General features: G+C 38.5%; 4 protein-coding genes across 4 annotated transcripts in view; all 4 read right to left on the bottom strand.

The window, feature by feature from the left end:
• Nucleotides 1-8,440: 8,440 nt before the first annotated feature.
• pigg (phosphatidylinositol glycan anchor biosynthesis class G (EMM blood group)) lies at nucleotides 8,441-71,989 on the bottom strand. The gene is made up of 13 exons (XM_062425699.1): nucleotides 71,560-71,989; nucleotides 71,246-71,451; nucleotides 63,888-64,097; nucleotides 62,950-63,138; nucleotides 57,874-58,012; nucleotides 53,213-53,425; nucleotides 46,589-46,806; nucleotides 46,007-46,291; nucleotides 35,592-35,992; nucleotides 32,813-33,004; nucleotides 21,331-21,640; nucleotides 15,318-15,481; nucleotides 8,441-9,371 (listed from the first exon to the last, which is right to left on the bottom strand). The coding sequence occupies exons 1-13, from the start codon at nucleotides 71,711-71,713 to the stop codon at nucleotides 9,155-9,157; spliced, it is 2,898 nt and encodes a 965-aa protein (XP_062281683.1). The 5' UTR covers nucleotides 71,714-71,989; the 3' UTR covers nucleotides 8,441-9,154.
• A 2,274-nt stretch (nucleotides 71,990-74,263) lies between these two features.
• guf1 (GTP binding elongation factor GUF1) lies at nucleotides 74,264-84,547 on the bottom strand. The gene is made up of 17 exons (XM_062425702.1): nucleotides 84,215-84,547; nucleotides 83,803-83,914; nucleotides 83,105-83,253; nucleotides 81,548-81,628; nucleotides 81,372-81,449; nucleotides 81,190-81,273; nucleotides 81,035-81,099; nucleotides 80,737-80,940; nucleotides 79,340-79,479; nucleotides 78,914-79,037; nucleotides 78,220-78,352; nucleotides 77,676-77,819; nucleotides 76,921-77,054; nucleotides 76,497-76,598; nucleotides 74,796-74,915; nucleotides 74,602-74,638; nucleotides 74,264-74,493 (listed from the first exon to the last, which is right to left on the bottom strand). Exons 1-17 carry the CDS (start codon nucleotides 84,398-84,400, stop codon nucleotides 74,359-74,361), a joined length of 2,028 nt encoding a protein of 675 aa, XP_062281686.1. The 5' UTR covers nucleotides 84,401-84,547; the 3' UTR covers nucleotides 74,264-74,358.
• Nucleotides 84,548-91,299: 6,752 nt separating this feature from the next.
• LOC133985449 (gamma-aminobutyric acid receptor subunit alpha-2) lies at nucleotides 91,300-115,362 on the bottom strand. Its single transcript, XM_062425063.1, has 9 exons — nucleotides 115,295-115,362; nucleotides 112,731-112,846; nucleotides 105,851-105,918; nucleotides 103,395-103,615; nucleotides 102,418-102,500; nucleotides 101,409-101,552; nucleotides 93,397-93,549; nucleotides 92,467-92,669; nucleotides 91,300-91,608 (listed from the first exon to the last, which is right to left on the bottom strand). Exons 1-9 carry the CDS (start codon nucleotides 115,360-115,362, stop codon nucleotides 91,300-91,302), a joined length of 1,365 nt encoding a protein of 454 aa, XP_062281047.1.
• A 15,847-nt stretch (nucleotides 115,363-131,209) lies between these two features.
• Nucleotides 131,210-144,179, bottom strand: part of gabra4 (gamma-aminobutyric acid type A receptor subunit alpha4) — a 16,937-nt gene continuing 3,967 nt past the window's right edge. The window contains exons 6-9 of the mRNA XM_062425114.1: nucleotides 142,230-142,373; nucleotides 141,559-141,711; nucleotides 135,106-135,362; nucleotides 131,210-131,737 (exon numbers count right to left, since the gene is read on the bottom strand). Coding sequence (XP_062281098.1) covers nucleotides 131,210-131,737; nucleotides 135,106-135,362; nucleotides 141,559-141,711; nucleotides 142,230-142,373 — 1,082 coding nt within the window. The remainder of the gene's footprint in view (nucleotides 131,738-135,105; nucleotides 135,363-141,558; nucleotides 141,712-142,229; nucleotides 142,374-144,179) is intronic.

The following is a 144,179-nucleotide window of genomic DNA, read 5'->3' on the forward strand; positions in this document are numbered from 1 at the left end:
TCTCTGTGGGTTTGTCACTATGAGCAACACCTCTCATATACACAGTTATTTTGATGTATTGTTCATGTTAACATATTGATTATAACAGCTTACTTGTAGATATTGTAATATTAAGAAAGTTGTTTTAACACAGGGATCTTGAAACTTTAAGGTGGAGTCAGCAGTGGAGATTTGACCACAAATCACTGTTCAGGGGGAAAGATTGGATATTGGATTTGATGGATAACACTGTGAGAGCTCTGTTGTGAAACCAACCAAAACATCTGCAAGCCTGTGTTTGTCTCACATCAGCTATTCCCAATGTAGCAGAGTGTTAAGAAAAGACAGGATCTAAGAAGCAGTTTTATAACAAAAGGGGGAAAAAGGATTATTTACCATTAACGAACAGCCAAAAACACACAGCACCAAACCGGAGAGGGACCAGACACGTTCCTGTCTAGAGTTGCCTGGAGTAGTCAGATGTGGCGGTACTCATGAGCTTGTGTGTTGGAGTTTATCCCAGAAAACAAGAGTGTAACCTCGATATATCTGAAGGACTCAGAGGGGAGGGATCTGAATGCTGTTAGCAGATCAGAGTATCGAGCATTCTTGGGGTCGTGGAGGGGGAACTGTGTGAGGACTCCATATTCTACTGGGGGGGTTCAAAAGTCACTGTGACTATTGGACCTCTGTGGCAGCCATGCCATGGGCTGTGCATAACAAAGAGTTTGTGTCAGTAGCAAGTGATTCATTTCGATACCTGGGCCAATGAATCACCTAAGGCCAAAAAGAATGAGAGTGGGCAATGATTAAAGCCTCCATTGCTGAGGCAGCTGCTAAGAGATGTGGCCAAAAGGTCATCTGTGCCAATTGTATAGAAACCCAAAACCCCCCTGGTGGAGGAGGCTGTCAAGCTGAAGGAATAGGTCTTTTGGACATAGTTAGCCTATTAAATTCCCTTATCTGCTGACAGGTATTGGCAGGCCAAAAGGACTGCAGCCTTTGTGGTCACACAGGAATAAACTCTAGTTTGAGAAAAGTTTGGTGACGCGGACCTATCCAGTCGCCTCTCTGTTAGCTCTGCTTAATTTATGCTCTTTACATTTATTTTTATAATATTAGCTGTACTTTTTGTACAAGCTGACTCTGCTACCTGGCTGGAAGAGGTTTTCAGATGAAACGGTGGAGGGAAAAACACCAGCTACAATCCCAACCACAGACAACCAAGATAATCTGCATCCATGTCAATGTTGGAGGAAACACTGTGGTAAATATGGACGTTATAAACTTCGCCTGCCCAGAATCCTGCTTTGCCAATGTACAGGCGTTGGATCATAAACTGGGAGGCCACATCAGTTTCAAGCAGAATATCAGGAACTGAACTAAGTGGGTGGGATGTCATGATTGACAGCTGTGACAGCCACTCTCAAACCTGTGTCAAACAACAGGACAGCTGGGGAGGCATTTCCTGAGGGTTGTTATCCTGTTGCCTGACTCCACTGAGCAGACTCCGGCTCCAAATGACATCACACAAGCAAGATGGCGGCTCCCAGAAAGGAAACATTTTTGCTTAATTTTTGTATAGCCGCTAGAAGTTGAAAAGCGTTGTCCGTATTTATATACAGTCCATAATTACAATACATTCCTCCACTGATGCAAGAGGAAATGGTCAGGCCAATCAGAATGTGTCTGGATCTGGATCTAATTTGTGAAACAACAGAAGCGACTGTATCCAAAACTACAGTTAAATCATTCCACAACCAGAAACCATGGATTACCAGAACAGGATGCCATAAACACACACACTGCAGCCTACAAGTCAGGGCTGCAGTCTGGAAACATGGATGATTATAAAAGAGCAGTCTACAATGTAAGAAGAGCAGTCAAAGAGGCAAAACGGGACTGCAAAGTGGAAGTGCATTTCCAGGAGGGCATTGAATAAAGTTCAGCGTTTAACACCATAGTTCCCTACTGGCTCATCATGAAGCTCAAGGACCTGGGATTAAACACCTCACTGTGCATGTGGATCCTTGAGTTCCTGACAGGCAGACAGGTGGTTTGGATAGGCGGGTACACCTCTTCCACTCTCAACCTTAACACTTGAGCACCACAGGGCTGCATTTTGAGCCCCCTGCTGTATTCCCTGTATACACACAACTGTGTATCCACTTTCGAGTCCAACATGATCATCAAGTTTGCTGACAACACAGCTATGGTGGATCTGATCACGGATAACAATGAAAATGCCTACCTGGAGGAAGTAGAGAACCCTAACAACAAACTACTCCTGAATATCAGCAAGACTAAGGAGATGGTAGCAGACTTCAGGAAGAGGCAGGGAAGAAGCATGACCCTTTAATATCAATGGGTCCTCATGGAGAGAGAGGACTGTTTCGAGTACCTAAAAAATCATCGAGGGCCTAACCTGGGCACTGCATACTGACTTAGTAGTGAGAAAGGCAAGAAAGATACTGTTTCACCTCAGACGCTTGAGGAAATCTGAAGTATCACCTCGAATACTGAGGAATGTCTACTCCTGCAGAAACTAGACTGAGGAAACAGCAATGAAAAGGACTGCAAGGCCCCGCAAAGAATGAAAAGGACTGCAAGGTCCCGCAAAGAATGGTTAGTTTGAATGTACAATAAGCTATGCTCTGCCCTGCCTAAAGGATATTTACACCAGATTTGGAAAATCATTAATGACCCAAACCACCCTGACAATGGCCTTTTCTCCCTGTTTTGGTCGAGAAGAAGGTACCGATACAGCAGGTCAGCACTGAGAGGCTCAGGAAGAGCCTCTACCCTCAGGCCAGTAGGGACTAGACAGATCTACATAAAGTGCTGAATCTTATAACAAGAAAATTGAAGAAATACAGTACCAGACAAAAAATTGGAAAAACTAAAGGTATACATAAACTTTTGACTGTTGCTGTATATGTAGAGATGTGGAACAGACATTATATGGAAGGTTCACTCATTGATTCAACCTTTAGAAAATAAAGCAACAGAGAAAAAGCAATGCCACGACTAACTAATAAGAAGCCAGTTAAATGTGTCGATTAGAAAAGATAGATTAAGATCATTAAAATAACATTCAGTTGTGTGAAAGAATGCGCAGTCATGTGAAGCAACTGCAAATAGAGTTTGGGTGGTTTAAGATCATGTTTCTTAAATGTCTAACAGTTTTTTAAGTGTATTGATTTTGAGGAGGTGCTGTAATGTGTTCCTGGAATCAGGTGCACTAAAATTAAAAGCAGCTTTTTTAGTTCAGACCTGAGTCATGGAGTCGGTCTGATAGAGCTCATCTAAGTAACAAAGTTATTGTGAAAGGTAATATGGTAGTTTTCCAATAAGGCTTTATAGATTAAAAAAGATACCAGTGAGTGCCACATTTCTCTTGAAGAGAAGACCCCCAACACTATCATATAAAATAATGGCGTGTGCCATAAGCATCACCAGTAATAAATCTCAAGAGTGGAAGAGAAGGCATGTCTATAAATCACTGTCATCTATGACTAACATGAAAACTGCCTGTATGTAGAAACATACATACCTCTGTCTAGTTTTGAGTAATACATGGTTGCTGTCTAACATTATTAGTTTTGAACAAAAATGTTCCATTGGAACTAATTGAATTAAGCTCTTTGTGCATTAACATTTGTGATATCAGGGCAATAATAAATCTCCAGTGCATTATCACTTTTACTGAGTGGGAGTTTTAAGAAAGACTCCCACTCAGAAGTGAGCACAGCATAAAATGTGTGGTTCCTTTAATGATGGCATTGAAGTCCAGTTCCTGAAGGCATAAAATAATTATTTAGTGGGTGGATAGCAGATAGAGGGATGATTACTAAATTATCATCCACCTACTATTACACTGTATGTGGAGATACACTAGGTGCACTTCCACAGATGGTTTCTTGTCCAGTTTTACTAAGTCAGTAGGAAACTTTGACAGGAGAAACTCTGGTGAAAGCGCATCATATGTCATCCGTCCTCCGGAGCAGACCAGGCCTGCAGACAGATGGCTTCCACCCAGGCTGCAAAGAGCTGAAAGACAATTTAATGGGCAGCAAATCACTAATATTGCACAGAGGCTGTTCATTAATTCGTATTAAAATGTCTGTTTTAAAGATGTAAATGATCAACCTCTCTTTTTTATAGTTGTCACAGCCAATCTTACCCAACCCCTTCCAAAAAAATTTCACAGAGAAACTTAAGTATAGTAAATAATTTATTTCAGTATTAAGAACATAAATAATGCAAGGAGTCTTGATTTTAAAAAAGAGTTTTGTCATCTATCCTTTATCACGATTTCACACCCATTTCAACTTTGTAACAATAACTAAGAAACCAAAAACCCCAAATCAGTCACAAAATACAGAAATTAGAAGTAATTAGATCAACCTTAGGGATGTTTTCATCACATTCAACATTTCATACAACAAAAAGGATCACAAACAAAGAGAGTGATACAAATGCACAGACACAAACAGGATGGATTGCATAGTTAACTTTAACTATATAACCAGAATAAGCTAATATGCAAGTTCCGAGTTTTAAAATGAAGAAATAAAGACAGATAAAGAAAAAAAAAAACATTCCCCTCAGTGTTACCTTCAGTAAAATATTGAAACCAGTTCAACAAATCTTCTACAGGACAGATGGAGTATATGAGTAATGCTTGAAAAAGCCTGTTATGAGTATGTAAATCATACATGTAAGAGCAATACAAGATTTCTACAAAGATGGAGGTGCAACAGTACACACAAAAAAAAGAAATCCACTTTTATGTGGAAGACATACTATTGCTGACACGTACTGAAAAGCTTTCAACCATGTGTTTAGTACAATTATTCTGATCCATTTCATGGGTTGGTGGTTATTTGGATACAGGAGAGTGCTTTCACATGGAAAGTGTTGTCCCCTCAGATTCACGAGAAGCTGCTTTGAGGTCTCTTCTTGCACCAGTGCAGAAATGTTTCACAGAGGAGCCGTGAGGTTTCGGAAAAAATAACAAACCGACATAAATAAAACTCCTGTATGAACGTAACTGTGTGACAAGGTTTCCTCTTCTCTCTGAGCTGAACACCTTGTGATGTGATGCTTTGTGTAGAATAAATAGATAAAGAACTACATGAACAAAAAGTAGGGGGGGGGGGGGGGGGGGGAAACATTCTATATAGAAACCCAAACTTCATCAAAAGGAGTAGCTAAGAAAAACTCATCACAGTGCTGGCCGCTGGCAGCTGATCTACTGCCAACATGAAGAAAAATCACCACTTTAATGATATTATTAAACCCAGTGTCCCAAAGTACTACAGGAGTTTCTCAAATTCCACAGAACGGGCCGGACTAATGAAGTGGTGTCCTGGGTTTTTCATTTTAACGCTGATGAGATGCAGAGGGATGCTGCCCTAACAAACATTATTCACCCTCAGCGCTGTAGAAAAACATCAAGCAGTCTGCATCCTTCATTTTTATCTCTCAGATACGTATTATGAGAGTTTCTTCTATTCAACATATAGAAGAAACATATTAATGATGAAAAAAAACCCGTTACAAACAATCAATTATACCTACAGTGTTGGTTATATCATGTGTATTGCATCATACTTCAGTGCACAAATGGTTTCCTACTTTGCAGAGACATTAAAGATGCTGTTAGCGCCGCGGCAATGGTAAACATACTGAACTCTGACTGAATCATCTTAATGAGTGATAAAGACGATATGCTTCATAAACTATTTTCATCAGATTTTGTTTGGAGTGCGAAGAAGAAGAAGAAGAAGAAGGGAGGCCGTTAATTTTAAAAAATAGGGTCTTTTCAGGTTTGAGCCGGGACAGCTCGAAGCTAAAAACCACCCCAACACTGCAGTGATACATATGCAACGTGTGTCTGTCAGTGACCCTGTGTATTCAAATGTAAATCCTCTTGTTTGTCTGACTTTTCAATGATGTTTCGGGACATTTATATTCCATTCTCGGCGGGAGCAGTCACAGCGTTGAGGTTGTCCCTGTGAAGGTGAGGCTTAAAAAGGAAGTCGCAGGAACAAGCAAGACGGCAGCAAAACAAAAGAGTGAAGCTCGTCTTGCGTCAGGTATATTCAGAAACAGCGTTTGCTTTTTAACCCTCCTCCCCTCTCCTCCCCTCCCCTTCCCTCCTTTCTTTCTCGGGTTTTGGCGGCGTTTGGCATCTGCTCTTCTCTCCGACGCCTGTAGCGGCTTGGGTGGATGTCAGTGATCTTAGCCTGGGGCGAGGTGCCGTTTCAAGCGAGACAGCTCATCAGGGTGAGTGACAGGTGTAGGGGCGGGAACTTTGGATTCACTTTTTCTCTTTTTTTTTCTCCCTTGGGAGTGAAAAAATAGAAAACACTGTAGCTTTAACACAAAATCTTTCAGCTGGCTTTTTCTGGACAAATCTCAAAGGGTAATGATGTAAGAACTGCCAGGTTATAATCAGGAAGGAGCTTTTGAAGCAGACACAGCTGTTCATTGACAACACAGATGCCCATAATTCAACTAAATAACTGCTGGGATAACTTTGTAATGTACTGAAGACTATAGGATACATATGGGAGGGTGAGAGATTTTTTTTTATGATGCAAATTACACGAACTAATACGGATACAGACGTTCTGATGAGACTCGGACACCTCGCTGTGCTCGCCGCTGCTCGGATATTTACATTTTTCTTATTCTGCTTCCCAAAATGGAGTCCGAGCAGTCGGTGAGATTCTGTAATAATGCGGCGTGCTCCACGAGAAGCCGGGCAGCAGCACATTGTTTGCTCTTTTGGCTCCATACTCTTATTGCTTTGGATGATAGCCAGTTTACTTTGGTGGTATTTTCAGTGAGAATGGAGGAGAAAGTCAGAGAAGTCTATACAGTAAGTCTGCAGTGCACACACACACACACACACACACACACAACACCAGACTCTTATTTCCACATTTTGATGTTTATATAGAAGGGTTTAACTGGATGAATGAGAACAGGTGAAAGGGGGGGAATTATGTTTCTGCAATAAAACTTAAAGGTCACCTAACAGGAATGATTTTAAGCTGAGGTTTTTTTCATGTTGCTATTGAATGATGTGGGAAATAAGAGGAGAGAAAAAAACAAACAGCTAAGTGAACTTTAATGGTTCACAACTCTCTGGAATCTGTATAGTAGATGAATGATGACTGTTTATAACACTAAGCTAAGTGTTTGTGTATGCATTTTTCATCAACATCAGCCTCTCATACCCTGCCTCAACAGGATTAAGAAGAAAATATAACGAGCGGAAATATATCCACGAAATGTATTTTTGGCAATGACCTGGCAAACCCCATAACTGAGTGTTGTATATATTTTGCCAGTGAGCGTTGCCAAGTGTTTTTACTGCATGCTGCATTCGACTAATTTGGTTCCCTAATTGACTTACATTGAGCGAAATCCTCATAGAGATTCACCCAAAATAAAACAAGCTGAATGTGAAAAATGATAATGTTCTTAATGGGATGTAGACTGCTAAATGTTCGCCTACACCTGAAAATGGTTGCTGAATAAATATCTTTGTCTTAATTAGGATGAAATTCATTAGTGCAATACATGATAAGACTTTTTTATAAAGAATTAGTATGTAAAATATTTAATTTATTGTATTATCTCACTTCCCATATGTGAGATATCATGTTTGTTGTGATTAACTACAGCTTGATTGTGTACTGGCCGGTTGGTGGAAATTCTGGTAAAAAGTAATTTTTTTTTTTTTTTTTTTTTTTTACAGCTATTTTCCATTTAATTATATTGAATTCATATAATGTATTTACTGAAAACTGTAATATGATAAATATAGCTCTGTGATTCATACTGTTAGTGCAGCTCTAACCTCAGTGTATCTAAATGGGCAGACGATGATGAACCTGACCCATACAGTAGTTCTCAGATCTCAAATGAAAGCCTTTAGTCTGCACTTTGAAGAAGTAGCACACTCAAACATGAATCCTCTCGTCTTCCTGTCCGTAGAAACACTGGCCAAGCTCAGAAATCCACCTCAAACGGCTTTTCAGCAAACGCAGCTCTGAGTCAACCTTTTTTCTAAAAATGAATGGAGGCTTAAATCTTTTGAGAGTGGAAAAAAAAAAACGGACAATATATAATTTCTCCCGATTGAATTGGCTTGTGCGGCATAATGGAGATGCTCTGAAGCCAAACAATTGCACTGAGGACAAAAAAAAGCAGCCCCCGCACAGGTGTTTTCACTTATGTTCCCTGGTTAGACCTACTTTCAGGACTGTGTGTGTGTGTGTGTGTATGTGTGTGTGTCCCTCTCACTGTGTTGCATCTTTTTAGGACGAGGCAACATAAATGTTTCTGATTAGTCGACAGTCCTTTTTTCCCACAGCAGACATTTCAACTTGTCGCACCATTAAAAGCACAGGTGTAACTAATAACATTAACGACGGCTCCGCTCTGTTCAAGAGTCCCCGTAAACCACGACGGTGTGACGGCGAGCCGGCGTGCACGACGCCGGAACCTTAAATGAAATTCAGCCATCATGAATTTTATTATCTACACCTGTGCTTCTGCTTAGGTTCTTATCAGCCAGAATATAACTGCAAACTTCCACTCAGCACAAGTCTTGTGATGTGTTTTCAGAGTGGCGAACGCCCAGACATCACGTACACACTCTGCTGTTACAGGTGGGGGTGGGGGGGGACGGGACGTTGTGTGTTGATATTGAACAAAGTTATTAAATCATGTATGGAGTGAAAACATCACACACTCTACTGTACTGTTGTCCCTGCAGCTCACTGCACAATAGTCCCTGAGCTAATTCACAGTATGCATTGTAAAAAAGAAGTTATCCTTTTTCAAAATGTACCTTTACATCATTTCATTTTTATTTCTCCCCAAACATTTCCCCCTTAGCAAAGAGAAGGATATTTACACTGCCCAAAAATATACATTATAGCATTCTTAAAAGTGTTTTTTTGCAATCAAAATGTGTAGATTTCAAAGGATGGATCTTTTTCTAAAGCGTCTATTCACATGTAGAGAACAGGTAAGTATCCTACATGAGACAGGGAAAGCATATTGTAGTAGTAATGTATGTTAGAGAGAGTGTGACCTGTCTGATTTAAGGGGACACCTTAAGTGACGATCCTCAGTCTTTGGGTTCCGGAGACTAACTGGAGCTGCGGCTTTGCTCCATCGTGTTGAAGAAGATGCAGACTCCGGCAGTCAGCAGCAGGTGCATGGACTCATACAGCAATTTGGGTGAAAAGACGCTCCATATGAAGAGATGGTAGCGCAGAACAGTCACCAGCACAATGTAGGCTGCAGCTGGCACAGACCTCAGCAGGGCCAAACAGTAGCAACCATGGCTCACTGCAACCGGGCTCCTGCGGAGAGGAAAAGGATTCATCAGAGAGGAGGGAAGCACTGCGGAGAGCAAAGTAAACGACTCTGCGCTGTGAATAATAGTCAAACGTCCTGTGGAGAAAAGTTGTCTTTTTTTATGTGATCCAAGGGCAAATAGAAAGACACTAAAATTAGACTATAAAAAGACAGGATTAGTTAAAACATTAATAAGAATGACATTAGTTAAAAGCCAACTTTAATAAAAAAGTTTTCAGCTGTCATGTATAAATGTTTACAGAGCCCACACATCTCTTATAGCTCTATTATTTCATCATTTTGGAGCATAGTTAAAGAAAGCTGCACTGCCTATGTTCTTGTGTGTATAATTGTGTTTATTTAAAAAATCCCAGCAGCACACAATGATGTCAGACCAGTAAAGCTGCAGATTGTGTGGTGATTCATAGCAAAGGCCACATTTTTCACATTTTGGGAGTTTTCTACTGTACGCATGCACCCAGGAGAAGAAGAAGAAGAAGACGTCTGATTCAATTATCTTCTCACAATAATACGGATTGCTGGCAAATTCTGATAAAGAAGTTAATGACTTTAAAACCTGCGTGATGGGAGGAGGGAAGCAGGGAGGAGATTAGGAGATGATGATGTAAAACTAAACACACACACAGATACACAAAGACTTCATCTCCTGGCTTAAAGGAAGAGATAAAAAAAACAGTCTCTGACGCATTGAAACGCACGTAAATAAGTACAGGAGATGTTGTTCATTCAAACAGGCAAAGTCCCAGCTGAGGGGGAGGAACTTCAAGCTTTTTCCCAACACAAGAGAAGGCTCGCTGATGAAGTAGGAGACATGGGAAGTTGTCCAGTTTGGAGGTGGAAATTCAATCAGAGGGGCCAGTAAACACGCACACACACACACACAAGCAGAACAATGATAATCTCTATGGAAGACATAAATACACACAAATGTTGGTGAAGTATGACCAATAATCAATGAGGTTTTTTATTCACTACTGTAAATGGACTGCATTTATAATAACACCTTGTCTTCCAACCACTCAAAGTGCTTCACACATTAATACACTGGTAGGAGAAGCAGCCATGGTCACGCACGCACGCACGCTCACACATTGGTGTAACATATTGACATGTGGACTGAAGGAGCCTGGGATCAAACCGCTTAGTCATCTGCTTAGCCGCCTCTACTGTGGCACATACTGGAAAATATACATTTGTTGCTATGTTGTCTTCAGTTTGGGAGGCAGAACCAATGAGTCAGGAAAATTCCATCTTTCATCAACATTTTCTGTGGCGTTGGATCATTCCTGTTAATTATGATTTTACATTTTAAGCAGCATTTGCATTCCTGAGATGTGGGGCAGTCCATTTAAATGAGACACACGTGGTGAGATGATCAGACAGATTTAAAAAGGACACTCCAGTGATTAAGCACTTCCATATAGTTGAGGATTCATAAGAAAAAGATTTTTTTTAAATGCTCAAAATTGATGCAGCAGAGGCAAAAATATCCTGACTTTTAATCCAATTCCAGCTCCAAACACTGTACCCTACAATTCCTATAATGCAACTCAATTGGCTCTTTCATTGTTATTTCATCAGGCTTTGGAGCAACTGTTGCAGAAGCACAGACGACATAATACAACGGTTTTACAGACTGAGTAATATTTTCAATGAACGTGATATGTAAATTGGTGGACTACCCTTTAAAACAAATCTCTAGTTTAACCCAAACATCTAAACTATGTATTTGGAAGTGAAAAAAACAGTGAACACACTAAAAATGCCCTAATATTTTGTAGCTCTGTAACTTTTGTTTGTTTCCAATGAGCAGATCATGAACTTTAACATTCACCTCAATTCTTTTTATTTTTTTATGTCCAATAAATGTTCAAGATGGGGACTTCTCTGGTTACTTGTGTTGCTCTAATGGATTCATCTGTAAAACTGTGACAACTGAGGCAAAGTCACCGTGTCCTCAGATTTCATGAAGACAAATGAGGCTCTAATGTCATAGTTACTGAGAATAAAAGAGAGGCTCGAGCTACATAAAATAATACAGAGCCAGGCTGTAGAGAGACATTTAAATCCTACTACACTGTGAAAAAAAACATACAGACTACTAATAGTTACTACCCAACAGTTTCTGGCCTTCGAGAGCCATTTTTTAAGCAGCTGAAGCTTATTTGTGTTTATGTGTGTTCTCCCTCAAAGAGCTACTGAAACATTCATGTACAACCTCTCAGGTCGGTTACCAGAGTAAACACTCAGTCTGTAAAATCCTGCCAGCAACTTCCTGTCTCTGCGGAGGAAACACGAGACATCTACAACATCTCTAACTCGCAATTTTTACAAACTAATGAGCTGATAAAGCTCCACTTTAATTTCATTTATTTGAGACATGTTAGTGCATTTGTAAGACAAGTGAAAATCAAAACAAAATGATTGAATTAAGAAAAAAGAAGAGGCCTGTATACCCAATTCGAAGAAAAAAACAGTAAGAGAAAAAAGAAAATCTCTTTTTCGGTCTTCGTCGTAATAATAATGATGTACATAAAAAATACAAATAAAAAGCACCACAGTGAATCCGAAGAAAGGCGGCTTCTCTTTCAATACGTCGTCCTTCAGTAAACCATTTCACTTTTGAGCTCACAAAGCAGCGGGCCGCACAAAAGATCAGCTGTCTGTCACCATCACCACTTCCCCCCCCCCCCCCCCTTCGTCTCTACAAAAAAAAAAAGGTAATTTCAAAGAGCAGATGCAGCTGCTTGGAAATCAACTACGCATTGAAAATAGCGCGACCTGAATATGCCTTCTGCCGCTTGTATTCGTGGCGGAACATCAGACTTTTCATGATGAAAGTAAAGCCATGTTGATGTGTCTCCTTCTGCTTGGAGGTCTAACGGTGATTAAATGGACTGAAACAATGAGAGAATTTCTCTTCAAATTATGATGTTGCTTTCAGTGACAGTTTGACCGTGTCAGGCGAGACCTGATGAATAGCTATTGATCAGAGTCCATTTCCAGTATTTGCCTTGTGGTCGGGCTGCTGATGGTGCAGAGTCAATACTAAGTGAGGGACGATGCATTGAGACTATTTTAAAGTTTGATTTGTCGCAATGCCTCTGAGTGGATATTACAAATGAAGTGGAAAGTTTAGAGGGGAAGTCATCAACGATATGAATGATGACAACACAGGACAGATGGTCCATATGTCCTGCACTGTGCTTAACAAGCTAGATTTAAAAGGTACAGTGTGTAGGATTTACTGGCATTTAATGGTGAGGTAATACACCTGAATCCCCCTCCCTCACCCTCAGCTTCCCTTCCAAGGATGTATGAGAATGTATGGCTACTACAAAACCCACAAAAAATGAGAAAGGCTAGTGTTTGTCCGTTCTGTACTGTAGAAACATAACAATGCAACATGGCGGCCTTCATGGAAGGTCCAAACTACATCCTGGCAATTTGGTTTATCACAGTAAAACCACAGTGAATGTGTCGAGGCTCTGCCAACATCATCATCAGCTGTTTGTGTGCTTTTTAGATTAAATTCAGTGTAATTCCTGCTTTTATTGTTGTTGCAGTTTAAGCTCACAAGTGAAACAGACCAATTCATGCAAGAGCTGTATCTGAAATGAGATTTTCTTTTAGTTGAAACACTTTAGGGCAGTAATTTGAATGTATGTACATTTAATAAGTCAGCATATCCCCCTTCCAGTTCACTTGAACTTTGTCCTCAGCGCCGTCCGCCTGTCCCAAGCTGTGTGAGATCGTGTTTCTCATTAGTAATTTGTAAGTTCTTGTAGAAAATAAATGCTACACTGTGGCGAGGTGGTAGCTTTAATCTCTGCATGACTGCTTTTCATGTTTAACCCCTCTGCTCTCTAGCGGGGTTAAAAATTAAAACGTTTTTTTTTACCCCTGAGAGCGATGGAACAAGAAAAATGGTGGGTTTTACTAAAATTGAGAAAGACACGTTACCTTGGATTTGTGTGAATGCTAATTAAATTTTGATGTTTCGGTGGAAATGTGGAAAAAAATTTCACGATGGTGTTGAATATTTCATGAGAACCTGACCACTGTTTTCTTCTGTGATATCTTGTCAGGGATCAAAGTGTTGGTCACAAGGGCATTTTTTTTACCTGGTGGAAACGCTAAATGAAATGTCACCATCATCATCATCATCGCAGATCATTCCCTGAGGACCTTTAATGTCCACATCAAATTTCATAGCATGCGGCCGCTCTGGAGCAAAATTGTTGGATGGAAGGGCGGTCATTCTTAGACTCCACTGCTAGCAGCACAAAAAATTTAAGATGAGTTGAACTGTTTTATTGGAGACCGTCTGGACTACTGAAATGTTAAACACATCATATTCAAGTGTGGGATCAAAGATGATAGAGAATATAAATCATGCATGGGCATATACACCCTCTGCAGTCTAATTTCTGTGGGACCTTTGTGCTAACAAAATTGAAACTTTTTCCACACAAAGAAATGACTTTTTATCACCAGACTGCAGCTTTAGAGGTTATCCTCACATTTCTATTACTCACTTCACTCACATTTACACAACAAATGGAGATTAAACAAACTCCTTCTATACAAACACCATCCTTTGTCTACATTAAAAGGTACTTTTTTAAAGTTTTGGCTCTATCGGTGGAGCAGCTGCTACCAGTCAAAGACGTCATAACTCAACTCTGTGGCAAGGTCTCCTACTGAGGGGAAGCTCTAGTTATTGGCTGAATTCATACACATACAGCAGCCTAACTACTGGCCCCTCTCCAGTTAAGGTCTTACGCAGGTTAAGCTGTTTACATGCATCTTTGAAGCCCTGCAAGTGGCTTCTCCCTGTTGCTATGAGTAAACCAATTAACTGAATATTTCTGTGCACCTGTGCTGTCCCACCCGCAGAGATGATTCAGAGCAAGAAAGTTTAACACAGAGGGTAAAAGCCAAAGTAAACGAGAGCAGTGTATTAAACTACTTCGCAGAGCAGTTTCCCTACCTTTGTTGTTAGATAAGCTCAAGTAGTACTTTTCAAATAACGATTAAAACTTCTCTGCTTACTTTGCTAGAAGATGGGTAGACTGTAGTTGTAGAAGGATGGATAGATGGATGGATGGATGGATGGTTTAAATGATGCTCAGTTGGTGCGTGGGGGCCCAAAGTGTGCCAAGAAAATATCCCCCACACCATGTCACCGCCACCAGCAGCCTGAACTGTTGATACAAAGCAAGATGGATCCATGCTTTCATGCTGCCAAATTCTGACCCGCAGTCGCAGCAGACTTCAAGACTCATCAGACCAGGCAATGTTTTTCCAATCTTCTATTGTTCAATTTGGTGAACCTGAACAAACTGTAGCTTCAGTCTCCCATTTTTCGCTGACAGGAGCTGCACCCGGTGTGGTCTTCAGCTGCTGTGGCCAATCTGCTTCAAAGTTCGACGTGTTGTGCATTCCGAGATGTTCTTCTGCTGCTTACCTCGGTTGTAACAAGTGGTTATTGGACTTACTGTTGCCTTTTCTATCAGTTTGAACCAGCCTGGCCATCTGACTTCTGCCATCAACAAGATTCTCTGTAAACCCTGGAGATGGTTCTGAGTGAGAATCCCAGTAGATCAGCAGTTTCTGAAACACTCAGACAGTCAGCCGTCTGGCATTGACAACCATGACCATTCAAAGCCACTTAAATCACCTTTCTTCCCCACTCTGATGCTTGTTTTGAACTTGAGCAGAATATATAACCTTTATCTAATCGGGTAATCTCAATGAGCTCAAAACCTCTTTTGAAAGTGAAAGAGAAATAAATCCAACGTAGCCAGACAAACAAAAGCACAGCCTCTTACAGATTACTGCTTATCGTAAATTATAGTGTAAAGATCAGCATCACACCAGTTTGTAATGTGCTATTTGGCTGTTTTCATTTAAAAACTACCATTTACCTTTCTCTCCCTGAGCTGAGGTGGCAGACGAGGTGACACGCCCAGAGCACGGGCCCCGCATAAGTACTGAGGGCCGTTAAGAAGATGGCAGGTGCTTCTACGTAACTTTCCAGTCCAACGAAGCCGACTGAAATGTCGATGGTGGCGATGTTGTTGGAATTGCCCTGCGGAAACACAAAAGATACTTATTTTAGCATTTCCAAGAGCCTTACCCTGTGTACAGACAAAAGCAGGAGCACAAACATCTGTGGGCGAAGCTTTGTAAGCATTTCACTGCTTTAAAATAACTGGTTGTTTGCTTTATCATCATTACTCCAAGCTTCTGGCGACCTCCCAGTGGCCCAGCTGTTTGTGCTTTCAATCCTCAGACCACAACAGCTCAAACTGCTTTCTGTCTGGAGCTGGACTCTCATTAGAGCCACTCTGGCCTCTGTGTATCTGTACATGTGCATACTGTATGTGCCAGTACACACAGTTTGTTTTTCCTGATAACACAAGCATATGTGTGGCTTATTCAGCTATGTGACCAATTTCCAGTATCTCTGGATCAGGCCAAATATGCCTGCAGTAAACTGAGAATATTAAAACTTTTGTTACCCGGTTTTATTTTTTCTCACTCTGAAATTTCATCTTGAGCTTGAGAGTTTTTATCACTGCAATGCAATCGAGATTTATAGCTGCAATGTAAAATGTTTCTGTGTGTACATTTTAGACATATTTATACATGGAAAGCAAACCCTTGTTGAAATGCAATATGTAATATATTACAACTCAAAAAAGGCCACCAAACTGTGTTAGAATTGACAAAAACTTCACAGCCTAATTTATGTGTGCAGTGTGTTTTTCAGTCATTTCACCACAAGCTCAACCAGCATGTGAGAGAATGGTCGTATTTTAAGAAAACAGATTAAACATGAAGTCTAATCTGCACTTGTGCTGACTTTATTTTTAGCCAGTGCACATCATCATTATTTGGACCAGATAGGCTCCCTATCTTCAGTAAATCCATATTAATGAAAATAACACATTAACCCTTACATACTGTTCAACTCAACTTTACATTTGACCTCTGTTTATTAAAAGAAATTTAACAATCAGCATTCAAACATTATATATTCATCATATTCTATAAAATGTTCTCCTGGACCACATAATAGTGATAGTGAATGTCTTTTTTCACAGAAGGATTAATCAAACATGTATTAATGAGTGATGGGGAATTTATGAATGTCAATTGGTGCAGAGACTTATGAGTCAGAATATGAACAGTATGTAATTAATGAATCCAAATACAACAGTTGCCTTGTGTATGGACAGTATTTAAACATTTATTAACATATATTTGCTATTAAAAAGATTTTTTTCTTTTTTTGAAATTAACTAAATCTGTTCAACTTGATTAAAGGTACTATGTGGAGTTTTTGCCCTTTGGTATCACTCAGTGTTATTATAATAGTCCCTGTTTGTCTGTATCATGCACGTGCAGCAGGACACAGGTGAAACACTTTACTGTCAAAAAACACAATTAAAACTATAAAGGGTGACTTTAAGTTTGAGGGTTAAAGTATAAATACCACACGCAAAGAAACCTGTATTCACACTTGTGCTGCACAGGTGTCTAATCTGATTTCTGGGCGGCACATGAGCTGATTGAAATCATCTGCCTCCTGTTCACATCTCTGAGACGCTGCCTCCAGACAAATCAATCAACCTTTCCCGAATGTTAACATTCAAATTAGTTAGAATTAGGTAGGGCTGGGTTATTATGGCAAAAATCAAAATCACGATTAATTGAACTTTTAACCTCGATTACGATTAATGAACGATTATCTGCACCCTTGATGAACAATTATGTATTTTCACAGTTTCTTTTGTTTTGTGTTTTACACTGCTGCCCTCACACATGAGTATCTTTAGGGAGTGAAAATAATGATGTTTTAAGGTGTGACGCTGTGGTTAATGTCTAGTTTACTTGATAGAACTATGTAAAGATCATGGTTTGGGTTAAAATAATCACTGAAGACAAGTTTTCGAATTCCTTAAATATATGCAACCTTTACTGTCATGGCAACAGTGAACACCAAGATTAATTGACATGAGCAAGATTAAGTTGATTAGAGTTTCTAAGTGTCGGTTTCGATTATTTTTTCGATGAATTGCCCAGCCCTAGAATTAGGTCATTTACAGTAGTTAACAAATTTAATTTCCTCGCGCATAAGAAGTGATCATTAAATCTGGAATTCATTGTCACTGTTAGGCTGTTGCTTGTACTCACTTCTCCAACACACACATACAGGAAAAAGAAGTAACACATCAAGTAAAGGTTTATTTCCCATCTGCACACACATCATTGATGATCACTGAGTAAGAGACATCAACAGCTGGCTACATCTGAAACAGAAGGCTGCATATGGCTGTTTTCTATTTGCTTGCTTGCTACAGTCAACATCAACACTTATATTGTCACTTAAGGAATAAACTGAACTACAAGAAATGCTTTATGAATGAATTTCAGGCAAAACTGATTGTCATAACAACTGTCAGAGAGTGCTGCAGGTCTAGTACAGCTCATTGATGGAGTGTTTACTGTGCAAGGAAAAAGTCTGACCTGCCATGACTTGCCTCTACTTTGGGGAAAGTATGAAGACTGATGCAATTTTGGTATAAACTCCTCATCGCACCATCTTATCTAACTCTCACACTCTGATGGCCAACAAAGGGATGCTTATCAACCTGAAAAGTGTTATGAGAAACTTGTGTGTCACCTTGGTCAAATTGCGCCCACCTTCTACTTCTGAGCTCTAACATTATCAGTGCGATGATTAATATTTTCTACAGAAGGTTGCTAAGTTGCATCTGAATGAATACCCGCAGGGTGACTCGTCCCTACTCGTGTTGTAGCATTTGCACAAACAAGCTCATTTCTGAAGAATAAACACCTCCTTTGCTGCTTTCCTGACCATCTGGTTTTAGGGGCAGCGATAAATCCACAGAATACCCACAGCAAAGTCTGACTCGTCCATCACTGCGAATGATCGAGACAGTTAAATGCAGACGGCCAGATATTCTCCTGTGAGACGGTTAATTCATCGTTCAAACACCAATTTCACTTTTTCTGTGACACTAAAGCTGAGGTTACCTGGAAAATTTCCCACAACCCTCTTGTATTTTTTCTGGCTGCCAAAAACAGAGGAGATTGAAAAAAACAATGGCTTTCAGACAATCGTTATAATAAAGCCTCTGGAAATACACAGAAAACAGGTGTGTGTGTCTCTCTAAAGCTCGTACAACCAGAGTTCAATGATCAACTGTCACTGTACTCGCTGATGAGATTTTAATTTGACATCATTTTGATCCGCAACAGTTTTTGTTTCAGATCGGCGAGTTTAAATCTCCTACGTTGCCGCTTTACACATCCATTATGGTTACAACTTCTTTGAGAACGTTATTCCTCAAAGCTCTGTAATTACATGGCTGGCCGACTAGACTTTGGAAATTGTCTAGTGGCGGGTCTATTCCCGAGCCCATCACAGTATTAATGACCCAAGGGCGATGACGGTTTATTAAATTGTTAGTGATGTGCAAGATCAGAGTTGTCAACAACACACGGTTGCTAACCAAATATCTGTCCTGGACGGGTGGAGGTTCAATCAAACGCCAGGTATAATTTCTGCCTTTGAGGAACGTTCAGACCTCATAATGCCGTAACACATCTGAAGGAAAGAACTTGTCCGGTTGGCCTTCATGCCGGCGCTGGATGGAAGTAATACAATTCATGCACAACCACTTCCTCCGCCCAGAATGGCACCTATTACAGCACATTCACTTTATCATTGGTGATGGCTTTCGTAAATGTTGCTACACTCTGTGTCAGAGCGTTAAATTAGATGTCTCTTGCAATCAGATAAGAAGAACATGCTTACTGTTTGGTCGTTCTCTGCACGTCCTTCTATAGATGTGAGTTGAGCTGATTGTGGTTCTCATACATGTGTATCTTTTTGGTATCAGCTTCTCTAAGTGTTTGTTAAAATTGTAAACTAGTAATATGGTTATCTTCTAAAGGCTAAATAATGAAATAAAACAGCTGAGCACTATAGTTTTTATAGATCTTAACTTAACATGGATAAATAGCGCCTTTGATAGGGACTATTTTTAGCTGCACATTAATAAACTTAAAGTGCACTAGTGAGTATTTCAAGCAGCGGGATGCTGTATGTAGAGTTGACTCATAAATAAACCACAGTGCCCATGTTCATCCTAATGAAGGTCACACAGTGTAACAGCTACAGCGAGTGTCTACGGCACAGAAGATATTTATTAGTAGGATCAATTAATCACTGGTTGGGATTAATTGTTTTATGGGATTTGTTAACAATAAGAAAAATACAGAATGCCAACAGACTTATCCTTTATTTGGGGAGGTGAGTAGAGGGGTACTACTTTGATGACTGCACCCACAAACAAGCTTTTTGGGACCCACTGACTTCCTTTACAGAAACAGGTGTTCAGCCAACGATCATATCCTGAATCATGATGAGTCTGACATTACTGCTCCAATACTTTCATCTTTTCACGTTTTACCGAGAGCCCTCTTTTTCAGTTATGCACATTCACACCTGGGGGCCGCCCAATCTATCCACTGTCTCAGCTGTCGGCCATGGAGCAGCTCCTCTGGAGTAGTCGGAGGTTAAAGGCTTTAGAAACCCCCTCCCCTCCATTTCTGTTGAACTGATGATGATTCAACATTCACACCAACTTCACGCTGTGCAGAGGTGACAATGAAGTCAAGGTTTAAACTTCTGCCTCTGGCTCTCTTTTTTTTATTCTTGACGCAACTATTTCACTTTTCATATGAACTACTGGGTGAAACACTATGATCGGCTTTCGAGAGAAACTATGTGAAAATATGCACAGTTATACCTGTTTTTAAATCAGATCACATTTCCTCCTCTCTGCAATGACTGACTTTTTAACTCCATATTTTACTGTGGCTACAAACTAAAAAACTCTTTCGACTTCAGAGTGTGAGGCAACACAGACACTTTACGAACTAAACTGTTCCTTTAGACCTGGTCACACTAAGAAGTGGCACAGCAAATCAAATTGGTCTACCTATGTCAAATATGTGGTTTCTAGAAGATCGGTCACACAGGAACCATGTCACAGGGCTAGTTGGTGAACTACTATAGCTTGCAAGCTAAGCGCTAACAGCCTAGCAGGAACACGCTAGCACTGATCAGCCACAATATCTCCCTGAGGATCTTTCTGTTTTCACAGACCATTTCATGGTTGTACATCATTTCATTAAAAGTTGTCAAACTTTAGTGCAAACAGTTGTAGCTCTTCTCACTCAGATTTGTTTCATTAATGTCTTATTTTCTTGGTTGCTGTAGATGGAAAACAGATCTCTACGCTAACAAGGTTACTAATGCTAACTTTAAGTTAACATGATAGATTTCGGCATTCTTGACTCTCCCTTTCAGTTCCCCCAAACGCCAGCCTTGTCAAGACTATGGCTGTTGGTCAACGTCGCAAATTCATGTGTCAAAATTAATCAAAATTGAAATTGACAAATTCTGCTGTATTTACTGTGTGTTCATGATTGAAACCCCTCAAATTAATTGATACTGTCTCAAAATTTCACAGTTTTAAATGCTGAAAGTGGCTTTTAAATTAGGGAGGGGAAATGGCATTCCCCACCAATTTTTATCCTGCCAGTACAGGGATCACACTAGAAAACCAGCAACTCTCTGGTCACAAGCCCACTTTACAAACATTTAGCTTCCCACTGCCCCTTTTACAATGATGAATTATTCTGAATATATGAAATAGCTGGTAATTAACATTATAAATACGTAACATTATTTTTGGTGTTTTTTGGTGTCTGGCTGCTCAAATAATGAATGAATGAATGATCACAATTTTAATACAGTCCATAAATCATTTCAGATTTCTTAATGGGCAATGATGCTGTTAACAAAGTGCGATCATCAACATAATTTTTGTCACTTACCTGAAAGTAAAAGAAGGCCTGACCGAACCAGTAGTGCATGATGGTGGTTTGGGCTGCGTCATAGTGGAGTTTCTTCCAGATAAACTGAGCCATGAGGGTCTGGATCAATAGACAGCAGCACAGCACTGGCAAGTTGTGAGCACGAAACAAAAGAGAAACCAACAAAACCAGGCCGCTGTAAATCTCCCATAACCCCCTGCTCTTCAACTTGGCATCTGCTGTGATGATCTGGGATCTCAACAAGTCCTTGGTGCCCGTGAAGAGGATGCCCAAAACAAAGACGTAAACAAAGCGTGCCTCCACTGTGCCCCTGAAAGAGAGAAAGATTACAGTCTCTGTCATTTTTGCATTTGCAGTAAGCCAGTATTGATTTTTCTCTACACAACGTCTCGCTCAATATTCAAGTAATTGTGGTAACAGACTCTGGCTGTCCTCCTGTACCTCTCCATGCACTGAACAATTAAATATCCAGAGATGGGTTTTGTGACATGAAAAAAAATGATTTACTACTACATTTATACTCTGAATTGTAAAAGAAAAAAATCATTTTTTTGGTTCAAATAAAGGCAACAGCTTTAAGCAACAGACACGAGCAAAATCAAAATACTTAACAGAACCAAAACAACTCTCTTAATAAATCAAATGCAACCGAGCGTAAAGCCCCACAAAGTCTGATGTGGAATTAAATTACAGCTCTCATCTAATTAAAGTACACTAAAACTGATGCAGAAGTATATTTTATAGATAAAGAAACTTTTTGTTAAAGGCGTATCTTCACATAAACTAGAATTATAGCACAGCATAAATAGCATATTTAACCTTGATTTAATTTAATTTTTTTAAACTAGCATGTCTGACATCATAACCAATGATCCAATTTCAATCAGACCCTTTGTTATAAGATTTTCAAAGTTCACTGCTTTAATTAATTTCATATCCTGGTCTCTTGTTAGACAGAATTCCTTATATTTCTGTAACTCATAACCCTTCTTTCATTCGGTGTAACATTAAGAATTAAACGTATGAGACTGGAAGACAGAATGAAGTGCCTGAGGACAACAGACTGTCTCACACCATTCACTCTGTCTGTTGTGCTCTCTGCTGTGATTTCATTCAAGAAACAGTATTAACATATTTTTAGTACATTTTAAGGTCATATGACATTCCACAGCTGCTGCTAATATAAAATTCATTCTTTGCTGAATGGATCACCGCAGAGTGTAAGTGGTACGGAAGAGACGGTGACAGCAGAACAAAGCAAACTACAACATTACATCTAAATTACGGCGGTCTTTTAGAGGTCACGGGTGTCATTTTTCCTTTTATTGCCATTAATGACTTTAAAACTGAAGTCTATGGGCTAATATGCACAGACTGAACTGTACGCACACTGCAGGTTAACTTCACATGGATGGATATCCTATTTTCTCACATAACCTAACATCATGCAGTACTGTACTGATTATCTGCCTAAAAGGTTTGTTTACATCAGTGATGTTTGTGGCTGAATAACACTTCTTTACGTATGCCTGTGAATCTACATCCAATGGCCTGTTTATTAAGTACAGCTAAAACTGAATCTGTATAATACTGAACATTATAATCCTCATGATTGGATTAGATTTATTACTATTAGATGGCATTGGTTTAAGCTAGTGTATTCAATAAACTAGAAACTGAATGTACTTCCACTGTATTTGGTTTAAAAGGAGTAGGATTTTAATGCTGACTTTGTACAAAAAGATATTAATAATTAACAGTTTTCAGAAAGTCTGAAATGTTTACTTTTACAAAGGCAAAATTAAACTGACAAGTTTTTAAAGGAAGTTTTGTGACTTTCTGTCTTTACAACAAAGGAATGTGTCAGGTTTATTGTTTGCTAGAGTTTCAAATGAGTTATAAAGATAATGGAATTCACTAAACTGGAGCTGCACCCTTTAGATCCCTCAGAGGATGAAGCTCAAATCAAAACTATTTCAAAACAAATCAGAAATTAGATGACGCAGACAACTCATATATCTATTTTAACCTGACAACTTTAAATCTCTCTGATGATTTGGTCTGTTTAATACACACAAAATATTCATGAAGTAGTCAGTTTCAGTTGTCAGACGACTAAGCCTTCTCACTTTGGCCCTGACTGGTTAGATCTACAGCGGTGTTGACTTTACCTCCTAACAACAGTCCCTTTTCACATCAGACTCTCTGACTTGTCAAAGCAGGAAAAGCACAAGTGGAATTAATAATGTTAATGATGGCTGCAATGCGTATAGGTGAGACAGTTTCAGTCTCTGCTACTGTGCCTATTCACTAACTGACATGACTTACTGGGACAATTAATGAAATGGACCCGTCGTTAATGTTATTAATTACACCTGCGCTTTTCCTGCTTTTACTAATCTAAATGTCTGCCGGGAAAAAAAAAAGGTCCATTAACGTAACAGGTTCACAAAATAAGTCCTACGGAGAACCAAAGGTTTCAATCCTAATTCAGTAAATTAGACGTTTTATCTACAAAATACCAGAACACAAGCAAAACATGTAATATGACCAAGAACATTTGAAATGATCCAGTACTAACTTAAATAAGTCAAAATAAATATATACAATAACTACATGATTAATTAACCCTAACCTAATATTTCATATGCAACATAATTCTGTCAACATGTTATTAAAAAATGACTCAACAACACAGTCCCACATTTTCAGGCAGGTATGCAAAATAAAGTCAGAACCATGAATATGGTGATATCTGTTGCTTCAGTCTGAATGAATGGACAAACAGATAATTACACATAATTGGCTCCGGCCTGTTTGTTGTGATTAACATACTTTGGGGGGAAAAAATGTAGCCTGCTGTAATTAAACTAAAATTACCTGCAAATAGTGAGTTGAGTTTATTTCACGGTTCAATTTATATGTTGCCTGTACTTATACGATGATTTATCTATTTAATATTGAACACCTAGTTTCAAAGTATGTTCTCCATGAATTCATGTCAGCAAGTGTCAATACAAGTAAGCTGTAAAGAGGAACAACCCTCATACTATATGTCCTGTGGTGAACGACACTATGTGTGAGCTTTAAGTCAGAGGTTACTCCAAGGTGAAAAATAAAGTTTCCATAAGGCTCCTCTCCTTCAAAAAAGCTTACTCCACAAAAATCCATTTTCATCTATCAATAATTTATATGCTCAAAAAGTCCCAAATTGAAGCTTTAAAGGAAAAGTGCTTTCGATTATGAAGGCAATTACATTTAGTCTAATTTCCATTTCAGGCATAAGCGTGCGCTCTTATCCAGAGCAACTTAAATGAAAAAGAAATGTTTCCCCACAAATCTTGCACTTTAATTATCTTACATTTATTTATATTTGTCAAAAAAAGAAATAAATTACCCTTAATAAAAACGGACGGCAAAACATCTTAAACAATGATAAGTTGTTGTATTCTTTTTTTTGTGATGAACGGAGGGAAAATACACATTACATTATAGGTAATGAAGTTTATTGAGCTGCTGAATTTACTGTATGTGTTACTGACTGAAGAAACTGAGGCTTTCAATTGTGTTCTCTGCAGAGGTGGAGGTTAACCCAGTCATTAAGATTACAGTGCTTTTTATATGCTCACCTACTGACCACTGTACCCCAGGTGATATTCAGAATAATTCAACATTTTTTTTACTGTAACATTTATTTTTTTATGGTGAGATTTACAAACCGGGAATGGCGCAAACGCTTTTTTACACATTCAGAAATCTTCCGCTCGTAAGCATAAACGTGCTTCTTTCCATTTGACAGCGATCGCTCAGTAAAGGGACGTTTCTTCTTCTCCGGCAGGATGCAGTCAAAGCTGCACGAAAGTACTACGGGATAATAGCTGACCCTGAAGGAGTTGAGCAAGTATTGCACATGTATTATTAATCAGTGTGTTTTATGGAAACCTGTTCCAACAGTGGAAAGGAGCAGAGTAATATGCTCCATACAGCACTATTCTTTATTATTCACAACTCCCTTAACAATATGGCAGGGATTGTATTCATCATTATTTTATGCAAAGGAAAAGAGGAAAAGCCTGGCCTGGATCTGATTTTTATGCAAGGACAGTGATGGGTTTGAGCTGGCAGGCTTATGCGGGTTAGGAAAAAAAATTGGAGAGAATTATAAATTAATCTTTCTGTCATATATGTTTGTGTTTAACAACCAGCAGGGTTCTGTGCACATAATCAGATCATTATCTTTTTCCTTTTTTTTTTTCACCGCATAGAGGAAGCAGGGTGGAAAAAAACAAGGAACTTTAACAAGCTCTCCTCCTTATCTGAGCAATAAAGGCTATTTGCTGTTTATGTCATTTCCTCAATTGCAGCCCTGAAAAAGTGTGTGCTGTTACTTCCAGTGTCTCCTGATTACAGTGGATCACAGTCTTTCCTCCCTTCGCCTATATTACACTACTGGAGTGGCATTATCAAGTCATCTATGATTTCCTTCCAACTCAATAAGAAACTGCAACAACACTAACAAGTCTCCTGCAACCCCGACCCTCTCATCCCTCCTCTCCACTTCAAGCATGGTGGCCGCTAACAGGCAAACAAAAATGTCATATTTGTTTTGTAACAGCTATTTTAAGATAAGATAAGAAAAGATTACTATGGCAAATGCTGGGTTAATAATGCTGGAAGTGTGTGTGTGTGTGTGTGTGTGTGTGTGTGTGTGTGTGCGTCTTGTACCGCAGAGGTTTTGTCCTAATAAGACTGCAGCCAGTGTAATTGTTAAGTCATTAGCATTGAACTGACCCTCCTCTGAAGCACCGCACTACGCCTTGTTGTCATTTTGAGGGTTAGTAACACTGCTGCACTCGCCTCTTCTCAGGCTGTAGTTACTTCAGCCTGAAGGTGGGGAGGGTCCAAGTCTTATTCCCCCAAAAACAACAAAGCAGAGGCCACATTTTGCTGTGATAATGCTGTTCAGCTGTTTGCAGGGCAGCACATTTATCATAAAGAACATATCATAAAGATGCTAAGCATGCGTTTTCTCATTTTTGCCATCATTTGCTGAGATTACTTGCGGATTTCGGAGCCACACTTTGAAACAGGAGACATTTAAAGCACAGAGATTAGGTTAATAAGGTAAGACAGGTCTGTAAACACTGATTAAAGCAGCGGATGTAGTCATTCTGCAGCTTTAATGTAATCATTAATCATTAGGATTCAGGTTTATTACCTAAACACATATCCAAAACAGCATTATTCACACTGGGTCACTTTTATACTGAACACATTATCATAACTTCATATTTTTAAAGGCCTTCAACACATGATTTCAATCAGCTTTTTAATATGAAGATCCAATATGAACACACAATTTTCTGCCAACAGTTTTATTTATTTTATGAACACATAAGATTTCTGAATTTGTGTTTTTGTTTGCGCTTTCCTCACCGGTTTGAAGTGTCACTCATTTCTTATTCTTTTGATAAATAGTAAACGGGTTACTGTGACACTCAAGAATAACAACCATTTTGGATCATCAATAACTAACTAAGGTGTTATGTTGCACATGTATAATTTATGCATGTGTAAAATGTAACTCATTACATTGTGAGATTATAAGTAGAGAGTAGTGTTCATGTGGTGACACAGTCTTGTATTTCTGTGCACTAGTCACAGTTTAGTTGGGTTGTTTGCTTGTGTTGCCAGTCCACTGTCACTCAATTCTATATAAATCAACACAGTCCTGATGAAGAGTTTTTGGGGCTTTAACTCCATAAATAACAGACGTTTATTTATTCATGAATATTTATTGTTATTGAAGAAGAAAAACCTAAGTTAGAGACTACATTTTCAGGGGCTTTAAAGCCTTGAGGAATCCACCGCATTATTCGCTGAGGACACTCAGCCGGTCGAATCGATCTGATCTTATTTTCTGCATTTTGTGAAGTTAATAGTAGTAACAGTGGACAGAAAATAGTAGCCTGTCAAAGCTGTGGAGCATAAGAGCTGCCAGGATTTCATGTTACCTTGGAAACAAGCGCTGGTGTTCCAGCAAGCGAGTAAGAAAGGTAAGACGGCGCCCAATCCCCTCAACATGTTTGGTATATCCCCTTCATCAATCACCTGCATCAAGCTAACACTTTCAGTAAATCAGCCAAAACAAGTGATTCACTGCCAGAGGAGAGCTTTAAAGCAGACGTCTGAGAATGAGGAGGGCCTGCCCACTTTGTCTGAGCCCTGGTCTTTCTGTGGGATAAAGCTGAGCGTGTCGAAGCCGCGACTATTGAAATGCCACCGGGACTAAGTGGCAGAGTTTAAAACGGACAAAACATCTAATTACGCAACAAACCATTAGATCAATAGCTGCTTTGCTGGCAGCGTGTATTGATATCTTTTTTTTCTCTTCCGCTTTATGTTAAAAAAAAAAGAAAGAAAGAGAAGCATCATTTTGAAAGACAAAGTACAGACAAAAGCACTTTTATGAACAATGCTTTGAAGTCAGTGGAGGATAATAATTTTGAAAATGTTACCACTGATATATTGTACCGATACAGAATTGCCTTTGAAACAGGGTTATAAAATGGTTTACCTCTTGGGTAATAAAACTGAAAACCAGATTCTGTGTGTGTGTGTGTGTATATGTGTGTGTGTGCCTGTCTGTGTGTGTGTGTGTGTGTGAATGTGTGTGTGTGTGGCAGGGGTTCACAGGTGTTTTGAGACGAGTTTGAATACATTTCCATTTTTAAGCGGGATCGGTATGCATGAATATTTTTAAATTGGGAACCAGCACAACAGTCCTGTCTAGATAAAGCAGTACATGATAAAATGGGTCATGTTTTGTGCAGGTGTGATGCACGCACACAAACAAACGCACACTCGCTCACATACAAATGCGAACCACACACAGAGAAAAAAAACCATAAACATTGTAAATGCCTCTTATGGTTTTTTTTGGGGTTTGGTAGAAAATGTGCCGTAGCGTAGTAATTGCTGAGGTTGAAAATGAAGTATGCAACAAACTTTGGCTATGATCTATACAGACTTAGACAGGCTTGGCCCTTAGCCGGCTGCTTTGATGTTGAGCTATTTCCTATTGGAACACTTTAATGTGTTTCATCTTTTATGTCTCCATGATAGTATAGATTTTTTTTATGTTGTTAGTGCTCAGTGATCTCTCAATATCCAGTTAAATAAAAATAGTAGTCAGGTTCAAAAGTAGACTGCTTGTCTATTTTTAGGTTCATTTGTGATGATGCCGTAAGAAAGCAGGGGTCGACAATATAAATGGCCCGGTGGCCCGGACGTACTTTCAAAACCGCCAGGGCCACCAGAACGCTCTAAGCACTGGCCCGGTGGGGCCAGTGAAAAATATGCCTTGAAAAAAATTTTTTGGTTAATAAAAACAACAAAAAATTCACATGGTGTTGTCTTTTGCAATGATATCTGTGAAACTGTCTCGGTTATTACCGCGAACACGAGTGTGTGTGTGACTCCGTCGATCAAAGACAGCCAGCTGTCCCTGGGACGTAAACACACCCCCTGCACAGCTCGCACTTTCCCGCGTACAGGTACCGCTCCGCTCGCAAACTGCTGCAGACTGTTGACAGGGAGTTTCTCACTGTTCCCGACATCAATAATGTTTCTAAAACCGCCAGCACCAGGCCAAACGCCGGGCAAAAAACAAAAAGAAAAGAAGAGAAAGACACCGGAGGAGTTGAAAGAGAGTGAGAGGGATTATGAACAAAAGAAAAGGGCAAGAAAGCTCCAGCCTCAGTGGCGCGACCGCTGGAATTGGCTTGGATATGATGAGGAAAAAAATGAAGTCTATTGTGAACTATGCCGGTCAATGCCCACGTATGCAGACAAGTAAGTTACAGAAAAGTTGTATGAACAATTAGCTATTATTTTTTATTAGCCTATTATTAACTCATGAGTGCCGCAAAAACAATAACAGAAGCCCCGTGCCGTTCACAGCCTCTTGCCGCGCTATGTGATGGGCTCTCGGCCGAAGCAGGTCAGAAACACCGCCTCTAACTTCATGAACTCAGCTCAAACAGAACCGGTGCTTCAGCACAGTGACGCTTTGATAAACACCGGATCTGCGCTTGTATCCTCCTGTATTTCATCCGGCCGCTATCGGAGCTTCATTTAAAAACAACAACAACAACAACAAAAAACAACAACAAAAAAACCACTCGTTGCGATGAAGCGGAGAACAGCGGAGTTTCCTCTGCTGCGGCTGACATGTGGTCAAGACGCTACAGACCTGTCACAGTCACAGGTGCATTTCATTTTCATAGGACTTCAACCTCAGAGCTCTCTGTCTTCAGACTGTCCTGACGTGTCCCCTGTACATCACACAGGGACAACATGCTTGGTTACTGAGTTTTATTGTTTTCATAGGTAGGCTACAGTTAAATACAGTTTATCACCATAGTGGCAGGAAAGATCATTTCATCTATAGCTATGTATCAAATATTGTGTTGGTCAAGAACATTTAAAAAATTAAAATTAACACAGTGTTGCTGAATGAATGAATGAATGTAGCCTATTTCGAATATAATAAAAATAAAAAACAAAAAGCTGAATACAAACAAAGAACAGTGTCCTAAAAGGAGTAGGTAGAATAAAAAACTAATACCCTACCCCTTTATTACTTATCTTGATATCCCAATTTATTTATAACAGCTTGCAAAAAGCGAGTTATGATAAAACTTCCTGATCGTGAGTTGTCATGAGTTTTTGATCGTCATCTATTTCAGTTCTGTTGGTCGTAGAGTTCCAAATTCACACATATGGTGTGTTAGTGTCTATTTTCATAATTTAAATTTACAAAAAAGAAAGAAAAATTTATATCTTTGAACGTTTGATTCATGTATTTGCACTTTTTGAACAGTACTGCAGTATTAAAATGAATGTTGTTAAATCAAATTGTTCTTTTTCGTTATTATGGGGGTCGATTCCTGGGCCAGTGGTCACAATGGTGGGGCCAGTGATCTTCAAAAGCCACTGGCCCGGAGGGCCAGTGGCAAATTTGCCTTATTGTCTACCCCTGGAAAGGGTGTGTGCATGAGACAGGAGAAGAGAGAAAAGAGACAGACAAACTGTATCCACGGTGACATCAATCAGAGTAATTCTTTGAAATGTTTAAAGTGAGCAGCGTTGGCTGTTCTCAACCCCATTAGCCATTTTGAAAGATGCAACAGCACAATTAGGCAGTTGGCACAAAGGGAAGGCGAAGAGGGAACCGGGGAGTTGTCAGGGGGGGCTTTACTTTGATAAAACACACAGAGTGTAACCTCGGAAAAGCAGACTTGAAAAAGGGTCATTATACAAAGTCGTTCCTTTTTACAGTCACATTATGATGTGAAGGTTTGTTTTGTTCTTTTTATTCAAGATAAACAGAAACCGTTCTATTTTATCAACAAGAATAATAAATGGGAGTACATGGCTGTTAAAAATACCAAACCGAAAAAATAAAGACCTATGGGAAACTTTTCACATGATTTTCACCTTATCCGACAACTCAGCAGTTGGAAGCTGCAGGATACTAAAATAGAAGCACTATTCTAGTTTATTTTTTACTAATATAGCTTATCCTTACTCAGCATTCACATAGCGCACCAAAGATGAACTGCATGTTATTGTAACAAACCCCCAAAACCTAAGTTTGTCTTAGCAAATAAAGAGCCTTGGAACTACAGTCTAGACTACATCTAAAATAAATCCTTGGGGCGGAGCGCAGTAATGATCAACTTGTCAAGGTATGATGAAAAACCTGGAGGACCGGGTCGACCGTCAACCTTGTCAATCATACAGTTCGTCAAAAAAGGAGCTAGGACCCCTGCATGGCTTCAGTCAGGTGTCTTTGTGCGGGTTAGGGTGAGAGGTTGAGCTTTTAATTAGGCGAGCAAGTAGGAGAGACTGCCAAGGAGAACAGGAAAGGTTAGGGGGGGAGGGGGCAGGTACTGGTGGCAGATGAAGGCAGGTCAGGAAAACTAGACAGGGGAACTGTGCAGCCCCGCACACTCATTATTTTCTGACAAGGGTTAGTAGATGATAACTCTGTGCCAAGCTACAGTCTGCAGAATGAAAAATTACCACACTTAACAGCTGCGAGATTGTCGATCGTCTCTCGTTTTGGACAATGCTAACAATGGCTATTACATATACATTGTGCTAAAGGAATATATGCATACAGTGTAAAGTGGCATCAAACCATCAATCATCTAGAATACCAATGTGTCTTTTTACAGTTAGCGTAATTTTTCATTGTTTGGTTTGAGTTAGAGGAAGCAGAGGTGGTCCAAACACAATCAACACTGCAACGTAACTGTTTTTATATACCTATTGAGGTTTTAAGGTAGAGGTAAGGTAAGTAGAAGAGACCTTCCTTCAGGAATATAAAGTACTACAAGAGTTTCAATGTATCTGTATGTTTAAGAAAAGCTTTTTATGATTTATCTTTACATGATAACAGGAGGAACTCAAGTGCAGTTTAAGAATAGAGATAAGAAAACCAACAAGCATAAAAAAAGCTGCCTCCTTATCAATAAAGACTACACTATCTAGTCAAGTTTCTTGAATGCTGAAGCTTTACATCTCGTATTATTCCTGTGGGGCTCTGCAGCCACTTACCTTTTCTGTGCAAATCTCCAAAAACACATCACATCTCTCCGAGACCTCCAATACTGACACACAAAAGGTGCAAAAATTGTTTGCTGTTCAGTCTAACAGGTGCTGAGATTTCCCGGCCTGTATTGCATTTTGCACATCTTCAGAGTTCTTACATACTTCCACTCTCTTAACCTACTTACATTTATAACTGCACAACAATAGAGAACAATGCATGATGTTGGATTCCAGTCATGACAGCTAAAAACACCTCATTTCCAACCCAAATGAAAAGCAAATTTGCAAAACTACATTATTATTCCGGTAGTCGGTATGGTGATATATTACCTCTTCGCTCTCTCTGTTCAATCTCTACTCTTAATTAGCTAGTTTACTGCTCTCTCTGTTGTGAAAATGTGACTTTACTTTCATCAGTAACAGAGGACAGGAGAGAGGTGTGGGAGGGGTTGCGGCTGTGCCAGAGAATTGTGTTGAAGGAGAAAAGACCTGTCAAAACTACTGCAATTCTTACTGGATGTCAATATAAGCCAACAGTCTGATGCAGCTTTCAGGGTAATTAATTTAAGACACTCTCTGGGCTTTTTTAGGACTTGAAGGTACACTGGGCTGGGAAGATTTACTGTTGGTGGATATATAAAGGATAAAAAAAGCACAGCAGTTCATCGTCACAGTTAAAGCGATGTGGGTCTGAATCTTCCGTCCCATATGACACATGCAGTACCGCTGACTGCACGCTCAACTGCATCACAGAGCGACCCGGCATTCCTGCACTTTAAATCAACTCACTAACAGGGGACAGCGATTTGCCAGCCGTTAAAGTCAATGAAGAGATGGTCACAGGGGTTCAAAAAAAACTTACTTGGATGTATTTCGGCCGGAGTGTTGCCAGGGAAACAAGACATTGCCGACAGCTGCCCGGTAGCTGTAGACGCCCAGAAGTCCGAGGGCGAGGGCGATCTTGGAGACCCACGAGCACCGTCTTTGAACCAGGAAGTAGATGAGAACAAGACAGAAAGCAGCCAGCAGGGAGAGTACCGTCTTGTGTTCGGAGCTAGATGGAGACAACAGACAGGTCAACAGTCACGGGGTGAAGAAAACAACATGCACTCTTCAGAAGAAGGGCTTCCTATAACTCTTCACACTGAAATTCATCCATATTTAAAATGTCTATGTGAACAATTTTCAACAGATTTCATTATTGTAGCCTAAAAACATAGGATGACTGAAAATGTACTCAGTAATTTCAATTTAATTAATAAAAAAAAGAAAGCTTGAAACTTTGAAGTAGACTATTTACTGAGCAACAGAGAACATTTTGATGAGATCAAATACTGTCAGTCATATCCTCCAGCGCCGGTTTAAACTTTAAAAAGGCACGGATCTTCAATTGTTCACTGGATTTAAGGCTATACAGTTTGAAATTACATCGCCTGAGCACAGACAGGAAATAAGACCTCAAAGGACATATCAAAGTTGAGAAGAAGCCTTGTATTTAGCCGATAGCTGATTCAGACAGCAGAGGAGTTGGGTACTTTGAGACAAGATGAGGCGGAACACTACCTAGATCTCATTATCCAAGCAACAGGCAGTGCAGGTAGGAAGAAAGGGCAACGCTGGACAGGGAAAAGGTCAGAATCCACATCTCTATTCCACAATGTGATGCATGTTAAAGAACGAACCATAATCCCCTGCCCTGTGCTGTTGACAGAATATTAATGGCTCTGAAACAGTCACAGCTTCGCTGAGACATCACCATTTTTTTTACAGTCTGAGCAGAAGGCTATTTTCTTTCTTTGAATCTTTAAAAAAATGCTAAGTGGAGTGTCTTGTCAGTGTCTCAGCCAGAAAAACAGAGTTAAAAATCTGTCGGAAAAGGAGCCCTGAACACCTTCCCTTCAGTGTCTCTTATGACCCAGTAGGTGCTTTCCTACATTTCCCATAATGGCTTTCAATTTTCCCCAGAGAGCAGGAATGAACTTGTTACATTGATCTGCTACACTTATGTGTGGGCGGAGAGACAAATGGATGTCGAATATCTTGTCACTGCATTGTAGTCCGCCGAGACAGTCTTTGCTATCTCTGTCTTTTTATAATGAATTTATTCCTGTGTGACTGCTGAGCGTCAGTGCCTAAACAGAGAGAGAAACCTATTCACTTTAATTCTGTGGGACTCAAACACACACTAACTCCCCTCTCAGCCTCGACTGTAGCTGTGCTGTAAATGACTTGATGTAATGTCCTGTCACCTATATGTTCCCATATAAAAAAAAGAAAAAGAAAAATATACTATACACTACAACACAAGACTAATAGCCCTCAGCTCTGCTAGCGGCCCCAGTGTTCATTACAGCCTACAATACTGTTTGTCACAGCTAACAACCTCCTGAAGATTTTACCATTATATTCAGTCTATGCTGGAGCCTTACCAGTAGTGGAGTTACAATAAAACACTTAGTATTGAGTTACAACAGAAAAAGGCATTCAGGCACTCCAGTAAAACTGATTCATGCATGCATTAAATATATTTTATATGAAATTCAACTTTGAAATAAACTTCTAAAATTCAATATAATCACTCTGTATGTCCAACTCCAGAGAAACTAAAGAGAGAAACACAACACTCTTCTTGATATTCACAGACAGCTTCGTCTCTTCCAATGGGAACATCTTAAGAATCATAATGCTGCTAGGAAAGTCCAGCCTGCTGTGTGAAAGCTTAATGTGTAATTGTCCAGATGATAATGTGTAATGTGAAAGGCATCAAACATGAATCATTATCCCCTGACTACTCATTCTCAGCGCTACGGAGCATTTTTGTGTCTTTAAGCTTATTGTTTTGGTTTCATGGTCGCACTCTTAACACTCTACTCAGTATTATTTCCAGGGTTAGTGTTAGTGATAAAGCAGTGATAAACACCTTCCTAGCACCCAAACAGATAAAGTTAAAGTTAACAGTGATGGATATAAAGGAGCTAGGTGTTCTCTCGGAAGTTGGTGCAATCAAAGTTAAAAAAAAAGCTCAACAAGAGTGAATACTAGACTTAAATTTAGCAGGTGGTAAGACACAAGGTTCCACAGTAATGATAATGTTGCTCTGTGCATGTCTTTTGAATGTGAAAATAGGCAAATATTTGCTAACATGTTTATATATGAGATCATTTCAGTGTTGCGGTTACCAGCTTGTCCGGCTAACCTTAAGTGGCCAACAATAATAAATTATTTCAGGTCTACTTTGTGTACTGTATTTACAGGAGGAGTTAAGATGGCTGATTCAGAGTGACTTTGGCATTGTAGCTTGTCTTGCTTATTGGGGCTAGTTTGCTAATCTGGTAGCAGTTCCAGCCAGCCTGCTAAGAGTTCAGAAGGAGTTGAAATAGAACTACTGATATATGAAAATGTGATGAACATGTGATGAAAATGTGATGAAAATGTGATGAAAATGTATTGGTGCTGCAATTTTAATGCCTTTAATCTTTTTCTGCAGCTTTTTATAGGAGCAGTTATTTAAAACTGAAATGTATTTATCTAATATTGGTTGTCTCAGAGTTCCACAGTTTAAGAACGTGTTATGTTTGTTTGATTTAGCGCTGCTTACCACTGTATATAACACTTCAATTTAGAATATTGGTCAGCCCAACCTGTTAAGCCAGTGTCCCACATCAGGAAGATGAGCCCACTGGACGCCAGTCTGGTTGAGGGAGCGCAGCAGCCGACAGCAGACCAAAGTGAAAGGCGGCGTGGCTAAAGCTAGCCATTTCTCAGAGCAAATCTCTGCCTTAGGGTAGGCAGGGGGATGACAATCTTTGGAAAGGAGGATATGCTCATCTTCATCTCCAGAGCTCTGCTCTCTGAAGTATTTGCGACAGACATCCTGGAAGACGGCGAGGCAGAGGGTGTTGAGCAGAAAGTACCAGGTTTGATGCTCTTCCTCTACAAAGCTGCTGGCCGCCAAGCTGAGAGTGTGTCCGATCGTGCCAGCCAACAGCAAAACATCCAACTCTGACAGAGACCACTCACTGCTGCTGCTCATCAATGGAGACTATGAAAGGGAACAAGAGATAATAATTAAAACAGGAACATTTACAGCAATGAGTACAATACACAGTTTTATTTAAATCATTATTCATCATTATTTTATTCATTTTATTTTAGCATAACTGTTTTTCATTTTTTAACATTTCTACAAATCCATTGTGTTTTGTATCTTTGGTTCCAAATATTGGACTAGCTTAATAATGACCAACCGCACAATAGACATTTTCCCTTTGCCCAACGTGTGCTGTAAATCCATCAGCAGTTATTATTTTATTGTTCATCTCAATATTGAAAAAACCTATGCAACCGTATTAGGTATGGGTATCAAGAACTGGTACTTAATTGGTACTGGTTCCTGACTGGTCAATATTAAAATACTGATAAGGTCCTGGGCAAACAGTGCTATTGGTATTTATATAAAGTTCATTCATTTAAACATAGTTGTCATTTTCAAATCCTAACTGTCCTCTAATGATGAAAAAGATGCTGATGTCAGGCAATTACGTTTGATGTTGCGTCATGGCTGACAGGGCAAAATGTTCAAAAGTGTGGGCTCACTTTGACCACAGTCTCTCATCCACCGCCAGTAAATTACACTACCACAGCACACTGGTAAGGCTAATAGTGAAGAGTTATGAAAGTTTAGCTTAGTCTGTAATGTATATTAAAACTCGTCAAATTGTTGTAAGGGAAGGGGTTAGGGTTTAAAAAGACAGCAGCCACATCCAAACATTTCCAAAACAATCACTACAAGCATTCCATAAATGATATGCAGTCCAGCACACAGGTAGGCAGGTATTTAGCAGACAGAAGCATCAGGCCATACAACAACAGCACGAAAGTTGCATACACAAGCAGTAAGACAAACAGGCAAACAAAACATAAGCAGCAAGAGAGCGAGAATATGCACAGGACAACAGTAATCAGCAGACAGATGAGTGTTAGGGAACATTAGTGGGTTGGGAAACAGCTGCATGTGTTAGTGAGAATGTCCATAATAGAGTCCTTGATAGCTGACTTGGGGATGAAATTGTCCAGTTTTAGTGTTTTATGTAGATTGTTCCAGTCATTGGCTGCAGAAATGACGACAGACAGAATTTGTTATTAGTTGAGGAAACTTTCAGCAGAATATGGGGAGAAGAATGGGTAGGCGGGACAGTCCAAGAGGGGTTTTGTATAAACTTTTGTCGTGCTAAAACACTCTAGTTCTTATATAGTGTTAGATGACTGGTTATTCTAGTATGAATCTTATGTCATTGAGCCACCATATCAAGCCCGCCCAAAAAAATCAGTTCTTGTCAGGTTTTCAGCACTTATTTTCTTCCATGTATAATAATGTGTTTAAAAAGAATCCTGATTTTCCTTTACACTGACTTCACGTGACAAGGGGCAGCTAAATGGAAAGTTTATTTTCAAGATCACTCACTGTTTTTCCTGAATCTTTCTGGGTCAGAGCTATAGAGACAGAATGTTCTTTAAAATAGCCGGGTTTGACCTTTCCAGCAGCTTGCATGGCCTTATTTTTTATTTGCCTAAACACAATACAGTCCGCAGGGGATTTAGACTGCTGCACCTTACACCAGGGAGCGTTGTTTCTAAAGGAGCACTGCGAGCTTACGGCCAAACCGAGGACTGAGTCGATTTTTTTACTGTTATTTTCTTGCCAGGGGCGTGCTTGTTAACAATGGCACCAAATAAGTCACAAAATAAATCCCATGTCATTTACAAAAGGGATCACGCTGACTCTAAAACATTCCACATTTGCCAGGTCATGTTAAAAGACTTGGGTGTTGAAGTTTTTTTTAGGATTCATTTACAGCTGATCCGAACAGTCTGTTTAACAGAGCAGTTCATTCCAACACTGGCAATAAAACAGCGGTCGTTTATGAATCAAACTGCCCTTAATAGGGTTTTTGGGGTCATATTTAGTAGGAAGGGATATGATTTGATGGAGATTTAGAAAGTCACGTTGCTATAGTCCTTTGTCAGGTGGCTTGAGCGTGTCCCAGTTTAGGTCACCTTATAGGACGAGCTCTGATATAGTAAAGGAGGCCAGGGTGATGCTCAAGGCTGCTAGGGTACACACTGGTGGTGGAAGAGGGGGAGATAACCACCCAATGATAATGAGTCCGTATATGATAGCTTGATGTTAACAACTAAGAAGACAAACAGTATTGCGATGGATTTGGTAAAACTACCCCCCCACCACCACCTTTAGAAGACCTATCCTGCCTAAACAGATTGTAACCTATAGCAGGAGTACTTCAGAGTAAGACATTGACATTCTCCACTACCTCAGGATTGTAGCCATGAACCCAGACTTTCAAGTTGTCTATTTTAGATAATAAACTTTTTGCATCGATGTGCAGGAGTCTCAGGGTTTTTTTCGGAAATGGGAAAACACCAAAGCAAAGATCGTTTGAAGTCAGTCCAGGAAAGTGAAAGCACTATATTGGCGTTTTTTTAACAACAGTTTTTAGAGCATCGGATAGTAACACGATCATCAGCAGTGTGAGGAATCACTGTGAGAGCCAGGACGAGACAGCCGAGTTCACCTGCTCGTTGTTTCAGTGGTGATGTGACTTCAACATAAAGAACAAAATACTCCTTTTTCTTTTGTGATGTTTTTTTTCTCTTAATTTTCCTTTTTGGTTTTTCAAGTTCAACTGAAATCATAAAAACATTCTCTTAACCACAACAAAAATCACTGTTAAAGTGATTTTCAAATTTATTCTTGGAATACATTTTGTTACTGAAAAAAAAGGCAAAAGAATCTTTGGAGAGATATCGGAGATGCTCCACTGACCTTCAAGCCTCTCAGTGCTGTCTGTCTTTTATTCAGAGCCTACCTGCAGGCAGTGAATCACATCAGCAGCAGAGGGAGGTGGACAGAGGACAGGATGAAGGACTGATACTGACTGATGTCTCTGTTCTTTATTCTTTCTAAACTTCACTCAGTATTTTGATATAAGAAATATTTATTTTATTGACATGTTAGATTTATTTCCAGTGAGATATTGAATTTATATTGTGACTTTCTGAGGTAAACATTACTCTTGCTGCTCTGGAAACAATATTCGACTATTCATATATATAAAGTTATATTCAATTCAATTAATTTCCAATCCTGTTCTGAATGTATTAATTTTTAAAATATATTTCTTAAAAGCAATTGTTAGAGTAATGAAAAAAAAGATAAAGAACTGAAACAAAGACAATAACGAGTTTTGATAATAGTAGTACTTTCGATAAAAACCTAACGATACCCATCCCTAAACCCTATCCACTCATTAAATGACCCATGTACAGTAATTCATAATGACTTATATGTACTTATATGTACTGTATTATTACACACAGATCATTTCAAACTCAGAAATGGTTCAAAGAGAGAAAATATTCCTTTTACACCCAAATTTACTCCATGATTCACCATCCAGACTGATGTTTGCAGTATGACATATAGCAGGACTGTAAATATATAAGGTCCAGTCATTATGTTATACTACTTTATGTACTGAGGGCATTGTTCGCTATGGTGCAGCAGACAGTGACCATGAGCTCTGAGTCATAAATTGCAGTCAGTCTCTGATGGATAATTCACTGACGTGATATAGATTGGTGTCTGTCCAATTAAATACATTTGCGCAAATGATTTTGTTCGGTGGTGACAGCACGTTGCCAACTCACGCTGTAATGCCAAGCAAGTTAAAATGAGCTTCAGCCAACCTCTTTGTTGAGATGCAATATTTTAGTCAGACAAACAACCAACAAATAAAGTCATGCATCTTAGCCTGTGTTCATCTTGATGACAAAGGAAGGCTAAGCTTGCACATACAGTACCTTCAGGCTACAGTATCGGTACACTGTTGGAATGCAGGACTGGGATGTTTTATACTTGTTTTCTCTCACAAAAGTATAATCACACATATACTTTATACAACATGCTGTGCCATTAAATATTCAGTTCTGGTGGTTCTGCTGCAAGAAAACAGAAAGAGAAAAAAACTATCACTCAAAGTTGGAAAATTTAGGATAGGCAGCTTCTAGGTTGCATGTATTTTCATACATTATCAGCGTCTGGCTAGTTTTTATAACACTCTCTTTGAATCATAATTTTTGTTTTCAAACTTTTATGAATGTGTCTCAGATGAAATATGCGATAGGTTACTAAACATAGCTGTCTGTTCTATTCAGTTATTTCAGAGCTGAATCTGGTCTTTGGTTAAGAAGGGATTCCTTGTTCTTTCTATGCACAAAAATTACAGTCACCCATGCATTACTAAGAAGATGATTGATAACCTTTATGATTAAAACCTTGTTACTGAGATAAATCATATGGCCCAAAGAGATCTGTATGATTCTTTCAGCTCCACTGATTTTTGCTCAAGTGTCTCTCTCCTATAGTAGACAATGGTCGGCCAATTGTGAGATCTCAAAATCAGCAATTCCTCATGTTTTCATCCACTGAGTAAATCTTCTATATACTTAACTGTGTTTGTTATATTGGTTTAAAGCAAATGAGTACAAATATTTAGGAAGCATTTGAATTCGTATAGAATTTATTTCACTCATCTTTTTTCCAAATCACAGTTAGCATGCTTTAGAAATATACTCCAAACTGTCTTTAGACTTTGAATAAACACACAGCAATTCCGACTAAATTGAAACGAGCGATAGGCCTAATGGTCCCGAATTTAAGGACGTTTCAGAATCCCACACATGCAAAGGAAGCACAACCAGCTACAGACAAGAAGTGGCAGACAGAACGTGAACTTTAGGTCTGTAATTATAACAATGAACATTCAAACACATCAAACCAACAATATAGTAAAAACACACGCAAAAACAGATTTTTGCACGGGCACTGCACTAGTTTATCAAATTACAGAGAATAACCACAGCAAAAGAAACTTCAGCTTAACTGTTTTTTATATCATAAAGAACAAGATGTAACAAAGAAAAGTATCATCACTTAAACGGTGATTACCTCCCCTACTCACGTCTTATAGAGGTCCTAAATGACAATGAATAAACACTGGCTTAGGCTAAATTTCTAGGATTATTAGATCTCATTGCTTGTGGCATAGTTGATCACACTCTACTGTTGGACAGGTCTGAAAACTCTGTTGGGTCCCCTGGTACAGTCCTGAACTAGTTTGGGTCTTACTTGTAAGATAGGAACAAGACAACCTGACTTGTGGGGTGCCACAAGGGTCAATACTTGGTCCCCTTTAATTCCATCGATATGGGCTGCCATTAGGCAACAACTACATCAGGTACCATATGCTGATGATACTGAAATTTACATTTCTCTTTCACCTAATCAGTATGGCAACTAATCAGCTCCTCATCTGTAAAAACTATCAGTAATGCCACAAATCTTGGGGTTGTCTGACCAAGGTTTATATCTGAACTTAAACACTACATGTTCATTGCTGCCCAAAATTGAACTTTTTCCACCACTTCAGTTTTATCATTTTCCATCTATTGATAAAGTTTTCTTAATGATCTTATTGCTTTGCCCGGTCTCATTTATTTTATTATCAAATTTATAAATTGGATATTGGACATTGAACATTGCCACTGTATATGAAATGGCCTATATACATTTGTATTCAAATTTAAGAGCATAAAAAGGAGAAATATTCTCTAAGCTGCCTAAGGGCCAACATATACAGTTTAACATCAGACAATCATAACCTGAAGCCTTATATGCTGAAAATAGTACATTGCTTATCTGCCCAGTCAAAGTTTCTCTTCTACAGCGAAAATTATTGATGGCACTGTTTTTGCATCTGTGCCAATTTCAGTTACAGTATTTTAGGAGAAAGTACTATGAAACTGGAAAGTCTGTTGCAATACCTCTTGAAACACTTCAGCCATTCTTGAGTCTAGTACATGTATATGATTTATCATTTTCTACCGACAGGCCACTGAACCTGAATTTCCATCATTCCAGTTCACCCCTCTGTAATAGAGTCCTAATACAGAGGGGTGACTATATTTCGCTTTTGAAATATAGATATTTTCACTCAGGCAAAAAAAAAGAAAGCTTATTAAACTCTTATATTGTTCCCAGGCTTAAGTAGACACCTTACAAGAATCATGAGAGACATTTGTTGAGGGAGTCTTATTCCATTTTTAATATTTCTGGTATTTTACATTTGGCATTTCTGTTTTCTTCAATTTCTCTTTTTTAATATTCCTCGACTTGTCAACTTCAGCTACTTCTAATAAGGTATAGTCACCTTTAGGTTATTAAAATTTATTCAACTGGAATTCTAATCACATTTTCACTCAAGTGGCAAGTTAGTAAGTGTGTTTAATCTTCCAGTTTTATAACCTTAATCTAACACACTCGAAACTAATCAGGATACCTCTAATAAAAGTTTTGGATGCGTCCCATAATGTAGTAATTTGTCAAGGCAAACCAGGCGCAGCTTTGCATTCAGATCCAAGACTGATTCAAATGATTCTATAATATAACAACACTATACATCTGAGTTGAGGTTTTGTTCTTCCATCTCCACCCCTTAATTAATTCAAACTATATATGTTGATGCTCTTCAGTAACTTGAGTTGTATCTAAAACCTCACCAAATTGGCAAAAGCACATGTTTTTTTTTTTATCCAGTTAGAAAAATCTGCAAAAATCTTATGGGCAATTTTAATATAGGATAACAACATAACAGGTTCCTTATCTAATCTTGAGATCAAAATGAGCTTGTCAGTCATGACTTAGAGGACGCAGAGTCAATTAATTGTATTTCCTCTCACAGGTTATTAGAGAGATAAAGATTCTGGCCACGATGATGGGCCATGATTGTAAATGCTTTATCACCATTTTTGGAATTCATAAGATATAAATAAAACATGACATGATATATCACAGCGAGGAGTTATGAGTCTAATAATGGCATAGGGGGAAAAAATCGATGTATTGCTTTTAAAGTAATCAATACGATTTTAAAATGGATTTAAACATCGACTAGTAATCAAAGTAAGGAAGTAGAAAAGCGTGTTTTAAATATGGACTGAATGAACACAAGTTACAGCTTTTACTGGACAGATAACAGCAACGCAGTTTTTTATGCATAATGTTTTGGGCTTTTATAGCTTTTATCCTCTTCAAGCTTGTACAGAAAACGACAGTAAAACACATCACTAAATTGAAGCACATTCTGCAAGTAAATCCTGAACGTTGGTTTTCTTATCTGACTTCACTGAATCTAGCAATGGTCCAGATAAACAGTACTGAGAAGATTCACGTGAGCAGTTTTGTGGAGGTTCATGTGAAAGAGATGGGGTCGTTAATTACAAGCGACATCATCAGAACCATGAATAATGTACATGTGATATGATATATGTGAACGACAGCTTGTAATCATACAACAGAATAAGAAGATGTATTGAAAGTAGGCTTAAGCTTAAAATACAGGTATGAATTATGATATATGACTAGAGTATAGAGTGAGTATTTTTTTAGTTGGATAATGTTCTTTATATGTGATATAAAAATCTTATTGTAATAAGTACTGCCAGATGGTTTCTGCAAGAGTGGAAAAGTAGTTAATGTCTGATGAGGTTTATCTGACCAAATGTTGCATTTATAATCATGGGAGCCAATTAACAGTGTGTGGATTCTTTGTCTAGTAAAAAACAAGCTTTTGTTTTTATTCCCAATTATCATTTCACTGGTGTCTTGTGTTATTCTGAGCTGCAATGATGAAGTGTAAATCATCCTGAATGTCACTTTCTGGCTCTTTTGGACTTTTTTTTTTTTTTTTAGCCAAAGTGTGGCTATGTTTCACAATGTACAACTGGATGTGGAGATACACTTCACATTACAACTCTCCCATCACGTGCCGAGTGTACTATGTGTGCATTTTCCTGACGGTTCCAAGTTCTTACTTTCAAGTGAGCCTGAGTCACAGAAACATCTAAAGTATATTTCCCCCCACATGCTCCAGTGTAAAGATTTTGAAGTTTATTCCCTGACTGAATTTGCTTTAGACTTTTCGCTGTATCAGCACTTTCTCAAGTTCCCAGAGGGGAAAGGGGATGTAACCTTTACAGTTAAAATTATAATGAGCGCAGAGGTGCAGCAGTACAGGGGAGTCATTTCTTAGACCAATTTAAACTAAAGACTGAAGCCTTGCATCTTCAGAATAATGCTGACTGATAGGTTACATTTAGGAGAGCAAACTAAACACTGGTGGCAATTAGTTTTATGTGCTGAAGTAAATTTCAAATTGCCAGTTAAATCACAAAAACATGAAAACACGAGGAAATAAACTGAAAAAAACCATCAAGGCTGCAACAGTGGACCATTAACTGTTATTTCTAACCCCCTCTTCATATTGTCTGTTAGTTTAAATCACTTCTACAGTTGTTTGTCCTCACCTTGTCTTTTGGTGTATTGAGTCTTTCAGCAGTTGTGGTCACACAGTTTTGCATATTTGGATCCCTGTTAATTCTAATTCTCATATATCAAACTCACATTAATATGCAGACGATTTCTCTTACAATTGACATATGCTAAGATCTGGCATTCATATAATAATACTTAACTTTCCAGCAGTGTTTCCGTGACATGTTTATAATACTTCATCACTTTATTCCCATTCATTTCGAGGGTAATACAAGTGCAAATGAATGAATGTATTTTTTACACCGCCAGTTTGGCAGTCAGACTCTCATTCTGTCCATTCTGTTCAAGCCGGTTGTATTTCCAGAGGTCATTAATTCCCACTGTTTTCATAATTACATCTGGCAGTCTTGACGCTGCACAAACGCGTTTAAAACTTCATGTTTACCAGCACTTTTATTACACTTTTTCCAAACATCATTTTACATTGAGGGTGATAGCCAAATTTGATCAGATCTTTTTTTTCTCTTCTTCATTCAGGCCACAAGGTCGTGAAGCAATAAAGAGGCAAAACAAAACTTTCCAGTTTGCAGAGTTGATGGCATCATTCAGCTACACACACACACACACACACACACACACAAATAATGATCTCTACACATTCGATCCTGGTGAAGTGGAAATGTTTCGGATGTGAGTGCAATGATTGCAGGGTTATGAAGCCGTGTTCGAAAATAATGCAACACATATGTCATTTAAAATGATGAATTATGTTCGTCAGTTTAGCATAGCGGTGCAGAAAAGTGAAAATCATGAGAGCCATTGACTTCTAGAGTAAACCTGCAGCAGAACAGATTGAAGTAGCCTCTGTGACAAACTCATGTTACCTTTGTTGTACTGTCTGCATCAACAGTTCAACTCTGTAGCTTTAGAAATACTGTCTGAGTTGCTTGACTATAACTGCAGATTAATGAAAGACTCTATATCATATAGGCTATATAAACTATATAATATAAAGGTTTATCACTGCATTAATAATGTCAGCATTCAAAATATATCCTACCACTTTCCCGTGAGCTACTATAATTAAGGAGTAATTAACGAGACATTTTGTAATCATCTCTTAAAAACAAGTGTCAGTGTGTGCATACAGGCAAGCACTGATTCATAGAAATGGTTCCCAAAGTCTCTTGGGCACCATTTCGCCTTATAGGAACATTCAAGTGATTTAAAGCTGCATTAGTAAATATTTTGCTAACATTGCTAACTCATAAAGTGTGTGTACAATAGAGAAGGGCACGCTACCCTCTCCTGAGCCTCAGGAGATTTACTAAATTTTCTCTGAAATAAATTGCGATGTCTCACAGGTTCGTTTTTCTACTCGCAAGAAACAAACACTTAAAATGTAAGCGTGAAAATCTATCATCTAAATGCAGTGATGATGTGTTTTCTATCCAGAGGAAGTTAGATTCATAAACATTAATCCTTTTCCTTTCTTATACCTGTAATATTCTTTAGGGGGAACCAATGAGAAACCAGCTGAACTCTTCAACAAGTTAGGTTTCATAATTGGGCAAAGTGAGAATAAACATCTGTTACACTCTTTACCTGTGTTTGGGTGCTCAACTAACAAAGTGCAAAACTCACCTTCCCATGAATCTTTGTTCCCAGGGGGAGACGTCTTGTTGCCATAGAGACCAGGATACAAAACATTGCTGAGGAGAAGGCTATAGCGATGAACACGAGACCCCAGGAGAGACTGCAGAAGTAACAGGAGCTCTCAGCAGATGTGCACACCAAGACGTGCACTGAGGCGAGCAGCAGGCACAAGAGGTAGAAAGGCAGGGAGAGCAGGGCTGAGAAGACTGGGAGATCCACTGTTGCCGCACCGCTGAGAGCTTCTGGCATAGCCAGCAGTAAGACCAACAGCAGCTTAAAGGACGACCAAGAGAAAGGGAGGGAGTGGAGAGAGAAGAGAAAAAGTGTTTATGAACTTTGGTCACCTGTGGACACATTTATTTTGGCAGATTAGAGTAATGTCACTGGAAATTAGGCACAAAGGTCGATATATATTTGAAGTTATGTTAAACTACACAGCAGAGCCAAACATAACACCTCTAGCTGCTGCATTAATCTACAAATCTTCAGTGTGTGTATATATATATATATATATATATATATATATATATACACACACTATACTACATATTATACTACTACTGTACTCACCTGGAACACAAACACCATGCCTACGATCATGGAGTACATGTCGTACTTGCCCAGCTGTTTGCTGAGGGCCGAGCTCATGGCAGCCAGGGCATCCAGGTACTGCTTCAGGACCTTTTTGCCCATATTGGTCAGCGTCTCTGAGGTGTTCCCCTCCAGGAAGAGCTTCATCCAGCTCCCATGAGCCTTTTCTGCCACACGGAACTGCTCAAAGCCCACCTCTGTATCAGAGAAAAGAGGTATGGTGAGGTGAGGCAGGCTATTGATTTGTTGTTGTACATCCATAAAGTTGAGGGACTGAAAAAAGTAAAAATGGAAGCAGGAGTGGCCGTGATATACTGACTTTTAGCCCCTATGAGTCATGACTTCAACAATGCCATCTTTCATTAGACCTTTCCTGCCCACATCTATCACACTCTACACCTCCCGGTTTGTAACACAGACTGTCTGATGTATATTTAAAATCTCTAAACCCGAGCTGAAGCGACCCTGTTGACATCTGCTTTAGTTTCTCACACTTTCAAAAACTCCTCCAGAGCTACGGAAGACATTATGCAAACATTTTTACAGGCTGAGCAGCACCATGACGAACGATCTCGTGTGAAATTGGTGGAGTGTTGCTAAGAGTGACAATTAATGAAGATTTACTTGACATTAATGCTTATTTGCAATTATTCAAATACTTGGTGTTACTGTGATATACCTTTATTGGAAGTGAAGCAGCTATTCTAATCATATAGATTCGTCAAAATGAGGAGGACATTTCAGCATCTCATTTATTCAGCCCTTACAGGTCTCATGATGCGGCATCTCATCAATTTTGCCCGGTTTATTTATCTCACATTCTCTGCAGCCATATGATGTACCAATTAAACTTATTTACTGTATGAAGCCACACAATCTGATCTTTCCGATTATGTAACATTAACCCCTGCTTCCAAAATGATTTAAATAAATCTCCAGTATGAAAAGAAAGCACAGTTGTTAACTGGTTTATTTTCTTCACCATATTGTGACATATTTAAGAATCATAAAATAGACTTGCTGCAGTTGGAACAAATGCATTTTCCCATTTAAGTGAATAGTTTTAAGAGCATTTCTGTGTCATTTAAGTGTGGGAAATGTGAATGGGATAGTGGACGCTAATGTGTTTCACCCTAAAGAAATATAGGCTTGGGGTAAGTGCTTGTGTTTCTTATGAATGAGTGTTCAATCATCATATTTATGACTCCACCGATCATTCTGCTGGTGTCATGTTTGATGTTTTAAATCGGAAATCTATTATTTATATAATATCAATCTCATAATTTGCTTTGTTTCAAAATTGTTCCTTAATTTGAGAAGATAATATGCCTGTGGTAAAAAAAACCAACCATTTAGCAAAGTGTAATTCGTCAGGATCTTAACAATGACAAGCTATGACTCACTCGCACGTTAACTCAAAGCAAATGATGCTTGTTTTCATTTCACTTCAGTGCTTTAGGAGTCTGTTCAAGGACAAAGCAATATGAAGATTTGATTTGCAATATAAGTCAGACACACACACACACACACACACATGCCTAAAAACAATATTTTGTGGTATAACACCTATCTCAGCAGCATAGGCATAGAGGTGATAAATAGTGACTACGGCTTTGCCAGACAGATGAGTTTGTAGAAATATTAGAACCTTAAGCCACAGGCATGCATCATACAATATCGATGGCCCCGGCCTTGTTTCATCTGTCTAAAAGTACTGAGATTGGTTAATGGCCCCTCCAAGACGCCTGAGGTTAAAAGCACAAGAAAAACACAATATGAAGATGGAAACATGGGAGACAGACAGAGACTGTGGCAGAGAGAGAGAGAGACAGTAAGGCTATGTATAGATGAATAGTCGAAGAGTTGAACTTTAAAAATGTTACTTTCATGTTATGCAGGTTATTCTCACCTTGGGACAAAGACAGGTGATTGATGCTACTTTACAGAGATTGCACAAAAAAGGATATGAAATATTCAATTTGGGTGTCAAACTCACACTGAGTGTCTGTGCATTACGACTCTTTACTCAGTGATGTTTGATTGATGTACTTTTTGTCAAAAAGGGGAAAAAATGTGAATACCGAAATCAGCACATTTCTATTTCAGATTCTTTTCACCGACTACTTTCAAGCGACTTCTTTCACACCTAGTCATCGCTGACCCCGACAGGTGTCCAGCAGTCACGCTACTTAAAATATCATCCCAGGCGTATTTCCCAGCAGTGACAACTATTTCATTCTACTCCGTAACAGCATCGTGATTACCCAAGTGGACAGATTAAAAAAAAAGAAAAAAAAAATCAACACATTCAAATGTAGGTCTGCTGAACTCATTTCCATTTCATCTCATCGCTATGGAAACCACAGACCAAAATAGAGAGGAAAATGTGCAGCCAGAGCGGCGAGTTTCTAATGTGGAAGGAAGTTGTTTGTTTCAAATCAAGTTTTTGAGAATGCATCATTTGTTAATTGGCAGACTTACACTCAACGCATCTGTGTGTGTTCTTCAAGACAACATGGTGCACAATTTGTCTTTCTCTGTCATACATGGATTTAATGTCTTCAGCACGTTGTGTTCAAATAAAACTACAAATGCTTAAGGGCCAAAACATGACACAAAGATGCACTAGAGTATAAATAAGATGTTAGATTTAAACTTTTTGGATAAAAATTACTTAGTCAGACTTAAAAATACTCAACAGTGAAGTTTGAGAGACCTCATGATGTCAGAGCTGCTTCAGAGTAGATCCTAGAAGTGAGCACAAACTTTCTGAGGTATGTTTTGTTACAACATCACTGGTCAGGTAATATTTAAAGAAATATGTATATTATAATTCAGAAAGTGTAGTTTTCTGTTGTTTTTATTTCTGTTTGTTTCTGTTTATCAGGAGGCGATGTGATATTAAATTCTCCTTAAATGATTTTGCTGATGTATCTCACCCACCAGCTGCAGGATTTATTTCCCACCGGCTTTCTTTCCGTTTCCATTTCAATTTTCTTTTACTTCCCTAATTATATATCATGAATATGTTATTTATTTTTGCGGTGTATTTCCCATGTTAATTATTACTGGAGAAATTAAGAATTTAACATCAATAAAATTAATTTAATTGAAGAAAATGCACACGTTTATGCAGAATAACATCACAGAGTAAAAATCTAACAACTTTTTAAAAGAATGAACAGTGGAGCAACTGTGGGGTAAATCCTTGTGTCTGATTGGATGTTCCTGCTCTCAGCACACATATGATTAACCACATTGATCAGTTGAAAGATGCTCTTACACTTCACAGTGAACAGGAGTAAGTGCTTGGATAAATGGATCTTATTGCTCAGACGCAGTGAAAAAGCGTTTTACTCCTCAGTTGGCTCTTGAGAGGATTCTTCACTTTAATTTTCTTAAGTTTGATAAATATGGGTCTAGCTCGTTTTTTTCAAGTCTTTTATATAGATATACTATTCAGTAATTGGAAAAACTTACATTTTAAACTATACATTCCTGTGAGACAGCTCCCTCATAATAACTATTTCATCCATACATACAGTTACTTTTTATTAGTTCAGAAAATTCTCATGAAATATTGTGGCAGCAGGCCTGTCAACATTTATGGCACTACTTATTATTTCATGTTCATTTCAAAAGCAAAACTATTTCATTCAGATAAAAACAGATTCAGTAAAAAAGTAGTAAAAAATGTTTATGAAAGCTTAAAGATCGCCTCCAGACATGTTTTAAGATATATATATATATATAAAATACTCTATTTTGAATAATAATTTGTGTTTAATATGTTTTTTTTCCCCACACAAAATTTAAATATCTTCCAATCCATAAATAAGCAGATGCATTTATTTTCAAAAGTTTAACTGCTGTCTCCTACTTCACTGTAAAGTTCATTCTCAGTATTTGTGCACTGAATGCTTCAAATTTAAATATCACACTTTGGTAAGTTGAATATTGGAGCAGGATTAGTTGTGATGTCACAAATCCTGCATCTTGTAGACCCGCCCCTTAAAAATATGATTTTCAATCAGCACATGATTCAGCAGATGAATGTGCAAACAGCATTTTAGTGTCAAACTCTGCACAAACATCATTGTGCATAGTGAAGCTAAAACATTTAACTATAGGAACAAGAAGAAAAACTCATTTTTGACTGGAGATGGGCTTTAAATGCCACATGTCTAATATATCTGCAAAACCAACCTCTTTTATAAGAGTTTTCCCTCAGCCTTCCCCTCCTTCTGCCTTGTTCCAAAAGATAAGATAAATTACTGCGGACCGATCGGGCATTAGCAATGGTAATTGCTGCCACTGGTGTATCAAATGTTTGTGAAAGTGAAGGACAGCAACAGAGAGACAGACGGAGAGGGAGACAGATAAGAGGCGTGGAGGAGAGGCTGCAAGATGGATAACTCTGACAAACAGTGTGACCCCGAGATATAAGTAGGGAGCCAAACTCTGTGAGTATATGTGCATGCATTTGCACAAAGACTGCACAAATGTTTAACAACAGGCCGCAGACTGTTTGCGAGTCTCCCGTGTGGAGTTTTCACAGTTGTAAGGTCATTTATACAGGGACTCTCCATGTATTGCAAATGTGTATAGTCATTTCTCTGACACTTAAACCTTGACGGGACAGAGCGGACTTGTTGAACTCACTCACTTTCTGTTGGTGCTGGGTTCAAGTGAGTTCTCCACTTCCTGTAAATGCAAACTTCATTCGTCTGCAACAACCTCAAACTACAAAAACACTGCAAGATGAAACACCTGGAAGGTTACTTACCGCAAGCACATAAATACTTTTAATCTGTTTAGTCACCATTAGATCAAATAAAACCTTGTGTTTGAAAGGATTTATTTTCATATGAGATAAGTCAAAATCCAAATTTCCAAAATCCATACTTTTTTTTGCAAAGGATCGCCGTGTTAATGAGTGTACGATGAATCTTTTGAACTTGTAAGATGATTCTACCCTCATTTTAAATCAGACTGCTTTAGGTTAAACGTTCCTAGAAGCTGCTTTGATTAAGCTGACAACGTGTTGTGAATAATGAGGAGATGGACTTACTCTACTCACAGCACACCAAGTAAACTTAAGCTTAACACTTACAGGTACAAATATGTCTTATATCTCTTATCTTATCTAAATCTCATAATAAAGGACTGTCAGAACATTCATTTTATATCTTTAAATTGATGTTTAGTCACTTTGACCACAAGGTTTGAACACAACAGTGACATATGTTGTGTATCATGTCCAATTTTAGCTCCTTTGAGCTCTGGTTTGGCCTCCACCACCTCCTAAGGGAAATATCTGGCTTTTAGGGGTTAAAATGTTCTCCAACAAATCTCTGCCTACAGTTTTAGTGGGTAGATTTAACAGAGCTTTTTATTTGACAACAGCTCCTGGGTGCATCTGAAACTAACATGGATGAGAGCACTTAAACTGAGCAAAAACTGTAAATACTGCAGGCAGTAACAAAAACAAAACAATAAGCTGAAAGATGCTAAAATGCTCTGCAGTTCTGAGGAGAGCTGCAGAGTCAGGTAATAATTCTCTATATGTTTGACACTATGAGCAACCCCCTTTCTATTTACACAGAGTCATTCCACCTATTTCTAATAGAAAAATATTGATTAGAGCAGCTTTAAGAGTGATTAAGTTGAAGGTGAGTATCAAATGACAGACACTTTGTTGCTCTGTTACGGTGCAAAGTACTGAGTAATAACCCTCTGTCACACATAGAACAAATTATTAATGCCGGTGAAATTCTGAAGCAAGGTGTGAAGGGGAAACATTTGGATTATGGTGCATGGGCTGGACATTGTGTGTTAGTTTTTGCAGTAACAATAATATGGCCATATTAATAGAAATGGGACTGGGACTGAGTAATGTGGGCTGGCTCGCTTTGTGTTTGGTGATCCAACTTCAATAGAATTGAGATGGTTATTCGCCTGGGAACCAAACAAATCTGCCAAGCTCATGTTTCATTTGCTCTGGCAGATGTGTCTGGCATATATCCCACCCAGCCTGGAACTGGACAAGGCAATCACAACCATTTAATACAAAGACTGACAGGCCACAGATCTGGGGGTTTTGTCCGTTGTTTGAGTTTGATTGTCAAAAAAGTTGAGGGGGGGAAAAAAGTCTACAGGGCCCAACGAACCAGATTCATGAAACTCAGATCAAACTGTCAAACTAGGCAGTGGTGATCTAATATGAATCAAGATTCATCACCTATTTCATAAACCTATTTTACTGGACTATTTTTTGGTCTGTGTCCGTTGATAACGCTCCATGGAAATAGAAAAATGAACTGAGAGGTTGCATATTTGCAAAACAGCCTGGCGATGCCCTGCTAGGTTGTCACACAGGTGAAGAGAAAATTGCAGATTTTCATGCTAGGATGGACTATTCCTTAAATTTCACTCTTTTCTTACCCACTTCTCACAGTCGCATTTGCTGTGCATGAAAAAACGTACCCACAGATAATAATCACCAGCCAGAAAACCATACCGCATAATGATGAGACTCCCTGTCCCTGGCTTTCTGGGCTTTTAACGAGTCCAGAGGTTCGACACGGTGAATTTGCAACCTACCTTTCTGGTAGTCTGGCATGCTGTCTTTGAGCAGGCAGCTGAGCTGGTGGCCATTGAGATGCAGGAATCGCAGCTGGTCCCGCAGCGAGGTTTCCTCCAGGACACCCGGGATGAGGCGGCCCACGCTGTTCTGAGATACGGGCAGGCCGAGTCCCAGGGCCAGGGTCGGGGTCAGGTCGACTTGCTCCACTACTTCAGGCTTCTCCATGCCCACTGACATGAGAGGGAAAACAAGCAAAAACCTGATTAGCAGTGAGGATGTGTCACACCTGCAATACAAGATAGTGAATGAGTTAAATGCATTTTCCTCTCTTTTATTAAGGCAGTGTTTTAGATTTGGTGTGTGGTTTTCTAACAGGAGATCACTTGTGAATCAGTCTATCTAAATCTGTGACATATTTTCTGTGAATTACTATAAAGGAATCAGTTCATCCTGAATATATATATCAGGTTTTCCTTCTGTTTTCTCCACAAATGCTGCAATGTTAAAAAGCAGCACCCCGTGCTCCAGATGATTTTCCCCCTTAAAAAAATAAAAAAATAAAAAAATAAAAAATCCTGCAGCATCAAGACAAAGAACAAGGAAAAGCTTTCAAGTTGCGGCCAAATGTTGAATCACAACTGTGTCACATCAATCAGTGATAGCGGGTAGCAAAACAGTAATTCAAATTCTAAGATATTCAAATTTTTAAAAAGTCACATTTTATTCCATCAAACTCTGAAGTGATTCACGGACAAAAACTATTTCCATGATGGACACGAGGAAATAGATCCATTTTCATACTGTCTGCTGTGGAAGATTTTCTCCTCTCGCACAACAAGAGGTTGTCTCAAAGAATTTCACAACTGTTCATCAAGACAAATTCGAAAAAGGAAGTCTTCCTCTTCGAGTCATAAACCTGACAAGAGTGAAAAATCCCACGCCTCGCTGTTATTTGGAAGTGGGTGATTATGTAGAGTCAGTTTTTAGAGGGACATATCACTCTAATCGCAGCTGCTACAGCATCTCATTGCTCCCTTCTTTCTCTTCTCCCTCAGGACAGTCAAACCGCGGTCACTGGAACATTACAAAAGCGTGTGGAGGATCATCACAAAGTATTAACAGAGCCTCTCTCTATAGTCTCCACAGTTATTAGGAGCGAAGCGTCATATTGACATCTTGTTTGTCGGTTAGAATCCGTGCAATATTTACTCTGAATTCTAACAAAAGAAAGCCTCGATCGGAGCACAAAAGCATCACAAAGCAACCCCCCCCCACCCCCCTCCCTCCCATAATTACTCTAGTATTAATGCTTGCGGGTATGACCGTGGGGAAGGTTGTCACAACATGCCAAACAACCAAATATAACACCAAAAAAAATGAATGAAATCATTATCATAAGAAATGCGGGTTTTCATTTTTCAAAGCTTTCCTCTTGTCAAAAGTGAGCAGACTTCTTTTTTTTTTATGTTGAGGCTCGGCTTCCCGTAGAGAGGAATGTGAGCAGAGAGTGGGAGTCATTTCCCAAACTGCCTGCCTCTGTGTGTGTGAGTGAAGTTTTCAGGGCTGCAATAATGAACCACACTTGGTGTATAATACACACAAAGCAAATGAATTTCAAATGTGTCTTTATTCTGTTACAGATCGATACATGAGCGGGGAAGTGAGACAGCTGTGGACTAAAGACTGGGACAAACCCCTGAGCTATGAGCTAATTTGGTAATTGGACACAATGATATAAGCCGTGGAATTATCCGTTTTTATATTAAAAGGAGACGGATTTGCAACAAGACAATGGAGTTTCTGCATTAAGCTCATTGCTATTCAGCATAATGCCATAAATCTAGCAAGTATATCAAGCTGGTTTAAATCTCTTAGTCAGCAATGAGTGTCTAAAAATGTTTACGTTATGAGTTTAGTTGCTGCAGCTAATGAGTAAAGTTGATGGAGTCTTCTTTCCAAAGTGGAGTATTTTCACCCCCCCCCGCCCTCCCTTCCCTGCAGACAATCTATGAGTTTTATCAGATATGAATCCCATATTAACTGTGAAATCAAATCACACATGATTATTTTATGATGTTGATCCCTGCGAGCGAATAAGCGTCTCGCTTTTCTAAACCGCTGACCACATGCCTATGCTGTTATATCCATCCAAACCTAGTTAGAACAAATAAATCCACTTTGTACTGTAACTGTTTGGCTCACGCGGAACGAGAGCGAGTCACATTCTGGCAGAACAGATGTGTCATAACTCAGTTGAAAGGTTACACACGCTGAATGCTGATTCATAGATGAGAAGGGCAGCATGACGACGACGCCGTACTCGTTACAGTATCGAGCTCCCTAATGTTATCTCTGGAGCATAAATAAGACCGATGGGTTTCACAGCCGCAGTTTTAAAGTCTCATTATGTCTGTATGGAGTCACGTGTTTTCAGCTCGGAGTTGATGCTGGCACAGAAATCTGCAAACATGTTCTCAACAGGAAATATCACAATTACCTCGGCGTTTGTTATGATGGGGTTTAAATTGATGGTGGCACAAAAAATGAAATGTGTATGAGGTGCTATACCTCGCCTCATTAATAACCCTCTCACGTTAGAATGCTAAAATTGTGTCCATCAATGTATCAAAACATTCTTACATCACTCGCTCATGTTGCTCCACTGTTGCAGTGAGATCTGAAGCTTGGAAGTTATCACCTTATTCATTCTCTGTTATTGGCATTCCTTAGTTGTAACTGGATCGCCTTATTTCACAGCCTCTTAAATAAAACAAGAAAAGGAATGAATGGATAGAGAAGTAAACAACTACTGTATGGTTTCTCATGCCTAATTAAAGTGGTATTTCCTCTCGGGGTCCTCCCAGCTATGTCGACAAAATGTTATGCCAACTTGCAGTATGAGAGGGCTTCGAATGCATCGCTTTCCCTGACAGAGCATTCAGATTAAAAAGTGAAGCTCTGGTAGTGAAGCCAGTAATAAATTCTGATCCACTCACCTCAGCACGGCAGGACGCTCTGATGAAAACAACAGGCAGAGGGTTTTTCTAATGACCCGCCATTCTCACTATGTTAAAAATAACCAGTTATGCAGATGAGGCCACTGATTACACTCTGATCTGGATTCTGAAAATGTGGTGTCAGGATGAAATTTCTGTCATGTGTTGTTGTTGCTTCATATGGACGAAATAAAACCTCATTTCGGGGACCCGAGTTTTTGTTTGGTATGCATTTTTAATTTCTTCTAGATATTTGGAATTAGTAGGACCTGATAAGTACAAAATCTAAGGATTGTCTTTGAACAGGAAGTAGTTAAAAAAAAAAAAGTCCTCATATAGGGACAATGGGTTTATTTTCACTGTATAACACAATTAATTCACCAGTGTATAACACTATTTATTTCCCTACATTGACCATTACCTTACATATTCCCTTTGCACCAACCATAATAAAGTCCCAATGTCCTCAAACGAGTACTTACTGATTAGCAGTGTCGTAGCTTGTTGCTATTGCTAAAATTAGTCAAAATTGTATAGCATATAACTACAAATGTTATTAAGCATAAATAAGTTTCAACCATGAAATTTGATACGGTTTTGTACCTGCTTGATTTTCATCTGGGGATCGGTTGTTGATTGACTTGGCGAAGATGCCTGCCATCTCGCTTTTTACATTGATTAATGTTATGTGCTTTTGCTGCCACTAGGTGGCACAAAAAGGCGTGTACAAAGGAGAACAACAGGTCAAAGTTAACAAATAAGTATAAAGTCCAGCAAACCCAAAATGTAATGTCCCCATACTAGGACGCAGGGTCACAGGAGGTTAAAGACCCTGCAAACGTATTTTCAAAACTAGCTTTTTAAACATGAGTTATGAAGAGTGGAAACATGATTTTCAGGAGCTTTCAGAATGGCCATACGTTCTAATATTGTGCCTGTATTTCATGTCTATTGCATGTATTTATCTTATATTGTGAGGCACTGAGCTATAGTAAATAACAGACTGTGAACACTGTTGCTCATACACAGAAAACCAGTTCATGGATGGAATTAATTCAAGTGGCTTTAAATATATTTCAATGAGGATAACACAAAATTTGGCATTTATCTCCTCCCTCGTCTGTGATCTCTTAAAATTTACAATTTGAGAGGATAAAGACTAACTGGTAGGCAAATCATTCAAGCTGTAGTAACCACAGGAGGCTCAGAGTGCGAGCAAAACCACACATTTTGTAGCAACAACTCAACTGAACTGTAAATGATTAATTAACGTTATTAATAGGGAAAAAAAATCTATGCGAGAAAAGATCTCAAAAATAGACTTGGCTGAGAAAGAAGCAATTATCACGATCGCACTTCTTCAACCAGATTCATCACTGCATCACTGAAATCCTGCTCAGGAGTTTCTATTCGCACCCTTTGCAGATCAAACTTGAATTAATGTGTATAAATGTGTGAGCATGGAAAAAAAAAAAAAAAAAAAAAAAAAGTTCCCCTTACAAATTCCATTTACAAGTTTTGTTTATCTGATTCATCATTTTTAGTCATGAAGGAATCACATCTTCTCCAGCAGGGTGAGTAACTGACTACACACTTGTTTGTTAGTCTATATGTTAACAGAGTGCAGCTGTGAAGGTTCTAATCCTCCTTAAATGACAGCAGAGGCTAAGTAATGACTTTACCTTTCCTCTTGAAGGCCGGGCTTATGAGCACCAGGGGTGTATTGACTTCTGGCTCTGAGGAGCCTCCGTGGCTGCCGGTCTCTGACATACCGTGGTCTCCGCACAGCACCAGCAGGTAGGGCAACGATCCCTCTGCCTCCTGAGAGAAGCAAACAGCAAGGTTAATGGACTCCCACTATATGTGCTGATCCAGGAGTGCAGACCTCAAAGCTCGGGGATGTGAATAATTCAAGCCCTCGCGCCGAATGCTTCCTGTGTCAGCAATCATAATGACGAAAAAGAAAAAAGAAAAAAGAGAAACACACACAAATCCAGTTTGGACATAAAGCAGCAGCTGCTGGGTTAATTGATTACTTCACCAGATGTTTTTGATGTTATTATGCAGGAGTTATTAAATAGAGGCAGAAAATGAAGGTGTTCAATTATTACTTTCGAAAAAAGGAAGCCATGACAAACACTTCTTGGCACCGTTTCACTGCATCGCCAGACTTGAAAAAAAAAAAAAAAAATACCGTAAAAGCAGCAAACAAACAGGATGAATCGCTTGTTGACAGACTTTGATCAAGCTCGGTTTCTTCCCTAAGTGATTCCCTTTCAACTCGACTCACGAGAACCTGCCATCGATGGTGAATTCGACAGGGATGCCTTCTGAGTAATGGCAGTGTGGGCTGATCTAAATACACGACTACAGATGTTAACAAAACAAAAGCCAAATCCTACCACACATAATACTCTCAAAAGACTCTTCAGTTTCACAGTTTTGTTACACATAAAGAAAAATAAAAAATCCAAGAGCAAAGACTAAGTCATTCACTCATTTATTATTAAAGACTGGAATTTGTACTCCATCAGAAACAGATTAATAGACAGGCTGAAAGACAGAACAGACAATGACTGCTGAACTCCTGAGATAAATTCTGTTTTTGTGTTTGGGAGCAAAGTCAGATAAAATGTTGGTTTCATTTAAGATGACTTTATCCGAACAGACGTGTGGAAAAGGCCACTGTCAGCATAAATGTTTACTTTTGAGATGGAGCTACAGTAATGAATCACACTGAATCATACTTTCTTTTTGCAAAACTGTGCCTTTGTGCTCAGCTGACCGTTATATTTGTTACTCACGCAGCACAGACGGAGCAGAAGATACCCTCTGTCCTAGATTTTACCTCTTGGATGCTTGTTATAAATGGCAATGGACACGAGGGACCCGAAAACACCTCAAGACTGGTACTAAACACTACTGAGCCGCACACTGGGAGACTTTTCCCACACTTCATAAGAAACCTTTAAATCGATACACAAGGTAGCATGTAGAATCAGATGGTCACTCATATTCTCTGTGGACTAGCAAGAAAAAAACCCCCAGCCAAATGGAGTATTTTTACTCTGCTATCACTATTCTATAACTCAGAGACTCTCACCTCGGGGTGCAGTACTTCTGCAGTTGCCAAGGGATTAATGACAACACTCATTATACACATTATAAAATACAACATATCAGACGTATTTACATCGTTGTCCCTGGTGTTCTCACAGTGAATGTGGAAAGTTCAACTAATTAACTCTAAACTGTTAAAGAGGAAAATAAACAGCAAAATAGGATTACAAATTGATGTGATGTTGATGTTTAAATTTAGAATAAGCAGTAAGCTGCCCATAAACATAATCCTCCATTGCATGCATTGAAAATGCAATTTTGATGCATTCCATGCCTAAAAATTATACATTCTTATGGATTGAGTTGTACAATCCCCTAACCCAGACAGTAGAGGACCGCAGGTACTGTTCTCTCAATTCACCTCAATGTTCACACAAACGGAAATCAGCCAAAATGGCTGTAATTTATTTTATTCTCTGTGGAAAATGTAATATTTTAAGATAGTACTGGCATTAACATTCTAATGAGACATGTGCTTTTTATTTTCATGATCTTGATCAATGAATATACATGATGTTTTTTTAGTTTGTCAGTTATTATGAAGATATTTTCAGGCTTTCTATCATTGCTATGGCGGTTGCTATGGACAACTTGTGTTGTGAAGTTATTTGAGCTGTTATGTTATTTGTGTTATTTTATACAACTGTTTAATGAGGTTCTTTGGGTTCTTTCAACAAAACAACGTAGATTTTAGAGTGACTCAGGGATTAATTGAATTTGAAATCCAGAATTTGAAGCTTTGTGATTGGCTGACCGGAGGACCTGCTCGATTATGTTCTCCTTACTGTCAAAGTGTTAAGATTTTCATTTAAGGAAATCTGTGTCTCTACACAAAAACATGAAAGTGTCTTTGATAACTCAACAATACGATAGGTTAATGTGAAGGCTATCAGTCTTAATTATTTCTCCTTTGATTCTGAGGAATAAAATGTCTCTGTAGTGAGGAAGAAGTTTTGCACTTCAAACGGTGAAAGCAAGTGGCCCGAACCTTTAAATCTGAAACATCCAGAAGAGAAGATTGAGGCCATGCGCTCTCCATTAACACAAGGTCTGACGGAGGTCTTAATGACAAGGAGGTCTTGCTTTCCAATCACCTTTTAATGGTAGAGGTCTGTCTGCTCCACAGGTAGATTATGTCTTTACCTCTTATATGAGCTTACATAAATACACTACTCGCATCACATTACAAAAGGAAACTGTGAGGACTGTCATTTCAATTTCTCCTCTGCTGTGCTTCAGAAGGAAACCGTCATTCCTTTTATTACTTCTAGATGCAGAATAATCCAACAGCCGGCTCACGTGAGCACGACACACTGAGATGATAAGATTTCCACCCCAACATGTGAAGAGCATGTGCTCATCAGAGTAAACATGCTTGTTTTTGTGGAGGCTTCTGAGATATCCTGCGGGACGTCTCTGGGCTGTGTGCTATATTTAGGGCGCACCGCTGATGTAGAGGAGAACAGACGCAGCTTTCATTAATGCGACTGAAGCGAGACTTTCAAACAACATTTCATTCAAAGGACGTACTGACGCTGCCGTTGCCCCACAACACACAGATGTCACGGTGAAGCCTGGAGAGACGGGGATGTATAACGAGACAGAATTAACAAGTTTTGTGGATGCGGTTGAAATGATGCATCAACATTTCCAACAAACACCCTTTACTGTATCGTTTGCAAAGACTGTGTCGAGATTACAAGGATACGTGAACGTGTGGCTTCTCTTCTCTCTCTATGCTATTTCGGAGAAGCGAAGGGGGGGATGAGGAGGAAGGGGATCGTGGGCTCGTGTAGACATGACTTGACAATCTAAATACAAGCCACGCAGCTGAATAACAGCGAGACAATGCCCATTAACAACGCACTCACGGTGCAAAGACAATATGCATGCGCAGCTGTCAGAAAGCACAGAGCAAAACAAGGCCACGAGACCTGCACACTGATCACAGACAAAATTAAAGATAACAGAGAAGCTTAACAGTTTATTAAATCTCGGGGGGGCTGCTGCAACAGATAACATAATAGCTGCTGGAAACTAACAAATTATCTGTGTAATTAAATGACCGCCCAAAAGCCTGTTAATGCTAAATAATTCCCTGATAACATCACATTACTATATGAACCATTGATCATGACTTCAGAAGGGAGATTGCCTGTTTAATTTGGGGGGGGTTTTCCTACGGTATATACTGTAATGACATTTACAGCTATTACAGTAACATTTAAGACCCTTAAAAAAAAATGACAAAAGCTGGTTATTATACAGCTGCTGAAAATCTAAAGTGCAATTCTGGCCTTGATGAATTTCAATAACGTGAAGCAGATGTTGACAAGCAACAATTTAATTGCGCAGGTGCCCAGCCGCAGAGAGCAAATCAGTCCAATTAACCTTAGCTGACAATCACAAGCCAAGCCAGTGAAAGCTGCATGTGTTTCATTTTAATTTCATGTGTTTTGCATTGGAGAGGATTCTGGAAATATTTGGAGTAGGCACCCACTTTTTTAACACCTGTTGTACTTTGTAAGTATAATACGAATCAATCAAATATGATAATGCGATGTTAAAATGTGATGATAATGTGTTCTACCAATCGCCTTTGCCAGTCACTTATACCTAACTACACCTTCATTACATCCCGTTTGGACTGCTGTAACTCTCTCCTTTTTGGTCTTCCTCTCAAGTCTCTTCATAAATTTCGACTGCTCCAGGCTGCAGCAGTTCGTGTCATCACCAGAACTCCTTCTATAGACCACATCACTCCTGCTCGCAGCAACTTCATTAGCTCCAGCTCCAGAGTTCAAGATTCTACTTCTCACCTTTAAAATGAATTTTTACCCTGAACGGTCAGCTCAATTGTTTGGTAGAAGTTTGTAAGACATCAAATTTAGGGTCAATTAGGGGGGGGAAATCCATGTTTTATGTTGTCATGGCGACAAAGAGGTAGGAAAAGCAAAGAAAGGTTTTTTTTAAATCATTTTCTTGGTGTGACCTGCACCATCTTGCCCACCTTACCACCCTGGGGTAAAGAGCCTTCAGCTGATCTGCCCCCTGCCTCTGTACATCATTTTTCTGTCAACCAAATGAATGATTAAGCTGTTGATGTGGCTAACATGTGACCAAACAGTTACCTATTTACACATCCAGCAGACACAAAGTAACATTAACATTCTTTTTGACTCATTTGTCCAATATTCATTTCAATATTCCTTCAGGTTCTCTTTTGGTCTTCGCTAACTCGGCAGGGAAATATCTGGCTCTTTAGTTGCTAAATGTTCCATAATAATCAACAGTTAGTTGCCAACTCTGCCTGCCTGCTTCTTGATGCTGGACAAGTGGTGTAAAGTGAGATTATTAATCTTTTTTGATTTAAAAAACGGTGCCTTCGACTGCTGGTAACAAGTGACAATAGTGAGAACAATGAAAGTGAACAAAACAGCGAAGTTGCAGTGTGTAAAACCAAAACAATGAGCTGAAAGATACTAAAATGCTTTGCTGGTGACAATCTGTGGGTTTGTCACTATGAGCACTCTCACTCTCACATTACAGAGAGTCTTTGACTTTGACTGGAATATGCAGATGATGTGAGATTTTTAAGCAACATCATATGTCCAAACAAAGAATAAGAAAGAAATTACCTTTGGAATGAGAGCACTATGGATCTTCTTCAGGATGTCATCCATCTCTAGCAGCTTGGGCTGGATGAGTGAACTGTGGGGTCCACTGATATGACCAATGTGGTCCAGGCCAAGGTAGTGGAGGATCAAAATGTCCCAGTCGTCTCTTTTGAGGGTGCTTTCCAAGTGACGGGTCACATTGTTGTCAACCTGGATGGGTCGGGATGCATTTGGGATGCACGTTTAGTGATGTACAGGATTTCAAGTGGCAAACAAAACTGTAGCATGAATGAGGACTGATCTGTAATTTACCCAAAGCTGAGTCGGCTGATTGGCAGATTATCATCAGGCAAACATATTCTGGCAGATATTTACCTGCTTCCCACATTTTAGGTAAACGGCTTTAAAATCAGCACCGGCAACAGTCTTGTGTAAACAAGAACAGATTGCACACAATCCCACAGTGCATGTGTAGTTACAGCAAACAGAGCTAATTGATGAGCATTTTTTGTGTGTGATCAGTCAGTTCTTTCTCTTCCTGGTTGATCCTTCATTTCTTTAATGCAGATGGCACGGCCTTGTAAATAATGCAGCAACTGAATCATTTCCAGACTAACATGTATAGCGTATTACACAGAATAGATACATATAATCACTCAATTAATAATTGCTACATTATGTTAAGTATTTGCTGTATGTTTTTGATTATGGTGCAGTTCACTACACTTTCATGCACAACAGCAGCAGCCTACACAAACCTGAAGAACCTGAATGTTATCGTTGTATGTACACATTGTTCAAACATCAACCTAAACACATAAAAAATTTTCTTTTTAATACATTACTTCAAAATGTCTGTATTACAGCCACTATGTGTTTTAATTTTTTATTGATATTAGCAGAAAATACATAACTCATATCTTATGTACTCAAACTCAGCCTGTTAGACTCATACATACCTCGGTGTAGTCAGATACGAAGAAGGACGTTGTTCCATCGTACTCCATGAAATGTTTGGGGAAAAGGCGAACCCAGGTATCGTCTCCGTAGAAGACTATCCGCTTCCCAGCTGTTTTGGCCTGCCAAATGAGGTTGTCTTCCAGCAGTGCAGGAGAATTTAGGTTCATTATCACATCAATGAAGCCTGGGATACTGCCAGTGGTAAGAGCCTGGGGAGAGATATGTTTCTGTCATTGTCCTTTGAACAATAATTGTCTTTTAATGGTGTTATACAACTTTACAGTTTCGTCATATTAATCCAGCTAATTAAGACTTGTGCTACGGTACAGCTTCTGATAGAAACCATGTTATGTATTATATAGTAAAGTCTCAACTAGAAACTGTTTTTTAATGTATTATGTAGCATAGAAAAACAAAATGAAATGAAATGAATCAAATGCTTTTTCATCAGATGACTCACTCCGTTGATCTCTCATCGGAAACTGAACTCCCCCCCCCCCCGCCCCCCCCCCCCAAACCATTCCTGCTGCTGCAAATGAAAACCGAAAGCTATATCAGGTAGATGGATGATATTTATGAAGTACAGTTTCCACTGATTTCATCATTGAATCTGAAATAAAAAAAACAACACTGGCCTCCATTTGACTGACAAGGAAAACACAGCCTATTTTGGCAGTCAGGAGAGAGCCTGGTGCATCGTCAAGGGGCGGGGGGGGGGGGGGGGGGGGGGGTACAAAGGCCTTGTCTTTATGGTGGAGACGTGAGATTGCAGATGCTATTATTTAAACCCACTATGAGTTGCCTGGAGCCCAGCCTGAGGTCCTGTGGGACGTTCAACAAAGTCCATGCTAACACCAAAGGTGACCAGTCTTTAGGGCCCAGGTGTTGGAGAAACCTGCCCAGGGAGCTGGACCGATAAATTCAAAGTCACCTATTGAAGTGACTTCTTAAAAAACTGTACTGTCCATTTTACTGTTGATGTATTTGTCCTCAAGTTACCCTGTTTTTCAGGTCACATCTGGGTTATTTTGTCCATCTGATTGGTTTTATATATGTTTTTTGTGTTTCAAAAGCACTGCGCGAACAGAACTTCAGCTTTTCTATATTAACGCTCCACAGCCACAAGAGAAAAACAGCAATAAACTTAAGATGTCACACACACAAAAAAAAGGTAGAAAACCTTCAAGAACTGTCACAAGGCACAAACCTTTCATTATTTGCTATCTTCAGTATACCTACACCCATTATGTTTTCATCAGTGTGTGTCTTGATATACTGGAACAAAGCTCTCCTCTGCCGCTTTGATATTTGTGTCTCCCTGTTAACAATGACAATCCAATAAACACACTCTCCGACAGAATAAAGTCAGAAGCGTTTCCATTTTGTCAACTGATTCGTAGGTAATGTAATATTTAAAAAAAAAAAGAAAGAAGCAAAATTCTCCAACTGGAAAGTGAAGAGTCGAAATTTCGAGCCCTGTCTTATGAGCTTTGTTCCCTAGCTCAATTATTTACCACTTCCTTCCTTTGCAATTGTTTTGCTCCTGCCGGTGCAGATGCTTGTTTTCAGGAAGAGATGGATGGTTCCACTTCAAAAGCATTCTTCTCTTTCTGCCAGTTCGGTTTCAGTGAGCTCCTCCGTCTATTAATAGAGATAATCTGACTAATGAAACCGGTGGTTCGAGAAGAAAAAATGGGAGAAACACTTTTAATGTACAGACTAAAATAAACTGAAAGGTTAAAAAAGGTATTGATGGAAATAACAGTAAAGGAAAAACATCAGTTCACTGAGAAAAAGTTTAAAAAAAAAAAAAAAAAAAAAAAAGTCTCTCCAGATGTTGAAAAAAAAGCCTATTGAGATGTTGCCTGAATGAATCAGTGACTCATCAACATACTAATTACTGGCCCACAGTATGTGTCTAGGCTCTCGATGTGCCACTGCTTAAATGTCAAATACAATATCAGTGGGGTACACAGACACTCTCCGGTCTCAGTGATGGAAACTTGTAAAGGTGCCAAAACACAGACGGAAGAGGCTGTGACTCGGAGCCAAGCAAAAAAGATTTTTCCAGCTTCCTCTTCAGCACTTATTTCGGATGACTATTGGAAAAGAAACAACTTTGTACCATTAATTTAAATCTGCTTTGGTTTCATTACCAAATAATATCCATGGAGGTAAAACACTGGATCAATTATGCACTTGGTTTACTTCATATGACCTGAGTAGATACTTTCTGCTGCTGCTGCTGCTGCTATGATTAACTGAATTCATTGTCCAAATTCAGCATCTCAGTAATGTCTTCTGACTGCTTTGCCAGTCCCAGAGAGCAGCTCAACTGACCACATGTGAAGACAGGACCGGGAGAAGAAAATCAACTTTTGAATTGGAGACATTAAATTTTGAGTGGGTTGTGACTCCAGGGTAGTGTTTCTGGTAACACCACTGCTGCCTGGGCCATAATAGTAAAAATTAATAATACACAGAGAAGCGATACGTGCGTGTTTGTATCTGAATAAGTCTTCACATCTATCTGCATGAGGGTTGTAACTTTATTAGATTCAGTGGAGAGAGGGAGCGTTGGGTGTAATGTGTGTGTAAATGAACGGCCTTGCCACTGAGAGATTATGATTTAGGTTAGTTGGCTGTGTCATACCAGTTAATTGGGTGCAATGCAGTGATAGTGGGCAGTAAATGGTGGTTGGTGTGTACTGCCACCTAATGGCGCATCACCAAATCTCCTACCGAGATAAAACACATTAACCTCAATACTTGTGATGTTATTAAAGCTCCACAGATAACACAATGTCAACTTCACACTTCGTCGCTTACGCCTGGTTACTCGATGTGAAACAATGCGTCGTCCTGAAGCCGTCATCGTACTGTATGCTTGTTTTTGTGATGCACCAGCTGCAGTGTGACAGTGTGCCAAAAAACTCAGCAGTCTTGGGATTTCATTACAGTGTGCTCTTGTGTGTAGTCTCTCAAAAAAAAAAAATCTCTACAGTACTTCAAAAATAATTACCACTCAGACGATATTTTATTTTGAGGTTTGTCAACTGATGAAGGGGGAAAAAATCAAGCAGCGTGGTCACGACGTCAGGAATGAATCTGCTAGAACTGCTCGACCCTCTAACATGTGATTAACTGTCCTATTTGAGGGGCTTATAGATGTAGTAGCACTGTAAATCCAACATACACATTTCTGGACAGTAGAAAGAAGGGTTTTCAATTTCTCCACATGTCCTCCATCTTCTTGTCTATACTGTACTGTACCTCTCTGCTGCAACACGCCTGCACTTCTAAATTATGAGATTTCATTTTGATTCTCCTTTCTTATCACTCCTGCCTTCTCTCCTCCCATCAACAAATCTGTCACAAGCAGGGGATGTTGTTGTTTTTTTTCTCCTTCCCCAAGATGGCTTGAAGCCTCTTCCCCTCTATTTCATGGCATCTTTCTCTAAAGCCTTGGATTATAAAGGAACATCTGTCTCCCTGCAAGTCCACCTCAATCCCTCTCAGCTCATCCCTCCTCCAGATCACTGACCCGCTCTGTTTCATGACAGCCCACATCAACTTTTCATTGATGTGACGGTTGAGCCGGTCCAAGGAAGATGTCCTCTGTCTATTTACAGCTACAACAAGTTTGTTTCTTGTTTCAGAGTTTTTTTATGTACACACATCTATAGTGCTGCACAACGTGCATGACGACATTTTGATATTAGTCAATTTGGATGCTTTTGTCCATAATGTATCAAACTCTATAGGAGCTAGATACCAGCAGATCTGAATTAAAAGTGTGTTTTTTTGTAAAGCAATTATTAGTAGAAACTCAACTTGATGAGTCGATCAACACTAACTCAATTGATTTGATGAGATATCAGTTTTAAATAGTGTAGGAACAATTTGGCATTTAATTGATTAGTCAATGGGCTTAAAATGACTTAATTACTTATGTTTGGATGATCTTTTCTGGAAAAAAGACACATATTTGCTCATTACAGCTCCATCAAATGACTGATGCTTGTCTTTGTCATATATGATGGAAAACCGAATATCCTTAACCTTTGAGATTAAAATAATGATTATCCATCAAATTAGCATTTTCTGATTTTTGATTTTACAAAACAAAGAATTAATTGAGAAAATAATCTAAAGATTAAATAATAATTAAAACTCGTCAGATATTAGAAGTGCATCCCTTCATCAAAAAACAAGTGTTTTTTTTTGTAATATAATTATTTGTAGAAACTCAACTTGATGAGTTGATCAATACTAAATCAATCAATTATATGAGATATTATTTGTAGTGTATCAATGCAGAAAAAAATTGCCATTTAATTGATTAGTCAGCGGGCCAAAAATGTGCTTGTTCCAGCTCTTTTCTTTGTCATATATTAAAGAAAACAGAATATCCTAACTCTTAGATAGTTGGTTGAATTTAAAAAAAAAAAAAAAGAAAGATTGAATCCATCAAATTAGCAAATTGGTTATATATTCTTATATTTTACAGACCAAACCATCAATTGAGAAAATAATCTACAGTTTACACGATAATGGAGAATCATTAGCTGAAGAAGATGAAGTTGGATAATCTGTCTCGAATGTTGAAATTTGCCTCTATTCAATTTATTCATATTAGGAAATGTCTTTGTGTTCTGATAACATGTGGGAATTTGTCATTACTATTGAGATTTAATAGTTTTTAGAATTTTAGAAAATCCATAGATTAACTGATGGTCCACTCCACTCTACACCACATCAGGTTTCAGGATGGCCTTATCTCTGACAGTTCCTTCATCTCGTCCACTCTCTTTGACACCGTCTACCAGCTCCTGCTCTTTGCCGCCCTCGCTGACCTGAACTCTGCTGAGTCTGCAGCCCAGAGGCTCCTACACTACCTGTCTGAGCACATTTATCAGACATCACTGAGCAGGATTCTTTCCAAACTGGAAGCAGCTGGACTTTCCAGAGCTGAGTTTTGGCTCTGGTTTTCTTCCGTCTTTACAGCAGCTTGACGATGTCAGCATATATCCCTATACTTCCCTCCACTGCTGAAGCATTAATGCTGGTTTTTGTTCTGCCCTCCGACACTCAGACTCAGTGTTCAGCTTTACCTGACAGCTTCAGTTTGACGCCCTCCCGCCGCCGCCGTCAGCAGCAGCACTGCCCTGGCACCTGCAAGACTGCGCTGGAAAAATCATTAACTTTGCAAAATCTCTCCCTACATCACTGACAACAGCACGCTGACTCTTTCCTGCTCTGCCCACAATCTTTCTGTGTTTCAGCACAACCAACTGTCATGCAAACGCGCACATGACATGACTGTAATTCCCTGCTGGCTCCGCTTCCCTCCCCCTCTTCCCCCATCCCAAATACTCTCATAAGCACGACACACCATCCAAATGTGACAACTCACCATGTTATCACCCTATTCCTATTTCTGCCACAACACCCTATTTTCACTTACAAGTCGATAACTTAGGAGCTATTTCGAAATGTTTCTTTGCTTTTTTCCTTCTTTTTTTACACTGTGAGCTCGCAGGAATACTGCCAATGCATTACTGGCTCTGACCCATGCTCCTCTTATTCTGTGTCAGATGAAATATTAATGATAAGAGGGATTTAAACCTTTTTTCCACATTCATTGCAAGTCAAGATGTGTCATATTAAATGCTAAAATATACATTAAAAGCATGAATGATAAAAGAAAAGAAAAGAAAGAAGGGCAATATGTACAGTTCTGATTCACATGTGGGTGTAACTAACAAATATTAACATTACTGATTTATAATGTTTGTTCTGTATTTTTTATGACTTTAGAAAATAGGTTAAAAACAAAGTTATCCACATATGGAGGACGGGAATGCGGGAAAGCGATTGTTTGTTTTATCCGATATCCAGTTTGCAATGTCAGCAAAGCAGCAAATCCTCACTTTTAAGAGGCTGAAAGCAGTGAATATTTAGCATTTTTGCTTAATAATTAATCACTTATCAATACATTTTCTATCGATTGACTAAAGAATTAACTAATCAATCGTTTCAGCCCAAGTTTCAAATAGCAGTAATTGCTCAAAAATCGTTTAACACATTTTTAGGATAACAATACCAGCTAGGGTTTAAGGAGATCTGGCATTTAGATTTATTTAAATGTTAATCGAGATTTTATTCAAGTCTAGTTAAGCACTAGCAGTGGTTTCAGCTCAGAGAGAGTTTTGAATTAAAGTCAGTGTAAAGTGAATTCACTGATTTATTTCTAATCACATTATACATGGTAGAAAATTGTTACTGAAACCATGTGAAGAGATTACTATGTAATACTGAATTGTGGAGATATAGCGTTAAACTGTTTTTCACCATTTCTGTGTTCCTGATTTGCTGAGCTTGCATAAAAGGGCTACATGTGTTGAAGCGTGGTGGCGTAGTCTGCATGACTTTGAACACATGAGCAAACCTTCAGTCTGACAGAGGTTCCACACCGAACACAGCAAGGTTTCACAGGTAATTGTTCAATTAAGGCAGCCATATACATCAAAGATCCTTGTTTTACCTTTACTTAGCATTAGCAACTTTCCCTAAAGCATTTCATCAGTAGAAGTTAAATAGCATTGTGCCCATTATAATTTAGAGGGCTGTTTCAGAGCTGTGTGTAAACCTTAAATCAGTGTGTTCTATTCATTAGAATCAGACCCTTTGTATGTCCTGTGTTTTACTTTTATATTTTTATGTTCTAATTTCATTTTTATTGCTTTTATTGCTTCCGGCTCATTGATTGTATGTTTTAATTGCCTTAGTTTTTTAATGTTTTCATGTTTTTATGATCCTTATAATATTCTGTGAAGTGCTTTGAGAATTTATTTCTGTGAAAGTTGCTATACTAAATATATTTATAATTATTATTATTTTAAGATCCTTATAATAGCAAAAATACTGGTCATTCACAACTTTGATCTAAACAATAACTGGTCAAATGCTAGTTGCTATGAGTCAGATGATACATTAGACATCATCTACATTACAGTACATCTTTGATCTAACATGGCATATTACATTAACTTAAGTTGTATTATTATTATTATTATCACTATTAATTGCACACTGCATATAATGTTAACTCTTCCTCTCAATATTTTGTATATTTCATCTCAATCGCTTCAATTAAAAATGTAAACCTGTACTGTAGCAGCTCTTCTCACTTAGAATACATATTTTACTTCCTTTCTTTTTTGTATTATTTAGTGAATTTTTGACTGATTACCAACACCACCAAGACAAGTTCCTCATGTGCAAACCTGCTTGGCAGTAAACTTGTTTTTGACACATGTTTGAAACAGGTTGTTCAGCTCTGGTCCCATCTCACCTTGATCCTTGGCATGGTGACTGTGGGAGCTCTGGCCTTGGCCACAAAGCTCAGTGATGAGCCTCTCTCCACCAGATGTCTAGTGTAAGGCATATAGGTGCGACCATTGACTCCAAACACAAAGTCCTCCCTCATGGCATCCACCAACATGATCACCACCCTTTTAAAGAGGGGCTGGGGGAGGCGAGAGGAGTTGTGGGAGCCCCCTGTAAAATAAGCAAGTGTATAATGAGCTGTAATGGTTGTCAGTGAACACATACAGGCTATAGTCACACAGACAAGCAGGTGACAGGTGGAGGATGCTGTGAGCTCACCTGTCAGAGGCTCCGCTGGCAGGTCGGACAGCTTGCTCTTGGATGAGAGAGACGACTTGACAGGAACCGGGAAAAAACCCCGCAGAAAGAGGCAAATCCCAAAAACTTCAAATATTAAAATAAACGAGGCAAACACAGACGAGCGTACTTTCATGTTGATGGTTGTTGGACACACCGAGGAGGGAATAAGTTAGAAAGATAACTTGCTAGAGCAGCTAGCAGCAGACACAACGCTCCCTACATACTTTATCTAAATAAAGGAGAATATAGAAAGCCATAACATCCCATTTCAGATGGACACACTGTCAAACGAAGCTTTACAAAGCCACGCGTTACTGTGTTTCATTAGCTGCCTTTATGATATGAATTTATAGTCGCAATTAAGAATACAAACACTAATACTAGTTAGCTATGAAGCGGCTTCCGCATTGATAGCATCGAACTACGGGTATTACGTAGAGTCAAACATAACGAAAACGCGTTTTTCAGCCCGGAGTGTTGTGTTTATAGATCGACTTCAGACATGGTTTAAAATGAATACATAAAGTACTGAACTTTGAATATGATGTGTCTAATATGGTTATTCTACAAAAAATAATGTTAAATCCTTAAAATGGCATTTCCTACTTCTCAGTTCATCTATTCAGTTTGGACAGTACAGAAAACAATAATATGAAAATTAACACAACATCAAGATGAATTTACATGAATTATATTAAGACTGATACATTTTCTTATTGAACCTAGATGAGACAAATGCATGAGCAAGTGTTTCAGCATCGGCCATAGAAAGAATGGGACAATATAGGTTATATTTGTAATATTGTTCTTCAAAGGAAAGATGCATAAAAAAAAGTTTAATCATATACATTGATTATTTAATATTAAAACCACTCAATCAGTTTGACAGTGAGAGCAGGTTCCACTTCTATGTTTTAATATTGGGGTAATATTTTATTGTACATATTTGGATTGCACCTTTCACCTTTCAGTTTCTAATATTTCATTATGGTAGAAGTACCATAATGTTGCAAAAGACTGGGCTAGAGCTGGTTGGAAACCAATTTATCGTGATTCTGCAAATAAAATATGAATCCAGTAAAATCTTAATTGATTGTCTTTTATCTAGACATATTGTCATAAAGAAATCCTTTTTCAGTGTTGGAGCCACAATAAGATGGCTCTCCATCTTTTGCCCAGGGTGTAATGGAGACCTGATGATGACCTTATGTTCTTTAATGTTCTAAAACCTCATAGTGAAAACTCCACACAGTAATTAGAATATGATAAGAGGGCTGAATTATGTTGAGATTTTAGATTTTGTGCAGATTTACTTAAATGTGTTATAAACGCTTACCAACTCATAATTGATTACCCTTATACCCTCTAATGGCTCTAAAAAACGAAAAAAGATTTTTTTTACTTGCTGATTCAGTTATATTACCATGCATGTTTTACAGGCGGTTTTCCTAGAGGTTTATGAATATAAAGAGTGCAAGTCTCTTTTGACAGAGAAGGCTGATGGTAACCCCTGTAATACATTACACCTATCATCAAAAATAAGTTTAATAAGGTTGCTGTGAACCCGGGACAGGTTACAACATTGTTATCAATATGGGGATTTACTAACCAGAGCAAAGCATGTTTCTCTATTAAATTAGCTGCTCTAAACAATCCAAGTCTAACAGTAAAAATGACTGTAAAATCTCATTTATTCCCCTGACAGAACCATGAATATTTAATAAAAACACTTTGATATGTCATAGCAGGCAAAGCACAGGTGTAATTAATGACATTAATGATGTCTCACTGGAATGATAACTAGCACTGAGCAATCATCAGTGTTATTAGTTTCACTTGTCCTTTCCCGCTGTGACAGGTCAAAATATCTGCTGTGAAAAACACATCCTAAACTTGAAGCTGACAGTTTATGTACACCAAACACGCTCTGAACCCAACACCGAGACGCTCTGCACACCTCTAAAGTACAACTTGTCAAATTGTGTCCCATTCTTCTTCCTTTCAGCCCAATAATAATTAATCCCTAAATCGAATTTGCTTAAATTTGCCAAGCACAAAGGGCAGCATACAGGGACAATGAGACATTTTCATCAAGTAACTACCACTACTGCGCTGAGGATAAATGGACTGTCTGGTGTTTTGTATGATTTAAAGCTGACATTTATGAGGCCTGAGGCTGATTGATAATTATCTCAGGATGAAATTCATTTGCTTTCAGGTCTGTTGTGTGTTTTGAAGCGCTGCTGCCACCTACTGGGAACATCACATTAAAGACTGTTAATTTCAGGACACAGTGTATGTTTTAATAATAAGGTGATACTTCTCTGCATGTTAACTACTTTTTATTTCATTTATTTATTTAGTTATTTTTGGAGGTGAGGGATCACAGCCAGCATCCAGATCAAGAGCCGGCAGGGATTTAGTGTCCTGTTTAACACCAGCAAATGTTCGGTATTTGCAGTTGAGAAATAATTTTAATGAGAAATGTCTCAATCTGTTGTCAGTATACTCTCAGAGAATCAGATGATACACCACAAGCAGAAGTGATATTATAGCATCAGAATCACTGGAGATAAACCAATGCATGATTTTTAATGTGTTAACTTTGATTTTTAACAGCAGAGTCTTTAAACTCCTTTTTCTGGCAAAGAGACAGAGGAAGCACTGACACATCTTATTAAAATCAGCACAACTGACCTCTTTATTCAGTCTTCCAGTAACAAAGAACTGTTGAATACAATAATAATATTTCCTAATAATATACTGACAGTATTGCATTTATTTGTCTTTCCTCTTCAGAACATTAATGAAGGCGTCTTTGGGGACGTCCACGTTGCCGATACGCCTCATCTTCTTCTTGCCCTCTGCCTGTTTCTTCAGTAGTTTCATCTTCCGTGTTACGTCACCTCCGTACTATCAGGAGAGAAATACATAATTCATGCAGGGTTCAGTGGGAATTTAGAAGGTCTGTGGTATATTTTTAGATTTAAAACCTTTGAGAGGAAAAAGAAAATGACTTACACATTTTGCGAGAACATTCTTTCTGTACGCCTTTATTCTGTAATAGACATGTCACATATTTACACTCAACCATTTTTGTTTGGTTTATTTATTTAGCACATTTCATACATGAACACAACTCAAAGTGTTTTATATATTTATCATCCACTCACATTCTAACAAAGCCTTTAGCTTGGTGAAGATCTTGTACTTACGTCTCTCTTGCGATGACTTTACTCCCAATAGCAGCCTGCACGGCAATCTCAAACATCTGCCTCGGTATGGAGTCTTTGAGTCGCTCACACATGGCTTTACCTGTACTGTATGCGCCTTTCCTGCAAGGAAAACACACCAATCAGAACCAAACGCAGCTTTAAAACCATGACTGACTAAGTGGTGATTGCTGATCTTTTATATCATAATAGGAAAAAAAAGTGTTATCCATAAAGCTAAAGTCCTCACCGCATCACCTCAAAATACAAAGGATAATGACATGTATATGTGTCATCCCCAAAAACAAGTTTCATCAAAGTGTGGCTGAAGGTGGAGTAAATATTGCTTTTTAAAGTAGTGTCAATTTTTCACTACTTGCAGACAGCATAACAAGCTGTAAACACAACACTGCCTTATGAACTTTATCAGGTGATGAAACATGTCAGCAAACAGTCTGTATTTACATATATGCATTCCTGTGGAGTCATGTTTCTAGCCTCCTGACAAATCTAAGTCCAATTTCACTCCTCTTTCAGCTCTGTTTTGGTCTCCACCAGCTCCTGAGAGCTAGTTGCTAACTTTTGCTGTTGTTTGGTGCCGCTCAGGTAGTGTGCAGTCTTTTGGGCGGGCAGGGGTTTGAAGAATTTTAGCTAACTATAACCTGCCTGCTGCAGCTGGAAATGAGCTTGGCAAGAACAGTAAAGTTTTCAGCCGTAACACCAAAACAATGAGCTTTAAGATGCGAAGACGCTCTATAAATCTGAAGGGAAAGGCAGAGTTTGGTGATAATTTCTCTGTGTGTTCGTCACTCTTGATGACACCTTTTAAACTAAACACTGTTAATATGAAAATATTGAGTAGTGCAGCTTTAAAGTAAAAAATGTCAACCTTTAATCACAACAACCCCTTTAGACTAATCAGCATAACCAGAACTGAATGGAAAGACAGCATCATTCTAAATGTTGTCAAAATCAGACCAGAGTTGTTTGACCATGTTAGTTCCACTGAAGAAGTCTTTTGCATGTTAACTGGTAGAGCAACACATTAACTCCAGATTTCTGGTCTCAATTCCTGTTGCGGTCACCTACCTACACCCACTGTACGGTACTTTGGATAAAATCCCTCCTATCAAACAGATGCACATGGTTTTTCAGCTTGACTGGACATCATTCTCTCAGTTACATCATGTCACATACTATAAATTTCCGTTACTCTGTACTATATCTCCTGTTAAAGATATTCTGCTCTGTGATTGGCACGTTGCCAACGGCTCCGCTCCGAGGCTTAAAGTACAAATGGTTAGAGAGTAGCCATCGCTGGTGAAGCGTATCGCCCTTCAATTACCAAGGCCTGCGCTGACTCCTGCACTGGCTCTGGTGACTACATCAAATATCTGACGTCTGTCATCACTTTTGGACTGTGAAGTTACTCTATTGTCCTTGTCACAAATGAAATGAAGTCCTTGTCCGATGTGTGAAGTCATCGTAATAGATAATGTTACCACTGGCTGCCAAGTAGCCATTTTTAACTTTATCATGGATGTTAAATATATATTTCATGCTCCATAGACTCAGAAGAAAGACACGGAGTAATAAAGGACCACATAACCTTGAACTATGTACACTTGTACAAGAAAATGAAAATGAAAACTCAATCACTTGTACTTTACAGCATCTAAACTCAGCTATTATTAGAAAACGTACTTGTGTACAATAGTGGTGAGCTCTTCCACAGAACGTCCATTCAGGAGAAAATCCATCTTTATCAGATCAGCAGTCTGGTAGCCCGCATTCTCATAATCAAAACTGTGGAAGCAGTAAGAAAGTAATATATTGTTGAATGGAAGAGAAGGCCAAGATTTTCATTTACTACATTCATTGACTTTTCTTTCTTAAGGATGTCCTTCATCCATTGATAGAATATATAAATAGATATGACAACAAAATACAAGTTTCAAATCTACTTTGTGATAATGCCTTTTTTTTGGCATTTTCAATGTAGTTTACACAACTATTTTACTATGCTGCATATAAAGCTGCAAAGAGATAGATTTACCAAAGTGACTAAAGTAAAAAACTAAGTATTTATGATCGACTTTGACATTACACAGTGCCTGCTTAATATTACCTGGCGTATCCAGAAGACAGCGATTTGAGGAGGTCGTAGAAATCCACAACAATTTCATTTAAAGGGAAGAGATACTTCATCATGACACGCTGGTCGTCTATGTACACCATGGACTTCTGGGTGGCTCTGCGATTCTTTAACAACACAAACGGTGTGACGTTATTTTTGCTTCTACCAGTCCTGCATTTATTTATAATACTAACTATCAGAGAAGGGCTCCTTTGGCTGGCTTCAATTAATCAATTAATTTAAACTGGCTGGGACTTCTTGGAGATCTTGAGATACATTTGGACACCAAGGCATGCTTATGTTATGTGGGAAAAACCTGAAGATGTAAAGTAGTTTCAGATAAATAAAGACATTTACCAAACAAAACAAGGGAATTTTTTAGGTGTCATTTTTTCAAGTTTGGCTCCAAACAAATTGGGAAAAGTATACAGCGAGGACGAGGACTATCTCCTGTCAATCCCCATTATCCAACAGGCTTGAGAATCTCGCCTGAGAGTATTCAGAGACAGCATCCTTCTCTGACAAACAAAAACAAATTTAAAACACAATGTTTCCGAGCCAAGATATACACGTCAACTCTAAACAGGCAAATGGAAATAAACTGCACACGGTGCAGAAAGTATAAATGCAGTATAGACAAGATATACCGAGAAATTCTGTCCCTTCATTAGCATTTTTTTTCTCCAGCAGTCAAAAACGTTGCGGAAACAAATCAATCAATCTCGTGACGTGAGGGACAGTCTTACCAGGCAGAGAGTCATAATCTTGCCGGTGTAAGCCTCCGGGGCGAGAATGGTCCCCAGCACCATGGGCTCCAAATACTCTGACACGACCGATCCGTCAGGGAAGTGAGCCGGGTTCACGATGGTTATCTCTTCGCTGCCGTGCTCCTGTAGGAAGAACAGGTGAGATTTTAGCCCGCATGTGACAAGTGAAGACTTGTTAATTAAGACAGATATTCTGTGCTAGTTGTAACTCAGGAATAATATACATCTTAATGATCCGTCATAAAATAATCAGTTAAAATGATTATGTGCAGATAGTCGCTGCCAGGAGTTGGGATGAAAAAATGTTGCTTGTAGGAAAAACTCAACTTATGCACATAATGCATTTAAATTGGCTGTGAGTCTACTTTTGCCAAAACATTTTGATTGTAATTTCAAAAGGGAAGCACACTAGTTTATCCTCAATATAGTCAGAAACTTGCTTTTTCTTGCTTAGATTAGTGTAAGATGTAGATGTATTTTCCTGTAAGACTAGGCAATATATGACCTGGAAAATGGCTCTTACCTTGATGAGTTTGGCTGAAGACAGGATAGCCTTGTAGGGCACGGTGGGAGCTGTAACAATAACAGAAGCATTGTATTCCTGCTCCAGCCTCTGATTGAACACCTCCATATGAAGAAGTCCCAGGAAGCCAAGTCTACAGAGGAGAGAGGGGGGAGAAGACGGTTCACTGGCTCACTCAACTTTCATAATTGATACTCTTGCACTTCTAATTACAAAGAGCCTGTTTGGAAAGAGTTCAACGATGAGCGAGACTCATTTCTATTCCGGAGCCGTCTCGTAGTTCCACCTGATGAGAATAACTGCCGCTAATAAAATAAAAATTTACATCCGCCTGGACTCGTAATACGACCTGCAACCTCTTACTTGGCTCCCTTTTTTTGGCAGCGCACGTTATTGCCCAAAGAGAGTTGTTAGTCACCTATTCAATCAAAAAATATGATGTCAAACGAAAGAACGTGCACCTTCTTATTTCCTCTTAATTTAGTGTATTTTAGGAAAAAGAAGGAAACTGATCTGCAACAGAAAATGTGTTGAAAAACATCCAAGCATTTTAAGCTCCTGAAATGGTGTCGGAATTTTAAGGTTGCACTGCTTAGTGTCTTCAAAATGCATGTGTGTGTGTGTGTGCGTGCGTGTGTGTGTTAAGCATTGGAATGGCAGTTTTGTTATTCTAATTCAAAGTGGTGTTCCTGACCTCCAGCCTGCTCCCAGGGCCAGACTGCTGTCTCTCTGCACTGTGACACTTGAGTCATTCAGGGTCAGCCTCTCAATGGCGCTGCGAAGGCCTTGGTACTCTGACTGGTCCATCGGATACATGCCTGGGGGAGAAACACAAGCAAGAGCCGGAGTGCACATCACCAATCAGCAAACAGGATTCTTGAGCACTTACTGCACTTACTGTACCAGCGAGTGAAACGCGGCATGCACTGAAGGGCTTTTATATTCGACTACATGTCCGCTAACGCTGGAATATTCAAGACTGGTGTAATTATCATGTCGCTTTATGTTAGGTGGTGAGATAAAAATTCTGTATTCTCAATTACAGTTTTTTTTTGAGAGAGTTTGTACTTGAGATCAAGATATTAAAAAATAAGTGACAGCAGAGGAGGGCAGTTCTTACCAGCAAAGACCATGGGTTTGGCCGGCTTAAACCCTGGAAGAGCCTCCACCGGCTGATCCAGGAGGTGGAGCGTGTCACCGATCTGGGCCTCCTTCACGTCCTTCATGCCGGCTATGATGTAGCCCACCTGGCCAGCAAACCTGTACAGACAGTCCATATCAGAGAATCACACTAATATAATGTAAACAAGCAACTTAGTGGACAGTTGGACAAATGTTTACAGGATTCTGGTATTTATTTACAGTGTGGATCACTGCTTCTTAAAAGGAGGACACATAACACTGCAGACAAACAGAAAAGCAGCTTATTGTGCAAACAGGGCTGATTAATCTGATTTTTAACTATGTATTTTCTAGAAATGTTAAAATATTTTACAAGTTCATTATAGTGCTGAAAATACATTTTATTATCATTATCAAAAACAAGCCGATTTTCAATAAATCAAATATTCATTTAAAATATTGTGGAAAAATGTCCATCACTAAAGCTCAAAGTAGCCTTTTTTCAAAATGTTCACAATACTGAGGATGGAGAAAGTCTTTTTCATTTATAGATAAATGATTAAATTATTATTAACTATTATAAATGATTATATTATTAGTATTGTCAAAATAGGTAACTGTTGATTTTTTTGTCAATGGAAAAATAAACTGTTTCAACTCTATTCTTCTAGTTTCTGGTACTTCTGGTTTATTTTATGTAGTACGTTTTTTTTATACTAAAGGACCTTTATCTGGTTTATAAACAAGCATCAAGCGCTAAATAATAATTTATAATTTAGAGTTTATTAGATTAATAATTATGAATCAAATAATCCAATCATAAGAAGACTGGAATAAGGTCAAATGGTGAATAGAACACCTTCAAAATAGCCACCCAAGTAATTGGGTTATTAAAAGAAAACCAATAAAAACATGCATTAAGACTGAATAGAATAAACCAGAATGCAAGAAAGTGAGATACAGTATCAGTTAAAAGTTTGGACACACTTTCCCATTCACATCAATGAAAAAGTGTGTCCAAACTTTTGACTGGTACTTTAGGTAAAGCACTTTTTCACTTTTTCTCAAAAATGGGTGAAAGTACTGATTTAAGAGCTGATGATTTTTCTCAATTAATAAATCAGGTGTTTGTCAGAAAATAGTTAAAATACCAATCAAAATTTCCAAAAGCCAAAGGTGATAAATGGCTTGATTTGCCTGATCAACAGTTCAACAAACCTTCAAATATTTAGTTCATTATAACGTAATATATTTTCCATTTTTGCTTAAAAAACAATTAATTAGTTATCAAAATAGTTGCAGAAAATATATCTGTGGATTCATTGACTAATCATTTCTTATTAGTTTGAGTGGACGAGATACCAGACAGGAGAAATGACAAATGAGATGGCTTACAGTTTCTGTGTCGGGTGCTCATCTGGCCGCAGAAGCCCCAGCTCGTTGACCTCGTAGGTTTTGCCGAGATACGCTGACACGATTTTGTCGCCTTTTTTGACCTGACCTCCGAACACAGCGATGTTGGCCACCACCCCTCTGTAGTGGTCGAAGTTGGAGTCAAACACCAGGGCTCTGAAAGGATCATCTAAGCTTGCTGCAGGCCTGAGAATACAATAAGGGTAAAAGGGAAAAAGCTTCAGTTTTAGGTGTCAAACATTGTTTAGTGAGTGAAATGAAACCATGTGAGCGTTCTTACGGTGGAATTCTTTCCACAACTGCTCGGAGAACATTTTCAACATTCGTTCCAAGTTTAGCTGAAATCTGAAAAAGATGAGATCAGACAAATGAGACACGTTTCTCAGCTTCTGTGGATCACTAAAAAACAAAGAGCTCACATATGCTCCACCTCACCCTGATGCACTCATCCCCTGGAATATCAAACACCCTTTCAACCTGTGCCTCCACTCTCTCCGGATCAGCGTTTTTCAAATCGATCTGAGGGAGAAAATGTCAAAATAGAATTACCTGCCACGTCGCAGTCAAGTGGAAAAATAAAGCGGGATTAAACCAAACAGCAGTAGGTCTGAGTGTACCTTGTTGATGACGGGGATGATTGCCAGCTGAGCTTCAAAGGCCAGGTAGAAATTAGCCACCGTCTGTGCCTGAATCCCCTTCACATATCAAGAAAACATTATAATATTATAAATATATAGTGAATGCAGCGCTTGCAGCCACACTCACAAAGACAGCTAGAATTCTGCTTCTGTACCTGGTTGGCGTCGACGATCAGCAGCACACCCTGGCACGCAGAGATCGATCGAGACACTTCGTAACTGAAGTCAACATGACCCTAGAAATAGGTGAGATAAAAGGGTTGAGAGACGAGTGAGTAACCCAGCAAGTAAACAAATGCACATGTCAAAAAATATCTTAAGAAGCTCATTTTAGTTTTTCCTTCACATAAGAGGTGAGCTATTTTTTCTATAGCAACAAGAAGCCCTAATGCATATTATCACTCTGTGTTTAAAAGACATGTTCATTTTTTTTCATGTATGTCTTGTAACTATCCTCACAAGTTCATATGTACATTAAGGGGCCTGATTTGACTAAGATCCCAAATAAAGGGTACTGAATTGCAGGTGCAGTGCAATAGATTGTATGTTTAGTTAGCGTGCGTTTTGTGGATGATCTACTAGGAATAATTGCGTAAATGAAAACAGGTGCAGACAGCGGTATTTAAATGAAGGTTTTGCGTGTGTTTGGACGAACAGAAAGCCTGCAAACGCAAAATGAAATGTGATCTTATAGAATTACAGATTTTTGTGGAGGAGGTTAACAAACATCTTGAGTTGCAGAAAAAAAAATCTTACCAGAAAAACCCACTAAATGGCAGAGTATTTGTGATAATGTTGTTAGTAAAACCAAAAATATTCCACTCCAAAATGATTGGAAGAAATTTGTTCTCTGTGTATTCTGTCATTGTGTCTCTGTCTCCTCCTCATCACAGAAACAGCTGGTTAATACCTGGACTTCAAAAGGTATTATTTATAGACACAGTTACCGTCAGCAAAATTACCTCCAATTCTGGTAAATCACAATGCATTTGCTAAATAACATATTTGCATTTTCTCCTCCCTTTATTTTGCACACTGGGGTTAAAATCAAAATAAGATCAGCTGGCACATTTTTTTTGTGGGTGATGTCAAGTTTGCACACATTTTTACACACGCAAACCTTTAGTAAATCAGGCCCTGAAAGTACTGCATAAGTGTTCTTCTGTCCATTCTCACTACAAAAAGATAACGTCTTAAAACAGTTACTAATCACTAATACATACATACATACACACTGATATCTAATATTATATACATAATATAACATAATAACTTAATATTCTGTTTCTTTGTTTTGCTGATATTATGATGTTTCATGCACTGTTGTTTTATTATGTGTCTTGTAAGGTGTCCTTGAGTGCTTTGAAAGGCGCCTATAAATAAAATTAATTATTATAATAATTATTATTATTACAATGTAAATATGAGCTTGTAGGTGTTCTTTTAAGACAGATTTTAAGCCTGAATTAATTATCTGCTTGCATTAGATTGTGTATTCACTGATCATTGGGGACATTTTGGGATGTGTAAAATCAAATATAAAAAATAAGTGAACATCCATGACCTGAGAAGACAAATGAGAGCAGAAGAGAGCATGAATAACTAGTCTCTTCACTACTTCATCATCAAATCATATACACTTTACAAGGCACATGCTTCCACCTAGTGATCCAGAAGCACATTGCACCAAACTCTAGCAGAGGAGGTCTTACCGGTGTGTCGATGAGGTTCAGGAGGTACTGCTGGCCGTCGTGGTTGTAAAACAACGAAGCTGTCTGGGCTTTCACTGTTATCCCTCTCTCTCGTTCCACCTGGAGTTTGTCCAGCACCTGTTTGTTCTTCTCTGTCTTTGCTATGGCGCCTGTTTGTCAAGTAAAACCTTGCGTCAGGCAGTTTAATAAGATATAAGTATTATATGATTTACTCAGTGAGGACTGTGTCTGAACTGCAGTTGTGACCCAATCATTGACATTGTAGATGTGTGTGTGTGTGTGTGTGTGTGTGTGTGTGTGTGTGTGTGTGTGTGTGTGTGTGTGTGTGTGTGTGTGTGTGTGTGTGTGTGTGTGTGTGTGTGATGCAAAGAAAAACGGATTCATTTGGATAGTAACAATGCTCCTGATTAATGCAGATAGCTAACAATCCAATTGTAGTATATTATCATCATGGGAGTGAGTCCCATAGGGTCATTGTACAGAGGGGGTCGCAAATTGGATCATTATCATTGAGTTATAGAGCAGCTGGGACTGCATGAAGACATGGAAATGGTAAAGCAATAAACCAGTGTCCAAATTAACAGCCAGCCAATCCATAATCAATCAAAATCAAACAGATCAACTATGTGACCTGACTTTCCTACTCTGTAAACCTGTTTAAGATTATGGAAATTCTATATAAATACATGTAAACCAACCTGTTATCTCCAGCAGCCTGTCAGCCAAAGTGCTTTTTCCATGATCAATGTGAGCAATGATGCAAAAATTCCTGATTCTGTCCACGGGGAACTTGGACAGGTCGACGATGTCCTTCATGACAAAAGGAAAGAAAACCTACAGATTAACCTGCTGAATCCTTCCAGTAACACAAATACCAAAACTCACATTTGAACACCTCATTTGTTATGTCTGTTTCTGAAGTACAGCACCTTGAGCTTCATGATTGTCACCATCTCATTCTTTTAATTGGCAGATTAACTTTTACTGAAGCAATTTAACTATTGCATGAAATATTACAGACGTATGAATGAGAAGCAGTACACACAGAGACAATAAATAGTCCTGACAGTGTAGTTAACATCTCTCTCTGTCATCATACATGTTTCTTACCTTGTCTGTTTGTGTGCTCATCATGTTGAAGCTGCAGGACAGAGCAGGAAGCCTTTTCATCCAGCGGTGTCTCAACACTGAGTAACTCATGTTATAGCTTGGCATTTTCCTTCTGTACATTTTGACCTGCAAAACATGTCTTAACACGGGCATTTCACAGCCCCGGCTGACTAAAGAAAACCACATGTTTTCACAGGTAAGCTCACAGCATGATGAGAAGAGGATGAATCGTTAATAAAGTGCAGGTCATTGTCACATTGGTGGACTGTCAGGATAAAAAAATCACAATAACAATCTCCTGTCCATGAGTTTGTAGGGTGCAGACATTTTGGGTGACGGTTCATCGGCAATGACTTCTGGGAAATGTAGTTGATTCTTTTTTCCGAAGAAGAGATGATGTTTTAAAGAAACAAGATGAATTCCTACAATAACTTCCGTTTTGGTGTATGTCAGCAAACGAAGAAGCGAACCTGGTTAACTACATGTATGTATTACAAGAGCTCTTTTAAGACGTTCATAGTTAATTGCGATAATACGAATGCTGAATTTTTGGCTAGCGAAAACAGGCTTAAAACAAAATGTACTTACCGGAAAAACTGAACAAATGACTCATTAGAGGGTCTTTTACTGCAACCAAAGGCTGAAAAAGGACGTTTTAGGCGACAACAATATTACTGTTAATTTACATGAATTGAAAACAGTAAAATACCGACATCTATGCCTATACAATCTGTACGTAACCAACGTTGTCGCTATGGTAGCGACTTGCCCATCACAACGTAGCACTGCCCAAAAGTGTACCAGCTTTATTGTCTTTTTAACTCTAAATGGGACTATAGTTTATTTAATGAACATCAATATTTATTGAAGTAGAGTTTAAACTAGCGATTTAGGCCATAAACTAATCAGAAAATTCTTTACTGAGGTAATAAATGAAGTCAGAAGTAGGGTCATTTTCTCATAGACTACAACACAATAAAACTTCTTTTTGCAACTAGTGGAGTCGCCGCCTGCTGGCCATTAGAGATAATGCAGGTTTAATGAATGCAGGTCCTCATTTTGACCCTGAGCTTCCACATCGTTAACGCATTTTTAATGCTTCAATTCAGTACATATCGTAAATGAATTGTTAAATATGTACTCTGTAGTGTGTAAAGGGTGTTGTAATGTTAATGAGCTATGCTGAGCTGACTAAATCTTAAAACAAAAAAAGGGGGGATAACTATCTTGTCAATGATGATCTTTGGAAACGTTTGGCCAGCCGGAAGTCCCGCCTGCTCAAGCTGTCAGATGAACTATAAAAATGGATATCAGTTGCTATGACAACGAAGCAGCCTCCTGCACAAGAATAGATGACTGCTTCTCTCTTTGTACAACCACAGATAACAAGCCTCTATTAGCCCCGGTTTCTGCCTGTCATGTAATCATCGTTTGTTTGTTTTTTCATTTGAGACTTTTTGCACTGAGGATTACATTCGAGTAACAGAGCTGGCATCTGTTTTTATTAAAGATAACACAAACCTCACAGGTCTCTTCTCAAGATACATTTTACACCATCTTTTTACTCCCCCTTCTAGGATTTTAAAGCAGTATAAGCATTTAATAAATGGTTTACAACACACTACAATGTATTATAGTTATGAGCAGATATACATGTGTGTGTTAATGCATATGGGCCATAGATGGATGCTGGTGTATGAACCGATAATGAATGACAGTATAGTAAAACACTGTTATAGTAATATAAAATATGTCTTTGTGGGAGATTGAATTGCTAATTGCTGACAATAGGCCGCTATTAATAAACACAATGTTGTTATATCTTCTTACATTTGCATTCAAATGTGTTATAAACCATTTATTAAATGTTTGTACTGCTAATAAATGCTTAATAGGGGGACTTAAAGTGTTGCCAACATTTTTACCATTTTCCAAGTTGCAATTTGTTTCTCAAACCAAACAAAGATGACTGGAAGATGGTTTGTTTTACTCTATGCCAAAAAAAGAAAAAGACTGCATTATAGTATACTTTGAGAATATATTAAATAATGAAAATTGTAAATATATATGAATTATTGTAATCATAAAGCTATGAGTTAGAAAATGGGAAACTTCAGAAATAGGTTAAACAGCCAGTATGACAAAAGTCTGGAGGAATCACGAAATATCTTAAAAATCGGGTTAGTTTTTCAGAGAAATATCTGCTCAGCACTGTGATAACAAAAAGTCTGTATGTTATAACAGCGAGAGGCACAAACTGTTCATAAGCCTTTATTATCATAACTAGTTATCAAAATGATTTGGTATTTACCTATGAAAGAGTGATTTATATTTGAACCCTTTAAAGATTTTAATTTTCTCTGCGCTTCTTTCCATTAGGGCCTAGAAATGTCATCAACTGTTTATTACATCATTACTGTTTCAATACCGGTGGCACAGTGGTTCAGTGGTTATCACTGTTGCCTCACAGCAAGAGGGTCCTGTGTTAGAACCCACCAGTCAGCTGGGGCCTCTCTTTGTGGAGTTTACATGGCTTATTTCCAGGCACTCCTGCTTCCTCCCACATATCACAACATGCAGGTTAGGTAAATTGCCTGTAGGTGTGAATGTGAGTGTAAATGGCTGTCTGTCTCTATACTATATGTTAGCCCTGTGATTGACTGGCGACCTGTCGAGGCTGTACCCGCCTCTCAAACAGTGTCAGCTGAGATTGGCTCCAGTTCCCCTAAGGCTAAGCAGTAAAGAAAAACAAACACTGCTCTTTCCTGGGCACCTTCTTCACATTTTTACTTGTCATTACGGGAAAATCACAGGTGTAACTAACACATTAACAGTCTCAGTTAGTCAATAGCAGCCATTAATTAATGTTAATAATTACACCTGTGCCTTTCCTGTTACTGTACCTCATGTCACAGTGTCTATTAGTTAGACTTGAGAGAATTGCCCCTGAACCAGCCATTGAACAGTTACCATATAAATTATCTCATTCTTGGTATTTTCCAAATGTATTATGAATAGGCAAGGATTGCTAGTAATGTTAAACTGATCATACAACTACAACACCACACATATATTTACTGTTGCACAGTAGGTTGGAGCATCTACATGTTGTTGGTATCACTAAATGTATGCATCTGTATCATTTCTCCTGGCATACAGGTTACTTTAAAGTCATTAGGTTAATGAATTCTGATTAATGAGGGAACTGAGGTCTCAATCACGTACTGTATGTGTGTCCCATTTTTATTCTTTTTGGGATTGCTGTGGCTGTTGACAGAGTGATTGTTAAGCGGTGTACAGGCACTTCCTGCATCACTGCAATCGAATAAACCACATTAAGTCACTGTCCAATTCAAGCCAGCGCTGCTTGGAGCATCACAAATTTGAAATTCTTTGTACTTTTTTTCAAAAGTTGTCTGTGGTCACATTTTCAAGCGTTGCTATGTGACACTCTGAATAATTTTTAAACGATGCTCAATTATGACAATTTCTTGACATGTAAACAGCTCTGCTATGCTCCCCGGATATGTACTGTACATCCTTCACATCCATCAGTATTGATTTCTGTCAGCCAGGAGTGTTTGAGCGCATGAACAGGGTCAGCTGTGGATGGAGGAGATAGGGCTCAGCGTGGAGGAGACCTCACACTGCAAGGGTTCTGTACAGCGTGTGAGTGGAAGATCAGGCCAGAAAATAATACTTCGGCGAGCTGTGCATCACAGCTCAGTGCCACAGGGCTTTTTGTGGGTTTTAACCAACACGCTCATAAAGATAGTCCTTGGCAGCATTGGAACAGTGGTTGATAGCATCCTCCTTTGCTGAAGGAGTCTATTGAGCTGCCTCAGTTATAGTCTCAAGATCTTACTGGGCTGTTGCAAATTGTGAATTGTACAGTAGATCTATTGACAGGTATTGGATTCAAAGTTGTCCTTGAAGCAGTAATAATATTCCTTTAGCTTCACTTTAACCATAACTATTTTTAGTCCAGTGAGCTTCAGGACAAATACAGGCATTCATGGTTGTGGAAAGTCAGCAGGTGAGCTAATTGTCTTATTTGATGGAAACATAATGCAGAGCCAAAAACCTGTCTGACTTGCTAGCTTCGTTTCTACTAGCTTCTCCATTGTCAGCTTACAATAGTTCCTATGTGTCCAAGGCAAGTATAACAGCCTTGTGGACGCTCCTACTGCTGCAAATTCTAAAGAAATCATTTTGTCTTGGATTTATGACATAATTGTGTAGTAAAGATAGCAATTTGACTCCAGTGTCTTCTATCAGATTTTTATAGAAATATACGCTCATCGATCACTTTATTAGGAACACCTGTGCAATTTAATGTGACCCAACAGCTCTGTCATAAATTCTACTTTTACAATGCTTATATATTCTCAGTTTTTGTTGACATTGTCAGACAGGTGATCATTTTACTTTTATATAGAATGTGCTCCCAATATTCTGCCCCCTGTACCTTAATGGGGTGGAGAAAATATTACTACATAATATAATGCACTCCAGTACACCACCACCGCCCACTATGACCTCAGTAATAATCATGAACTGGATTGGATTGCAAGTGTTCGGTGTATTTACAAAGGCTGGTAAGGATTTATTGGTTATGATTAAATAATGTCTTAAAAAGTTTTAAATAAAGGTTGTGTTGGTTACAGATCTGTAGATGAACAGTCAATGACACAAGCCTGACTGTAAACAGAGTGTACTTTTTCTCTTAAAGCCTAGACAGCTCCTGAAAGAAACAAAAGTTGTCAAAATAAGCACAGACACATAGATCAAAGGTGGATACATGACACAATTTTTTGGATCTTTGCTATAGAACTGATAACTCTGAATAGAGCCTGATAATTACACCAACACCTGATAATATTGGTTGATTTAAGTTTATAACAGATTAATAGATGTTCGCATATATGCCAGTTGATGGGTAACAAGGAACTGCTACACAGAAATGTCAAAAATGTCTGTTGCTTATTTTTAAACTCTCAACTATCGATATCAGTGTCAGCTTCAGAACTCCAGGGTCAGTTGGTCTCTACTCCAAAATCACGGCACAAACTGGATATAAAGAATTGATATGATATGTGTTTTATTAGAAACTGTGCACTGAACCAAGCTTCCACCTTGTGAACAATCATTTTATCTGGAATGTTTAAGATCAGGATGTCGGAGAGAAATCGAATGAAAAATTATACTATATTTGACAACATAATTTGTAAAAAATAAATTAACAAATATAAACAAAATCCTAGATTTCTACTTCATGCAAAGGTTGATTGAACAATTGAAATCAGAGTTAAAATGTTGATGTAAAGTAAACCATGTCAAAAATAACACATGTGGCTACTGATATGGGGCTGACTGTGATTTGTCTCCTCAGTATGCAGCATCCGTGGCAGATTGTGATATAGCAACTTTATATCCTATAAAATACGTTCATATTCTACTAATCTGCTTTTACAAATGTATTTCAGAAAAGGTCCTACCGTCCTGCAATGATTTTTGTTGTTTTACCACTATATCACATGCTCATAAAGGAAAACCATTGGTTGTCCCAGTTATTTAATTGAGCAATGCATATGGCTTTTAAGTCAGTCTAAAGTTTCAGTGGATACAAAATCAATCTGTATGGGTAAAAAAGATGAGATTAGAAAAAACCTCTGCTCACATGACACAAGTCCTATGACAAAAAATATACTGTATGCTACTGTAGCAAAATAATAATGTCTACATCTCATTTATGTAAAATTCATATCAGCACAATACAGATCTATGTTTACAATCCTATCGCTTTCATACCTGTAATTTTTTTATTTTTTTATGCTTTGGGACATTGGCTATACAGTATATAATCAGCTAATTGTAATGGCAGACATGCTAATTGGTGATACAGCGGTTTATGAGTCAACGCAGTCCTCTAGAATTATTACATCTGTTGGTAAGCCAATAAAAATCTGTGATATAAACATTTTGAACAAGTTTAGACCTGTTTTCACATTATGCTCATCTAAAGACTCCGTTTGGTTAGCATTTAAACCACAGCATTCATAGCAATTAGCACAAAATTCACCCTAGTCATTATTTTTTACAGTTTTAGCATAGTCTCAACGTACTCATGAAAATGTTTTCAGTGAAAAATCACTCACAAAAAGACTGGACACTATAAAGACACTGTATGCCCAGTGCTAAATAGCATGTAGCAAAAGTTAAGCTAATGAAAGTCCAACAGCTAACAGCATATTTATCAGGTGTAGTTGTAGCCGAACTCAGAGCTAAAGGGAGAATGAATATTTGATTTATATTTGTACGGTGGCCAGGAACACGAATCCAAAGGGATGATAATGTTGTTTCTGCTGGATGTGTACGTAGGACTATTGTTTGCTAACGAAAAATGTATATCAAACATATGATTAAACTTAATTGCTTGATTTTAAGCTTTAAAAAAGAAAAAGTATTTTCTATATTTCTCAATATAATGTGTTCTTCTTAGTTTTTGGGAGCCCCATAGCAATAGTCACAGATAATAAAACGGCTTCTGCACTGTAACAATATTATACAAATGTGTTTTTGCATTGGCTTGGACCGAAAAACAAAAAGTCAGGCCACTCTTGGATGGCAAAGAAAGAATATTTGATATGATAATCAGTCTCTTTCACTCAAAAGAAAAAGATATACTGTAATATTAAGAGATTGGGCATTACCCGCAAAATTCAACACATTTAGAAGTAACTCTTAAATCTAATGTATGTGTTAATGTTCATGTGTTTGCTCTTCATTTAAAGTTGTATGTACAGTGGCCACATACTGTAACTGGAAACATACTTTCAAGGAAATATGCACTCTAATTAAAGTAATCACACAATATGTCACCATGAAACCATGAATATAAATATACATACACATTTACAAAAGCCAGGATTTTCAAAAGTGCTGTGGACGGTGTAGAAAACAGGCGGAGATAGAGGATCACACTGCAATCCAGGACTTCACTCTGCAAAGGTATGTATACACAGTTGCTGGAGGTATTTGGTTCGTCTCTTAGTCCCCAGACCAGAACTCAATAAAACTGGCCTCTAAGTAGAGGGGACCATGTCCTTTATAACAGGTTCTCTGTTTAAGTAGGTGGCCCAGTAGACAAGGTTGAAGCTGCCAAAGAGAACCGGAAACAAAATCCGTGACATCCTGTCAATTTTACTGACGCTGTTGAATGTCTTCTTGCTATCTTGGACTTTGCCGTCTGCTTTGGGTTTGTTGGGGTCCAATGCTCCACCTTTGGCAATAGTTGGAAGTGTGCTGGAGTCCTTGGTGATATTAGGCGCATAGTTTGCCACCGCTACAGCATAGGCGTTGTTCTTCTTGATGACAGACGCCTTCTCTTTTTTCTGTTGAAAGACGGAAAAGATTAGGTGCAACAGAGACAACCCTGAGACATGTCACTTGTCATCTATCCATGAATTTCAAATTCATGCAAATGAAGGTGTGCTGTGGCATTGGGTAGTGTCTGGTGATTGATTGGAAGCATTTTGCGATGTCAGAATGAGGGCCAGCAAAGTCTATTAATATATGTAAGGACGAACTGTAAATTTTAGTTTTTTAAGCCTTCCAACACTTCCAAGGATGTCAGAAACTTATGGAATAAGTAGACTGATACTCATACACCTACACTGACCATGAGGAGGAAATACAGTTAATCAAATATAACATGATGTTTGGGAGAACATTTCATTAAACTATACTAGTGTGTTCAAGTTAAACGTAATAACTATCTTGGAGTGAAGATAGCTTTTTGGCTAGTTGAAAATAATCTTTCTGCATCTGATGTATATATAGATACTGTGTGGTTTCTACAGTATACTACTGTATGTCTGACAGCTACATTATTAGACGCAGAGTCACTCCCTAAAATCAGTTTAAAGATGAAGTGTTTTGCCCATCATGGCTATTAACACAGAAACAGGGGGACAAATTGATTAATATTTCGTCGGGATAAGAAGTAATTTACATTTGCCAGTTTGCTAACTAGCCCTCAAAACAAGTGGTGGCTCTTTAGCGCTACCTGTAAAGAGCTGAAAACAGCCAGTAATATTATCAGTGCTTCAACAGTCCTCTGCCTCAAACTTATGTTTTCACGGCTGAATCTCCGAACAGCGGGTGTCGCCTTCTTCAACATTACAGCACAGTGCTAATGAATTCTCTTTGAAAAGGAATTTTGTCAAAGGACACGTTCTTCTCCTCATTACCTTCTCGGTCACAATACTCTTTCCATCCCAAGCCCAGCCGCGCTTCGTGAAGTAATTGACGGTGGCAAACTCAATCAGAGCGGAGAAGACAAAGGCGTAGCAGACTGCGATGAACCAGTCCATGGCGGTAGCATAGGCCACCTTGGGAAGGGAATTTCTAGCGCTTATGCTCAGAGTTGTCATCGTGAGAACAGTGGTCACACCTGGAAACACATAAAAAGATGATAACAATTCATTCAGAAAGAGTTGTTTTATTACATACACATATTACATATAAGGTACATAATACTGCAAAGAAGCAGGAACAAGGATTTTATGAAGAATAATCAAATAAAAGCAATATTATCATTCACTTTTAGTAATTTTGAATGATGTATTTGTTCTTCTGAAAGAATGAGACCTGCTGTATTGCTCATTCAAGTGATAGTTATGACTGTCCTTTGTGTCTTTAAAGTGTAAGGTTACTTTTACTAGGCAACCATTGACCTTCAGTAATGCTTTAACTGTTAAGCAGGTTTGTTTGCCCAGTGGACACAGTTTATTCTTGACTTCTGTGCCTATTTTTTTTTTTTCCCCCTGAGCTAACCACTCTTAGGCCACTCTTATTAGTTCCACTTGGCTTACAAACAAGTCCAACTGGATTGAAAAAGCACTGAAGCATCTAAGACATGTCTCCTCTTTTCTCTTTATCCTCTCTCCGGCACTACCCATTTGTCATCAACTTTCAGCCATTTGTTGTGTTCCTCCTCCCACGCTGTCAGGGGTGATTCTGAGTGAATTCCACATGCCATCGAGCGCATTGGGATCCAACATTCATAACGCTGGACCCAAATTACATCAGATCCGTTGGGAATTTTAATAAGAGACAATTTTATTGCCTGTTTGAAATGTGGTTTTATATGAAAAAATTAGATGTTGAAAAACACATACCAAATACAGTCCTGGCTGGCACTGATTCTCGATTCAACCAGAAAGACACTTGGGAGAGAATGACGGTCATGATGCACGGGAGGTACGTCTGGATGACAAAATAACCAATCTTCCTCTTCAGGTGGAAATGAGCTGTCATCACTGTGTATTCACCTGTGGAGACACAAACCAGGGTCAGTTTAAAGCCTCACGACTGCTGCAACTCCTTTAATATTTTGACATTTGAGCACGATGTCACTAATTTATTTATTGTAATGCACAGATGTGTATATACAACTGTATATTAAGTTAATAGTATACAGCATATTACTCTTATCTCTTTTATATAACCTTTACTTGAAATCTTATTTGTAACCCATACATAATGCCTGAAGAGGACACGATCAACAAGCATTTAAAACAGTTTTTTTTTCTCATCTTTCTGTCTTAAATTAAAAAACTTGACTTTTAGAGTGCTACTTTAAAGTTCATGACTATGGTTTATTTGTATGACAATCTAAAATATTTTTTCCCCACCTTTATCATGTACAAACAATACTAAAACATGACATTAAGCCATTTCCTCAACTGCACTACACACACACACAAACACATGCACATATTTACTGCTCCACTGCTGTCACAAATTATATTTCATCACAGGAAGAGTACTACTTGGTTTTCTGGATCTAGTATGCATAAAATCAATGAGTTGTTGCTAATTTAACTCTTTAATTAGTCTGAACTACTCATATTTTACTTTAAAATAAAGGGGAACTTTGTGGCTGTTAAAGGAAACTCCACTTCCCTCAAACTTGCTTGTACTAAAACCCGACAACCTAACACAGGCACAAATATTCTGATTCATGATTCAAATCATATGAAATGAACAAGAACAAATGTGATGGCCACACCTCCCTTTGTGCTGCTCACTTATACGACTGAAACCAGTAGAACATTATAATTTTATACGTAGAATGCAGCTTTACAATGCCAAAGCAGTCTTAGACATATATTAGCCTACATCAGCTGTTAAGATTGCATATTTGATATAATAATCCACACATACATAGAAAAGTAGGCTGTATGATTTCCTAGCCACCGAGCGAAGCCCTAATAGCTGACAAGGCCGTGAAACACTGCCAATGCTGCAGTAGCAGGCAGGCCTTCCAAATGGAAGATATCTCAAAGAGAAGCCAAGATTAGACATGAGAAGAAAAAGATGTGTTACCCATGGCAACAGAACAGAGAAACATAGCTCATTTGCTGCAATTCTGAAATGAAGGCCTTGATACACACTGCCACTTGGCAAGAGGAAAGTCCTTTTCAGCAGTGGGAAGGGGGGAGGGGGTGTCAATTCCAAGGACTAATCCCAAAAGATTTTTTATTCTCTCTCTCCCTTTTTTTTATAGGACTGTTGTTGTATTGCCTGCCTTTCTAGCAGTTACGTGAGGACTAATTCTCTGTCGATCGCCATACATACAAACACACACACACACACACACACACACACACACACACACACACACACTCAGACATTGGAATTTAGTGGAGCTCAGTGTACTCTCAGTACCCTATGGAGCTCTATATCTTCTGTAATTTAATTTGCATGCCAGCGCTGATGCCTGTGTTGTGGGTGGGGAAGGAGGGTGTACATGCAAGGAATCCACTGGTTGTGGCAGAATTTCTTCTCTCCAGAGAAGCCTGTGATCGCTTCACTGAGAGGAAAGACAGTAATTATGAGCATGAAGATGACAATCGCATCATGTTTCCAACAGATGTAGAAGACACCACTGGAGGACCTCACTCATATAGGACACGCTGGCTGACAGAGGGCACAGACTCTCATACCAGACACAAAGCTATGAGAATTCATGTGGATTATCTCTCAGAGATGCTGCTAACAATGACTGGTTATTCTTGTTTTATGTCTTAACAGGTGTTTTGACATAACCTGCTGCAATTGCCCATATCATGTGAGGACCAGAGTGAACTCTATGGGCTGACTTTCAAATACATGTATTATTTGAAAAGATACATTAAAGCTGGACCGAATACCCTTTTAGTCCCTAGTTTCGGTAAATATCCCAAAACTCAATTTAATAGTATCTATCATTAGATCATCCCCTGCCTGGTAAAATGACCACATCTTTGAAAGTCAGCACCCTCAGTTTGTAACTCAGGCTTTCTGTTAAAAATTTGAAGTCTCATGCCCAAACAGAGATAACCCCAATGACATCATCAGGGGGTTATTTCTCAAACTTGACAAAGCTCCCCCAGAGCCACAGACGACATTAAACATCTGTTTTCACTGGCTAAGTATTGCTGAGTGTTGTGTAAAATTGGTGGCGTTTCCCTTCAACAGACCATAATTTAAAGCTGCATCTATCGGTTTTTGGCCACTAGGGGCCAAAACAACAACAAAACAACCTGACAGATATAAAGTCGCCACCACATTGCTGGCTTATAATGTTGATGGGGCTAACATGTTAGCAAACAATTGTCTATTTGCACATGCAGCAGATACAAAGCAACATTATCATCCCAAGATCAGGAGCCAGGAGTTGTATGCATCACTAAGTTAAAACCGCTTCCACCACACAAACTAGTTCTTACATGGAGATTAGTTGTTATACATATTTAGTCCTACTGTGAACTAACTGACAAAACTAACGTTGGCTAACGAAATATTTGACCAGACACTTTAAATATCACAGAAAAAACACACTAAACCTCAAAATACAAAACTTTATGCTAGCTTACACTTAATAACGGTTAGCTTAGCAGATATTTCCCTCTAACTGTAAACAGTATTAACAGTTACTAACACTTAAACTCACATATTCCTCCAAGTATGCACATAGAAATAAAACAAAGTAAGACCTACATTCACAAAGGGTTGGCTGTAAAGATATTTTATTTTTTGGCTCCTAAAACTGTTATGTCATGTTATGTTACTGCTTGTGATGCTACACTGACTTCCTGTTTATTAAGTTGGTCGCTTCTTATTGGACAGAGCTAAAGGTGTCTCCCAGCAACAAATTTACACATTTAAGTGTTTATGAGCTAAGACATTTCTCAACTTTTAAGGCTGCAACCTTATGTTGTAAATCAGTAGTTGAAAACCTATGAGGGAGACAATTTTCTGTAATCCCTGCTCTTATTTGATTCAATATTAATAAAACAATATTGGTTAATACAGGTTTAAATTGTAAAGTCAACCTTTATAGAATATTTTTAGCCTCCAGAAAATGATTTCTGTTCATCTGTTTTAAAAAATATTATATTCACTAGGGCTGCAACTGATAATTATTTTTTTATTGCAGATGAGTCGGTTAGTTTTTGAGTCTTTAAAATGTCAAAAAATAGTGACCCATTTTCTCAGAGGCCATGGTGATGTCTTCAGTTCTCTTGTTTTTCACTGACCAAGTCTCAAATGTTAAGATATTCAATTAAATGTCATATATGAAAAGCAAAAGCAACAAATCTTCACATTTAAGAAGCTCCAATATTTTTGATTGAAATGATTAACAATTCATTATCTGACGACTGACATATCCACTTGTGTGTTTTTCACACTGTGACATGTCATAACATCTTACAAAGGCCTATGTTACAACAATGCTACATGAAGCAGTAAAGATGCGATGACGTCACTACCTTCAGCTCTGTTCAGTCACAGGTTTTGTGTGTCTTACACTCTACACGCCGCTGCACACAAAATAAACGACATGTAACTGCTTTAAAGTAACAAGCCCGACATGACTTTGTGGCAAACAAACGCATGGTTGAATTTTGGGGGGATTTTTTTTGTAGCAGTGTGTTGATATGTTCGCAGACTTATGCAAGATGTCCATCCCAGTGAAGCCTGAGAGCACATTCATTCGTGCCAAATGACCTAGTTTGCAAGTACGCTACACCAAACACTGACACACTAGTAATGAATGATTAATTTAAAGTCAGCCAATCAGATAATGTGGAGTGACTAGTTAAACAAGAGAAACAGTCACTGGCAGGCAATCTGCCTCCTATTGAAGCATCATACACCACTTAACCTAGATAGAAACATTTAGTGCATGAAAGGATCTTCTTGCTCAATGAAATTGAAGCAGGGATTCCCTTGATAGTGGAATACAGTCACTTGGGAAATACTCTATACTTGTAACTGATATCTATAGGGAGTGGTGGTGGAGCACTTGTCTCAGGGACGCATTATAAAATCTGTTTTTTCTGTGTTAGATGCATTTTTAATCTCTAACACAAAAGTTGTTGCTATAATTTCAACCTATTTCCATTGCATGCATTTGAATTTACAGATAATTTCAGATCTAATGGTTAAAATATCAGCATTAAAGATGCTAGTTAATTACAAGATTTAATTGATAATTGTCTATAAGCAAACAAATCTGGATATGACACACCAGTTTTTATGCTTTCACCCACACTACCCACTACCCTGAAATACCTAGAAAACTGAGCAAAAAAAGAAAAAGAAAAAAAGTTCCAGGAATGAATATTTGGAGCAGCATGTGAGAAAAACTGGACTCACTGTGCATGCTCAAGCGCATAGGGAAAGGCAGCTAACTACACAGCGATGCTTTGCAAGCCACCCACTCCACCCTCTATTTTACAGTCAAAGTCTGGAGGCAATAACCCCGAGGTCAATATCCTCCACCAGGAACAAACTTCTCCAACTCTTTTACCGCCATCAAATGCAACTCATTCTTTGGAGCTTCCTAAACTCTCTTAATTCACATTTCCACCTTAGATCTGATTCCCCTCAGCCTCCCTAAAGGTCTTCAAGGGCCCAAGGCAAGTTTCCAAAAGTTGATTTTCATACTGCACATTCTGACACATCTTCCTGCCACGTTCATCGATCTGTAAAGATGGAGTAAATGTTGAAGGTGGTTTGCCATTTAAGACAAAATAGACTAAAACAGGCAAAGACATAATTACACCTACTGTACACACTTCTCACCATTGTCATCACCACTATTCTCATCATCGTCCTGCATTTCAAAAGCTTCTTCTATTACGTTTTTCCTCAACTAAGTAGTATTGCTAAATTTAGATGAGTGCCGTCTCTCAGTGACACGCTTTCAGATCTCTCATCTGCTGCTACACCTTTTTTTACTTGACAAACGCTGGCATTGTTCCAGGCAGTGTAAAAAGCTGCAAGAAGGATTTTTACTATTAATAACATAAGGTTTTTTTTGTTGTTGTTTTTTAATCAGTGGTTCCCAAACTGTTAAATCAGAGCAGTGCCTCGCCTCCTCGTCATAAGGTAGGTATGTCTACGTGCTGTTTGGTTCGCCTCTGTTTGTGCACACCCCGGAGGGCGTTTATATCTAAGTTAATGACCACAGGGGGATTATTTGCAATGCTCCCTGCATGTTATTTATCACTATGCTGTGTATTTGATTCTGCTATGCCATATTGCCTCAGCTGGGAGCCTCACAGAGAGGAGAACCATACTGCTGCATCGACTTGTACATCCGTTTTTATTTGCTGTGTGACACGGTTCTTACTGACAAAATTAAACGTAGTGACTAAACACAAGAAGGTTAGGCAACACAAGGTGGATGTGAAATACAGTACGGTGTCTTTTCAATGTATTTTTTCTGTCTGAATTATTGTTTCCTTATCACCTCAATAAATAGCTCCAAAATCAGGTATTTCCTTTCATTTCCTGTCCTGTCCTCACACACACCATCACACACCTGCCTGGGACTGCGGAGGTAAATTAGCCTCTAGCTACAATCTGGCATATTTACATTTCATTTAAATGTTTATTAACATGCACCATCCCTTTTTCAAAAGTTAAGAAACAAAAATGAAGCTAAAGTATGCACTGATTACAATGATTGATTTCTGATTTACAACATGCTACATCGCAAACATCAGTGATTATATAGTTTGCAGCCACTGGTTGTCAGTGTACTTGTCAGTCCCAGCATGTGAAAGAAAACAGCTGTCATCTCTCTTGCCTTACTAGAAGATGCCTGCTGGCCTCTGCGTGTCTCAGTATTCAAATCTAGACTCAAGGCTTGTTTGTATACTGCGCCTCAGTTTTTGTTTTGTGTTTTTTTTATCTCAAATCATTCCAGATATTTCTCTGCACTCTGTACTTCCTGGACAGTAACCGTGTCGCTCGGGCTTCTCATCTTCACACGCACAGAAACACTTACAGATTTGTGTCTGCACACTCATGTTGTTGTCTTTATTAGTGTGTTTGCATGAAATGTAACACTTCTATTTTTAGTCCTCATTATGACTTTCTTTTATACTATAGCCTATTTTTCTATGTATTTGTTCTCTTTGTTTTCAGTTGGTAAACAGTATGCTCGTTTAAAGTGTTCTATAAATAAATTAAACTTGACAAATGATTGTCTTCGATATATTTCTATTTGTATATAGGGCAGGCAGCACGCAGGCAGCTTTAAAAACCAGCCTGAATATCTTCCACTTTCACAGTTTCTAATAATTATATGGACAGTTTGACATTTCTGGAAATATGCCACACTTTCTTGCTGGGAGTTAAATGATGAGATTAACACCACTCTTCTGTTTATGTGTTAAATATGAAGCTATAATCAGGAGATGTGTAGCTTAGCAGAAAGGCTAAAAGACTGAAAGCCTGTCTCTGTCCAGGGGTTAAAGCTCAGTAATTAACGCATTAGAATCTGGTTTTAGCTTTGGACATAGCCAGGCTAGTCATTTGTCCCTTCATGCTATGCTCAGCTAACTGTCTCATGGCTGCAGCTTCCTATTTAATAGACTGACACGATAGTGGTATCAATTGTTTCATTTACTCTTGGCAAGAAATTATACATGTATTAGTAGTTCACAAACACTGAGACTGTTTTGTGTCCAGCAGTTAAAATTTTTAAATTAACGGTATTTTCATATTTTAGGTTGTTTTTTTTAATGAGGGAGATTAATTAAAAAACATTTTTAACAATGTAATTTTACCTTTATATGAAAAAAAACATATCAGACACTAATTATCATTAGAAGTAGAGTATGTTTATGTTTAAAAGCATGTCTGCAGGGTTTTTTTTTTAAATTAGCCTTTAAAACGTATCCTTCAAAACATTTTTGACCAGCTTCATTTTATCCACTTTAAAATGTTGTATTTCCTCCTTTTTCTGCTTAATTTTTTTACACTCTGGACTTAAGCTGAGTTAATTATCCTGTCCACTAATGAGCTTGTCACTGTTGGATTCACTTGCTAATGTCTCCTGCAGCCCCATTTGAGTGAAATGCCCCATTTTAAAATTCAGACCGAGTTATTCACTTTCTGGGCCCAGAACATGGATTTTCTTTGTCATTTCATGCATGGCTGCACTTTTGTGAGACATCCTTATGTCTTTGGGCACCAACATAAGATTCTAGAATCACTGAAGTACACAGCAGCCCGATCTATTCTTCCCTCTGTTAGTGTCTCTGACAGATACAGCAGGCAGATGTGTTCCCATTCTTGTCCACCTCTACATCAGCATCCCTCACCTGCTTTTAATTGACATCCAATTAAAATCCTCTCCATCCTCTCCCCTCCAAAAACTACCTGTCATACTGCTTTTGGGTCTCCAGGGCATGTTCAATACAGATTGACAAAATACAAAACAAAAGTAAGGGATTTGAATCCCTATTTTGTTCAATCTTTGTCAAGCAGAAGAAGCCAGAACAAACGTTTCTCTGCGTTTTTAAAGCCAAATAAAGTGAGTAACAAAACCACAAAACTTCATGTTTCACAGCAAACCATGGCCGCCCCCCTGCAACATGTAGGAGGTGGATAAGTTCAACATCCACCCAAACAAGCACACAATCTTCACAGTTAGATTTTCACATTGAAAGTGTTTAGAACTGATATAATAAAGATATTTAGGTCCCTGCATCATTTTGCAGGCATTCTTTCCTTTTCTCTGAAGCAATTTTAAGGTGGGGAGAGGACAGTGGTCAGAAGGAGGTGAGTGAGTCATGAGGTGGATCTAATTCCCTCTAGACTTCGCCTCATCTCTGCGACAGCTCACCTGTACTTGATTTGATAGTTTCTTGTCCGACTGTTTGCCCGAGCAGGTCATACTGGTTCAGGCGGGAGCTTTCTCCTTCCACCACCACAGAGTCCGAGGCGTTCCGAGTCCAAGCGTAAGTCACTTCTGAGATTGTGTAAGCATCTAAAATAAAAAAGAGGAGAGGATAAACCCACAGAGGATAAATCTGGGGCAGCCCTGGCTATTGATGAGTTTTGAGAAATAATTTCAGTGACCCAAATGAAAAAAAATTGCTCCACTATATTGTTTTTGATGCTGGAAAAATGAAAACAGTAGAGAGAAAAAAACTCTCATTGGTTGAAGATGTAATTTATAAAACACCAACAAGCAATCGATGCACTGTGACATTTGCCCTTTTCAATCAGTCACAGCATTCGTATGGAATTTGAAAGCTTGTCTGCTAACCTAACAATGAAATAGAAAAACTGTTTTTTTCGCCATATCTTCTCTTATTATATACAATAAATGAAACATTTTCTGCCTTTTGTTGTAACAATGTGGCAAATGAGCCATCACATTAATGTGTTTAAAGTAAATGGGACATTAGTTTAATGTGAGAAGTCAAGGCATTTCAGCTGATACTTAATGATTATCTCCTGTTTTTAAACCAATATTTTAAAAGCAGCAAAAAGCAAAACATCTTCATCCAAATGTAAAGAAGCCATGACAATAAAATAGCATTAAAAACTAATTTTAATTCAGAAAATAAAAGATTTGGATGACTTTTCCCCATATTTCCTATAGCAACATTCCCACTCAGTCATATATCTACCCATCATTCTGTATCTATTTAACTGCTGATGTATATTCCTGTTAAAATTTCTATGGCCACTACCAGAAAACGGAGCCATGCATTCCAACACTCGGTTCTTTAAGATTGCTCTCTTGCCAAAGAACCAGTGATAGAGAAAAATAAAGAAAAAGAAAATAGCATTTAAACTTTCCAACTAAAGTTCCCTCAAGCGCTATCATCATCAGAGTTACTCACAGCTGCCAAATTTTAGTGGACAGGAATGAAAGTCCATGGGGAAATCCTCCAGATGCATTGGGCACTCTGCATGCACAGTTAACCTGCATCCAATTCACAGAAAATTAAGAAGACTTTGCAAATGCATAAAAAGTAAACAGCACAGATTAGGCATAGTCTCCAAAAAAAAAAGGAAAAAAACAAACTCACAAGCCTCATGCACTATTCAAGACACTTCCCATCTGTAATGCCTTGAAACAAAAATAATTCATCTTCACTGTAATCAGCAGAGCAGAGTAAACAAGGTAGCGCAGAGACCAGCAGAAATCAAAAGGCTGCATTATGAGCCAGATTGTAGCTTAGTTATTTGATAAGGAACTGCATTGTATGCAACGGTGCTATTAAAATAAAACATTTTGCAACCACTGCATTGCAATATTTTATCATATAAATTGATTTTCTTGAAATGCATGGTGACAATAGGCAATAAAATATGATGCATGAAGGAAACCTTTTGGATAAATTTGATTCTGTGTCATCGCTGGATGTATTTTCTTTAAAGGCTAGTACATGTTTTAGTTAGGAAGATTGCTACTAAATTAGCTTAGCACAAAAGCTGGAAGCGGGGGGGAAGCAGCTAACCAGGCTCTGTTATCAAAGACATTTTATTTTAAAATGTTATGCTGACAGTTAGATGAAAAAATTGGTTTTGTGTGTTGAATATGAAGCTACAACCATTTTTATTTTTTCTATAATACCACAACCGTTCGTTTTTACAACTGATAGGTGGATTTTGTAACTGTTGGACAGTGCCAGACTAGCTGTTTCCAGTCTTGTGCTGAGCTAAACTACTTAAACTGGCCGTAGCTTTATATCAGTACAGACGTGAAAGTGATATTGAAAGCAAAAAAGTGTATTTTCCTAAATGTTCATCTATCTCAGGACATAAAACATAAAAACAACTTTTTCTTTAGACGTGTTTCCGTGACTTGGATTACCTCATGGTGTACAGCAGTGTCCCGTCATCTTTGATCCTCAACAGTTTATTAGGCATGGTCATGTTATGAGCCACAGACTTTTTCCCATTGTGGAAGAAGGTGTCCGGGGTCCAGATTTTACTTGCCATCAGGTTGTTGAGGGGCAGAATATTCATTGGTCCATGAAATGTCAACCTCTCGTCCTTCCAGCTTTGCCGGAAGAAAACATCGATGGTGTACTCCTGAGGGCAGAGTAGATGGATCAAACTCTACAGTCATACATGTTTATTTATGACTCTGTTTATTAAGCTGGCAATGTACGAAACTGACTCCCATTCTTGGTCAAATGAAAACGTGGCACTTTCCACTGTTGTGTTTTATCGGAGCATACAAGCAGCAGTCTTCCACAGACTTCATCTGCCACTTTAAAACCTGGACACGGTATGGTTTTCTCTATTTGTCAAAGCTCCATCAAGGTGAGGCCCGCACTCTGTGTGTTCCCCGCAGCTCTCTGAGCCGGTGTTTTCCTAAGCTGGCTCTGAGGCCAAGACAACCCCTTGACCTACAATCCTCTGTTGTCAAAAGAAACCACACACAAGAAAGGATTTAGGGCAGAAAGCGCTGCACTATGAAATGTGTGTATGTGTGTGTTTGTGTGATTCACACACAGCGAGTAAGAGATATCCTCCAGAGCTTCATTTTTTTTCTTGTTACAGTTGAAAAGCCTTTGACATTTAGATTTTGGGACAACTGAAGCTGTTCACTGAAACCAAGACTCTGAAATTATTATTATTATTTCAGGATAAAGCAGCTATTAAAAAAATCATTTCTATTGATTATTTACTGCTGAGATTTAGGAATGCAGTAACATCACCATGACAAATTCTGATGGGGCAAGAAACACAAGAAGCTACAGATACACGGTTAGTCAGTTAATCAAGACGATGTAAATCTCTTAATTTTGAGGTAAAAAGAGGAAAATCAGCACATTAAGAACTGTGCACATGTAACTAAAGCAGGCACAATAGGTCAATTTTGAACCAAGAAACTGGCCTGTAAGCTGTGATAAATGTGTAAAAGAGATTATAATTTTATTCAATTGATTAGGCTGCCGATATTCTATATTTTTTTAATGACAAAAAATAGCATGAAAATGTAGAAAAAAACCCTACCAAAAAACAATCCTACTAACATGACTTGTATGTCTTTCTTGTTTCCAAATGGGAAAACCCACAAAAAGACCCAAGTTGTAATAAGCCAAAGCGATTTTTAAAAGGCTTGGTGTCACCACATACATCACACACCACAGCTAATATGAGCCCATTTAAATAACAGCAGCCAGCCGCACTGAACATTTCTGGGTTTAAATATACCACTGGCCTCTTTGTTCATGACTAATAGTTTGGTTAATGCTCTTTCAAAGGTAAACATGTTTGAACATGATGTATGTTTTTTCTTCTTCTCCTAATTATTTTTCCTGTCACTGGCCAGCTTTGGCTCTCAGTAGACCTCCCATAAATCTTATAAAGCAGCCACCTCAGTAATCAATTGAATTGCGTTACAGTATGTGAATAAATCAATCAGGTCAGTGGAGAATATTCCAGGCTGTTGCTTATTTTTATGAGACATCTGTCCATGCTGAAGCAGGTCCTGAAATAAATCATATATTTTCAGCCTTGTGGCTGATTTTGCTATACCATATGCTCATTTCACTCATGAATAAATTACTCTTGGGTTATAAACTTCACTGGCTGTTGCTGAAGTACTCAGTGATGACCTCTGATGTTTTCATCCGTCAGCTGTTTGTCCGTATGTCCATCTGTTTATTTGCAAGATATTTTGAAAAGGGAACATCAGGAATGGTTTGGCTGTAATTTGGATGAATCTTGGATTTCTGCCATAAAACGTTTTTTTTAAACTTAGTGATTTATCATCTCTGTGTCCGAAACGTGTTCCCCATTTGTAGTGGTTTATGTTCACTGTACTGAGTGCTTCCTAGTTTACATATCATTCAGTGGCCACAGCATTGAACTCCAACGTCATAACTGTTCTTGTATCAATGGATCAATCACTTGGAAAATGGGTCTTCAACAATAGAAGGGACGCTGTTGATATGATGTGAAGGTGGGTGCATGTTTCAGAATGATAAACAGGATAGCCCAGGATAAACAAAGGAGTGACTTGAATAACAAGAGGACTTTCAATAATTTATAAGATGAAAATTGTCAGTTGAATAGACATGATGCTGTGGTGAGGAATACTCGTCCCACGTCAGTATATGTGTGTGAAGAGAGAGATTATTACAAAAGGAAGGGAAGCCTGTAAAAAAAAAAGAGGCTAAAAATAAGTTTAAAAAGCATAGTTTCTTCCTTATAGTATGAGCATGGAGTACAAGGCCACCCTCTGAAATGTGTTTACAACAAAGATCTGGGTGGATAATGAAACACAATGAATAAATGTCCACTATCTGCTCTCACCATGTCTGTGTCTGAAACTGGTCCAAAGCTGGTGACGTAGATGTTTGTCTTCACTTCAGTTACCCTGTCTGAATAGAAGACAACAATTAGTGGCTTCAAATGCAAAGGGTGTAAAACAAAGTGAAACTGCTGGAACAAAAAAAAAAAAAAAAAGAGAGAGAGAGAGAGAGTTAAAAAGCCTTCAATATTTAATTATTATTCCTCCGAACTGTCCGGCAAATTTTTGTTAATCAAGCTTAATACTGGCCAGTTAAAGGAACAGTTTGACAATTTGAAAATACATTTATGAGCTTTCTTGCCAAGAGTTAGACAAGAAAATCTATATCACTCTCATATCTGTCTGTTTAATATGATACTCGAGCAAGTTAGCTTAGCTCAGGACCGACAGGACAGAGGAGAAAAAATTTTGCCTGGCTTTGTCTGACATACCTGCCAACACCTATTTTCAACCTTTTCTCCCACTGTGCTCCCGATTGGTCATTTCTCCATTTAATCTCCAAATTTCATAGTGATACAAATCAGATGGTTGTTTTTTCAGTTTCTATGTGGGATATGTGTCGTGGTACCTTAACCAGTGCACTGTGGTTGTATAACAACAGTGGATTGGAAACCTGTTATGGAAACCTGTAAAGCCGCTGAAAATGTAGCTTTTCTACATGATTATGCTTGTTGAAACGGTGGTTTGCTAAACTACTTACAGTAGTGGCTTTTTACATGTGACAGTTTTGTTGCACTTACAGTAATGAGCATAGTTGCGCAGCATTGTTTTTTCCGGAGAGTTTAAGCTGGACTTTTCGTTAGTTTAGCACAGCTCTGCCTTCCTTTCTTTTTATGTGCAGATACAAAAAACAAGAAGTAACATTTCAATTAATAAGCTTTAGAGGTGCTGGTAGACAGATTTTGTCACCTGTGGACAAAGTGAAGCTAGCTGTTTCCAGTCTTTATGCTAAGCTAAGATGACTTGCTGCTGGCTTCAGCCTCACTACAGCTAAACGTACTGATATGAGAGTGGTATCAATCCTCTCTTCTAACTCTCATCAAGAAACAAAAATAAAGTATTTCCCAAAATGTAGACATATCCTTTAAGCTTAACGGACATGTAGTGTGAAAAGGCTTTAGATCTATTGTCTAATTTAGAGAGAAAACAAAGGCATTTGGTGTGTGTTAATGCTGTAGGTTATAATGGACTGAAATAAAACACACAAACAGGAAGGCGGTTTTCCCCCCCTGCAAATTCAATTAAATTGATAAATGCTCCTGAGCATGTACTACCTTAGCCTTTAGGCATATTTAAAGAGGTCATATTTTCTTAATATTAAACACCTTACAATGCAATGATACATAAGGATCAAATTAAACTGTTGCTGTCATTGTCTCCTCTACTCAGATGAAGCTAAATTGTGTACAAACTCGGCTCACCTGTACATGACCCGTACAAACCAGTTCATAAGCAGCTCTAGCAGGACTAAATTTAGAGAGACAGTGACATGCAAGCTATGATTTAAAGCGTATAAAATTTGTCCTAAATGTTCACACTGATGTGACAGATAGGAAGAGCGAAGCCTCATATGCTTCCTATTCAAGTGATAATGTGCTACTGCATCTGCGCCGCTGCATCAGGTCCATTTGCTTTCTCTACACTCTGTCTCTTTCAATAATTACTGAAGCTCGATCTCTCATGCTCGGTCAATTCAAAAAGCTTTCACTTTTTACTCTACATTCAGCAAACAGCATCTCACGTACAACCTAACGAGATCATTACTCCTAAGTAAAGTGCTCTCATTCATGGCAAGGCAGACCGCCATCCCTGTCCCTCTAACAAGACATATTATGGAAATGCTTTCTTATTTATAAGGTAATGTAAATCAAGAGGAAGTGGCAGGTTGCAGGGTAATAGGTGTGATCCATTTACCAAGACATACCATGGGGCGCATTTATTTATGTAAACCAGGCCTTTGTGTGCTGAATCAGGCTGATTTAAAATGATCAGGTTTTTACTGCGGCTCACAGAGGCCTCCTTTAGTTCGGTGTTCTTTATGGAGGCACACATGAAACACCATCTCAGTAAAATCCATGTTCAAAGCATTAAACATTGTTGTATTGCACTGCTTCCTCTTGTAAAAAAAGACACAATATGGTGCATTTTATTAACGGGGTGTACTGTACTTTAATGCTCTGAACATCTCAGTGGCTCTGTGTGGAATCGGTCATAGTCAAGTCTGCATTTTGTTGTATTGGCCAATTGCCTCGTTGTAATTATCGAAAATAGTGAGCTCAAATTATCCCTCAACATAATGTAAAAAGCAGTATAAAATCGATGGCCACCAACAGAGAGACAACTGTTACCATTTATCACAAAGACAGATAAAATATAGTCTGAGTGACTACATGCACATTTTCAGACATGGCCGATGCTTTATACCTTGACGTAGGAATGAAAAGATCAGCTATAGTTTTTGCACTTTATCTCTGATTGACAAATGCTGTATTAAACCACAACATCAGAAAAGGCCTCTTTGCACACCTGTCACTCTATTTATTGTTAGTATATGAGAAGTCTGGTTATTGTCAGCTTTTTGTGTAAATGATTTTTGGGTGCCCTTATTAGATAGCATCGGTTGAGAGATGACAGGAAACGAGGGAGGCAGATCCAACAAAGGTCCCCAGCCGGACTTGAGGGGGATGTTACGGTTCATGGTCGGTGTGTTAACCCCTAAGCCACAGGGACAAAAATAATGAAAATAATTCTAATATGATCATTTAAAAATATATTATTTAGAGTCTTGTGTTTTGCTTTGTCAGACCCAGTCAGATTTTCTTTTCTTTGTTGGATTATTGAGCTATTTATTGTCATTATGAGAATTAGGGTTTTCTGTATCGTGATGGTTCCAGTACATTACTTCACTGTTTTGTATTGTTAATGATATTCTTGTGCTGTTTTCTATTTATTCTGCTTATTCAAACCCTATTTACTTGCATGAGGTGTCTTTTGCTGTTTTTGGATGTTACGGTTGTTGATCCTAATTTTTCTTGTTTTGGGGTTTGTTGATATGACCCATGGATGATTATGGTGCTATTTTTTCATGGATGGTTGATTTACCATAAATTCTAACAGTGCAATAGTTGATTTTTTTTTTTTAATTATAACCTTAAAAAACTAAACCTCAAACCTGCACCAATACAGAGAATAAATGATAAACAGAAGTCTGTGTAAAACCAAATCCACCACCATCCAACTGTAGTGCATTTGCATTGCAATGTTTCCTTGCAGTAAAAAACCTAGAAAAGCACAGCCCTTAGGGAAAATACAAGTTTACTATTTAAAAATATCCAGAGTGCATTTAACGCCCGAGGACATCAGGACACTTTATAGGAACAAGGACAATACCTAAAGTTGATTTATTCATAGCAGCTATAAACATGTGCTATTCATGTAATCTGAATCATTTGGTACAGATGGGCCTGCTGGACCATGTTTAATTGGTCAGATGAAACCTGCCCGTGTTAGAGGACTGTGCATCCTGCTGTGCCATTATCCAAATATCAACTTAATTCTTAAGCCAGTTGCGATATAGAGCATCAGCAAAAACAGAGGAGAGAGTAACATCAGCTCAGGAAGCTGCTATCTTCATACGTCAAGCCTGATTTGACTGCATTGAACAACCTGTAATAGGTTTTGATAGCAACATTTAAATTAACAATCAGTAAAACTGCTGCTTTCTTGTAATCCAACAGTGATTGAAGAAAGTTCATTACATCTTTTCAATTAGTTGTATTTAACACCTAGTGTGTTGGACTATAATTAAAGTTGTGTGTTTTATGTTCACACTCAAGCTGAGTAGACATTTTGACTTTTTTTCTTTTTAGCACGAGCAGCAATTTTTACCAAGACTGTAAGATCAGCAATTACAGAATCAACCAAAATCCAACTGGAAGACCTCATAGTATCACCCCGCACTGCAAACGGGACACAAATGCTCAACAATACCACTGTCAAAAAAGGAAATATGTCTTTTTAGCTATAAGTCAGAAAACAGAGCAGAGTGCCATGGTGAAAAGTTGAGGTGCTTTCAACACTGCCACAAAAAGAGAGCAATTTCAAATCTGCACTACTCTATTTTTAAGTCACTTTGGATCAGACCTTTACAATAAGCTAAACATCATGTTCTTGACATATTATGGCCGTCAAAAGTTAATAATGGTTGCCATTTGGATTACGCACTTCCAGTGACCCCTTTCACATTACACATAGCCATTTGATCCATTGTTTCATTACCATTACTACTATTAAACAGCATAGCTGTGAGCATGGAGTCGAAGTTAGATGACAAATTTTGTGTGGAAAACAAATTAGCAGCAAAAGTGTGACTATGAACAGAAGTGAGCTGCCTCGCAGTCACACTAATGATGATGTGGGAGCAACTGTGCTTTCTGCATTCACTCTCTGCAGCCTGGATTCATCTCAGTGAAAGAAACCAATCGCCACATTTTAAAAGAGCTCTGTACGCCAGAGAGTAAGTACGGAAAATAAATGCAGGATTAAAGCAGTTACGATTACAATTTAGTCCACAGTAGTTACACTATAGGCTCTGCATTAGAGAAAAATAGCTGTTATCGCTTCTGAAGGCAATAGGCCTACTTAGCTATCAAACAGCTGTGGTTTTATTGCATTTGCTATAAATAAATTCAAGAGAAATGTGTGAAGCCTAAACCTACAATTCAGTCATTGTTGAAACGATTACAGTTGGGTTTTTTTTTCTTCTCTCCCCTGAAACCTTCTAGTAGCCCCAAGGGGACATGTGGGTTCATCTTGAAAACCTCTGCCCTAGATTCCTCTTTTCCATCTTTACCGTTTGATTATCGGTGGATGAAAATGTTTCAACTCACAACTCCTGTTCAGCAAGACACAGGAGAGTTCTCGTTGGGATAGATTAAACTGCTCCACAGTTTACTTAAAACATATGAACAATAACTGTGTCTGAGAGGGGTTTTTCATCTTTAGGCTGTAGTTTATGGTTTTAATGGATTTATTGCTGTTTGGCTGTTCTTAACTGATATTGTTCATGAAAAATAGTGTAAACTTGTTGATACTGAATAGTAAAATACAGGCAATAATATGTTCTGAATGTGATGACGCTGTAAATACATGATTGATTGAATGAATGATTAAGAAAGAGAGCAAACACACACACACACACACACACAGATATGCATATTGTATGTATGTATGAATGAATACAATCATACAGCTGTGATAAGGCTCTTGTTAAGACATTAAAAATGTGTTATAAACCAAAGTCCATTGAGGTGTTAACGTGTTTTTTTCCCCACAGATGAGACATACAGATGTGTCTACAATGTGGAAAATTCCATCTGATGTCATTTCTCTCTTTTCAGGCTGATTTCTGCTCCGTGATGTCGCCTCTGTGTACATTACTGGGTACAGTACGGTACTACACTTTAAGTGTTGGGGGGCTTGGCTCCCAGATGGGCTGAAACTGATAAAAATGTATGTGCTCAGGGTGCTGGGAGACACATCTAATTTATATTTGAGTGTTTTATTGAAATGTTTTATCACAGATCTCCTCTAAGTCTTAACACAATCAGTTCTTTGTCATGATGTAATATCAGTCAGATTAGGTTTCCTTTCATTTATTACTCAGTAGTTAATGGATATATTCAATCAAAATCAATAAAGTGATATGAGTCAAAACCAATGTCAAGAGATGTAGCGTTTTGATTTTCTAGGGATCCATAAAGTAGTAATGTTGCTGCATGAATCATATACTGTAGAACATAAAATGTCATGAAATATATTCATTAATGTTATATAAGTAATATATATGTGGTAATATGTGGCCATACATTTGTTCTCCTCATAAACAATAAATAAGCTTGCAGCACTATTACTGCAGGTCCAGTTGTACAGGCTGAGCGCTGCCTAGCTAAAGGAGGTCTGTTCCCCATATGGCAGCTCCTGGGCTGGGCTGATGGCCCCAGGAATTTGAATTTCAAATGGCACCAAATCCTGAGGGAGGAGCTCAGCTTTGGGGTGAGGGGCCAGCTGGAAATGAGATGGCAGACATGGAGGATGATGGGAGAGGTGAGGATGGAGAGAGAAGCACTGGAGCACACTGAGGCTACAGTGGAAGACGGATTTCTCCTCAACTGACAAAATGAGACGGAGAGGTGAACATATTGAAGCCTGTCACAAAACTCACTTTTTAAAAACAGATACAAAATATATGAATATACTTATATAGTATATATATTATTATATCATGTGCATATTTTATGGAATAAGTGACTGAATGAATCAACTGTCAATGTTACATTTTAGTCAAACGCTCCTCTAACAATGTATTATTTAAACAAGAATGTATTAATCAATGAATAAAGCATCACTAAATACAATATAGGCTTTCCAAGTCATAAGCCATGTTACTTTGGCATCACATCAACTGTATGTCATCACAGTGTATTTTTGTGCACCGTTCAGTGTCTTTCCTTCAACATCTGACTAATTCAATGGGCATTTTCGAGAAAGACTAGTGAGACTAAAGCCCTCTGCGGGGTTAAATGCGGCCAGTTCGGCTGCTGTTACTTTCCAGGAAGTGGGGTGTTATATAACCTAAATGTTTTGTCCACAGAGTGTGTTTGTCAGTTTACTCTTGAGGGGACTGCTGCCAAAGGTTATCGGTTCTACAAAAGTTGATGTTAAATGAAGTGTTTTCACTCCAAATGAGCCATCAAGCGCTTAAAAATAAAAGAGGTGTGCTGTTTTATGATAAACGGGAGCATAACACATTTAAATGAGGAACCCGTATTGTATCATCTCAAATATAGAGATGCACTCAATGATAGAACATTATTTCCTTACCCCCAAGACCAGGCCGTAGACGGTTATCATATCCATCCAGCAGTCTGTCCAGGATCCGCGTGAACAGGGTGATGTTGGTTTTAAAGGCATCAGATGTGTCGTCGGCATTCACTGATCTGGTCAACACACACACGACAACAACGTGACCAGCTGAGGGGACACTTCAGCAAACAGGAATCTGATGAAATTTGAAATGTATTTACACTCAATTTTCCTCAGAGGCCTGATTTATGAAAAGAAAAGGGGTCGTTATTATCTGGCAGAGACTCTATACATGCCCACACACACACACACATACATACACATTGTTCCTCATCCACATGGATGACCCAGTTCAAGGCAGAACATTTGTGAGCCATCTGATCTTGGAGCCAAAACACAACTGAATATGCAAATGTAATCAGAGCCAGAGATTCATGGTAAATAAATTCAGATAAGGTCCTACATTAAATCTCAACATAATCACCACTGTCAGCAGCTTTGGTGTAACAGCCTCAGGTTATGGGCATATTTTACTTTATGCAGGGAATGGGAATGTATATACAATATTAATCATTTTTCACATCTGGGTATTTTCTGTTTGGACCACATTCCTCTAATTACCATCAGAAAGTGTTGGATTAATGTAGCCTAGTTATTGATGTTATAACTTAATAGACTGGGAATATTCTGTTTCTTGCTTTCAGTCTTCTTCAGTATAAAGTAGCACTTTGCCACATTTTAAATCACACAGAATAGCTTATAGGTGCTAGCGTTAGCATTTTTCATCAGAAAGAGCACACTTTAAATCAAAAACAAACCTGGATTATAGTATTAAAAGAAACTTAAAAATGTTTCCACAAACATGAGTTAATTTAACAACTATTCAGCTAACTTCATTGTTATTGTTTCATTTGCTTGTTGTTGCTCACTAGTTTTCATGAATGAGTAGCTTGTCAGACAGCTAATACGTAGCAAAATCTTCTTCTTTTTTTCGTTTTTCTGACACTATAGAATATTTTCACAACTATGTCAGCTTTCCAAGTCAAGTATAAAAAACATTAAAGATATTAAATGCAGTAAGGTGTCAAGTTTACCATATTGTGTTCATACTACCATCAAAACCGCTCATGCTACTCTCTGTAGACTAAGATGTAATGTTAGCTAAGTCAACGTAAAGCTATCATGAATTTCTGACAGCCACAGTGTTTGTCATTTAGTGAAATTGGGTGCATTTTTTGGTTTTATGAAACCATGAAATATTTTCACAACTATATCAGCTTATATTAAAACCATTAAAGATATTAAATGCAGTCTAAAGTTTGGTGTATATAGCATGTTCATAGTACTGTCAAAACTGCTCACGCTACTCTCTGTAGCATAAGTTAAAATGTTAGCTAACTCAATTTTAAGATATCATGAATTTCTGACAGCCACAGTGTTTGGCATTTAGTGAAAAGGACTGCGGAGGAGTAAAAATGGGTGCAAAGCCACCATAGCTGGCAGTTACAGCTTAATAAAATCCATTTTAAACACTGATAAAAATCAATTCATCCAATAAAAAGAGTACACTGTTTGAATCTGCTGTCACTATAAATACATAACACTATAAAATGGCTGCTTTTAATTTCCCTTTATCTGTTGTAGCTGGAGCTCGGATGGTAACCATCTCAGAATAATGCTCTCAAGTCGGAATGACAAGAGGTTTTCCTGTTCTTCCAGTTCTGCCAACATGCCACAAATGCAGGCGCTCAAAAGATGATGGGACGGACAATTTGGTCTTCCCACACAAGCTTTCACAATCTGTACGTCACTGGGATCATAATGGAGCCTGGAGAGGAATTCAGTGGCCTTACTTAAATGGCCACTCTCGTGCTTTTGATGTTATTTTTTCCTTTTGTCAGCTGTCCTCTGTGTGAGCACTCGATTGACCTGAACTGTCACTGTAACCAATATCAAAAAGCACCTTTACACTTGATAATGTGAGATGAAAGAAGCCGCATGGCCATAATAAAAAAAGAAGGTGTAAAAGAGGTTACACATACAGTTGTTAGTTTAATTCCTCTTGATAAAAGGACACTTTCACCACAATATTGCTTTTTCATAGAACTGATGCAATAATGTCGACTGTATTATTCTAAATTAAAATAGGCACCAATTAACGGCTTGGTGTAAAATAATGCAGATGGGTATTATTTATTGTGTTTTGGAATATTTAATTGCATTTCTGAGTATTTAAAACAACAATAATTGGTCTATGAATTTTTATAACACCCAATAACCTTGGAAACAAGAATTCTAAAAGCCTTGTACTTTAACTACAATACATTTTCCAGAAGGCAACACTACCTCCCAGCTGGCTAATTACCAACATGCCCTCCAGGTTATTTTTATGGTCAGACTGAGGATGCTAAAGGCGGTAAACTGTCTCTCCTCCTGCGCATTGTGTGTGTTAGTGTGTACGGTGTGATAAAGAGAAGATAAATAGAAAGAGCCTGCGGTCCTTCCCCAGAGACACAGTGAGTGATCCTCGACCCCGCAGCTCACATCATCGCTTCAATGCGTCTCCCATTCAAAAGACTCACCTGGTTTTCCAGAGAGCTGTGAGCGCCAGGCAGATGAGAAGTAGAGAAGCGCTCTCCCTGCTCCACATGGCTGCTTCAACACCTACACACAAGACAGCAAGACAGCCACAGTAATGAATGGAGGCTGCCTTTAACCGGGTTGACATGCCGCTGGATTGATATATGACCTGTACAGTCATTATATCTATCACTTATTTCTGGGGATTCCCTTTAGGGAACGAAAAAAAAAAAATGATGAAGAAGCAACTGACAGTAATTAGTATTCACTGACACGTCCCACGCCTCCACTCTCTGAACATTACAGTTGCCAAAAATATTGAATCAAGTCGATCTGAATCCCAATTTAAACGATAAAAATCCACTTACATTCAGAAAATCTTTATTAATATAGCAGAAAATGTGTAAGAGATGCTCTCCCACGCTTTTCTCATCATCTCCTTAAATAATAATGATAGTAAATAATCATTAAAAAAATTCCTTTGTGTCTGAAAGTGGGTTAAAAAAAACAAAAAAAAACAGACTCACCTCAAGTGCAGAAAGTACCTGCTGCAGCTGGAATCGTCGAAGATGCAAGAAAGTTAAAGACAATTCACGGCTCTGTCCTGTTTTGATGAGACTGAATGAGTGCAAGTCTGTCATGAGAACAAAGCTGCGAGCATTGATAGATCATAGTCCCAGCCAGCAGGAATGAACCCGGAATGCACTGGCTTTCATAGTGTCCCCACACACAAAAAATAAAATATAAAATAAAATAAAATAAAAACAATAAAATGGAATGAAATGAAAAAAAAAATAAAAACTTTAAAAAAAAATAATTAGTGGGTTTGCTTCAAATTGCCCTGTTCAGCATCCTCCTCAGCTGGTAGAAGCTCGATGTGAATCGTGATAAGCAAGAAGCACATCTCAGTCTCCCTCATCTCCACACAAAAACTACAAAGGCTGAGGAGGAGACGCACTGGGTCCTAGAGGTAGTTTGGTATTCACTTCCTGCAGCCTGCAGCCGAGACCTTGGAATGTGAAGGTGTTAATGAATGCTGTTTCCACTCCCAGTCAATATATGGTGACATATTGATTATGCAAAACAGTCCAGCCTGGTTGCATTGGTGTGACACGTTTGGAAATTGAGTAAATGGGTTTAACCAGAATAGATAGTTTAAGATATGCTTTGAGCCAGTACTCAGAAAGCCTTGGTTTTCTTCTCATTCTTTTGACCAACACACTAAAAATTAAGTATTTAATCTGACCTGTATACTTACTGGAATGGAAAAGCCTTCAACGCAGCAATTAGAAGATGGATGACTTTGTTAATATGGATAAGCAGCTCAGGGTGAGCCATCACATTTCTGCAATAGTTAGGAATACATGACTGCCTTTAATTAGCATTTTATTAATTGATTAATTAAAAACTTCACTGATTGTTTATATGTATCCATAGTTAGTCTGGACACTGCTTTACCATTATCTAAACATTTAAAGAAATGACCAATATTGAGTTGTATCACTAAATCAAGATATCTGTCTAATCATAAATTGGATTTATTTGTTGTGTGTGTGTGTGTGTGTGTGTGTGTGTGTGTGTGTGTGTGTGTGTGTGTGTGTGTGTGTGTGTGTGTGTGTGTGTGTGTGTGTGTATTTTAGTCTGTGTGTGTGTGTTTGCGTTCGGGGGTTAGGAGAGAGAGAATGGATGGCCCTCTTGACACTTTTTTGCTAGGACTGTGTATTGTAGTAGAAATTATTGCCAACCTTTTTAAATATCTGTGGCCATGCTTTTTTCCCTTAAATCATAAACCTTGGAATAAATAAATAACATTGTATAAATAAAACATATTAAAAGACATTTAGAGCAGGGAAAATGATATTTCAGTTTGTGTTTTGGATTGTGTCACATAGTCTGTGGAGCATTGGGAGCTGTTCTTTCAGCACCACACACACTGTGTGGTGAGGCGATGCTTAGTATTAGTGTAATCTTAAGGAAGGAGGGTGGAGATGTCAGTGAAGAAGTTTTTCACTTAACAGAAGCCACCAGATCTGCGAAAAGTCTTCTTTTTTTTTTCTTCTGTTGTCCCTCCTCCAGTTCAGTCACAGGAGCATGTAGTAGTAGTGGTAATAGTAGTTCTACTGGGAAAACTGTTCATCCAGTGTCTGTGCCCACTTATTGCATATCATATCTTAGCTGGAATTGGGCATTTCTAAATGCACAATGAAATAAGCCAATGTCATTTCTGTGCACTTTTGTTGCTGTGTCTGAAATATAGTGTAATTTGTATTTTCATGTGTATTGATGAAATGAGACAGGAAATTGTAGGAAATCATCAAGTTTATTGCCAAGTACAAGGAATTTGCCTCTGTGTCATGGTGCATAACAATCAAAAATAGCAGTTGCGAGAAAACACAAGCACCTATTTGTAGAAATTAAAAGACAATACAACTACCAGAAAAGACATAAATAGTATAAATAAAAATGTGCAATAAAAAATGAAAATATATTCTAAGTGAAAAGAGCCGTTAAGAGCATTAAAAAGTTTTACCTGTTGTTTTCTCTGAATTATTGTAATACAGAGTTACACTTAAGACACGTTCAAGTTGACTGTTCATTTTGTCAGGCGTCAGCAACACTATGTCAACATCACACTATCTCATATATTTTATTTTAGAAAACCAAGTAGGCAGTGACTCCTTTAAAAGTACAAATCACAGCTGCAGGTAGAGGTGCTCAGTATGGGTGTGAACACGCTATTAACACCCGAAAACTGACTAAACAGAATCATCTTTCTCGCTTAATGAATCAGTAGGTTTTAACAGTGGAGGAGCTCTCACTGCTGACTGAAAACACTGTTCTCAGCTCAACTGTTAAAAAGTTGAGTTAGTTAAAAGTTTACTGAAAGAAAAAGTCACAGAAACAATCATGATGTGATCATTCTGTTGCAAAAAGTCATCTTGTACTTATATAAGCATAGTTTTGTTCTGAAGTTGGACTAGAAATAGACTGAAGGTACTGAAATGAAACACACTGATCACTTGCTGATGTTCCTATTGGAGTATATTTGATTGGTCATGCGATTGCTTGGAGAGGGAAAAAAAACAGAACAAATTCTTTAGTATCAGGATATGAATCTTTAAACTGAAGAAGCAAAATGATTGGTAATAAAGACCTCTGGTTTCAGGACTGATTTGAAGTCATTATAAATAACAATGAAATTATCTTTTGTAAATGAAATAACTGTGGTTGATACCTCCAAAGGTTTACAATGAAAACAGCACAAAATAGCAATAAGGAGACCCGGTGATTGATAACGCAGCACATACCCTGATTCAAATAGCAGAGCAGGAACTGAGTACTCACACTCTCGCACACATCAAAACACAGCGCTGGACCTCAGGGGTCGGACGATTATCAAGCAGTCGCTGCCTCCCTTTGCTATACTTCAGACTAGAAGGCTGTTCCATTGATCTCTGCTCTAATCCATACCGGTGACAGGTGATCGATGAGGCAGGTCATCTCAATAAAGGTGACCCTCTGGCCTGTCATCCATTCAACAAAGCAGGTAAGAAGGAAGCAGATAGCTGAGAGAAAAAGCAAAGGCATTTAGAAAAGAAACAAACCGCCACTCTGATCGTATTTAACTGTGTTTGCATGTATGTCTTTTTTTCTCTAAACTTGGTTTTATTTGCGCTGGTAGCCTCTGGGTTACATACTCTTACAGCACATTATTTATTGCAAGATGTTGCATCATAGTCAGCCTACTGCCAGGCTTGAGTGTGTCCCAGTTGGGCACAATGAGTGACAATGCATATTGATCAAGTCTATGTTGGGAGGAAGGTAAGCAGATCTTTTCAGGTTGAAGGTAGCTGCAAATGTTTTATTCAAACAACAATTAACATTCATGTTACTGTCACGCACAGTTTCAGGTTGTTCAGGGGTGGCTGCGGCAGTCGTTGGCATCTGAGGAATCTTTACATTTGATGAAATGATAAACGGTAGATGGTAAATGTTTTAACAGTTTTGATTTATGTCACTATGATTAAAGTTGCATACTTAATATGAATGGTGCAATCAAAATATGCAAAGCAAGTCGACGTTAGTGTGATTAAGGGAGAGCTGACTAACTTCAATCTGTCTTTTTCGCTCCTAACGTAGGCTTGTCCTTTAACTCTTTATTTGTCACAGCTACTAGTTTCCAATAGAAGGATTACCTATAAACAGCAAGAATACCAAGTGGAGCAATACAAATGCAGATTCTGACAGGCAAGAATTGACAGTTGTGCTTTCAATCTGTGGGGGAGCAGCTCAATAATGATCTGGTAAATCAAAAAAAAGAAGAAGGAAAAAAACTGGTAACTGCTGCAAGTAATTGAATTACTATCCTGACCAGAATTACTATGAAATGAAGAGATGTGTCTAAATATAGTCACTAGTTCTTGTCTGAGCAAACATTGCACACATTTGCATGTGTTACACACACACACACACACACACACACACACACACACACACACACACACACACACACACACACACACACACACACACACACACACACACACACACATACACACACACACACACACATAGAGTGTCCTCTGCTGGAGAAACACAGTAACTCACTCCACAGAGATTTGGAAAGAGATGTAAAAAAAGAAAAAAAGAAGTGTGGCAGCATACAAACACATTTCCATCACCAGGGTTGATTTTCTGCTCCGACAACTCAAAGCAGTGCCGTCACACACACACACACACAGAGCTCAGTTTTCTGCATTTGTCAACACGACGAGCAGCTTAACATAATATCAAGTATGGTACCTTTGATATGATTCTCGTGTGAGAGCATAGCACCAGGTGGTTGTAGACTTGACATTTTGGGGGGGAGAAAATACCTGAGCCACTCATACAGTATGTTGTTGTCAGTTGCATGTCAGCATGAGTTGATTCACCAGGCAATGCTGGAAATGCTAAACCATTCTCAGGCCTGTTACCTCGGCAACAAGCCATGCATGGCAGAAGAAAGATGTCGTGAGAGAAAAAAAAGATGAGGAGCCCATCGAGGGGCTCTGACACTCTTAAAGTGATATGTCACCCTCAAAAATCCTTTGTTGAACTGTGCTGGCTTCATACACATTACACACTCAGAGCTGCGTAGTAATATAGAACCAGCTGCTCTCCTCCTCAGCTGACGTGAAGCGTTGTGTTCACACTGTGCTTGTTATGGCAAATACATTTTCATAAACCACCATTAGGTCACTGAGATGCTGCTGCGCTTCATTTAAGGTGCAACATGCCAAATAAATATGAATATTTAGAGTGTAATGGTGCTGCATCTGTGGCTCAAACAGGAATGGAGTGAAATCATTTGCTAATACGACTCTTTGAGTGAAAACACAGATTAATTTCAGGTATTCGTGACACTCCGATTTTTAAAAATGAATTTTTCAAAATGTACAGCTATCTCTTTTGTTATCACTGTGCACAGGAAAAAAGTCTTTATGGGCCAGTGTGTGTCACATTATCATGCAGTACCAATTGTGGCCACTAAACAAAAATGACCTCACAAAACCTTAAACTGAAACTAAATGGTATGGAGCCATTATTAATATGATTAGTTACACTGGGGCTTGACAAGTCAAAATGGCATGTATTCAGTTATAATTGTTTTTTTTAAATATTACATCGAGTTGGTACTATAAAGTGCAATGTTTTCTGTTGGAATACAGCTTTTACATTGAATCATGCATGTTTACGGTATGTCTGTCTTTAAAGGGAAATGTCTTGATATAGACCCTTTTCACAGCAGACATTTGACTTGATGAGCCAGTTTTACTCACTGACATGAACGACAGGTCCATTGAGGTGGAGGAAAAACACACACATACAAAAAAGAGCGAGAGAGAATATATTGAGGATTCAGCAAAAAACATTGTTGTGTAAATGTATCAGTTTATAGAGAAACTCTATCGGAGAATGATCTGTGGTTCAAGTATTAAAACAATTGGGCAATTAAAATGAGGAGGTTAGATGAACAACTTAATGTAAAACTTTAACAAATAAAGTTAGTAAGTAAATGCATTTGTTACACCAACAATAAAAAAGGACCAGAGTATAAAACTAGCAAATTCCACAAACCATACAACAAGACGTAAAATAAAACATCTAAAGTGTATGGATGCATCAAAACTTGAGTTCAATTAAAACTCTGTGTATGTTCAAATAAACTGCATATAGCAGAGAAAAGGGGATAAAACAAATAACCTAACATTATGTACAAAGTATCATACAGATGTGTGTGAGATAATGAGCTCTATATGTGTGCAACGGTTTATCCTTTGGTCGTTGGACTTTTGCTTTTACTTTAAATGACAACATCCAGGAGTACTTTTAGTTATCAATCAATAATCAAAGCTGATATAACAATGAAATCATAATGAATAATTTTTCTGTATATGATGAAGATTGTGTTCTAACCTATACTTTGTTCCATTGCGTTCAATTTTGAAAATGATTAAGGAAGGCAGCACACAGCTACCTACAAAAAACTTCATCAGCAGTCATGTGAGCACACAAAGTGTTTGATTGACAGGTGCGGTGCAGACACGCCTCAGCACAGAGCCCCGAGCAACACAGATGGAGACAAACAAGTTCATGTGGAGTTCATGTTATTGGCTGCTAGACGATCTCACCGATACTAAACGCTGCAGCTATACCTCTGCATCCTATTGTTTTTACTTCTTCTTCTATCTTATATACTGTAACTTAATAGATGAATCACAGGCACACTCATAAAAATTAAAAAGCTCGCTTTCATGACCTTGCCAGTGCTATTTATGTATCAGGAGTTTTCTGCATTCACTGTTGCTAATTTCCCTCACGTTACCAAGGAGACTAAAACGAGTGCAGTTCGACAGTCCTCCGTGTTTTTCTGGTCATATTGCATCTGCCATCTTCAGCTCCAGAGTTTCTACAGTAATTCCCTTTTTATCCATGGCTAAATTTAACAGCTGAGTGTGTGTACAAACAGCAGAGAGATAAAGCACCTGGTTCCTACAGCATGCTGGAAAACATCTCAGTATCACATAAAAACAGGAATAACTCATTTATAGGAAAGAGTAACAGATATTTTAGATTTGGGAGTTTTATATTTGTCATCAGTCATTTAAATAGTACAAATCTGATGTATTGAATTGAGCAATACTGTTTGATTTGAATAATAATGTGTGTATTGTATTTTACTTGATGAATAGGATGAAAACATAGGTGGCCTGTACATCTTTTAGTGATATGCACATAGAGGTATTCACATGTTGTGGTCTATAGCACAGTACACGTAATGATGATGATAATTTTGTTTTTGCAACCTGGATGGAGTTTATGTTTTACACTTATAATCTCATGGTGTACAGGCTAGTTTCAGGATTGAAATGATATTTGTAAAGTATTTTCATATTCCTTCATTCTGGATTTTTTTTTTTTTTTTCAATTATGGAGCTAATTTTAAAAAATTAATGAATATGAAAATATTTTTCATTTCAAAATATGTCTCCTTCCTCACTGTGAGGTCTCAGTATATGTTCATTAGGGCCTTATGTTTCCTCATCACACTTGTGTAAGTTGCATACTGGACCAGTATTGGCTCCAAACTAGTCACCATCACAAATCATGCTTCTATGTACAGGCCTTAAATATGTTTTAAGGTGAGCACACAGAAATCTTCCTTTCAGCAGATGAATGTGAAAACAGGCTTCTAATGTCAAACTCTGCACATACATCTGCACAGTGAGAAAAGTACTATAGGTTTTGGTATCAGTGCCTAAATGATGTCTTATTTTGGGGGAACATAAACACATTTTGACTCCTTTTGTTAATGACCCAAATATATCAAACTTGCTCAATGTGTGATTTCCTGAACGATTTACTGTACAGATGCTGCTGTACTTTACAAATGGCCACTAGGTGGCACAGAAAGTTTAAATCATTTGTTCTCTGCTCCTGTGTTCCTTCAAATGCTTGCGGTAAACATATTAAAGATCCCCTTCCTCTAAATACATCATTTTAACATGTATTTAAAATACTTTCCTTTGTAGAATAATGTGTGTCTAATATGATTTTCCCACAGACAATGTGTATTTACCATCACACCTTATGACATAAAATATTTCATGTCAGAAGTGTAACTGCTTAACACAAGATGTGTCCTACTTCACTGTAAAGTTCATTGTCAGTGTTTGTGCACTGGAGGCTACAAGTTTCCACATCACACTTGTTTAATTTGACCAAACGAGTTGTAATATCACAAATCCTGCTCATAGGACCACCAACTGAATATCAGATTTTAAATGAGCTCAGAGAAACTTTCCATTTTCAAGAGATGAATGTGAAAACAGCTTCTAGTGTCAAACCTCTGCATATACATCATTCTGCACAGTGAAGCTCAAACATTCAAATGAAGGGACAAGAAGGAAAACAGGATAGTCACAAGGATTCTTGTTGTCTGGATGAGACTGATGCTTCACCAGATGCCACTTGTGTTTTTTCCTCCCAGAAATGGAGCAGTGATCAAACCTCTGATATGATACATAATCCAGATGGACAAACCACATCCTGTTATTTACATTTACAACTTTTCACACCACTCTCTGTGGCTGTATACTGTAATTGTTTTACTCTCACTGGTGCAATGAAAAGAATGATTAGATTGTGTTTTTGTTGCTCCTTCATCATCATAAAATATTCAAATGAATGCAAACAAAGCAGTATAAAAGGGAAGCATTTGTTAAATTATATTATTTAGCCCTTAATGTAGAATAGTAGAATAGTACAAGAAAACAATAACCATAAATAGTTTTAATTACAGTCTGCTTTTTTGTCAGTGATTGATATCTCCATTATTTAAGAATTGGATCTCAGGGGGCTTCATCAATTACTGTCTTTATGGGCAGCATCGATTCCTCTCAACAGCAAAACACATTTGTATCTGCATAAAGACTTTTTGTTATTCAATATACATAATGACTTTCCACATTTACACGCCGTTAAATCCTGCTAACATTGTTTGTTAAGCTGATATGCTGTTATCTGTGTCACAGTGCTTAGCTGTCAGTTGATTTAGAGATTATTAGCAAATGATTGTGAAGGTACCCGTTTCATTGATGCTGAAGTTGGCTTGAATTCAGAAGTTACAGGGGGAAATTAGGGGAAGTAAATGATGATATTTAGCAAGTGATTCTCTGTGTTACTCTCTACCTCTGTAGGAGTAGTTCAGAGAAAAATCACAATTTGGTCAAGCTGTTAACAACTCATAGACATCTGAAAGGTGACCCCAACTACACACTGCTTTTTGTAAGATGTCAAAAGCCAAGAAGGATGGTAGATTTAATCTTTAACAATGTGTTGTATTTTAAAAGCTTGTTATATTATCCATTGTGTCAAATCTTCATCGGATAAGTAACCAAAGCTGTTAAACAGAGTTAGTGGAGTAAAAAGTATAATATTTCCCTCTAAATGTAGTGGAATGGATGTATAATGTAGCATCTCATGGAAATACTCAAGTAAAGTACAAATACCTCAAAATGATACTTAAATACAGTACTATGTCTTTGACACTGCTACCATTAATGCTAAAACCACTTGAGTCAGGCAATCATTTTAAAACTGTATCTTCTTGTCAATTTAATCAATGTCTGCATTTGTTGCTACTTATGCAAGCTTATCAGATTAACCCTCTACGTAACCGGCATGCTTTTAGCTAAATGCAGCAAGTATCTTATCTGACGGTTCTTCTTGGCAAGCAAATAGTTTAATGTAATCATTGTATCATGGCATGGAGCTTCCAGCAGTCGACCCACCATCACCAGCATATGTACAGGCATTAGCTCTAAAACAGCTTTGAATTAGTTGAAGATTTATATTGTGGAAATTCAGCTACTACATTTTTGTTAATTTATTAATTAATATCAAAAGTTTTCAATCATGATGTCAATTGAATTTGACTATTTGAAACAGTGGGTTAAATGACTGTGAGTATTGATGTGCTTGACTGTGTGTGTAGCTCTATGGAATGTTTTTGTGTCTTTCAGCTGATCAATCTCATTTCCAGATGTAGGAAGTAGCTGTTTGAATCACTGATAATCGCACTATACACAACCCTTATAATCAGATTGAATTGCCATTTTGCTTCACTTGATGCATTATTGCAGTTTGCATTTGAATGCTAATGTTGCTCTGTGTCTGCTGGATGTGTAAAAGCTTAACAATTTGCCAACATGTTCCTCTGTAATGTTATAGTGTTTCAATGCTGTATTTACAGGTTGTTCCACTGCCCTCCAGTGGCCAAAATAATAATATACTGGTTCCTTTTAAGGGCAAATAAGCTTGTACACCTACTAAATGTCCACCAGTATAACTATGCACTTAGTAGAAGCCTTTCTAGCCTTTCATCATGCTTCATGTATCATACACAGTACTTTTGATGTCATTTTATTAAACAAAGTCATGTACACCAAGGAGCAGGACTGTGTCTAACATGTTTAATTTTGTTTCTTCAAAACAGTGCGTTGGATAAGGACTAACAAAGGAAACATTAGTTCAAAAAATACCTTTTTTTTATCAGCATAGTGACTGTAACAACTTGAGATGACAAACAAGTTAAAGTTTGGATAATGTACAGTACCATGGCATCAGTGCTAAGTACACAAGTCCATTTCATTCAGGCAATTCTGCAGAAAATCATCTGCAAACTGGTGTTTTTAAAGGAGCAAAAATGCTTCCTAGAGCTATGCACTTTTGTAAAAATTATTCCAACTGGAGGGTGTGTTACTTTCTGATTATGAGTTGAATTAATTAAAATGTTTATCTTAAACTCTTACATAATGGAACAGCACTGTAATGAGTCCTTTGGTGCAGCATTAGTTTATGTAAGGAAACCATTTAACGTTGTGCACACAGGTCATGTTCTATGCTTTCATTAACATTATTGCTGTCTGTGTGTGGCTTATCTAATAGTCTAAATATTGCCTCAAGTGGTGCTCCTACTATTGAATATTACTGTTATTATCATAGAAGGTTCCATCATGAGCATGTCTGTGGAGACATGCACCAGCAGAAAAAGGTGAGGACTCTTAGTCTCTTCAGTTTCTGTGAGTAAATGCTGTGACACAACAAACGATGGGTGGCATTCCTTCCTTCTTCATTAGGAAGATTAGTAACCCCCAAAATGACTTGCACTTGTGCTAGAAAGTATAATACAAATTAGAATGTATTATCCTATTAACTACCAAGGGCCTACACACTAATTATCTTGGCCTATGGCATTCCAAAAACTGGGTTAAGTGAGGTCTTATTACACATAAAACCACTCGCATACACAGGCTGCATGAGAAGTGTGCAATTGAAAAAACTATGAATTTAAATCTTTTCACATGTGACAAATAGTATCAGACAAAAATGGACATTGATGAAACAATGGGGGGAAAAGAACCATGTATGTATGATTGAGATATACACCAGCTGCCATGGACATGCCCCTAGCAGGTTTAGGGTCTTCTGGCTTTTTCCATACACCATAATATACATCACATATGAAGCTATAATCAAATTCAGGAATAAAGTTGAGGCCCCTTGATGTTAGTTTTTGTTGCTAAAGCTTCCCTATAATCCCTGACCGCCCTTACCTGACAAGATGCTGCCTGAAGGAACCCCCTGTATGAAGATAGATGAGTGATTATATTTATAATACGGAGGGTAGACCTACATTGTCTCTATGGTAACCTCTAGAGAGTGACATGTTCATGAAATTAAACTGTTCCTCATTTTGCCAAAGACCCCCAGATCCTCCACTCTAAGAGCTTGAGCAATTTTTAACACATAAAAAAATGCCAACAATACATATTTTACTGCAGAATCAAAGAAATGAAACATTAAAGTAACAGCAGAACCATGTCGGAAGAAAATAACACAACTTTACTCCCTCTAGTGGTTCATCTTGCTCAAGATGAAATAAACACTCCAAATGCACAGGGAGAGCTCGAGACACTGCTGTTTAAAATCATTCATCACATCATATCACAGAGTGTCAGTTATGTGTTTTTACAGTAATCACACCCTTCTCTTAGCCCTTTCAAATCATATAGTACATTTCCTGCACTTGGGATTGAGTGTGTGAAAGGACTGTTATTCTTAGGCTTCATCAAAAAGGTCTAGAATGACTTGATTTTAGTGGTAGCGGCATTCATTTCGACTCCCAGATTGTTACATTCTTCTGTAACTATTTACATATTTTAGCCCACCACTATGTTACTGAACAGTTATCCCTTACAGTGCTGGATTTAAGGATATATGCCACTGCATATTAAAATACAGAAGTTTCAAAGTCACCCTGTAACAAGGGTTTTATTCTCCTTGTAAAACAAGATGATTCAGAGCACTTTTCCATCCAGTCAATGTTTTGTCTTTAAATCCCATTCAAAGATGAAATGAAACTGGTTTGCCTTGTCAACAACAGACTGAAAACAAGCCTTTGAATCTCTTATAAATGGTGTCTCAGTAGTCTGTTGTGAAATTTAGTTCATAAAAAAGCAAAAAGGGTCACATTTTCTGCTGTATTTCTTTCTTCACTGTTGTAATTTGGTTGCTTTTTAGTGGACTCAACCATATGCAAAAGTGTCTTGATCTTACACTCTACGTTGTACAAATGACCTTTGTGCTCACTAACTCAGACAGGACTGCAATAGCTCTGGTAACCAGTCAGCTATACAAGAAAAGCAGTTGTGAATTTCACATCAGATCATTTAGATAATAAACCTGAATGGCTGCGAGCAGGAAGCTGTCCTTGCTCCAGCATTCAACTCCTGCCAGTTCAAAATGAATGAAAGAACACATCCTCATAATAAAAAAAGGGGTCAATTGAACCACTAGAGGGAGCATTACGCCATGTTTTACATCAAGAGTGCTCTAAACCTACAATGAATGCCCCATTTTACCCAGCCATCTGCACTTTCTGGTGTTTGAAAAAGCTATTTTGATGCTCTTGAACTATTTAAACAGCTGAAATGACAATGATTAATTGAGCGCTTGATCCCAGGATGCTGGTGAACTTTCTACAAACCTGCACTGTGTCAGCTTTCGAAATGGCAAAGTGAGCGTGTGGAGCATCTTTAACTATCTGTCTGTCATCTAGAACAACATGTTTGGGTAAAAAAAAAAAAAAAAAAAAACGTACAACCTGGCGCTGGCAGCTCCATCAATCATGGACACATTTAGAGCAGGAGAAGCACCACATAAACACTGAACATCAATCTCTTGTTGACAAGGTCCTCATTAGTACATGGATGTTCTATGTTTTTATGATGAGATATATTTCGTACACTGTTGTGAAAGACAGACAGAGCAGGAGAGAGTGAGAGAGCAGAGACCAACAGGGAGGTAATAAGGGCAAAATCAATTTCACACATGACTGCGTTTAGGAGAGGTGAGTGGCGGACGGCATCGTGATCTGTCCATCAGCCTGCGTGCTGCTCGCTGCTGTGGCAGCATCATAACTCCTGTTAGACTAACCGATCGACGAGAACCATGACTACATGGATGATATGGCTATTAGAGCGAGAAACTAGGCACCGACTACATCATGAATCCCCACCGTATCCATATGACATCTCTGTCTGCAGAGGCGTGCAGAGGGGCTGAGCTCATCCACCGACTGTTTAACCTTCAACTTCTAAACGGTCTCCACTGAATAATGCAGATAGAAATGAGGCCGTGAGGAAATATATTCTATTAGTCGAGCATGATTACGTGATTCAGCTGTCAAAATAAAGACTTTTATATATCTTGTAAATTAGGCGTCCAATTATTTATGAAAACTTTAATTTCCCCTTAATCCTCTTTGCACTTACATACAGTAAGTAATGACTTGAAATCTTACAATGTCCAGATTAGGCTAGACTCAATGACAACCATTTAACTTGCTGCAAAACCCTTTTCCAGTTTCACCTCTACAGCCAACAACAGGACAGAACAGTAAGATGACATCACAACATGTTTGATATGTTGGTAATGATCTTATGATAATTTAAAGATTAAAGGAACTTTAAATCAGCAGTTTGGGCGGGGAGTTCTACTTTTTTCTTTCTTAGGCTTTGACTAAACGTCCTCGTTCAACCTTCATATTGAATCATAGTGATTGGGCTCTCTGCAGCTTTAAAGGTATATTATGCAAGATTTTCTGGTAGTTGTTTGTTAACACACTGTATTCAAAGTTGCCCCCCCCCCCTTCCCAGCTCATATATACATAGAGCAGAAGAGAGAGACGGCGACAGCGATGTAACCTGGTTGCTACGCTACAAGTCCCGACCTCACACCCTGTGCCCTGTTATTGGCTGGGGGCTTCACAACCATTACCCAAAGGTTGACACCCAGAAGTGTCCCGAACACAGCGGAATATAAGAAAATACAGGCAAAGGGCAGATAAATACACTGCCATAGACTTATTATGGGTCATAAGTGATGATTGAGAGGAATTACTTTCGCTTGAGTCCATACTGCATATCCTGCATAGTATTCCTGTAATATACAACTTTGTTTAGCCTCTGCTCCATAAACCTCACCCAGTCACACATGAGAGATGATTTCTCAGGTCTATCACCATGAAATGTTGTGAAATAATGTATAAGGTGTTGAAACTCAAACGGTAATAGAGACACTTAAAGCAGGTTTATTCTCAGTCACATCTGCTAGACAGATATAAAAAGGTGGATGACAGTCTCTAGCTTCTCCCCTGGAGCAGTTCAGTTCAGTATCATTCTTTCATTGTACATGCCACAATGTCCCTAAAGAAACAACCAAGTCACTTTTTTATTGCTGCAGTGGTCTACTGACAAATAGCTTTCTTGCTGTTGCATCTATTTGTTCATGCTATGACTGTGTTTTAATCACTTGCACAATCTTTGTATACTATTTGGCAACCCGTTATGGCAGGAAAGAAGCTTAAATCCTACTGTTACATGAATTAATAACTTGTCTTTACTATTTCTGCCCGACTGATCCCCACATTTTATCTTCAGTGTTTTAGTATTTCCAGATTTAGTTAATCCATCTTGTATAAGAAAGATGCTTTGCGAGTAGGTACTGTACAAGAGAGGCTTTTCAGCGTTGATCAAGTCCTGGCCAAATCTCCAATCAGCCCGGTTTGGGGACTTTCATTCTAATCAAATCTTATCTATTCCATTTTAATTTGACCGTCCTTTGGCCAGTATTCAGGGTTATTTATAACAAATGACTATCTCTAAATTGAAAGTCCCTTGAAACCACAGTCCATTTGTATGGTCAGATATTTAACTTTGCATCATCTAGCCTTTTGTGGAGCCCAGCAGGCACCAAAGCAACAAGTCTGGATATTAAAATGGAAGTACATGTAAGTACACTGGAATCATTAAATATAAATCTGTTCATCCTAATAAATGTATATATTTACACAGCGCTGATACAGTTCATTTCAGGATGATGGTACACACATCCAAACATCTTGCCAGGTGCAGGGTACAAAAATAGGAAAATGAAAAAATCTCGTGCTTCATCTTGACTGCAGGCCAAAAGGGATCACGAGGCAGTAGAAGCCAATGAAGACCTTTAGAGTCTGACGTAGCATGATAGAAAGAGGACAGTAGCATATTCCAGTGTGCAGGTGTTTTCTTTCTTATGTTGAGTCAGATGTTTCTAATTTGGTTGATTGGTTCCCATGCTTGCTGTTTGAGGACCTTAAGAAAAAAATAAATGTATTCTGAATGTGTTCTCCGGGATATGGAAGTGCTTTGCGGTCACAATTTGTTTGGCAAGAACAAGTTTCCTCGTATTGTTTGCAAAGTCCCATAATCCTTGTTTGCTTCCCATCTGTTAAAATAAATGATTCATCCCTCTTGTTGTGAACAGAAAGTCTAGCCACCTTTAGCCACCATCGTGTCCTTTGATAAGTAAACTACCCAGTAGACCATGTTAAATGCCCCGAAAGACACTGGAAACAGGATCCGTGCATACTTGTCAATTTTGCTGGTTCCACCCATACCAGCAGTGGTGGGCTGGGAACACGGCGTCTGCTTTAGCTCCAGTTTGTTTCCCATCATCTGGATGCGCTCCAGCTTGGGACCCAGCAGATGCTGCAGAGACGCGGAGTTGGTGTTCTGCTTGCATGGCGTCGCCGCCATCACGTCTGGCGTGGAAGCTGCAGCCTGAGGCGTGCTTTTCACCAGCTGTGCAGAGGAGGAGGCCACGCTGAGCAGGCTCTCAGACTTGGGGCTGGAGCGGGAGAGGGTGGAGGAGCTGCCGTTGGCTCCGGTGACTAAAGGTCGCAGCGGTCTTGCTCTTCCTACTCCTGAAATGTTGGTGGTGGACTGGGCTCTCTGGTGACTGCTCGGCTCTATATAATTCACACGTTTTCTCAGGTTGCCATTGCTGTCAGGATTTTGCTATGAAACAGAAGAAAAAAAACAATAATGACACATAAAATATAAAAGCTGCAAGTTAACCAATATTGTCATTTTCTGAAAAACATAATAAATATGTGCTTTAGCTCACAGTTTTTTTTTTTTTTTAGTATAGCCTGATGAATAAATCTACCAACAGATATTATAAGCCATGTTAGCTACTCACTGCCACATTGGTAATAGTATATAAGGCCAATACAAGTATTGTTGTTGACTCCAGGGTCTCAGAATAGAGGCTATACTGTACACTGTACAGCTTGTCAAAACCCTTATAGAGAAATTTGTGATTTTGAATCACTAAAATTAACTTAATTTGACCTTGCTGGCTGGTAAGTAACAGGAAATTGACTGTTGGCTGTTGGAGGTCGAGGTTTACACAAAAAGAGTTTAGAGGGTCAAGTCTGTTTTTAACCTTTCCAAAATGTAAAATGTGAAGAATAAAAAGACAAGAGGAAAAGTGTATGAAGTATATTACAGTGTGGTGCTTGTCTGCTCCAACATAAGCTGCCTAATTAGCTTACTACCGACAGTATTAACCTAACCCAGCATTACTCCCAAGACCACATGATAACATATCATTAACTAATAACACTTTGTGAGGTTACAAGTCAAGTCACGTTTTTTAAAAAATGTCCATTCACAATAATACATCCTACTGTGTAGTACTTCCCAGCTGTGTGGAAGCTGGTCCTACAGTTTAAGCTAACGTTATTGGGTGGCTCTCTCCTGCTCTCTGTTGAACCCATCAAGGACCCATTGTTTCAAAAAGACAACAAATTACAAAGCTGCCACCATTATCATTGTAAATGTGCTGTTCAAGAATATAACAGTTGACAGGTTTAGCAAGAGTAAGTAAGGCAGACGTTAGACTTAGAAAACTGTCTATTGCAGTACAGGAATGCCAAAGATATGTTTCAGGTCATTTAGAAACTGTGTCACCATACTGTGCCACATAGTTACTGTAGTCCACCGGAGAACACTGGCAAGGTTGTTCAATGTGAAATCTAATGCAGCGTATCTTGGTCACAACTCTTTAATGATCAAATCTTAAGTATTCTTAACATAAGTAGTTAGTATTTATTATAGGGGTTATAATTGGGTTTTTTTGGTCCATCAGTTTCTCTATTCAGTTATTCAAATATCGCTATTGATATCAATCTAAAAAACCAAACTATCAGTCCAGCTCTATTTTATAATAGAGCCATTTTACTCTAAAATAAGCAGCTGACCTGACTGAGAAAGTTTAATTAATAAATGTTTCAGTGGAGAATTTAATGGTTTTGTTTGTTTTGGTAAATATGTGTCTAAAAAAAAACCACACTCAAACAATATGGGGAACTACAGATGAGTAGTATGAATACAAAGTTATTCCTTTTTGAAGGAGTTTGCAGGAAAGGTAGAGTTTACTTGCTTTTCCTTTCTGAGAAGCGCGCCCTGCAACATAAACCTTGTCATATTGATCTGATTACAGTCCTCCTGACACAGATGGCCTTCATCTGGAAGCAGACGATAGAGTGTATGCAATACAGATGTCACTTACCAAGGATTTCACTCATTTCATACAAGCTTAAGACAGAAAGTAGGTAGCACTGCATCGGGGCGGTAATGCAGTGTAGCGTCAAAGGAGCTTATCCTTTGAGAGTTGATGTTTTCAAGCAGGGAGAGTGTGATGCTGGTACTAAGGCATTTGCAGGAATAATCCACCCCCCCTGAAACTGAAAGGATCCAGTGTTATTGTGTCCCATGTGGAGCAGAGGAGGTGTGTGTGGATAGTGGAGTTTGTTTTTCATCGTAGAAGAAGTAAAAGGCTGTGAGGCTGGAACCATCAACACACCTTGACCCCTGTGCCAAGCCCTATGGAAGTGCCAACAGGACCTGCTCTCAAGGAAAAGAGTATTATTTTTTCCCCCAGTACCAGAGCCTTTCTGAAACCTATACAGATGTACCCGGGCTGCGTTGCCTTGGCAACCTACTAATCCACTGAAGTGCCGTTGTCACTATACTGCATTCAGGCATGATTACGCCACACTGGGATTTGGACTGGAGGGGACAACTTAAAGTAGTTAGTGAAAAACTGACATATGCATTGCTGGGTTATGTCAGCTGCAATGATGAGTTAACAGTAGACCTATCTATTTCATTTGATGACTTTAGGAGAACATATAGTAGGAGAAATATGCCTTCCTTTCTATAACAGGCATCCTGTGAGAAGTGTTTATACAGCTCCATAAATACCTCCATATTCCCTCAATCATATGTGGTGGTTTGTAACACATTCATCTTATCTGACTAAGAGCTCTAAAATAGCTTCATGGCATATTCATGAATACTGATTCAATCCATATGTCAGCTTCGGTGGTGTTAGTGTAATTTGTTTCAACTGCGGATACCAAAATAGGAGATCATTTTAAAATACAGACACACAGCACAACACACCACAAGTGAGAAACACACCATGAGCTCCAAACAGATGTGTTGTCAAGCTGTTTCAGAGCTTTTTTTGTCTCATTTTCACATTTTACTTCACTGCATTTGACTCCGAACCAGAGTCAATACATTTGCTGAACCAATGTAGACTTTGTTCAGGCTTATCTGGTGGTAACATGTGAGGAATATTTTAAGTGTCTAGATGTTTTCTCCACTTCATTTACCACATTTAACAAGCAGTTCTTTTAACATGCCAAACTGTGGTTGACAGAGCAATTATGTGTGTAATCAGGTGGAAGCAAGAGTTACATTCCCTGTGATGAACTTTTGTGTAGTTAGTGGCTACACCACAACAATTGACAGGCGACAGGCTAAATACATGATATGTGGGTAAAACAGAAAGCTAAAAGTATAAGTCTAAAGTCTGAATGGCCATAAACATTTGACTATTATTTGACACCACTTTATGTCTGTTTATAGCCCTGTTTGTTTTTCTGTATGGAACCACCCAATCCACATTTTCTGACTTAAGAACAGAAGTTTGGGATTTATATGTAAGCGCAATATGGTTTTTCTGATCAGGAAGCATTTGTTTTCCTAAAGATTATGAAACTTGTCCAACCTTTTATAATCGACATGTTCATGCCGTACATAAGTAGGATCTAGTAGGATATGGGAGTTGAAATTCCTGGGATCAGATTACTCCTGTTTTCCCTACATTTCAGATCCTCTCAGATCTTACGAACAAGAACACAGCTGACAATCCTCAGGCAGGCCCACACCTGGTCCTGGACATTCAAAAGTCTAGGCAAAAAGCCAGATACAGTAAGCACATAATAAGGGACATGCTGTGTAAGAGCTCCTTGAAGTAAAGTACAATCAGATTATTTGCCACGTACACTTTGAGGGAAACAAAAAATCACCTGCAGCACTTCTTCTGCGTCCTTGACCTTGACAGGTGTAGTTTGGGGCACAGGGGGACATTTGGCTGGCTTCTTTTTGGCCCGCTCAATCTGTGCGTTGGTGAAGTAATTAACGGCGGCAAACTCAATGAGGGCAGAAAAGACGAAGGCGAAGCAGACAGCGATGAACCAGTCCATCGCAGTGGCGTACGAGACCTTGGGAAGAGAGTGGCGAGCGCTGATACTGAGTGTCGTCATGGTCAGGACGGTGGTGATGCCTTCAATGGATAAAAAAAAGAGCAATATTAACCTAATGAGACTGTAAGTAACTGAAGCTTCACTTTAGTCAAAATTCTAATGAAATGATCTATAGTTAAGACTGTGAACTAATGACTAATGAACTCATCTGGATTTGACTGACAGTAAATCTGCTCTATAAATATTCTGTCTGTCTGTCCCCCCCCCCCCCCCCACAAAACTGCAGGAGTTGCATCTAACACCTTCTTATTGGGGATGAAAATAACAAATCATGAGCAGAATTTTCATCATGTCATTTCTAAACAGTCACAAATAGTGATGAAGATAATTTACACAGTGTTGAATAGCCCATGCACATCAGCATTTTTTATTAACCCATGCAGAGAGATAATTATCCAAATGTATTTGGCTCTCTGACATACAAAAAGAACCACAGTGTTTGCACCTTAATTATTCGATTTTTTTCTTCTTCTTGGGCCAGAACAACAAGCTGTAAATATGAAAAACAGTTAGCTGGGTTTCCATCCATCTGTTTTTATGTGTATTTTCAATATGCACATAAAAACCTGAGTGGGAAAAAAAAGTTTTTACACTTGACTGAGGTGGAAAAGTTAGGGTGATGATAAAGGCAAAATCCGACAAAGTGCAATGGAAATAGACTTGGCAAATAAATCATGTTGTACATGAAGGATGTGACTTCAACGACCACAGAAGTTTCCACTCCTCTGAAAAGACTAAAAATAGTGGCTGGGGAAAACATCAGATCTGTGTGGAGCGATGAGGAGACTGTAAAGCTCTGCAAATTAACACATGAAACAAACGCAGATGCCATATTTCCATCATTTTTTTCTACATTGTTTTTCAGCACTAGAGGTTTGACTGGCACCAGTAGGTGATATGAGGGGAAGAGTGCCGGGGCAGAGGGGTTGTTTAGTTGAATATGTTAGTCTAGTCTGCCTGACTCATTGATCCTTTATCTGACTGAGGTTTGTGCAAGTTAGAATCTGTGGCCCCAACTATGGCTCTGAAATATCAGTAGCCTAACTGTGCTGTGTATTGATAAATCCATGGCACTGTCTGTGGTGCTGAAGTAGCAGACTAATTTGTAATTGCACCTTTTTCTATCAGTCCTTCCCTTCTGTCGGTTTTGTCTTGGATCTATGATATTCTATAAACCATATGTCAAAAATATTCAGTTATGTAACATATTGTAGCCTATATACTCAATACAGTAGTGTCACCTTAATGATCAAAGTGACATTTAGCAAAGTGTAGGAAAGCGAGGGGCTAGAAGTACATTGCTGCTTGAAGTGTTCCTATGATATTTCTATAATATTTCTGTGATCATTTAGTAGTGTCTGTGCTGCTGAAAAAACACCCCCAGACCAAGCCAAGAAACAATTTTAGGGGAGACATGATAACAGATACAGTTTTTACTAATGATGTTTGGTGTAACCTAAGAGTGGAGCAGGAAATGTGACTGAGCAAATTAACTTACACTGACTGCACTGCACTCAACTGCTACAGCTGCATAACTTGAAGTAAAGTTTATACAGTCAAAAATATGGTGTGTTTTGAAAAATAAGTAACCTTAGCCCTAACCCTCCCTTCCCAAACAGATCACCTATTGATTGGCACTCTTTAAATGACACTATCTTGTTTCACCCTCTTCTTCTGCAGTGGTTTAACGGGACCCTGGAAAATTGGCACTACAAGTTGTTCAAAGAATGGTTTTCTTTTGCTGATTTTCTGGAAATGTACATGTGTTAATGTGGTAGAAAAAACAGTCAACTATGTACACAACCAGCAGCTATGGAGTAACATTAGAATTTATTTGGCGTTGGACTTGTTGCTACCTGGCAGATATAAGTCTAATATTCACTCTCCTTTTGTTCTCCACCAACTTAGATGACAAACATCTGGTTCTTTAGCTGCTATATTCATCAGCTAGTAACTTTGTGTGCCACTGTTTGGTGCCGGGCACGTAGATCACTGAGGGTTTAGCAGAGCCTTTTTCCTAAAAATAGCTGCTGTGTGCAGATGGAAACACGATTGTGATGAGATCGAAGAGAGTCAATCAAAATGGTAAGGCCTGTCAAAACAAAACTGTAAACTGAAAGATAAGGCCTTAGTGCTGAGAGGAACTGCGGTGTTTGGGGATAATTCTCTTTGGGTTAATCACTATGAATGAGTGATGACATCACATCTATGTAACTTTGGTAATACAAAATATGAATTGGTGCAGTCATTCCAGTCAGTGCTATATTTACTTTTATTCAGTGCAATAATACTCTATTGAGTTGTATGGGTTTAACTCAACCAATAGGGTTATTTCTTCCTGCAGGCAAAGTCTACCTCATTACAATGTTTGTATAACTGAAAGTATGATCTGTATCAGAAGATGTTATGACATCAGAGCATACATTGGTCAACAGCATATATCCTGCTTTATACAACACACAGCTAAAGGACAGGAGTTCATCTGCGGACTGAATGTCACATGTCTCTCCTTCATTCTCACTGCATCAAGAGAGTCACCGTACAATATAAATAAAACAAGACACCAATTGGGCGTCCACTCAAGGTCATGCGTGGCGCTTACGATCGCAGAAGGTTACAGTATAAGCCTGTAGCACTCGTCCTTGGTATTATTAACCAATAGCAATAATGTGATTTGGAGAAAATCCCCTTTACATTGGAGATATGGAACAATCTGTGCTGCAGAGTGTTTGCCCAACATAAATTCATCCCTTGCGCCGTGACCGTGACGTGACCGCCATATAATTACCTGTCAATCAAAAGCAGCTAGGTGACATTGATAGGTGAACTGTGGCTTGAGGCCATAGACTAAAGATATTAACCTATAATATGAATCTTTTGTGACAATAAGCAGAAACCCAAATCATTGATGGACGTGGGGGTGATATTAATCAGAGAAATACCAGAATAATAAACAATTAAACACTAAGATAATTGAATACCAGAACCTTTAAATGATATACATGAACAAGGATGACAGTGGAAACATTTCTCCTCATATCTGTTGGTTAAGTATGGAGATGCAGCCAGGAGGCGATTAGCCTCGTTGTTGGCCTAAATGAACTGAAACCAACACTGAGCTGAGGACACTGGACTATAACCTACCAGTTGAGTAAGTGACACTGCCAGTGATGATTGGAACAATTGGAGAAAAGCTATTCGTTATATGTTGTGGTGTGTTAGCAGCTGGTACAGCCAAAGGCTGGTAATTAAATTCTCTAGACCTAACAACCAAATATTTTGCTAGTACTACCTGTGCTGAGACAGCACTTCCTCTGGCAAAGTTGTTCTTATGTGTATGATGTTATCACAATAGAAAGTCTATGTATGAGTAGGAGCCAACAGGTGGGACAAGGGAGACAAAATGTAATGCGAATGTGCAGCAGAAGTAAACCAAGAACTCAGCTCAGCTATGTCTAAATCAATGCCTTGTTCCTGCATTCTTAACAGATACTTAGTAGTTACTCTAGTAAGCAGTAAACTGAGATTTTAAGATATTTCAATGTGACAAGTGTACTGTTGTAGCACTGCAATATGTATATATATGTATAGGGTTAGGTCATATATTATATAGTCAAGTATCCAGTTCATGTTACAGATCTATGACCCAACTGTGTGTAACTCCACGTAAAACCTCATACTGCGATTCTTGTATGTATTACACAGAAACAGCATGTAAATGAGCTTCAAATATGTTGGTGGATTTATTTATAGTCTTTATGCCAAGCTAAGGTACCACCTCCTGGCGCTAGTACTGTAGAGGTGTTGATCTTCCCATTTCTCTCTCAGAAGACTGCAAATAAGAGTATTTCTCAAAATATTAAACTGTTCCTTTAAAGTGCCCTCATACATCTCCACTATGAGCAACCCATGTGGGAATCAAGCCCACAACCTTCTCTCACTGCAGTAAACAACAATTGTGTTACATGTAACGGGCATAATAAATCACTCACACTCAAAATTGTGCTTTTTACTCTGACCCTCCTATCTGAAGCCGAGCCAAGCTCCAACTCTAATCCTTCCTCCATCCCTGTTTGTCATCCTGACAAACTGCTTCTTTCATACTCATAACAGGACGCTATGGTTGAGTCACCGAGGCAGGAAGTCAAAACGGAGTGTGGCTGCAGGGCAGAAGAGGAGAAATCTAAACGCCGACCACCACCCTCCCTCCCTTCCCTTCCCTTCCCTTCCCACCCTATCCCCACCCACCACAGCCAAACACATTCAAACACAGCAGATAACAGCAGAAATCCTCTGCCTCAGAGGTTGGACTGGTATAACAATAGTTGTGCTGCTGTGATGCCTCTGTGGTGCTGGACAGTTCAGGATGGGGAGGGGTGGGGTGGAAGGGCAGAGCCTGTCACTGCAGAAGAGCAGCATTGATCCTCAAATGCTTTATTAGATGTGCGGCATGGAGCCGCTTTTCCACTGAGGGTCAAACTGTGTTTTTCTACTCAGCAAAGAATCTCCACTGTGTTAAATGCACTGAATGTATACAGGTGACACTGCTTGTAGCCGATGTCATCAACGGCAAAACACTGAGATACATTAGTTGTTTGGTTACCATTACATGATTCAGTATGTTGTCCCAGTTTGACTGAATGCTACAGCCAGACAACAACATGCCTGTTATTATAATGAAATAAACCAGCTTATTTGTCATGCCCTGATACTTACATTATGTTTAATATCCTTCATTGTAGCACTTTCTAAGCATAAACAGTTTATAAGTTGTAACTCATCATTTTTAATGATTAATAAATCATTTACTACACATGATAGATTAGTTATAAGGTATCAGTGAGAACACATTGAGGATTTTTTTACCAGAAGTTACAGTACAGTGATTATAAGGTCAAATGATTCAAAGATATTTTTCACAACCCAACAACCCAAAAGCTTTTATTGGGTCCTTATTAATGGCTTATAACTCATTTATAAATTCTAGGTACATATTCATTAACCATTAAAAAAGTTACAATTTATAAACCACTTATAAAGGGTGCTTTATAGACAGTTGTACATTTTCACTAAACTAAGTATATCTGAAAAATGTTATGTGATGCAGCGATACTGAGCCCAAGATAAATTTCCTTAAGGGGACAATCAAGTATATCTTAACTTATCTTAATCAGAAACTCATTTAGATGCTACAAGCAAAACCAACAACATTAAATGTACGATACTTTCATTTTGCAACATAACAGAGTTCTGGCATCACGAGCGGTCAAAATGTCACTTTGGCTGTTATTGGAATCATTAATCACTGCTGACACTCGTGTTTTCCTTCTCACTCTCATCACTCATGGCGATAAGGTAGAATTACCTCTTGAAAACGATGCTCCACAATAACATAATCACAACGACTTTCAAAAAGGAGGACAAGTAGCAGTGCCATTACCGTTGAATGACTTTCTACCAACACAAGTGGAGGCATGTGGCTGATAAACCACCAGAGTGAAACTTTATGTTTTATAATAAAAAAAACAGCAAAGCCCAGCAACACTGTTCTAGTTTTAGTAGCTCTGTCTGCCTCATATCGACAGACACTAATCAGTCTATTTTAAGACCCCCAAACATCATACCAGGGTAGGCGAGAGCGCAAGTGGGTCACAGGCCAAAAAACTAAAAGTAACTATGAAGTGGAAATGATGAACGATGGAACAATTTGTCAAAATGTGATAAAGTTTTACCAAAAAAAACATACAGAAAAAAAACATACAGAAAAAAAATCCACATAATTGATGAGTGATGTAACATATGCCACTGAATTGAACTTTAATTTATTGATTAATAATCTAATTAACAACTATAAAGGTGGATACTTTGGATTTTTTTAAGCAAGTATAGGTACATTAAATGGTATTTATTACATTTTCAACCCATGTGGACTTTGCTTTAGATTTGCTCAGAAAGATGCATCATAATGATTTTTACTAGTGCTGCCCAATCTTACCTTCCAAAACAAACTAATACTGTAATAGTGAATTTGCACTTTGTGTAGAAATATTAAAGTTATAAAAACGAACAGCAGCTTTATATTATCACCGCCCACTGTGACATCACCTTGTTGTAGAGAGCGGAGACACTCCAGCTCTGATTAGTCTGCTGGCATCAAATAAATATACAAAGAGCAGGGAGGCTGTACACGATGAGGGATGTGTGAGGTCTACATACCGAAGACTGTGCGCGCTGGAACTGATTCTTTATTTATCCAGAAGGACACTTGGGAGAGGATTACTGTCATTATGCAGGGGATATACGTCTGAATCATGAAGTAGCCCATTTTACGTTTCAAATGGAAGTAGACCGTCATCACCACATATTCACCTGGAAGATCAACAGAAATGAATTAGTTTGATTAACAAAGAATTTAAAGTCGCACACTGACAGATTCCAGTTAATACAGCTTCAGACAGATGTCACATTTCTCTCCTTGACGTACGTCCATTTTCACCCAAATGGACACGTGCCACACATCCCAACTTTCTGCTGCTAAAATCCCTGGAATCTTTCAGTATATATGTGAAGTGAAAAGCCCTCTGACATGTGTCCACTCATGATGCTTACAATGTGTGATTGCAAAAGGCTGCTACTGTCATGTCTGTGCAATAGCATGCGCTCCAAATCCACTCAATATCAAACACCCAAACTACATTTTTACAATATTTGTGGCAAATGCAGTGTAGTTCTCACAAATTCACCAGATTTCACGTAATATGTTAAAAAAAGAGAACAAATTTTACATTTTATAACGAAAAAAATAAACATTAGTGACGTCAACCCCGCAGCCATTTCCCTTGGCAGCCCTCAGTATAATTCAGCTGATAACTAGCAGTAAGTCTCACCTGTGATTGATTTGATCGTTTCACTGGAGACCGTCTGGCCGATGAGATCATACTGAACAAGGCTGGAGGACTCAGGGGGGACCTCCACTGAATGCTGAGGCCCTTTGGTCCAAGTATAGATCATCTCTGTTTTGGGATAGGCATCTGTGGGCAGACAGCAAAGCCACACCACTGTGAGTCATTTACAGTATGATAACGTTGCAAAAGTTTTAAAAAAAAGAAAAAAAAGTGTGTGTATAATCAATAAACTTTCCAGAAAGAGGGATTTTATACTGTACATGATTAGATGGACAGGTGTGTGCATGTATTGTCTGTATATTCATCAGATATATTCTAACCCAACTCATATATAACACCTCCTACCTCTTATCACCTTTCTCCTGATTGGCCATTACTGTTTGTCTGACAGCCTGTTTAATAAGTGTGTCTGTAAGTTAATGTTAATTTTTGCTTTTACATCTCACATATTGTATATGAAATAAATCCATCACTTTTTGCATTAGAACAGCCTCATTTAGTTAATAGTTAGTTCTATGATAATCAGATTAATTTAGGTACTGTGCTTTTTATTATTATTATTTTTTATGTATCACTGGCATATAAGATATAATGAAGCTGTTTATTTAATAAAATACCCAGGAGCATAAAAAGTAGTTCAAAACATCTCCACCCTGATCATCTGCAGCATTAAAACACTGCTTACATTACTGCATCAGTATTTACAGTCCAGTATTATAATATATGATAATATAACACTGACAATGGCTGTTTACCCACATTATGAGTATTGACATATTGATATATTGATAAAACTTAGAGATCCCCTCCAGACATGTTTTAAGACATAAGAATACTCTGTTTGGAACAATATTGTGTGTCTGATATGGTTTTTCCACTAGAAAAGTATAATTAATGCATTAAAATCCTTAAAATGGCTCATTAAAAATTCCAAAATCTACAAATATGTAAATATATTTCATTTCAGAAGTTTATCTGCTGAACACTAGATGTCTGATACTTTAATGTCGTTTAAAGTCCATTCTCAGTATTTTTGCACTGCAGACAAGTTTCCACATCACACTGTTCTATGTTGAATACTGGACCAGGATTGGCTTCCAAACTAGTTGTGAATCCTGCTTGTGGACCCACCATTTAAAATCAGGTTTTCAATTAGCTCAGAGAAACTTTCCAATGTGAAAACCGGCTTCTATTGTCAAACTGCACATATATCATTCTGCAAAGTGAAGCTCAAACATTCAACTATAGGAACAAGAAGAAAACCACATTTTTGAGTGGAAGAGGACTTTAAATTGTACTTGTAATAGAGTATTTTCACACTGTGGTGTTGATAACTTTCTTTACAACAAGCCAAAATAATGTCTGTTCAGTGTTTCTTAGAGAATATCTTGGCCGGGTGAAAAGCCTCTGAAGCAACATCATGGGACACTAAAACTCTCCACTGACTGATCTAATATCTTAAGGCTTCCAGCTTTTTTAGGCAGCTTGACCCATCGCCTCTTTTCAAACATATGGAAACTTTGCGATTCATTAATTTAATCTGTTTTGCAAGAAAACTAAACATTTCAGTGCAGGTTTTATAGACATTTTGTAGGTGGTTGTCATCATATGGCACTGGATCGGCTTATATCTGATATTTTCTCAGATTTATATTTTCTGAAAGCGACACAATGTGGTGGAGTCAAAGTTCGCAGAGCTGCCAGCTGTCATACTTAGCTGCCTGATGCATCGCTTTAACATCTCCATCAAAAGCTGCTACGTTCAGACACACTCTCCATTGTGTCTGGCTTGAAGATACTTTTCTGCTAGAACTGTAAGAAGTGATTTTAATATCCTGCTGTTGCCTCCTCTGAGTGTGCTTTGCTTGTGTGTATACCGGCGAGGTCGGCCACTCGGAGGATGCACAACAAAATGCCAGTTGTCTTTGCTTGC

Source organism: Scomber scombrus, chromosome 9, assembly GCF_963691925.1.
Source record: "Scomber scombrus chromosome 9, fScoSco1.1, whole genome shotgun sequence".
In the NCBI taxonomy this organism is placed as follows: Eukaryota; Metazoa; Chordata; class Actinopteri; order Scombriformes; family Scombridae; genus Scomber; species Scomber scombrus.

Excerpts from the sequence above, each read along its gene's own strand:
- pigg (XM_062425699.1), bottom strand. The coding sequence starts at position 71,713 with ATGAAAGTACGCTCGTCTGTGTTTGCCTCGTTTATTTTAATATTTGAA. Across the intron at positions 33,005-35,591 it reads GTGGGACACTGGCTTAACAG|CTCCGAACACAAGACGGTAC; the intron begins GTTGGGCTGACC and ends GTCTCCATCTAG. Across the intron at positions 21,641-32,812 it reads TCCGGCCGAAATACATCCAA|GGGCACAGTGGAGGCACGCT; the intron begins GTAAGTTTTTTT and ends TCTCTCTTTCAG.
- guf1 (XM_062425702.1), bottom strand. The coding sequence starts at position 84,400 with ATGTGGTTTTCTTTAGTCAGCCGGGGCTGTGAAATGCCCGTGTTAAGA. Across the intron at positions 81,274-81,371 it reads TCATCCCCGTCATCAACAAG|ATCGATTTGAAAAACGCTGA; the intron begins GTACACTCAGAC and ends TTTCTCCCTCAG. Across the intron at positions 74,494-74,601 it reads AGAATGTTCTCGCAAAATGT|TACGGAGGTGACGTAACACG; the intron begins GTAAGTCATTTT and ends CTCTCCTGATAG.
- LOC133985449 (XM_062425063.1), bottom strand. The coding sequence starts at position 115,362 with ATGTGGAGCAGGGAGAGCGCTTCTCTACTTCTCATCTGCCTGGCGCTC. Across the intron at positions 93,550-101,408 it reads AACTATCAAATCAAGTACAG|GTGAATACACAGTGATGACA; the intron begins GTGAGCTGTCGC and ends GTGTCTCCACAG. Across the intron at positions 91,609-92,466 it reads AGAGTATTGTGACCGAGAAG|AAAAAAGAGAAGGCGTCTGT; the intron begins GTAATGAGGAGA and ends GTCTTTCAACAG.